At 26.0% G+C, this 144,179-nt stretch overlaps 1 protein-coding gene across 4 annotated transcripts; it reads right to left on the bottom strand.

Moving 5' to 3' along the window:
• Positions 1 to 23,077: 23,077 nt before the first annotated feature.
• LOC145830164 (uncharacterized) lies at positions 23,078 to 98,299 on the bottom strand. Of its 4 annotated transcripts, none has more exons than XM_082938064.1 (25): positions 98,083 to 98,299; positions 95,121 to 95,173; positions 93,080 to 93,200; positions 92,813 to 92,916; positions 88,158 to 88,203; positions 87,272 to 87,302; positions 86,983 to 87,070; positions 83,556 to 83,676; positions 83,312 to 83,415; positions 81,953 to 81,998; positions 79,610 to 79,640; positions 79,334 to 79,424; positions 78,487 to 78,548; positions 74,368 to 74,569; positions 64,973 to 65,053; positions 64,723 to 64,832; positions 64,324 to 64,482; positions 63,793 to 64,141; positions 63,436 to 63,608; positions 56,094 to 56,289; positions 55,930 to 55,998; positions 47,721 to 47,760; positions 43,603 to 43,684; positions 43,316 to 43,374; positions 23,078 to 23,183 (listed from the first exon to the last, which is right to left on the bottom strand). In XM_082938064.1, exons 1-24 carry the CDS (start codon positions 98,270 to 98,272, stop codon positions 43,341 to 43,343), a joined length of 2,583 nt encoding a protein of 860 aa, XP_082794190.1. In that variant the 5' UTR covers positions 98,273 to 98,299; the 3' UTR covers positions 23,078 to 23,183; positions 43,316 to 43,340. The 4 variants fall into 4 exon arrangements, with proteins under 4 accessions (XP_082794190.1, XP_082794207.1, XP_082794199.1 ...); XM_082938073.1 differs by lacking the exon at positions 23,078 to 23,183 and adding an exon at positions 37,731 to 37,847; XM_082938081.1 differs by lacking the exons at positions 74,368 to 74,569; positions 78,487 to 78,548.
• Positions 98,300 to 144,179: the final 45,880 nt, after the last annotated feature.

Genomic DNA, 144,179 nt, shown 5'->3' with positions numbered 1-144,179 from the left:
GTTCAAATATAAAAATCAAAAAATTTAAAATTAAAGAAAAACAAAACACAAAAAAAAAACTTGTTATTGAGCTTACAAAGTACTGACCGATAATTAAGTTACAGCGACATACATAAAATCACAATGACTTAAATTACATATATATTTTATTTAATAATTACTAAAATAATTGATTGGTGAAATAGCAGTCGGGTGTTTAAATTAAATATCCCATAGAGATATTTTAAATATTTAATAAGTAAACTGTGTTTTGTATGAAACTTAAAACGTAAAACAACAAGGTAATCATATGCTAAGTATAAACCTGCAGTAAAAAACCTACTAGCTCTCTTGGGCGTAGTAGGTAAAAAAGCACGGTTTATCTGTGATTTGAATACAGGCTTTCAATTAAACTTGGAACTTAACACATAAAGGTGTGAAGAATTATAGTCGGAGGGTAGAGTGAATATATGAAATGTCGGAGAATAGAAAGTGACATGTGTGAAATAGATATATAAATAATAAATGAATAAAACTATATTTAACTTAGGATATATAACTATATGTATTAATATATATTAAGTGAATGTGTGTGTTTATGTGAAAGAAATATGGAAGGTGAGAAAGCGCCAAGGTGTTACTTAAAGAAAAACCGTCGGTTGTGTGCACAGTTGTTTGAAATATCACGTCTTTTATTTAGTAATTGTTTACTATCTTCTGCTAAAATTGCCATTCGTTTAAGGTTAGCGCGAGCAAGATCTGCCAAATATGCAACCTTGAACGAATGGCAATTTTAGCAAAAGGTAGTAAACAATTACTAATTCCTACTGATAATTCTAACCACATTGATTCATAAGTAACACTTGTAAAATTTAAGTGTTATCTGATTGGATAAACTATTGAATCTTTAACATACACCCCACCCCCTCCTGAGTTTAATAGAGTTAACAAAATGAAAATTGTAGCTAGTTAATGATAAATTTTTATTGGTATTTATAATGATTTTAGTCTCACTGATGCCTATTATATTAGGTATAATTTTGTATGAGGACATTAATTCCTGAAGCTGAGATTTATTTTCATTTAAAGTTCTTATACTTACATGTAAAAAACTTATAATACTCTTAAAATCTTTACATAATAATCTTTCAAAATCCTCTGCAGAGGAATACTGAAACCACGTAACAATAAGTCTATTCTGTATATTAAAATTAAATTCGTTTTTAAGATACTATTATATATCATAAAAAGTTCCGTGTTACTAGCTTGGCTAAGAGGAAAAAAAGTTTTACAGTAACAATTATTATTATTATTATTATAAATTTTACAATTATTACTACAAATATTATTTAAGTTAAGGTTTTCAAATTCTTTATTACTTTTTAAACTAAAAGGTATTTCCTGTACTAAACAATTGAATAAAAAAAAAAGTTCATTAGACTTACCTAAAGAAAAAAATTGGGAAGTAGAAATTTTATTACATTTAAAATGTTACTTACCATTGGCCACATATTTCACAATAAATGCAATTAGTCTTCACACTTTTTTTACACTCTAAACAAATATATACATTTTAACAACAGACATTTAAGTACTAAATGTTTCTTAATAAAATAATAAAGTTCTCAATTAAGAAATCGGATTTTCTAACACTAAGTCTAAAATACTTCTTATAGTAAACGTATCTGATCCCTCTTTCTCTCTTAGATAAACTCTTCTGTTTGTAATTCATACAAACTTCCAGTTGTTAGTTTTTCTGTAATAATTAGCCTTAAAGAACAATTGTTTATTTTTTGGAGTAAGATTTTCATGTATATATATATATATATAATTTTAAATCTACCATCTACTGAACTATGTTTAGTTTTAGCAACATTCTTTCTATTAATACATTTATAGTTTTATGATTAATTTTTTTGAATTTTACAAAATAAAACTTTTAATTACTTCTTTTCTATTGTATTTTTTAACCAGTGGTCTTGCTGACTCAATATCCCCGTCACATAACTGAGGACCAATTTTATTCATCACTTTGACTGCCTTATTAAATACATGTTCATTCTTCATAAACAGCACCCCACTGATTTCAACATTCCTATATTTTAAACTTCGTTCAATGTAGTCTAGCTGTAAACTTGAACTACTGATATCCTTCTTCATTTCCTTCAATTAAACTTTTAACCTTTCATTATCTCACTTAGCAAGTTTTACCTCCTCTTAATGTTTTTGTTCTCTTTTTTATCTTCAAACTGATTGTTTAAAAAAACAAGTCACTTTTTTAAGAAGTCTTTATGAATTACCTCTGCCTGATTTGTCGATTTTTCCTTAATTTCCTGCATTTCATTAACAAATGCATTAAATAATATTATTAGACTTCAGTCAAATTTTCTATCATCTTCTGGGAACCGCTCATTTCCAACCCGAGATCATTTCTCACCGGCGATCAAATCCTACCCGGTCAAATCCGAGAACCGCTTACCGACAAAGTGTAACGGTTAGGGATAACAGTGATAGTAAACAGTAAATAAATAATGAATAAAAATAGAACAAAAATATTAAAAAATAAAGGAATAAAAAAATAAAATTAAAAAAAATTTGAGTGGGAATTGTGCGCGGGTGGGATTTGATCGAGTAAGAAATGATTGCGGGTGGGAATTGTCAGTATACCCATCATCTAAAATGTTGAGTATTTAACTTTCTCAGCCGGTTTAACCAATTTATTTTATTGTTTACCTACTTCTGCCTTATTCAAATAGAAACACTTACTTACTGCTAACTAAAGCGGATTTAAAGAAATTATAAACTTAACTATGGACTGGTATTTTTCTACAATTTGCAAAATAAAGTTTTTTTTATATATAAAATTTTAAATAGTTAAAAAAAGTTCGCTACATTTTCAGTGTTTTATAATTAAAAAAATTATATCAATCCCTTTGAGTTACAAGATTACTTTGTACAAAGTAAGCTTTTTTTTGTAATATTTAAATAAACTGATAAATACGATTACATAAAATTCAATTACTTGAAAAAAAAATAAGGTAATAACTTGACAATCTAAAATAGTAATAAGATGTAACCAGGCACGTAGCTTGGTACGTTTCTGCAAATCTACAGAAACGTAAACATTTGTGCGAAAAAACTAGCTTTCCTTTCGATTATTCAGCTTTTAAGACCGTGGTACTTTAGCTTTAAGTATTCGTTTATACTTAGTTTTTCACTCCTGAGAAAAAGTTTTATTTTTACGGACTCTGTAGCACTTTTAGTGTCGTAAATATTGAACAAATTAAATACATCTAAATTGTATACAAATAGCTTGGTGTAAAAATATATTATCACATTGCAAACTATTGTAAAAAGATCCATTTCGAGGCTGTAGATTTATTTGGTTTAAATGATATGAGAGAATAAAAAAAAGTAAGTGTGAGAGACGATCTTTTATGAAATGTTTGTGGTGTTCCGAAAAGAACTTAACATTTTTTGAAATTTACATTTTTTTGTCTTACAAAAGAGCAATTACGAATAGAAGATATATGAAAAATTAAATTTTAGAATAGATGAACCTCAAAATAAAGTAACATGAAGAATTAACTTTTGTTTTAAATCAAATCGACTATCTGAGTTGAATGTTTTAAGATTAAATCCTTGTGGTTGACAAATATACAAAAGTGAAAAACTTTTGAAACAGTGATATTATCATGATTTCCTGAAGTTTTATCAAGAAGATTGGAATGTATTAAATCAGAAAAAATAACACAATAAGACAAATAGCTTGCAAGAAGAAGAAAAATTTTAAAACTCATTAATATAAACATTTTTTAAAGAAAAATATAAACAAATTATATATTTTTTTATTTTAGAACTTTATTTTTTAATTAAAACTTGTTTTAAAAAATTTTAAATGCTTAGTAAGTTAAAGTTTTTATTTTTCAAGATTAATATAAACAAATTATAGTCTTTTTATTGTATTTTAGAACTTTATTTTTTAATTAAAACTGGTTTTAAAGATTTTATAAATGTTTACCTTAGTTAAAGTTTTTATTGCAATTTTTAGCAAAGTTAAGGGATTTAAATTGTACATTGTAGCCACACACTCAAAGTATTCTAGATAACTTTAGGATATTTAGAGTTTTATTTTTGAACTCAGGCTGACTCAGTATAGTTTTTTTTTATCTATGAAAAACTAAGGGCATTTTAGGTTTGTTAATAATGTCATAACGGATGTTTTTCTAGATTTGAATGGGATTTTGCTAGCTAGTTTTAATAAATTTATATTTATTACCAATTTTGTAAAAAAAACATTGATAAATTTGAAAAGTTAGTCTTATTTCAAAAAATAAGAAGAAAAATTCAAAAATAAAATCCTGGAATTGGTGTTGGTAATAGGGTAGAGCTGTTGTTAATAGCTATTTTACTTGTATTGTTATATTATTTGTTTACAATGAGTTTGTTTTCTATGCATATTGTTTTATTATATGAAGAATGTTTCAGAGTTTTTGGTTTTATTCCCAACTTTCAAAGATTTTTCATTATCTCTGTTTTTTTCATCTTTATATTAACAATTTTTAAGTAGTTTACAAAATTACAAAGAATTAAGTTAGTACATATGTATTTTCTAGTTAGCTTTACTTTTTGAAAATTGTTTTGAGTTTTATTTGTATTACTACTGTAAACTTGGTATACTATGTGTGGATTTTATCAAATTTAGTTGTTTCACAGATTTTTTAAACTAAGTTTAAAAGTTAAGTTTTCTAAGGTTAAAATTATGCAAATATCATTTGAAAGTAAATCCACTTGATACTATTGACACTCAAAGCTATTAACAAAGTCAATCAATCTGAAGTTCAGTTTGTTACAATGAGTTTTAGATAAGTACTTCAAGAAAAAGCTCTTTGAATGATGTTTTCAGACAACTATGTATAATAAAAAGTTTGTTTCAACTTGTTTTTAAATATTAAGGTAAGTTTTATTTTTCTACAAGCATTGTTGTTTATAATATAAAGATTTTATATTTTCTTTAAATGTATCAAGAATATGGATTGTATCTGTTGTTTTAAAATAAGTTTATAAATTTTAGAGTGGTTTACTAAATTTTAAAAATATATCAGTTTCATTCTTTTATCTATGTTTGATAAAAAGTTTTTAAAATAAGCTTTATACAACTTTTTCAATCTAAGATTTAAAAGAATAAATTAGTACTATTTATCTTAATAAGTATATAGTTGTATTATAAACTTATAACAATTTAGAAGAAAAAATTAATATATTTTATGTTTAAAAATCTTTGTGTTTGAATTTATTTATATGTTCACATTATATAACATAACAACTTAGTTAAATAACAACAAACCTTGAATGTTAAACAAGTTGTTTTATTTAACAAATTTGATTTTTTTCTAATAAGAAAATGCTTTATTCTTTTTATACAGCTTAAATATTGATGCTACCAAAGCTAGTAATAACATTTACAAAGACGTGTACTCTTCGTTTCTTTATGAATTATTTTCGACAAAATAAAGTTATTGTACATCTGAATTTTATCTAATGTTGTGAATATTTTCTTTTTATATCCTTTTTGTTTTTTATTTAACTCCTAAAATTTATAATTTTTATTTCAATAAAAGCAAAAATTTTCTAAAGCGGGGAAACTTTTTCAAAGTTATATATTTTAGGCCTATCAGTAATACTATTAAAGTTAAATTCTAATTTTTTTTTTTTTTAATGAAAGGTTTTATAGGCTCATAAAAGTTTCAAAACATAAAGAATTATAGTGGTCAAGAGCTGTACAGCTTGCCTTGTATTCAGTTATTCATTATACTTCAACATTCTATATACTTTTAAACTTTTAACAAAACTGCACACTTTCATATAAAATTAAAGGTAGTTAAAACTACTCTTTTCCCGTTATGACGTCATCACACATTATTGTTGATTTTTTTTTGCAGATTCGTAATTTTTTAGAGCTAGCTACGTCCCTGGTTATAACTAATTTATTTTAGTACATCTTTTAACTAAATAATTAGAAACTAGCGATAAACTTAATTGCACGGCCATCATAAAATTCATGTGACATTCTGCGACCTAGTTTGATCCTTATTAGCACTCATTAGGCAGAGCACATAGCTACATTGAATCATAGTACAAGTCAGACTAAACTTTATAAGTACTTAAGACCTAATGCATCAGTTTTTAGTAGGAAAATATTATGTACTTAATAAATAAAAATTAGTTTATTATTTTACACGCACATTATAAACAGATACTTAAGTAAAATTTACTATTATCATTGTGTAATAATTTAATGTTATTATTTTAAACAGTAAAACAAAATCAGTGTCACAGCAATATACATAGACGAAGCTTTTGCATTAAGCAACAAAAAATATGGCAGATTAAACAATGTAAAAAATACAATAAACACTAGGTTACACTAAAAACTATTACTGATCATCCTTTTTATTAGAGCATTCTTTTTTTTTTGTGCAATTGTCTTTTTTTTCTAGTTCAGAGAAAGAATTTAACAATTTCTCAAACCCGTCTTTAACACTTTTATCAAGATCAGGAATGTCAAAGTTTTGAGCAGTATAAACTCCTGCTAATCCACCAAACATAAAAGCTAGAATCTTTTGCATATTGCAATTAACGAAATATTAAAATTTATTTATGTCTAAAAAGTAAATGAATAAGTTAAATAAGAATTTATTATTAAGTCAACAATACTCCTATATGCAGTGAATTATAATAACTTTTCCACTTTCTACAAAAAGTTTTACATGGTAAAAGAAAAATGATACCGTAAAAAACTAATAAGGAATGCACCTTAAACCAAGTGGGCAAAAGTACGTATCTTTTAATTATCAAATAATTTTACCCTTTTAACAAAAAATATTAGAGCTATCATTTGATTATTTTTAATAAAGATACGATCTATAAATGTGGTATTTTACATTTCACAAATATTAAAAAACAAATACTTAGAATAACCATATTACAATAATGTTTTTATTTGTTTTTAAATGTTCGGTTCAACTATTTTTAGAGAATTATTGTGTTCCTTTATTTAAATTCGTACCTTATCCGTTTCCTAACTTTATTGGATTTTTTTTAATATATACATAATCAATATAAGAAAAATTTAATGCATAGCTATTTATGATAAGTATTAATTAAAACAAAATTCTATGGTTTAAGTTATTAAGATTGCTTTTCAAAATTAAACGAGCTAACACACTTCAACGGAGTTCTGTAAAAAATGAATACTGCAAGAAAACAATAGAAGATAAAGTAGGTGTTCCAAGTCCATTGAAGTGTGTTAACTCGATTATTACACAAAAAAAATCAGTTTAATAAAGAAAAGAACTGCGTTAATTGTTTTTTATACATTCCAGCGGTAAATTCCCACCCAATTTTAATTTATTAATATTTTTTTTTGGCTTTTTATTTACTATCACCCTTGGTTTGTAAGCGGTTCTCAGATTAGATCGGGTGGGAATTAATTGCAAGTTGGAACTGAGCGGCTCCTACTTCAGCAAACTTTCAAAAAACCTTTTGAGATAGAAATTTGAAAATCCGTTACCGACAAGTAAAATACTGAATTTTTTTTTAAAGTTTTTAAAATAATCGCTTAAAAAATTTACGAGATAGATTTTCAGTTAAATAGTCTATTTTGTCTTTTTAGTTTGCGCCTCTTTTAAATATTTATCCAATTTTCCAACTTTGATTGCTTATATCTCAAAAATTACATTGAATTTTAACACACAATAAAAATTAACTGTTAGCTTAGTTATGTATGTAATTATATGACTAAAAAAATTTAACAATCCCACCCTTATCTTAATAATAAATAATTACTGGCTCTCTAATATTGCTCATTTTATTAAATTTTAGGTTAAAAGTAGTATTTATTAATTATTACTAAAAGTATTTATACAGATTTATGAAAATTGTATATTTTATTCGCGACCGGTTTCGGTGGCAAGAGATTGCGACCTTTTCAAGCAAAAAATAAAATATGAAACTGCATATAACAATGTTAGTTATTTATACTGTTAGTTAAAAACTTATTCATGCGTGAAGAATATAAACAAAAACAAAAATGTTGCATATTCGAAAATTTAAGCATATCAGAGTATATTTAGGTAAACTTTTACTTAAATATACTCTGATATGCTTGAATTTTCGAATATGCAACATTTTTGTTTTTGTTTATATTCTTCACGCATGAATAAGTTTTTAAATTATAGTATAAATAACTAACATTGTTATATGCAGTTTCATATTTTATTTTTTGCTTGAAAAGGTCGCAATCTCTTGCCACCGAAACCGGTCGCGAATATAATATACAATTTGCATAAATCTATTTAAATAAGCTCTTTACATCCCAGTAAGTTGAGCATTCTTTTTTAGTTAAGGCAAATAACTATAATAATATTTATAAAAATTTAAACTTAAAAACTACTTATAAAGGGCTGCCGACCCCTGAATTAGACAAGTAGAGCAAAATATATTTCAAATTAAAGACACTAAATTAAGCGTGTTTCAAGCTTGATGCTCAAGACTTCCTCAATATAAAACTTATTTTGGCGCAAAAATAGCATATATGTTTATATTTAAACCAAGTCATATGACATAAAATGTACAAGTCGATTTTGACAATGTACTACACATTTTATACTTTTTCTTGATTTTTTACACAACATTACAAAACTTTAAACTTGAGCAGTAGTTAACAAATTAAAGTTGTTAAAAAATTTATAGCAATTCGATAAAAGCTTAGAAAAATTTTAATGAAAACTTAATGAGGTTTTCTTTTAAGTCAATAAGGGATTAAATAACTATTTTTAAAGTAAGTCTTATTCTTACACTAAAAAATAGACTACAAGCTGGCAACAGTTTTTTAAATAAAAGTAATTTTGAAGATATTAGCTATCTAAGTTAGAGAGTTCAATAGGTTTCTAACGAAAGGCTCCAACTAAAAAGAGAAAATAGAGTATTTGACAAAGATATACTCCTTCTATGGTTTTGAAGCAATCGTTCAAAGTTTAATTCTGTCTAGTTTTTAATAAAATATAAGCAATGTGTTTGAAACAAACTTTTAAATTTTGCTCATTTTTATTTATAAAAACAACTTTTTTTTGTGCAATTGGATTTGTTTTTTTTAAACATGCTTTCTCTAAGTTGTTTGTAAAAAATATTTCAAAAAAAATTTAAGTAAATTTTTGAAATCTGCATAAAATTAACATTCTATTTCTATTCTATACGTTGATATCAGATATTTTTATGAAACTGATACGAATCAATTCTGTTTGTTTTATAACGTATCTTGTATATATGCTTTTAGCTTAATAATAAGAGTCAATGTTAACTTTTTTTTTTTTAAAGTTGGTATCTCCGTGACCTTTAAGGCTGGATGAGTTAGTTTTTTTAGTTATTGTAATGGCTGCATTATGTTTTGTGTTTCTGATCTTTTAAAGGCTTTAGATATGCAAACTCTTTCAATTTTTTTCCAGTGTATATAATTTACATCTGTTTTTAAACTATAATTTTGCTTTTGTTTTTTATACTTAATGTTATTCTGAGTTTATATTTTTATCTATTAAATTTCATATGTAATTAGATAGTTTTTTTCAGACCTTTTGTTTGTAAATGTATCGTACCTGTCTTTAAATGTGGTTTCTGTTTATCCTAAACAAAGTTTTGTAGTGCTTTCAGCTTTGACAGTAGCTATATAGATTAGGTTTTACTGTAAATATTAATTGTTTATTTTTGGATGTTGCATATATTTCTAATTGTATTGATTAAGTTTCATTTGTCTTTAATTTTGTTCTAATGTGCTACTATTTGTTTTTAAATAATTACTGCAGCTGTATGAGATTTTATTCTGCTGCAGTTGAAAATTTTCTTTTATTGGTGGTTGTTGTTAAAATTGTCTTTACTAGGTTTTAAATTTGTTTGCTAAATTTTGTTGAGAAATTTAGGCTGAAAAAAGGACAGGGTTGCCACTCTTTGAGTTGAAATAACTGTCCTGAATGACCAAAAACTGTCTTGATTTATCCTGAGTTTTTCAATTCCTAAAAAAATGTATAGACTCTGGCGCAAACTACTTATACCTAATGTTAATTCTTCTTCTCAATAATTAAAAGGAGGTTGTATGTATAATAGGGTGCATTTGTTTCCCCTCAAAAAAGAAAATTTGGTAGTAGAGCTTAGTCTAATCACATAAATAAACAACACAAAAAAATTAGCTTCCTAGCTTTTACCGCCGTCACGCTATTTACATTTTTCTGAAAACAACCCCTATGTAAATTGTATGGGACCTTAAAATTTCAACCTTTGAGTTTTTGGTTAATTTTTTTTTCCATGTAGCAATCATCACAAAAACACATTCTACGCGTTTTCAGTCAATTTGAAGAAATTTTTTTGTAGGAATTTAATATAAGGACTTTAATATAAGGAAACGTGATAAAAAAATACAGAAAATCAAAAAATACCTCTCTGAAACTTTCTTCAAATGGTCTGAAAAGGCGTAAAGTGTGTTTTTGTGATGATTGCTATATGTAAAAAAAATCAGCCAAAACTCAAAGGTCGAAATCTTAAGGTCCCATACAATTTACTGGTAAGTGTCAAAATTGCACAAGGAGATAAAATTGCACAAGCAGAGAATTTTGCACAGAGAGATTTTAGCACAAGCTGTACTTTTTTTTACTACCACTGTTACCCCTTACCCGGGTAGCTGTCAAATTTGCACAAGCATACAAAATTGCATTAGGGGAAAAAATGCACGATGATACTTTTGCAAAAAAGACACTTTTGCAGGAGAGGATAAAATTGCACAAAGATACTTTTGCAAAAAGACACTTTTGCACGGATTAAATTCTTTTTTTTTACAATTTTTCTAGTATCACTGTTACCCCTAACCCTTATTCTGGTCAGTAAGTTGTTTTTATTTTTTAACTATTTTAATAGATATTTTTTATTTTTTTACTTTCACTGTTATCCCTAATCCTCGGTCAGTAAGTTTTATTTTATTAATTTTTATTATCTTTTAGTTATTTTTTACTCTTGTGCAAAAATGTAACTTGTGCAAAGTCTCTGTGAAATTTTGTTCCCTCATGCATAAGTATCTTCATTCAATTTTGTGCAGTCGTGCAACTTTTTTTTTGTGCAATTTTGACCGTTCCCACAACTTACATAGGGGTTGTTTTGAGAAAAATGTAAATAGTGTGACAGTGGTAAAAGCTAGCAAGCTATTTTTTTTTTGTGCTGTCTATTTATAAGATTTCCCACCTACAAAAAAATGGACTAAGTAAAATTTCAATGTCAGGGCAACAGATACAACCTAATGTTTATGCTTCTCCATTAGCTATGCTTACTAAACTGTTTTCCAAGTTCCAACAATAAAAGTATTGAGATTTGAAAAAAAATAATGAATAATTTTATGTACCCATGTTAGTTATATATAATTGAAAATAGTTTGATTTTTTTTGACATTTTAATTGACTAAATTTAATCTTACCACATAAAGTTCTCACTTGAATGCATATTCATTAACCTCAATAATAACTAATATTCAAATTAAACAGTTTAATATAAACTCAAATTATGATATACTTTAACTTAAGATTAGAAAAAAAACTACAATGTTACTTAGGATAGTAAAAAACTAGCCTCTACACTAAAAAAAATTAATTAGGCATTTAAAAAAAAAAAATTCAAAATATTGTATCTGGATCAACTAAATTTCATTCTAGATCTAGAAAAAGTCCGTCTTCAAAAATCTTAAAACTATCTTGAGATTTTATAAAAAATCAATACTGTCTTTAGTCATCCTGAGCTTAAAAAAAAATCAAAGTATCTAAAGTTATCCTGAGATTTTCTATAATTTCAGAATATCCCAAGTTATCCTGAGTACCCTGAGTGTGTGGCAACCCTGATTTCATTTAAATTGTTTTAATTTGATTTTCAAACTTATTACTGTTAATTTAAAGAAACGTTAATAGAACCATAAATGAACACTCACAAATAAGGATAAAAGTCACCAACTGAGCTATCTAATTACATAAGGAATTTAAATAATAGAAACATAAGCCACAATTTAAAGGACATATTTCACAAAATAATGGGTGCACAAAAATTCAAATTAAAAAAAATCTAAAGTATAGTTAATTTTCATTATTTCAAATTAATTTTTATGATCTTAAGGTTATTTATTATTAACCATTCAACCTACGTCAGCATTTTTTTCAATTCTAAATGGTATTTTTAAGATATGGCTAAAAGAAGTTCTAAAATTTCGTAAAATATAGCTAACATATTGTTTATTTTGTTTTTTAATGGCATATTCTTATTATCAAGACGTACACAATCTTTTTTTTTTATCAATTTGTAGAAATTTGGCCCTATAAAATTTTTAGAAGAGTTTGATTATTAAAATTCTAATAGTCATGGAACCCAAAAAATGAATTAAGTACAACTTTAAAAACAGCTGTAACTTATGAACACAACACTGTAAAAATAAATGTAAGTCAACAGATCTAAAGGCTTAAACAAAAGATTATAAAGATAAAAAGATTTTTTTTAAATATCTTCTTATGCGTATTTTTTAATTTATAAGTCAAATATTTGGGTAGGTGTCAAATTTGCACGGGCAGACAAAATTGCACAAAGATACTTTTGCACTAGGGGACTAGATAGCACAAAGATACTTTTGCACAAAGGGTTACTTTTGCAGAAAGACATTTTTGCAAAGGTTGAAACTTCTATTTATTTTAGTTTAGTTTTCTATAAGTTTAGTTTATTTATTTTTACCATCACTGCTACCCCTAAACCTTACCCTTGGTCACTAATCTTTTTCTTTTTTCTTTTAATAATTTATCTTAAAGTTTTTTTTTTTTTAATATTTTTTTCGTCCCCTTGTGAAAATTGTCTTGCAAAATTGACCCTTTGTGCAACTTTGACCTGTCCCTAATATTATATTACCTAAAATTAAACTTAATTCAATTAAAATTATTAACGTTTTAAAATTTTGAAACTTAAGGGCAAAGGGGAGGGGGGGTAAATCACCTTTTTCACAATTTAGTTTTATTCTATCAAGTTTTAACTAAGCTACAAGTTGCTTTATACAGATTTTTTAAAATAAAAATAACTTTTGAGATATATCCGGTCAAAGTCGGAGACTACAACAGGTTCATTATTGGAAGCTCAAATCAAAATAGTTTATAATCAACAGAAAAATTGGCGAAAGTCTGTTTTTATTATGCTGTGGGATAAGCCTGGTGAGGATTATCAGACCACAAGCCTTTGGTAGACTCAGACCAGTTTTGTCCTTATTAGGACTCATCAGTCAATCACAACTGAAAAACTTGCAGTCATCAATCTACAAGCAGCTTAACAAATCATGAAGCAACTGATTGCAGGTATTGATTAGTGGCCAGCATTGCACAGCAAAAATCAATGCTGGTGTCACTGATCAACACTAGCAAATGGTTGATCAATGTTTTAACATGATAAGCCATTTTTAGGTTGATGACTGCAAATTTTTTAGTTATGACTGACTGATGAGTCCTAATAGGGACAAAACCTGTCTCAGTCTACTAATGGCTTGTTGGCTGATGATCAAGTTGGTATGCTCAAACCTAATGTATTTACATTTAAAAGCACTTTATCAAGTTTAGTATACCAGTCGGTTTAAATAAGTTATAAGCCAATTTTCTGATACATAATATAAGTCTACTAGACTCATAATGAACAAAGTTTTTATTGAGTCTAGTAGCAGCCAACTCTAACGGTACTGCAAAGATGGTAAGAAAAACAAGTTTAATTATTACATGTCCTAAGTTGTGTGTACCTTGCAGTGTTAGCTTTTAGAAGAAACTTTTTTTGGTTATAGAATTTATATTTTTAATTATTTAGAAATTTTGCTCTAAAATACTTTTCTAAATATTGCAAAAAAAAAAATTCTGACAATTTGATGCATCTAACACAAAAACTTAAAAAAAGGAGAAATACTTTAAAAATTATTGAAATATCTTAGAAAACTGACAATAAAATAGAGGTATTTAGGTTTTGAGGAAAATTTGCATATATATATCTCCAAATTAATTAAATATTTTTAATCCATAAAGTTGCTTAGTAGTTCATACTTTGTGCTTTTATCCAAGATCCAAAGTTAATCTTTAAAAAAAAAAGTTCTAATCATTCTATAACTAGGGTTGCCAAGGGTTTTATGTAAATTTCTTCTATGTTTTTTGAAGTTTATTAAGGTTTTTAAAATACAAGTATTATGGATTGTTTTTGGTACAAAATTTAACTTAGTTATAAAATTTTGATCAATAGTATAACAACAATGAGAAGATACTGTAAAGCAACTTTATATGTTTTTAATGAAAAAAAATAATAATGATCAAAAAAAATTTATACTTTATTATAAATTTTATGTTATTAAATTTTGATACTTCACATGTAAAAACATTTTAAAAATTGTCATTTAATAATTTTTGTTTGAATTTCCAGGTTTTTCCTTATTATTTTTTCAAATTTGATTTTTTTTGCCTAAATTAAAAAATTTTCAGGATTGTAGGCTTTTTATAAATCCTGTTTACTCTTTATTATTACACTAAAACCACACTATTTTGAATTTCTTTGTTAAGCAGAAATTTTGGCATAGACAGGTTTGCTTAATGTTTTTGGCAATATTTCTCCAGGTTTTCAAAAATTTTTTTAAGGTTTTTAAAATCACACGTTTCATGGTCTATTTCAGTTAAAATTAAGTTTAAGGTAAAAAACTTTGTTAATTAGTATACAACATTGAAAAGATACCTCAAAGATTCTTATAATATGTTTTTTAACAAAAAACAATTTTTGATGATTACTAAAATTTTATCTTTATAATTGATTTTTAGTATCAAGTTGAAATTTTACCATTTAACGGGTAAAAGTTGTATAAACTTCCACTTTTTAGTGATTTGTTTTCTAAATTCCAGTTTTTTTAGAGATTTTGTTTATAACTCTGAGATTTTTTTGATACTTCTCAAATTCTAGGTTTTATAGCCTAAATTGTCAAATTCTAGGTTTTGAGGCAGTCCTGCATAGAGCTTTAAAAAAAATAGTATGCAAACATTTATCAAATTTACTGACTCCTTATTGACACTATTACATGTTCAAGATAACTTTGTCAAAAACTGAAGTAGGTTAGGTATTACCAGGGTAGCCACTAATTGTTAAGAATTTTTTTCAAGTTTTTTTTATTTTTTCCAAGTTTTTAAAAACACAAGTTTTCTTGTCTTTAATTTTTTTAAATAACTAAATTTAATGTTTTAAATTGGTTGCATTTAATTAAAATTATATAAACAATATTTACTATGAATAGCATATCTTTGTTGTAAATAATTGTTATTTCTTACCTTATCTAAATTTCATCATTTAAAGAAAGAAAAATGTGAACGCTCACAACTAAGGTCAATGGATTGGTGTGGAGAAAGACCTTTTGGTCATCGAAACATACGAAAATTGTTGAAAACACAATTTTTATTTATTTATTTTGAATTATGTAATCTCAATATTTGTCTTATGGCTAGTAAGAAGTTGTTATGATATAATTTTTAAATTAGGACTTAAACATTAAAAAGCATTATAGGTTATTTACCAGTGCTTTGTTTAGGGTCGGCAGCAGTTTTAAGGTTTTGGAGATTGTTTCATTCAAAATTTGATTGTGCAAATGAGTTAAAAAAGTGTTACAGCAGTGTATTTATAATATCTAAACCCAAACTTTTAGTCTATACTCTTAACCCTAAACCACCTTATCTTAATATATAAAAAACAAATAGAAAATAAAGGTTTATAAAATAAAACCTAAAATAAAAATATTAAAATACTAGTCAATCAGAAGCTTATTAGATACCACTTTCTCACTAGTATTCACTTTTGAACAAATCATCAATTCAGCACTAGCCGTGAATTTTGCTCGTATTTATTTTTCCCAAAGTCGAGTCCCGCCCTTTAACTTCCAACCTAGCAATTTGGCACCACGTCACTTTTACACAGCATCACTTTTGCATTGAGGAGAATAATTTTTGCATAGGTGTCACTTTTACACGAGTCATTGCTTTTGCAAGTAATAACTTTTCCATAAATTTAGAAATTTTGCACGAAACTTATTGTTTGTAGGTGGTAATTATTTACCAGAACTGTATTTTACTCGAGTGACAGTTTTGCACGGCGTCTTTACACGGTTGACTTACTTTTTTAATTTAAAAATAAAATTAAACAGACGAAAACGATCTAAATACAACTATAAACAAAAAATAACTAAATTAAAATTCTACTGTAATTACAACGAACTAACCTACTTAAGAATCAATCGCGTAAAAATGTAAAACTAAACTTTCATGAGAACAAAACTTAACATAACTTAAAGCTAAATTGAAACAATTCTATGTAGTGTAGAACAAAAGTAAATCTATAAATTATAAATAGAAAAATTTACGTACGTTTGAGGGCACTAGTTCATAAATTTTATTTTTGATCTTTTAAGATTAACCTTCCTATTTTCACTTTGATGTTTATTAATTGTCTTTTACTAGATTCGAATACCCACACTAGGGTGCTTGTAAAAACAGCAACCTTTAAGTTCTCAGCTTTATTTTTTAATACTTCGAAAATATCACAAAAAAACTTTGTGCAACAATTTAGATGATTTATTATTTTTAATACATTGTTTATTAGGCGATGTTGGACTCAGGCATCAAAACAAAATAAACTTAATCGAAAAAATTGTGAGGAAAATAAACAACATTTAAGAGAAACTTTTTTATCACATTGATTTAAGTATTAGTTACTTGATCAGCTATGTTAAATATTTATTTCATTCCTAAAAACAAATTCATTAACTGAATAAAAAACAAATTATTTTATTTGTTGTTAGTTGTTTTTTTAATATATTAGGAGACTGTTTATAGTTTATTAAAACGGCTTAAATCTATACTACCTAATAATATAAATTGAGCCTTGTATTAACTATTCACAACTATCGTTGTGAATGGTTAGTTTTGACATAACTAAAATATTCAAACAGAGAGTTACAATCCGTCTCTAGTTACTGCACTTTTTTATTGTTTATTAAACGAAAAAAAAGCGCTCAAAAAGTTCGGTTCAAGAACCTGGTGTATGAAAAACCCTTCGGCTATCCAGTCATACACCACGGTTACAGTTTAATGTCTTGTCCAAGACAGACTTGATTGTAATCAACAATAATGCATAGCTCATTTGCCTCTAGCTTGCGTGCTGCTCATTTCAGCTATTTATAGTTTCATTGCTTTTCTATTGTATAATTATTTTTATTAATTTTATTTATGTTTCTTTGTGATAGATCCAATAGTTTAAGTAAGTTCATTCCTAAACCTCGCAAACATTTTGTATTTGCTTATAATTAGTCTTTAAACACAAAGTGTTCAGTTAATTTAATAACTAAGTTCTACTAGAGTTAGTAATAGACACAGTCTCTAGTAGATCTTGTAAAAATATATTGGTTTAGTATTGGCTATACAAGATAAAATCTTATCGTAAGTTATAAATTTGACCCTTGGCCAATATCCAATTTAGCATAAAACTAATATCAAATATTAAAGTATCTTCTATGGTAGCTTGTAATAAAACTACTTAGTTTTGTTTATAGCTTTTCTGTGAACAATTTTTTATTCAAAGTTCAGATTTTTTACAAATGATACGAAAATTTATAATAACTAAATTACTTAGTAAAATGCTATTTTTCGATTAAGTAATTGTTTGTAATTTATATTAAAATTATTGACACCTTGGAGAAAACAACGGTGAAAGTCATACAGAGCATAAGCCTGTACTTGTATAAGCTATGAGACAAGCTCAAGTTAACATGAAAGTTTCACCACAACACCTGAATAAAACCTTATGTAGACGATTTAAAGATATTACTATAGTGTTCTTTAAATATTTTCTTAAAAGTTTGAATTTTAATTACTTTTATGTTTAACGTTTTTTTCTTAATAAAAATATTCAATTTCAAATAATTATGTTTAAAAATTTAAATTGTCTCTATAACATATTTTTTAAGTTTATACAACCTAAGAGATTATTAGTTGAATGAAAGATAAAAAAATCTTGGAATGTCTGTTGAAATAACATGTTCAGTTTTTAGTGAGCTTTAACAATCAAAATTTATTAAATTAATAATACTTTATAAAACATTATTGTGAAAGTATCAAATTTAGAGATAAGCAGGAATCCGCTGTAATAAAAATAAAAGTTAGGTTCACTTAAGTTATTTTTCTAGTAATTAACATTCAACGTTTCTAACGAAAATTGTAGTATCCAATTAGAAAACAGTGCATAATCTTCATTTAATTTCTTATAGTTAAGACATAGCAATAAATTTAGAAGCTGATTATAAAGGTCTTGCTTTAATATTAAGCTAAGATTTTCTATTGTTTAGATCATGTCAATTCAACATTATTAGTTTAAAAATGCACAAGTAAATCTATTATCCTATGTAAAGTTTGTGGTTAGTTAACGTTTTCACAGAATAATCTACTATTTTAAAGCATTTAAAGGTCCTGGACTAGACGTTAAAAGGTGCGACTCGATAACCAAAAGGTTTTTCGTACACCAGGTCCTAGGACCAAATAGTGTGAGCGTTTTTTTGTCGTTCAATAAACTAGCATTAAGTAGCTAGTCTAAAATTGGTGCGTAATAGTTATAGTTCTAATAATTCTGAATTATTGATAATTATCTTTCGTAATAAACAAAAAAAAACAATTATATAATCATAATCTTATTAATTAGACCAACATGAAAAAAAAAACTCAAATGTGTTTTTGAGATATAGATAAAATAAGTTTCAAAACTTTATATTTTATTTAATTTTTTATCGATTATGACTTTTTATTTTTAAATTTTGCTCAAAACTTTTTATATCATAATAAACTTACTAATTAGACCTACATTAGCTATGTTTATTTTTCAAATTTTATTCCTATTTGAATTGTTCCCCTTTAACTCTTTTATAATAATTTAAACTGTTACATAACCATTTAAAATTTTCCCATCTACTTCCTATTTATTGCCCATTGTCTAAGTAAAATTTTTTTTGGTTGCTTATTAAATGTAAGTTTAAAAGAAAATTCTGAGATGTCTGTTGAAATAACATGCTCAGTAGTGAATAGATTTCTGCATTACATAAACCTCGTGGCCAAGATGTTAAATAGTATCTAAGTGGTGGGCGACTCGATGATCGAAAGGTTCTTCGTGCACCAGGTCCTAGGACCAAGTATTTTGAGCGTATTTTTGTCGTTCAATAAACTAATAAAATATATCTAAGAAAATATCAAAAAAAAAAAACAATAATACATGTTCAAATTTAAAAGGATGATAAGTGTGAATAATAAAAAGAAATCCGTTAAAGTTTAAAAGACAGCAACTCAGCAACTAAAATCAATAAAGATGAAACTGAACTTCTTTTATACTACAATAAATATAAACAAACAAAAAATATTTTTACAATGCTGATATTATAGTAATGGTCAACAAGCAATAACCCTATTTTCCGCATAAAAATTAAAAAAAAAGCTGCAGAACAATTTATCTTGCATAATCATATCGCTGAAAGATCTAAATGACCAACTCAAATTATGGATTCAGAGGAACTATAAAATAATTCAACCCTGTTTAAGATAAATCTTACAACTTTAGTATTAATTATGAAAATAAAATTTTAATTCATGTATAAACAGTTAATTTAAAAGTTTTCTAACCTTAACAGAAGCAATTTTAATAAATTTCTATTAGTTTTAAGATTTTTACTAGTTTATGTTTGTTCTTATTAGTGATGTACCGGACCCGGACTTTTTTTCAAACTAGAATCCGGCCGGAACCGGACTTTTTTTTCAAATTAGAGTCCGGCCGGAACCGGACTTTTTTTTCAAATTAGAATCCGACCGGATCCAGATATCAGACAAAAATGGCAATATCCGGCCGAACCCGGATAGTGAGTCCGGTACATTACTAAAATAAACTAGCCTGAGTCAGAATGAGGTTTTTAAAAACTAAAAAATTACTTTAATCTAATAATCAGTAGAACAGCTAGCAAAGGTTGACAATTTGGTAGTAAAGTTGTGGACTGATTGTGGTACACTTAACTTATTAGTACTACCCATCATAATTAAATCCTACCTTATTTAATTAATATCTAACAAATACTAAATTCTAACTGAGACTACTTTCTATAATCAGACACGACAGTTTTGAGTGATGAATCTTTTATATAAAACACAACAAGAAATACTAGCATATACAAAATTATTAATTACTTTGGTAACACTTTAAAAACTGGAAGCTATTTAAATCTATATCATAAGTCTTAAAACAAAAAACTAAATAAAACTTTTAGTAAACAAGAAACTGTAAAATTTTTAATAAACTATTAAACTATAAACCTGGCCTAAATATTTAAACAATTAGTATTTCACTTTTAAGACAAAACACCACTACTTACAATAAGCATTCACAAAAACGTTCAAGATATTTTGTTGCTTCAAGCTACACACCAAACTAACTAACTGCTTACATATAAACTGCCTGTCATGTTCTGATGTTTTGTTGCATCAGTATTTAGTTTGAAACATTTCGTCATATGATTCTCATTGGCTCGTACATTCAACCGTATTAACTCTAAATATTCTCTGAGCTCGACTTTAAACAATAAATAATGCAAGTATTCATTCCAAAGTTTTCAATTTTACAACATATGTAAAGAATTGCATTTCATGAAATGTGTATTTATAGTTTAAATGTAAACAAATGTAAATTAGTCACGTGTACAAAATGAGCCAATCACGGTAGGTGTTTAATTTTAACTGGCAAAAATGAATCTTATTAATTTTCACAGGGTTTTTTTTTGAAAAAATACTTTTCAGTATGCTCTTTTTTACTAACTAGATCCGGGTCCGGACTTTATTTTCAAATTAGAATCCGGCCGGAACCGGATATCAGACAAAAATGGCAATATCCGGCCGGACCCGGATAATGAGTCCGGTACATCACTAGTTCTTATACCTAATAGTCAGTTTTAGTTCAAGTTAATGCTAATGTCTTCTCACATTATTTTTTATAGACTTTAATTGAAGATCTAAATTTTATCATTTTAAGAAACACATTTACACTATATCACCGCAAAGCGGATTTTCAAATTGTAAATCTTATTCAAATAAAATTTACTTTAGTAAAAACACTATTGAAACAGTGTAATTATGTTTCTTATTTTGTTAAAGTTTTAATCTCTACTTTGGATAGGTTACTATGTCAAATTCGTTTTTAACTCGATAGTTAAACTGAAGGTCTAGTTTAGGTTGTACAAACGAGTGAAGCATTGTATTGATTATAGAGTTTAAAAAATTGAAGATATATTATTGTCCTTATTCATAAATTAAGAGTTATAAATGTAATCTTTAAAACCAAAGGTAGAAAAAAAAGACTAAAAGAATATAAAAATGTTCAATTGTAAATAATAAAAAACTGCTCAGTCAACAACAAGTTCTGCCTATTTAATGTGATCTATCAATCAAAAGTTTATGTTTTAAAAACGATCACGAATCAAATATAGAATAAACCAAAATGACGTTAAAAACAAGATATATACGAGCACAACGCCTTATTTCATAAGAATAAACAAAAAACCAAAAAGTGCTCACAAAAATATTTATTGCGTAAATTTAAAGAATTTGAATGGTATAAAGTATTCAATTAGATTGAGCATATCGAGTCTGTGAAAAATAAAACCAACCATAGTTAAATTTTTACCTAATCTATTCTAGAAAAACTTAATATTGCACACTTTTAGATAAAAGAAAACTTTGAATAAATAAAACATACTTTTTACTCAATGTTGTTCTACTTCGTGTATGTTTATTGTTTTAAATATCTTCATTATTACAGAAAAAATTATAGTTTCAAAGAAAAAGAGCTAAAGAAACCAAGCTATGTATAACTAAAAATAAGCAACTGTAAGACAGAAAGTGTAATTTATAAAGCAATAGTAAGCATAAAAAATGTGACCAAAACTTATACTTGATTGACTGAAAGCCAAATAAAGAAATTTTGCATATAAAACAACAATCAGTTGCAAACAAAAACTTTACGCAATATACCAAATCAACCGAACTCTCCAAATTAATACTTACACTAAAAAAAACATAGCCCATGACCAAAGTTGGAAAGTTTTAGTAAAAAAAAATCTATACGTGAAAATAAAGATAAAAACTTTGTTCAAAAGAAGTAATTTAAATATAACTAGCAGATAGCAACTGCATATAAAAATATTTATTGGATGTTAACGACACAAAACTAATTTTGTTGATAAAAAAGCAAAACAATCTAATGTGTATTTCTTTTAATTTAATATTTAATGAAACCTAATACAAACTATGTGTTTGTGTTTTTTTAAAGTATAATTATTGTATTATTAATTTTTTTATATTATGTTTAAAATATTTTGTTTTATGATGTATACAAAAAATCCATTTTAAGAAAAGCTTCAGTTTAAATTTAACGATCAAATAAATATTAGTCCTTTTTGTCCAGTTATTTTGTCAACTTTTAAATAAAATATTTTTATTACAGTAGTCTCTCTCGTGTTCGAAGTTAATACAATATTAAATGTTACCTCAATAGTTTAACTTCTATCATCTTTTAACTTTTGTTTGTGTAATATTTAGTGTTACCACTATACTTTTAATTAAATCTAAACAAATATAATACCTTATTTAGGAATTGAATCTTTTTTATACAAAAGACTGAAAATAATAAGAGATTAAGTAAGCGATGCGGACGAAGAAATAAGAATAAAATTGAACTTTACCTTTTATAAATTTGTTTATATTGTTGTATGTTACTTATATATCAATTTTTAAGCACAATAAGCATAGCCGATTTAGACTTTTATCTTATTCATTCATTAATAAGCATATATTTTTGTAGTTGATTAAGTATTTGAAATAAGTTTTTAGTAAACATTCTACTATACGGCTTTATAGTTTCCGTTAAGCAGTGAAACCGATAACTAATAAAGTAAATAATAAATCGATTGTATAGTTTATTTTATACAAAGTTCTAAAAAAATTTAACTACTTTAAATAAATTCTTTCTTCAACTGGTTGCATGTACAATTGTACGATTATTGTGTTCTGAAAAATATTGATTATTTTTATTATAGTAAATAGCATTAAGTCGGTAAAATAAAAGTTTGATAATGTTTTTGTTACCAACTAGATTAGTGGTGGGCAACTTTACTGTCGCTGAGCCAGATTAAGAAAACAACGGACTTATTTTATCATACTATACAAAAAAATAAAAATCAACGATATTGAATTCTATTTAATGTCGACATAACTAATAAGATAAGGTATAAACTATACTGTGTGAAAAAACAGTACATTATTGAATATGTAACGCCTCTGGCTAAATAAAATAAACTTTTCAATATTTCAAACATTAGGGGGTTTTTTATATTGTTTTGCCGCCAAACAAACAAAAGTTGGAGAGTGGGTTTTTGCTTTTTGGAGTTTTTTAGATTGGATTTTCTGATAGAATTTTGCATAGAAAAGGACTATAAAACGTAGTGAGTATATTTGATATTGTTTTTGCCGTAAATTTCGTGTTATAATAAATTCTTTGATTTGTTTATACATTGTGAGTTGCTATAAATAAATCTTGTGGTTGCTACATTCACATTACTAGTTAAAAGTTTTTCTGCTATAGATTTAATAAGATTTGTAAACAGTTTGCTTCTCTTAAAAGTTATCTCAGTCAAGATTAATTCTAAGATTTTTAAAATAATTGAATTCTTTGAGTAAATTATTCTAATAACCAACCATTAGTTAATTTATATTTGGTTGTTGCTATAATTAAATAAGTTTTAGTTTTTGCTACCATTATCCATAAATGTAAATCATTGTGATTTTAGTAATTAATTTGCAAGCAGTCTTTCTCACTTTTTAACATTTTTCTATCAAACAGTTTGCTTCTCTTAAAAGTTATCTCAGTCAAGATTAATTTTAAGATTTTTAAAATAATTGAATTCTTTGAGTAAATTATTCTAATAACCAACCATTAGTTAATTTATATTTGGTTGTTGCTATAATTAAATAAGTTTTAGTTTTTGCTACGATTATCCATAAATGTAAATCATTGTGATTTTAGTAATTAATTTGCAAGCAGTCTTTCTCACTTTTTAACATTTTTCTATCAAACAGTTTGCTTCTCTTAAAAGTTATCTCAGTCAAGATTAATTTTAAGATTTTTAAAATAATTGAATTCTTTGAGTAAATTATTCTAATAACCAACCATTAGTTAATTTATATTTGGTTGTTGCTATAATTAAATAAGTTTTAGTTTTTGCTACGATTATCCATAAATGTAAATCATTGTGATTTTAGTAATTAATTTGCAAGCAGTCTTTCTCACTTTTTAACATTTTTCTATCAAACTCAGTTATATCAGTTTGATACTGGTGGTTCAATAGTGTGGCTTATCACCCCTATACCCTGTTTAAACAATATCATCAGTGTAATTCAATAGTGTGGCTTTAGCACCCTATTCCCTAAATAATATCCATCATAGCCAGTAATAGTAATGAGAGTGAGCTTAACTTTACAAGACGAGTTAGTAACCGACTGCGAGATCAAGGCGTCGAGCCCCGGCCTATTGACCTGCAGTGCTCTGCACTCCGTGACAGGTTTTGTCCCATTGGACAAGTATCGTCCTTGAGTGTACGATAAATAGATAAAAAAATCACTCAAAATTTATGTAACTAAATATACTTCGCGCCATTCCATTAGTTGTTAAATACCAATAAATGATAGATTTAAAATTTATATAGTCATAAAGTAACTAAAAAAGGATAGTTAAAGACAAAAGTTAATGGCATGGTTGCCACAGATAAAGCTGAGAAAAATTTCCTGACTTTTCCTAACTTTTTACTAACAATATCCTGACTTTTCTAAATCAAATTCTTAATTTAAAATTATTCTAAAATACATAATCTAACACTTGAAACTATATAAAGCTTTTAATCTATTTTTAATACAGGTTAAAACAACAGTTTTTTTGCTGAATTCAATCAAAAAACTTCCATTACATTACTTGAACCATCTGTGTATAATTGATGTATTTGCAATAAACAGCTCTATCAGCAAAGTACTTATATTATTACCTTATAAACACAGCTTGTTCATTATTATTCCAGCAATATGTTTTCGAAATGTGGTCCAAGGCCAAAATTTATCATGTATGATAACTTTGTTCGGGCCATCTGACATGACTGTGCTATTGCACTGTCGGGAAACATTTTTTTGTTCAGCTCCGCAAGTTTGTTACACGAACTGGCTGAGCAATTGTGCTTGACACACTGTCATAATTTCAGCGGTTGTGGTTTGTGACTTACTTGCCAAACCTATTGATGGGCTTACATCACTGCTCTCACAACTTGCTACTCTGCCGCTGCTCTCACCACTTACCCCACTGGAGCTTGATCCAGCATTATAGAAAAATTATTGGATTCGGTGAACTCCTGGCTTTTTATTTCTATGTCCAGCTTCATTCATATGTACAGTGATTGCTTTTCTTCCCATATTTGATAGTGACATAGTACATGAACACCACCTGTATTTAAACTTTTGTGTATATATCACAGTCTCGTTATGGAAGTGTCCTTGCTAAAGATCATCAATACTAAAAAGTTTTCAAAATCTGCTTGTTCAAGTAGGGTACTTGTTCAATATGTTAAAAGAAAAAATTTGCAGTTTTATAAAGGATATTTTACTAATTTATACGTAATGAAGGCATTGGAAATTGAATAATTTTCTAGATTTCTAGGAAAATTTTGGAATTTTTTTCTGACTTTGAAGGATTTTTAAATAAATTTTACGATTTGAAGGCTTTGGAAAATAAGGAATTTTGTGAATTTAAACTGACAAAATCTGACTTTTAAATATTATCAAATTTCCTGACTTTTCCAAAACCCCCCGTTTTTCCTGACTTTTATCATTTTTTTAAATTTTTCCTGACTTTTCCTGATTTTCTGACCATGTGGCAACCCTGTAATGGTTAAAAAACAAAAACAGTTTACTTATAATTTCCAAAATAATACTCAAATTACAATACAATTTTAATCAAATAATTTATACTATATTACAACTATAAACAAAAATTAATAAAGATTACGAAAATAAAGAAACAGTAAAGTCAAAGTCTTCATGCTTACAAATATTAGATATTCTTTATAAAATACATATGCATTTGAGTTCAACTAGATCAAAAGATTTACTGGAACTTTATATTATTCTAAATATTTCTAAATCATATTTGTTTGCCCATGCATGGTTTTTTACTTAATTTTTTATAGTCTTCGGTATATGTTAGTTAATACTCTTTTTAACTTGCCTAAAAGTCATCCCGATATTATTTGTTTCACATTTTTGTTAAGCTTAACAACAAGTTCATCATTACTCAATGTAAATCAACCAAAAAAATATTACTTATTGAATTTCGAAAAGAGTGTACTTTAAAAATGAATGTTTGTAATTAGATTTATGAAGAATCAATTGTATGTGAATCAGGTTAAGAAAAAAAATGATTTGAGAAAATTAAAATCGATAAAATATTAGATACTTGAGTTCTCTAACTTTAAACTTGTTCAAATGATTTGAAAAGTTTAACAACACCCGTAATTTTTGACACTTTTAAAAACTACTTTGAGGAAGTGGTAAACGAAGAGAACAGAAAAATATGGTGAGATTATAGTCTACTCTCTTAGACTTAATTCAGATTTAACCAGTATTAATTTTGGCAATCATCAACAACATTGAGATGTTTCGCGCCATCAAAAATATACTTCACCACAGGACCAACAACAACTGCATCCGAGAAAACCCATGACCGGTTTTGTCTTCATTAGGTATCAAAAGAAGGCATAGTCGCGAAATACTGCTAATAAGATCTAACCAAGCGGTTAAAGTACATAAACACTGAAGCGTGGTTTGTGGGTGAAATTTACAATATGTTGTTAGTCGTGTGGTGAAGTTCATTATTTTATTTTACCATTGCTTATTTATATTATTATTTTTAGCTTTTTTTCACACTTTTATATATATGTATATATAAAGATAGCATTGTCGCGGCACAGTATCTAGACGTCAAAAAAGTTCCTTAAGAGGAGTTAATAAAAAGTTGTATGATATGCTGTAAAATATTTAAAACGTTATATTAAGGAAGAACAGTTATAGAAAAGTTAGTTTACAATGATTAACATTTTATAGCATAGAAGTACTACAGATAGTAGAAGTATAAGTATAGACATGAGGTCATCCTTAGGGATCACTTTTGCTAGTATTTTTTGGTTGTTATTGAAACAAGATTATATATGATGTTTAGTAAACGTTGAGACATTATAGATATATCAATGGTGGGAAACTGTCAAATTTGCACGAGCGTACAAAACTGCACGAGGGCACAAATTTGCACGAAGATACTTTTGCACGAGGGGATAAAATTGCACGACGACACTTTTACACGAGCAGAAAATTTTGCACGAAGACAATTTTGCACGGGTTGATTTTTATTTTAATAAACTTTTTAAATTTTAATTTAGTTTTTTTTTCACTATCACTGTTACCCCTAACTCTTACCCTCGGTCTGTAGTTTTTTTTTTAAATTAAATTATTTTAATTAATTTATTGTTTTTGATAAATTTTATTATTTTTTATTTAATTTTTACTGTCACTGTTACTCCTAACCCTTATCTTGGTCAGTAACTTTTTTGTGCAGTTTTGTCTTTGTGCAAAACTATCTTCGTGTAATTTTGTCATCGTGGAATTAGGTCTTCGTGTAATTTTGACCTGTTCCCACAATGCACACGGAATTTATTTTGAGTTGCACAAATCTCATGTAGGGGTGAACGAAATTCGCTATGAATGTTAAACGAAACATTCTTGCATTTCAGATGAACAGAAAAAAACTAAAAGGTTTCAGGAATTTTTTGAGGGGAGTTTTGAAATTTTTAAGGATTTTTTGGAGTTTTTAAAAAAAGCAAAATAAAATGAACTCAGAGTTTTTTTTGGGCAGTTTTGAAATTTACACAAGATATTCAGCAAAAATTAAAAAATTACATTTTCTACTGAATAGCAAAACAAAGGTCTTCAGCTTTTGGCAAGGAGTTTTGAAGTCTACACTAGATATTACAGCAAGTTTTTTTGAAATTTACACTAGATATTCAGGAGTTTCTGATAAAGAGCAAAAAATGTTTCAGACCTTTATTTGGGAAGTTATGAGCTTGGGCTAAACAAAATCTTTTTTTTTCAGTTTAGTGCGTACAGACTTTAAATACCGTGAAGATCACTGGTCTAGAACAATAGTAAAACCTGGTAGAAAAATTCAATAAACTAGCATAAAATATGGTAGTTTGTTTGCCATTTTGATTGTTGGTATGAAGCAAGTTAAATCGGAACGACGTTTAAGAAACATAAGAGAATTAAGTAACATAAGTCAAAAAGTACAGAAAATTGTTGTAATTCAGATGGCAAATCTACTCAAGTCTCGAATTCCATAATACTATCATGCATTTCAGAACATTTGGTAAATAACCGTGAATATACAAACAATTATAATTTAAAGTTGCAATAGTATTTACGATTTAATTAAACTGAAATCCGTAAGTATTTTAGTAAAAAAAAATATTCTTGAATACACTAAAACTTAAAATCAAAAAATATTTCGATTAGACTAAATCTCTACTTAATTTCAAAATGTTTTTTTTTTATTGTAAAGTTTTTTTCAATGAAGCTGTACTGTAATTTTAATTTAATAACTGTAAATAGGTTGTTTATTAATGTATTGTTTATTGATCAACCAGATCTTTTTTCAAAACTAAGATCCGACCGGATCCGGATACTTGATCAAAACTTGAAAAACGTAGTTAAATAATACTTTAAATGAATTCAAACGACTAGTTTCGATCATTTTTATCTAAAAATTTATATAAAACTCTTAATATTATGCATTTATAAACACTTTATTTTTGAAATTGTTTTTCACTTAGTTATTGTGAAATTAAAAAAAATAAACTCTCTTAATTTAAACTAAATAAAACTAAAAACATACTAGTTGAACTATAACAGACTATAAAAGTCTCTAGCTAGATAATAGTAAAGTGCTTGAACAAACGTGAGCGAATATAAAATAATAATACGTTCAGAACAAGCGTTTATTGGTATTACCGAGGTTTAACTGCTAAGCAGCTCTTCAGGTACAATAATAATTACAATGTAACATTATTATTATTGTACCTGAAAAGCTGCTTAGCAGTGAAATCTCGGTAGTACAAGTGAAGGTGTGTTCTGAACGTTTTTTTTTTAAGTTGAAAAAGATAAATACATAAATAAAAAAAATTAAAAGAAGTAGGGGCAAAAGTCATCAGAGCTAAAGCTTGGACTCAAATGTGGCGTAAGGTTAGCTCAAAGTAACATAAGGTTTTTAAAATATTAAGCATACAACTTGGATCATCAGACCGTAAGCTCAAGGTAGACTGAGACTACCGAGAGCTTGTATGTGTATGTCTAAAAAGAGCTTGTGGTTAAAAATAAATTATTAAAAAATAAACTAAACTCTTTAGAAATTCTTTTTATCATAACTTGCTTATTATTAAAAAAAAAAAACAGAATTTTTCTTTTAAACTTTCTTTACAAACACCTTAAACATAGTCTTGTGTCTAAAACTTAGATTTTGTGAAAATATTTCATGTAGATTCTCTACTATATGTGCTCTAGCCCTAAAAGAAAATAAAGAGAGACCTTTTTTATTTTTTCGAGTTGTATGTATTACATTTAATGTTTGTACAGGAGTCCAATGTTTAAGAGTGGTACAAGGTTGTTATTCTAATATTAGGAAGACAGTTTTATAACCAAAAAGTTATACTTTTTAGAACCTATTTTTAAGATCAACTTTAATAAATTCGTTGTAAAACAATGCATTACTGTCGTTATGAAATTAAATTGTGCTGCAAAAGACTGAAAATTTAATGAAACATATGTATAAAAGTTATGTTAAATGTTGAAAATTAGTTTTTAGTTTATTAACATTCAGTTCAGTCAACTTTGTTATAGAATAAGGGTAGAGAATATACTGCCTGCAAGTAAAATCTGGCTTGCGACTATATTTTTAAAGAAAACAGTTTGTACTAAACACGAAAAAAAGGTAGCAACTCATTTTTTTCTGGTTGAACGAAATACCAATATTCGCCAAAAAAAATTCTTTAAACTAGTTGATGAAATTTGACAACGAAAGTGGTCAATTGAATAAAACTTAGTCGAAACACTATTAGAATTAATCTGCCAAATTTAGAGTTATTGGCGATTTAGCCAATTTATATATATATATATATTATATAAGCCTTTAATGCTATTTATTAAATTAAACAAATAAATTATAATTTCATAGCTTATAATCGCTAAAAGTGTTTTTGAAGTTATTAACGAAAATTAGCCAAATACAATTTTATAGAGGTTAAAACCTAATAGTTTATGTTTACTTTTAATAAACTGATTAAATTATTGAAATTACTTATTGTTATGTATCGAAATTTCATAATGATTGTAAAGTTATTTTAAACAATATTTTTACATCTATTAAGTTTTCTGTAAAACTTTATGAGTTTTAGTTTACTATCATGTTTTAATTTTGGATTATACAAGTGTCAACATGTTTTCAAGACTAAAAGTAATACACGATAAATTATTGTCAAGCATAACGCTAAAGTTTTGTTCAGTAATTATCAAAATAAGTTTCTTAATTTAGAACTTTAGCTAGTGATCTATCGGATGCTGGTACTTTTTCAGACTAAGATCCGCCCGGATCCGGATCTAAAAGGACAATATCCGGTCGATCACTAATACTTTTTATAAAACTTTGGTAATGACTTTTTTTTTTTAATTACAGGGTTGCCACAGATCAAGCTGAAAAGAAATTCCTGACTTTTCTAAAAAGAATTCCTGAGTTTTCTTCACCGAATTTTTAATTTAAACCGATTAAAAAATACTAATCCAAAAACTTAAAACTATGTAAGGTCTTATCTTAATTTTATACAGATTAAAATAACAATTCTTTTGCTTGATTCAATCATCTAACTTTTTGATCCCTTTATATATATATATATAATTGCCGTAAAATAAATATAGATAACTGCCCATTAAAATGTAATTGTTTAATAAAAAAAATGTTATTTATAAAGTTAAAATTGAAAGTAAGGGCCCAGATAAAATTTATATCGGAAGTACAGCAGGCAGTTTCAAGGATAGTTATGCTAACCATAAACATACTTTTGAAAATATAAATAAAAAACAAAGCACGCGTTTATCGGATTATGTCTGGAGCTTTTTTCACAGGTACGGTAAAAGGCCAAACATGGAGTAGAGTATTGTTTCAAAGATCAAACATGCATCCAAAGGAGTAAGTAGAATTTGCCCAAATTGCAATACAGAAAGAGCAGCAATTGCAGCAGAAGATAAAGACCTACTTCAGAATAAGCGGCAAGATTTATCGAGTATTTGTCCCCACAACCGACGATTCTACTTTAAATAACTCGGTCTACTTATGCACTTACTTTTTTCACATCATTCACATTTACAATCACAAACACTTGCAAATTTAATACTTCATGTTTTTAAGCTGCATAAATTATTGATCAATTTGTTGAATTTATTATGACGTAACATTTCTGCACAACTCAATTTAATTTTAAAAACTTGCCTTTTCTTAGAGCTTTTTGAGGTTAGTGTTTTGCTTTTATTAAATTTGTATTTTTCGTAGATAATTTTATAATTCTATGATTTTATTCCACATAAACACTATACATAATTAAACTTGCTTTTTTTCTAATGTGTGTTAATATTTCATAGACTCCGTAGATCTGTTCTTAAATTTATTTGAGAGCAGTGAAACGCCGTTAGTCGGAATAAAGTTTTAACTTAGAAACATCTGTGGTATATATAAAACTTATATATAACTTAATTTATATACTAATTTGAAATGGGTATGTCCATACCTATCTGGACTAGCTTGGATTTATCTAGGGACTCTAAAGCTGGAAGATGGTTTTCTTTGAGGTTCACAGCGGTGATGTGACCCAAAATTTTAAAGTTAAGTATTGTGAAACAACTTATTTCTTACACATGTACATTATCCATTTGGTCATTGCAGCTTTCATCAAAAGATACACTGTACCACCTGATTATGTTTATTGCTTCCAGCAAAGTGTGGTCCAAGGCCAAAATTTATCATATATGATAATTTAGTTCGGGCCATGTGGCATGACTGTGCTATCACTTTGTCAGGATACATATTTTTGTTAAGCTCTGTCACTTTGTCCAACGAATTGGCTGAGTAATTGTAGTGACCTGCCGGATCCAACTATCTGCATTAGGATGGATCGTAATTAAAAAAATTTACTCGGATCCCGCAAGAAATTAATTTGTAAAAATACCCGGATCAGACCGAATCTTGTTTGAAAAAAAGTATCTGATTTGGCTAAATCTTAGTTTGAAAAAAAAAAACCGGATTTGAATCTTGTGTATTCGCTAAATTAATAGCTAAAATTCTAAATTAAAGTATTTAATTTTGATAATTACTGAACCAACTTTAGTGTTATGATTATGTGTTATTAATAGTGTTGAAAAACCTTTTAAAAATTACCAAAATAAAAAAATGAACGTAAACGTAAAATCTTAGTTTTACAGAAAAATACTAAATAAAATATTTTCATAAACATTATGAAATAACTTTACACACAACAAGTATGTTTATTTATTGAAAAGAGACATAAAATACTATGTTAAATGCTCTTTAAATTTGGCTAACTATCTTTAATAACAACGAAAACAGTTTTAAGAGATTTGTAGAGGTTAGAAACTTAAAAAAAATATTTGTTTCAATTAATTGTTAATATTAGAAGTAGTGATCTACCGAATCCAAGACTCGGATTTGGCCGAATCCTAAATTTCAAAATATGACTCGGATTCCGATCTGGTTTACGACTTTAAACTTTTTTTATTTTTCTCAATTGTTTGTCAAAAATTAAATGAAATGCATAAATAGTTTATGTTTTCACGCTTGAGTGGGTAAAACAGTGCTTTTTCACACTTATAAACTTTGATTTAGAGTCTTTTAATAATCGCTCATACTTATTCATCATAAGTTTAGTTTTTAATGTTTGCTCGTGAAACTATTTTGGTTCAAATAACATTTTTTCTTTTATCCTACGAGAAAAAAAGAAAGAAACACTTGTAGGTAATTTATTTCATTTTAGATAGGTTTTCCTCAGTTTAGTGAAATCTTCTCTGCATAGCTCAGGCCTTACCAGAATTGTTTTTCAACATCTCTAGTGAGGTTATCTTGAAAATTTTATGACATATATTTTATGGAGTTTTTAGTAGGGAGGTCTAGTTTCATGGTTGCCACTGATTAAGCTGAGAAAAATTTCCTGACTTTTTACCAAAATTTTCCTTACTTTTCTAAATCAAACTCTTAAATTAAACTTATTCTAAAATACATAATCTAACACTTGAAACTATATAAAGCTTTCAATCTAGTTTTAATACAGATTAAAAACAACAGTTTTTTGCTGAATTTTATCATCAAACTTCCAGTACATCACTTGAACCATCTGTGTATGATAGATGTTTGTAATAAACAGCTCTATCAGCAAAATACTAGTAATATTACTTATAAACACAGCTTGTTTGGAAAAAGACAGAATTTTTTAGCATTTCCTAGCATAAATGTATCTAAATAAACAAACAACATATAAGGAACTTTTACAATTAAAACCTTGAATTAATAACGAACTTTCACAATTAAATCTTAAAACAATAAAGAACACATTTTTTTAGAATTTCCTAGCATAAATGTATCTAAATAAACAAAATGACATATAAGGAACTTCTACAATTAAAACCTTATATCAATAAGGAGCTTTCACAACTAAAATCTTAAAACAATAACGAACTTTTACAATTAAAACCTTTAAAGAATAAAAATCTTAAAACTTATATAAATTGTTTACTTAGTTTAATGAAATACTACCCAAACTATTTAATATAAAATCCTTAAATTAAAAATAAATTAAAAAGTAACTTAAGTAACTAAAAAAAAGACATAAAAAAGTTAACTATATATCTGTTGTATAAAATATTTCCTCTTATCATTTAGTATAAAATTTTTAACAAATAAATATACTCTTATTTACTTTAAAAACTTAAGTTACTCTACAAAAATACAAATAATAAGTAAATTTAATTTTGGCATATACCTTTCTTATAACTTATTTTATTAACTTAAACAACTTTGAAAAAATTATAACGAGGTTAAGTATACACATTAACTTGTTACATAAAATACTAAACTAACTGCTTAATTATAAAGAACTCAATTATTTACTTAAACAAAAAATACTTTGATTCTAAAATTATGCTAGATAAACTTTTGTGTATATATCACAGTTTCACTATGGAAGTGTCCTTGCTACAGATCATCAATACTTAAAAACTTACAAAATCTGCTTGTTCAAGTAGGGTACTTGTCAAATATGTTAATAGAAAATTTTTGCAGTTTTATAAAGCATATTTTACTAATTTATACCAGATGAAGGCATTGGAATATAAAATTAAAAATTTTTGTAAATTTCTAGGAATATTTTGGAATTATTTTCTGTTTTTAAATGACTATTAATTAATTTTTACCATTTAAAGGCTTTGGAAAACAAGGAACTTTGTAAATTTAAACTGACAAAATCTGACTTTTTTTTAAATTTTATCAAATTTCCTGACTTTTTTTCAAAACCCCCTATTTTTTCCTGACTTTTGTCATTTTTTTAAATTTTTCCTGACCGAGTGGCAACCCTGTCTAGTTTACAAGGGTAGGAGTCAAATATGTACAAAAAAGTTTGCACGAGGGGTCACTTTTGCACTGGTTGAATTTTTCTATTATCATAAGTTTAAATTTTTAATTTATTTAACTATTACTCCTTACCTAATTTTTGTTAATTTACTTTTTAGTTTTTTTCTTAATTTTAAATATTAGTGTAAAAATGATTCTTCGTGCAAAAGTGATCCTCCGTGCAAAAGTGACTCCTCGTGCATATTTGACCCGTTCTCAGTTTACATGGACCATGTAATTATTTAAAACATCTTTTGTTTGGTTAATATGGTTTCAGTCTCCATTTAGATGTTAATGATTATTATTGTTATAATAAGGTTGTTGTTTTTATTTGACCAATTAATCATATATTTCTTTAACCACGCAATAGTTCAATGAAAATTTTGGGTTCAAAGATCGTGTTTTGCATTGCCGGGAAATGGAGGGTTAGCATAATGGCCAAAACATTTGTAATTACATTCAGGATATACTTAGTAATTGGAATATTACCTTGGATGGTGTTCACGTTTTTTTTGCAAGAAACATTAAAAAGGCAATATCATTGTTAAAAACCTCATTGGTACAGTCCTTATTCACTTATCCGGACAGGTTGGGCAAGATTTTTCTGTAAACATGTCCTGATAAGTACAAAAAAATATTTTTTTCATATAATAATATAACTACTGCATATAATGCAATGCATAATAAAAGTGCTATGGTAAAAATAAATACATAGTACTTGTAAGTAATATATAATAAAATGATAAACAATAAAAGCTAACCTTAAGGCTAATTAATTTATTTTTATATGGTAGAAAAACATCAGACTTACTAACCCTCTTCGACGATATACGTTTTTTGAGGGTGAAGCAAGTAAAATTCATCATTTGTAATTCGACTTGCCCTAAATATTAACTAAAAAAAAGGAGAATTTTAGTTAAAAAAATAAATTAAATGTATCTTTAAAAAAAAAAAGATATAAATCTATCGCTTTAAATTAAAAAAAAATCATTTTTAACAAAGAAAAAAAAAAACAGACATAAAAAAAATGAAGAACTAGTTTGTTCTAATGCTTAGTGCTACTCGTTTACTTTTTTTCAACTCTTGTCCATTTCTAAAACCTGGTATGTTAAGTGTGTCAAACTTATATAACTTTTTTAAATATATATATAGTCATGCACCTCATCTTAAACAAAAGTGTTTAAATTAACAATTTTTTTTAATATTGATTGAATTAAGAATTAAACATAAAGTAAATAGTTTTACATTAATTTTCTAAAAAACTTAATTTTCTTATATGTTAGTGTTCAATATTGATTTTTTTTTTGAATTTTCTTCTGACCGAAACTGTCCGGATAAATGAATAAGCACTGTACCTTGTTTTAGAACGATTGCTATTAGCAATGGTACAAAAATTAGTTTGCCCTTTCAGCCATTCTTCTAAAGCTAGCGATTTGCTAAAAAAATCCAGATAGATTTTGACCACGCACGAACAAAAAGCCTTGCTTATTGTTAAAGAGTTAGATACAAGGTCGAACTCAACATACCTTATGCAACAAAGACCAGTATTATGTGGGTAATATAAAAACGATTTAGATTCGCTTATTACAGCTGAAGAATGGCAACTGGTTAATCACATTATTCTACTGCTCGAACATTTTTTTGTAAAGAAAAGTGTAGTAAAAACAATGCATTGCTCTCAAGTGTGATCCTGCATGCAAGATCACTGACAAAGTTTGCTAACTTTTATGAAAATTCAGAAGAAATATCAAATGTTTGTTAAACTTTAGCCTCAAATTTAAGATAGGCTTGCGAAAGAAGGTTCTATACCGATAACAATAACTTAAACCTGAAAGATAATAAATTACTATTAGTCACAACAGCTGATAATCCACGATATCGACTTTCCGCTTTCTCTTCAGACCTCAAAAATAATGTTAAAGAGCAGCTAAAATTAAATGTTAATATGCATATCTGTTTCGAGACTGATCAAAGTAGTGATTCTCCTTTATTGCTACCAAAGAAATCAAAACTACAACCCTGTGTAAATTTTGATCCGAAAAAGTTACCAACTTACTAATTTTTGTTTAAAATAGAATCAAACACAGCTACACGAGCAGTAGGATTATATTGACGAAGAAATTGTTTTTGCTACAGAAAATTTAAATGCAGATAGTGAAAAGGATAAAGTCTTAAACTGGTGGAAATTAAACAAGACAAAATACCTACACTTTGCCAGCAAGAAAATATCTTGATGCACCATCATCTTCTGAGTATTCTAAAAGATTATTTTCTGAAAATGGTAATTTGTACGAGGAAAAGCGTAATTCATTGATTACAAAGACCGGCGAAAAACTTATACTTCTCTACCACAACTTGAAAAAACAAGATAAGTCTTTATTGGTATAACAGAGACACCTTTTGCAATTGTAGTTCATTTTGTGTTACTAAACAGTTGCTTAAGTTAATTTATTTATTTTTTTATAATAATAAAATTGTAGTCCTAAATGGATTTTAATATCTTTTTATTACAACTGAAATACTCTTTTTTAGGCAATAACTATAGTTGGTACTATATTTAAATTTAATACGGCTCCATGTTATTTTCAATTACAATTTGTTTTAAAAATATGAACACTTGCAAAAGTTTATGTTCTAATTTGTTTATGGTCACAATAAAAACTTATTCTTAAGTTTTACGAAATATTTTTATAATTTTTGTGATAAGTTTTCTGCTTTAAAGATTTATTAAAGTCAATAATTTGTTTATTTCGCATTACAAAAGAACAAGTTAATTGTTGATGTTGCTTGCACGCATATCAAAATACTGAAACTAAGTTCTTGTGTATGATTTTTTTTCTTCAGCAAGACATTCGTTGTTTTGTTCGCTGTTAAATAAAAATATAATACGTAATTATTATTTATAAACTTGTATTTTATTTACATTACAAACAGCTTAAATCTTTAGAATTCCAATTATTAAAATATTTGGATTCGACCGAATCCAAATTTCAAAATTGAGATTCGGATTCGGCCGAATCCAAAATTTTTGGACTTGGTAAATTACTAGTTAGAAGTTTATATTTGCTGAACCGCAAAAACCTCTAAATTTTGCAGAAATGCGTTATTAATTTTAACGATGTTTCGATTAGGTGTATTAAATGACCAACTCCTTTAGTAATTTTCATCAACTAGTAAGAAAATTTTTGGCTAGTATTGGTACTTCGCTCAACTAGAAAAAATGGAATAGTTACCTTATTTCGTATTACAAACTGTCATCTCTTAAAATAAAGTCCTAAGCCGGATTTTATTTGCAGAACGTATATTGTCGACCCTTATCCTATAACAAAATTGATTGACCTAAAAAACAATAAACTTAATCGAAATTCTAGATTAAAAACAAATTTTAAATTAAATTATTTTTTGTCTTTAACAGAAAATTCAAGTTCCATACCAGCACCAATACAATATTTTACAACGAATGTATTGAAGTTGTTCAGAATAATAGGTTGTAAATAAATATAACTTTTTGGTTATAAGACGGACTTATCGAACACTAGCATGTAAAACTTAGACCATTAAAGGATTGCCAAATGTTTTTTGTTAATTTCATCCAGGTTTCTAAAAACCAAGTTTTTTTGGTAAATTTTTTTATAGAATTAAACTGAAGTTAAAAAACTGTCTTAAATAGAATAACAACATCAAAAAGATACTGTAAAGCTACTTAAAGTGTGTTTTATGATGAATGAAATGTTTAATAATGCATTTTTAAAAAATCTTTAGTATAATATCAAAATTTTGTTACTTAACAAGTAAAGAAGTATAAAACTCCAGATTTTTAATTACTTTTTCAAAGTATTTCAAATTCGAGGTTTTTTAGGCAACCCTGCCATCTTTAAACTTTGCATTTCTGTAAAAACATTGAATGAAATTTATATAGCTCACAATAAGACCTATTTTTATTTTCTTCTTAGGTTCATAAATAAAGAATCTATTAAAAATACTTTCAGATGTTTCGAATTTTAGACACAAGACAATTTTTTAGGGTTTTAGTAAGTAAAATTTTAATGAGAATTTACTCTTTTTTTTTTGTAAAACTAAGCAATTTAACAAAAATATGTTCGAAAGTCGTTAGTTTTCAAACAATTATCTTTTTTCAACCACAAGCTTTTTTTGACGTATACATACAAGCTCTCGGTAGTCTCAGTCTACCGCAAGGTTGTAGTCTGATGATCGAAATCGATGATCATGATATTTTAACTTGAGCTTGCCTCACGGCACATTAAGGTCTAAGCCTTAGCTCTGATGACTTTTGCCGATGCTTACGTAAATTTTAATGTTTTCAATTTAAATATTTATTTTCTAATTGAATTTAAGTTAAATTTTATTTAGTTTTAACTAAGAAAGTCAAAAAAAAAAAATTTAACCTTAGTTAAAAAACAAGTAAAAGGTATTTCATTTTTAATAACAATAGTAGACTTTTATCAAAACTAGTCGTTAAAACTAAGTAAAACTTTTTTTAACTGCGTTTAAAAAAATTTACATTAAGTGTCCGGATACGGCTGGATATTGCCTTTTAAGATTAGGATTCTGATCCAGCCGATCTCAATTTGTAAAATTATTCTAATCCCGCCGGATTTATTTAAAAAACAGATCCGGATTCGGATCCAAAATTTGTGGATTAGGTAAATAACAAGTTTTGTTTATATATGTAATAAATACAAGATGCGTAAAGTCCTTAAAATACTTTTCATAAATTAAACTTATAATATTGTAATTTATTTTAAATCAAACAATTAAAAGTTCTCGACTTAATTAGCTTTAAGAAGAGTTTTATATATTTTTTAATTTTACAGTTTATTATCAACAAAACAATGTTTCAGTCCTATATTGGGATATAGGTGATCATCAGTTGTTATAAATAGTTCTGAAAAAAAATTTTTGGAACAAAATAAATGGAAGCTATGTAAAAACATTAAGTAAAACAAAATAAAAACCAAATTATTTAACTTATGGTTTAATAAAAACAAAACTTAATAATACTAAACTGAAGTAAGAGTTTAACACTTGTGCTACATTTCTAAGAATTTTATACTCACTATAGATTAGAAAAATAATAAATAAAAATAGAAATATATAACAGAGTGCATTTCATTTTGTTTAAATTTATTTAAGTACTTTCAAATAGGACTCGTCAGAAATTGTTTCCTACTGTATTGCAATGAATACAAATTGAAATACAATTATACTACAGTTTAAAGTTTTAAGATATAAAATGACGTAATAATCAAAAGTTTAAAATTAAATAAGTTCTAATGCTAAACAAATTTGGTATACTAATAAAACTCGGTAGAATTAAAACAATCTAAATAAAGAAGCGATAAAATTTTTTTAAATTAAAACTATGCTTAAAAATAAAGTTTAACAAGAAACTAATTACTTTAAAATTACTAATATAACGATTTAAAAAGTCTAGTTTGGTAAACGAAATTTTTCTGTTTACATAAACTGGGCCTTAAAGATTGAATACATAAGGCTTCCAGAATATGCAATTAAAAAGAGTTCTCCGCTCTCACTAAGACTGAAAAATTGTCCTTTTTATAATTTTTAACACACTCAGGATTGTCCAACAAATGTTGCCCAATCGCTGAGAAGTATTTTTTAGTTGGTTTCTCAGAACGGCCATCAAACCACTTTTTCAAGACTTTCGGAACATGTTGATCGATTCTTACATGGAACCTTTGAGATGTTTTTCCCACGTAGTCACTACCACAGTGACAACTAAATTTATAGATAATGTTACTTTTTTCATGGGTGGGATTACCTAGAAAGTAAGTTATTTTTGAACTGTAAAAGTCCTCTCATGTATCTTCGATACGTAGATGACACTTTTGTTATGTTTGAAAATAGACAAGAGAGCTCCAGTTTTCTTAATGATCTTAATAATCTTCACAAAAATCTTAGTTTTACAAAAGAAGAAGAACACAACAATTCGTTAAACTTTTTAGATGTTTGTGTCCAACGATCAGTTGAGGGGGAACTTTTAACTAAAATTCATCGTAAATTAAATTCAGAAGCATTATATGTTCCGTGGGCATCTTTTGGTTCAGTCAAACAGAAGTTAGGAGTTTTAACAGGTATAGTGAAGCGTTTCACCAGACTTTGTTCTCCTTGCTTTCTTGAGGGCGAGTTGAAAACACTTCAAAACACTTTCCTTTCGCTTGGTTATCCAGGTAACTTAGTTTCGAAAGTTATAACAAGAGCTAGAAGTTCAACAGCTTTAAAAATGATTGGCCCTCAGAAGTGTCCAGTATACTTAAAACTTCCTTACCTTGGAAATATTTCTGAGAGGTTTTCTAAGAAAATTTCAGAGGAAATAAGCCAAGTTTTCAGCTCTGTTCATTTAAGAACAGTTTTGTATACTGATCGACCTCTAAATGGAATTTACAAAGATGTTTCTCCCACCCATGAAAAAAGTAACATCATCTATAAATTTAGTTGTCACTGTGGTAGTGACTACGTGGGAAAAACATCTCAAAGGTTCCATGTAAGAATCGATCAACATGTTCCGAAAGTCTTGAAAAAGTGGTTTGATGGCCGTTCTGAGAAACCAACTAAAAAATACTTCTCGGCGATTGGGCAACATTTGTTGGACAATCCTGAGTGTGTTAAAAATTATAAAAAGGACAATTTTTCAGTCTTAGTGAGAGCGGAGAACTCTTTTCAATTGCATATTCTGGAAGCCTTATGTATTCAATCTTTAAGGCCCAGTTTATGTAAACAGAAAAATTTCGTTTACCAAACTAGACTTTTTAAATCGTTATATTAGTAATTTTAAAGTAATTAGTTTCTTGTTAAACTTTATTTTTAAGCATAGTTTTAATTTAAAATTTTTTTATCGCTTCTTTATTTAGATTGTTTTAATTCTACCGAGTTTTATTAATATACCAAATTTGTTTAGCATTAGAACTTATTTAATTTTAAACTTTTGATTATTACGTCATTTTATATCTTAAAACTTTAAACTGTAGTATAATTGTATTTCAATTTGTATTCATTGCAATACAGTAGGAAACAATTTCTGACGAGTCCTATTTGAAAGTACTTAAATAAATTTAAACAAAATGAAATGCACTCTGTTATATATTTTTAGTAAGTTATGCACCGGAAAAAAAGCTGTTCAAAAATAGAAATAGAATAATAAACTTAAAGATTGCAATTCATAAAGGTTTTACTTAGACTATTTAAGATTAAAGTAAAAAAAAAAAGTTTAACTTAGCTTTATGACGTGTTTTTAAATCATAAGTTCAATACTTCGGTTTTCATTTAGTTTTACTCAATGTTTTTACATAACTTCCATTTATCTTATTCCAAAACTTTTTTTCAGATTTATTTATAATAACTGATGATCTCCTATATCTCAATATAAGAGTGAAACATTGTTTTATTGATAATAAACAGTAAAAATAAAAAATAAATACAAATATAAATTACACCTATGTTTAAAGATTTTCAAATCAAAACATTTTCGCCATTTTTTAAGCGAAAACTTTAACTTAGAAAAATAATTTGAACTTAAAAAAAAACTTATTTAGAACTTGGTATTTAGTATTTGAAAAATTAAAATTCTTACATCTATTTTGTGTAAAATTATAAAGATAAAATAAAAATTGAAATATCCTGTAAACTTATGAAATAATACTAAATGAAAATAGATTATTTTTTACTTTTCAGATAGAAAAATATAACAAAATTAAAGATATTCAAGATTCATTACCTTTTTATTTAAATAAAATATTCATAATGTAAGTAGTTTATATAAACTTTATGTAAACAAACACAGTTTAACAACCTTAAACGTAATTTCTAGTTCTTCATAACTATAGAAATATTAATTTTACATAAGATGTAATAATTTTATATATTTAAAGTTTTGTTTTGGATCCGGATTCGGATCGAATTATCAAATAAAAACTATAAAAAACTAAATTTTAATAAATATTACCAATATAATTAGTATAATTTAAAGTAAAATTCAATTAGAAATAGAAAATCTCTTGAACTTAAAACGTTGAATAAAAATTTTATATTGATTTTATTTAATTATAAAAATTTAAACCTGGTTCTGGTACTTGATTTGATAATGTATACTTATTTATTCTTAACTTAATTAAAACTTTTCTTTTAGAAATCGATTAAAAAATAAACTTGTTCTTTATATGAGATAAAGATCTTAAAAAACTTTTATAACAGAACAATACTTATTTAAAAACAACTATAAAGTTTTCTTAGGTTGATACTTGAAAAAGCTTTCAAAACGACATTAACATTCAATAAAATATTTTTATTTACTTACAGTGTAACTTCGTGATGAGTTTTTTTCAAACTTTGAAACTAGTCTTTTGTTCCAGGAAACTATAAATATTATACTGTTAAAACTGAAGTTTAGAAGTTATGTAAATCAAAGTTTTTTCGAAAATTATATTAAATGAAAAACATATATTTAAAACTTAACAAACTTATATTGAATAATGACTAAATAAAAAAATAAGAGTGATTAAAATAAATTATGTTGAAAAGTTCTTTAAAAAATGATTTCATAATCATTTTGAAATATTATATATACACATAAGTAAAACTTACAACTTTTTCAAGTGATTCAGAACAATTATGTTGTTTTTTATCATTTTTCTAGAATTTAAATTTGATCCAAGAAGATATTGTACTGTTTGAAAGTCAATGAAAACTAGTTTAGCAAAACAAAAAGTATATCTCTATAAATACTATGCCAGTTACATAGAAGATGTTAATTATATGAAACTAAAGGATATGAATGCTACTATACAAAAAATCATAAACCATAGTACAGCGTTTCCCTATTTATGCAACTATAAGCTATACGAGAGTCGAAGATAGAAATTGTTAGAATCTTGAACAGGATTTCTACTGTTTCACGCAAAAAAGTGGCAAAATAAAAAAATCTATGTTGTGTCAGCCTGAATGAATGAGAGAAGTTAATAAAATGTTAATAATAGTTTTTGGGTAGTGGTACTTAAAAAAGATAAAAAAAAAATTAAAAATATTACAAAACAAAAAGAACACTAGAAGACTAAAAGAAGAACTACTAGAACTTTTTTGATTCTAGTCAACCTTTTATTAAAGTTATAATAAAAAACAGACTGATTATATATTTTTTTAATTAGCCTGTGTATTACAAATATTCCTCAATTGAAAGAGTGCTTTTGCTAAGCTGTTTAAATACTTATACACTTTGCAATCTCATAACTGACCTAATCTCCAAGTGATAACAACAAAAATATTTTTTGAAAGCAGAAACCTAGTTAGAGGATTCTATTGCAAACAAACTAATTAAACAAATCTATAAACTAGTTTGTTGCAAGTGACCAATTTTATGATTCCATACAAATAATTTTTATTTGAAGTAGTTATAACCACTTTCCAAAGCAACAAAGTCTATAGCTATAATAAATGTGTATGTAAAAAACTATCAGTTCTCGTTAAGTTATTTAAGACAATAAACATACAACTTAGTGTGCTGAACATTTTTTATTAGTAAAACGTTTAAAACTATATTATAAAATGTTAGACTTTAATGTTTTGTAAACAAAAATATTTCGAGAAATTTAATTTTGGAATTAATATACATAGGCCCTACACCAATACTGAGCTGCAAATTTTTTAAACAGTACCTTAGTTTATGGGTAAATTTATAAAAAAGAGATGGGACACTTTTTAATTGGCAGGCCTTATATACAAGAAAAAGTCTTTTTAGGGCCGCGTAATTTTGTAATGTTGCACTTGAAAAAACATCTTTGAAAGCTAAATTACAGTGTAATGATCATATCTAAATGAATTTACTAAACTCGAGCTTTTAAAATCTTTATTTGTTTACTTATTAGCTATAATATAATCATAGGTTAGGGGTGGACAACTTACAGCCCGCCTGCTGGACCTGCCCATCAAGCTGAAACATGTGCATAACAACTAACATTGAATATTTTTATAAAAAATGTGCTATAGATTTCATTTCCATTCATATTAGATTTTATAAAACTTTGCGTTTATAGATTAAAAAAAGTACAGAATGTAAAATTTAAAAAATACGTGGCCTACCAAGGTTTATTTTGTAACATGCCCGGCTCGCAGAAGAATTTTCTGAAAATCCTTCCCAGAGTATTAAAGTTTTTCACGTTTTTTGTAAATAACAAAAAAGACATATGTATTTTTTAAAACTTAAATTAACTAGAACCGGATCTAGCCGGATCTTAGTTTAAAAAGCATATCTAGAATCAGTCGGAAAAAATTATATCAAAAAATATCAAAATCTGACCAGACCCTTAATATGTGGATCCGTTAGTAGAGGAATAAAAGTTATTTTTATTTATTTTATTTTATAATTACGTTTTTTTTTAACTCTCAATGTTACTCTTAACCCTTATCATCGGTCAGTATTTTTTGCTTTTTTTTTTAAATTAAGTGTCAGTTTTTTTACTCTCTTGCAAAAATTACCCTTGGTGCACAATTGTCTTCGTGCAATTACGTCTCCTCGTAAAATTTAGACCCGTCTCCTTTAGACGTTCGCCGATCGTTTTCAATACAAACGTACCAACTATCTTGCCTAGTGGACAAAGTATTAAACCAGGGTTCGTGCGCGAAATTTTTTTCATTTAGCCTGACTGAGACCAATTTAGCCTGACATTTTTTCAAAGTAAGAAAAATCCCCTTTAGAAGTGATTTCAGGTATTGGAGGGTCTTGATTAGTACTATTGTAGTCTCCGACTTCAACCAGCTTTATCTCAAAAATATTTTGAGCTTAAAAATCTGCAAAAAGCAACTCATAGCCTAGTTACAACTCAATAAATTAAGACTAAGTTGTGAAAAAGGTGATTGACCCCCCTTAACATAACAAATTCAGTGATAAACTTAAAATAAGTGTTATATCTAATCTATGACTAGTGTAAAAATTCAATATATATTACTAAACACAATTTTTCAATTTAATAAAGCACTAAGTAAAAGCATTATAACCAGAAGATTTATAATAAAACGACCTGCATTGTCGTGTTTTATTAAAGTTTAAAATAAAACTCTTACACGAGTATTAAAGTAAGTAAATATGTTTATTATAGTATTTTGAGTAATACTTAAAATTGATACATAATTAGCAACATTATAACTAATAAACTCTAAATTAATACAGTGATTGTTGATGTCGTATCAGATTTAAAAAGCTTACACACTTAAATTAAAAAAAAAACCTTTAATATTTTGTTCTTGTAAAGAAAAATAAATTACACCTAAAACTTGTACTCCCACAAAACTTAATACTTATGTTTTTAAGCTTTTAGTGTTGTGAATATCTCTAATAACTTTAAATAAACAGTAAAATATATGAATAAACTGCTAAGAGTTTTAATCTAAAAAGTATTTGGTATAAACCCTTTAAATCAGAAATTAAAACAGTTCAACTAACTAAGCTCTGAAAAACATAGCTGATGTAAACAAATTCAAACAAACAGTAAGTTGTTGAACTAAACTGTAATGTTTAAACTGTATAATTTTAGGAATTTTGACAATTATGACGTTAATAATCTACTAAAAACAAAACAATGAAGATTCTTAGTAATTTTTAGAGATTCTACAAAAGGTTTTAAGGATTTATTTTTACAAATACTGAATAATTTTGTCTTTGATAACTAAATCTTTATTTAGAAATAAATTCACATTTCAATTTAATCTTTAAAAAAAATTTCAATTTTTTTTATCAAAACTTATAAGCATTTGAACTGAGAAAAACTGAGATTCTCGAATTTTTAAATAAAAAACTGATTTAGGCTGACGTTTTTCAACTTTTTTCAAAAAAACTGATTTAGCCTGACGCGCACGAGCCCTGTAAACGTTGAACAGCAAAATACAATGCTGACGTTACTGATCAATACCAGAAAACGGTTGTTTCATGTGAAAGCATGATAAAACGTTTGTAAAGTGATGACTTCAGGTTTTTAGTGGTGACTGACTGATGTGTCCTAATAAGGACGAAACCAGTCTTAATCTATCAAAAGCTTGTGGTCTGATGGTCGAATTGGTATGACCAAACCTCATGTTTTTATTCGCTGATGTTATCGAAATATCTTTTCAATATTCATAAATTTTTAACTTGCAAAATATATTGTGGAATACTCCCTGAGTACCTTGAGTTCTATAGCTATAATGTAAGGAGTTTTCATTAGTTTCAAAAATTTCTACATAATTAAAAATAAAAAAAATTTCATAAGTTTGTATTAGGAGCTTTTTAAAAAAATTACTTTGTATCAATGGAAAATTGAATTTTTATAATCTTATAAAACTGACGTTGGTACTTAAAGTTTTCATATACTATTCAATGTTAATTTTTGTATAAAGATGCTTTGAGACACCCTATTGAGTAAAACATTTTTAAAAGGTTACAAAATTTTTAATTAAAAAAACACTAAAATCTCTAATTTATAGACGTATTTCTAACCTATCTAAACAATATCTTATTCTTTACCAAATATTAAAAAAATAATATTTTTTTATTTAAATAATTAGCTTTTTTATTAATGAAAGTTTAGTTTCAACAATATTAAAAAAGTAATTATGAACTTTGTCTTTAAAAAAATATATTGTTATAAAAACGGTAGAAACGAAATTTAGAATATATTAAAAATTTGTTAAATACATAATGATGTATGCTAATCAAAAAATGAACTATAACTTACCTTTCAAATAGAACTTTTCAAGTGTACACAATAGGATATCCTAAAAAAATATTTTGTAAAATAAGATAACAAAAATTTTAACTAATTGGGAATAAAACTTTTTAATAAGCATATGTCATTTCTTCCTATAAAAATAATTACATACCAATTAAAAAAACATGCCTAACATTATCTAAACAGCGAAAAAGTTTATTAAAATCCTAGAGCTAAGTTTAATCAAGTCAAAATACACTATATAACACTAATAGCTACAATGAAATTAAGTTAATTTCAAAAAAAATACATGATCTAGAGTAACTTAACGCAACTTTTCTAATCGGCGGGTCCGGCCCGCGGGCCGTACATTGCCCACCTCTGTTTTTGAACATATCTTTAAGAGTTTTTCAAATTATTATCGTATGAAACCGATTAAGTTATAATAATATTAAATTTGTCTCTGTTTCGCTTCAGTTTTTAAGGTAAACACAAAATCAAACTTTGTGAGTTAGCAATGTAAGTTGTTGAAGACAAAGTAACTACTAGTTTTGTATGAGTTGGAAAATCATTAAGAGCGGAACAGATTGAAGCAAATTTAAGGTCAGCCAAAAGCATTAAATGTTAGACTTATTATTTATGTTTTAGTTAAGTTGACTATTTGTATTACACTAAAATAGATTTTTAAATATATATACATACAATTTACATTTTTATTTCCATAACTTACTAATATAAACTAACATACAATTTTTAAAACCTGTTTAAGTTTATAGCTTTTATTTACTATTTTTTTACCAGAAACCAGAAAAACAATTAAGTTTGTTGGGTTCTTGTATAGAGTTAGCTAGATTAATTGACAATAAATTAGATTAGTTATTTAACACTTTTAGCAACTGATTTTTAAAGTATTTTACCAAAGTGTTTTAAAACGCCTTAGGAACATGTGGCTACGAGATGGTCTATAGCAGTGATCTTCACGGTGTGCGTATATATTTTTTTAGCGTGAACTTTTTTAGCGTGAAATTAAGTAAGACTATATATTTTTTTAATGATGTTTGTCTTGTCATTTTCTATAAGAGAAAGCTATTCACAACATAAATAAGCTCTTATCACGTTTTTTATATACTAAATCATTTCAAGAACAAAATATAATGTTATTAAATAATATTTTGTTATAGTCAAGTGTGCATACAGTTTATTTTTTTTTTTTGAGTAACTTACTGTGCTTTTGAAAAGGTTGAAGACCACTGGTCTACAAGATTATAAAGTAAGAGTACTCAACAAATTACACCAGCTTTAATTGGAAGCTGGGTCGCCGACGCCCCCGAGTTGCATACTTTTATTTTATGTTTAATTGATTAAGTTTTAACTTGTATTTTAACTAAAACAATTATCATACCATTTTAACCAAAATACAACTAATTTTGTGCCGCAATAGCGTTTTTTATTTTATAAATCAAAAAAATAAGTAAAACCAAAATTTACCAACGGAAATATGTAACAAAAAATTCATTTTATTCAAGATGGTATTAAAATGATATTTAGTCTATGCCTTTTTTAATCCGTATCCGACCGCATCCTAATTTAAAAACATTATCCGGATCTGATTTGAGTTTAGTTTGAAATCGAGATCCGGACGGATTCTAACTTAAATAAAATTTTTGTATTTTGCCGGAATTTAATTATATAGATACAGTTGAACACTTTTCTGAATCCTTTTAATTCACAAAATTTTCTTAAACGTTACAACTTAAGATGTAGATTGAGACATGTCAGATGTTTATGTAATGTAAACAAATAGAATCGACATGGTAATTGAAAAAAGTTGGTATGTAGAACATCAGATTTAAAGAAACAATTCGCTTTGGGTAATGTGACAAAAATGTATTCTAACTAAGTTAGAACAAAATATTAGGACAAATGTTTTTTTTTTATCAGTAGACATTAATTAGAAGAACCATGTTCAAACATGTTTTTTATGTCAAAATCTTACAGTTTTGTTTTGTAAAAATATGATACAAAGTTTTGAATTTTTTTTGTTATATTGAACTTTGCAGGCCGGATTTCATTGTAATTCAAAAAACGGTCGGGGTCGGATTCGGCCCGCGGGCCGTACATTGCCCATCCCTATTGTATACCAATGACAACAACTTAAACTTGAATGACAACAAATTACTACTAGTCACATCAGCTGTTGATCCACGATATCGACTTTCCGCTTTCCCTTCTGACCTCAAAAATAATATAAAAGACTAGCAGCAAAATTTAATGTTAAAAAGCATATCACTTACGCGGCTGACTAAAAAGGTGATTCTTTATATTGCCACCAGAGAAACTAAAACCCTCTGTAATCTTTGATCCGAAGAAGTTTTCAACTTACTATTCTATGTTTAAAATAGAATCAAACACAGCTACACAGGAGGACGAGCATTAATATTCTATTGATGAAGAAATTTAAGCACAAAAAAAAACTGTTTTCTACAGAGAATTAGAATGCAGAAACTGAAAAAGATAAAGTCTTAAACTGGTGGAACTTGAACAAGATAAAATAACCACATATTTCCAGCTTTGCAAGGAAAAATCTTGCTGCACTAGCATCTTATGTGTATTCTGAAAGATTATTTTCTGAAAATGGTAATTTGTACAAGGAAAAGCGTAATTGATTGCTTCCAAAGACCGGCGAAAAACTTTATATCTTTACTACAGCTTAAAAACAAGAATAGTCTTTATTGGTATAACAGAGACACCTTTTGCAATTGTAGTTCGTTTTATATTTTTAAACAGTTGCTGAGGTTAATTTATATTTATTTTTTGTAATGGTAAAAGTGTAATCCTAAGTTTAATTTAAAAACTTTTTATTAAAATTGTAATTCCTAAACTTTTTTAGGCCTTAACTATAGTTGATATTATATTTCAATTTATTACGGCTCCATGTTATTTTCAATTGCAATTTGTTTTATAAATATGAACACGTGCAAAAATTTATGTTGTAATTCGTTTATGGTCACAATAAAATTAACTTTTTTGTAAAACGTAAAATGTTTTAACTTTGTTTGTGCGTCGTTTTCTCCTTAAGCATTTATCAAAGTCGATGTATTATTTATTTTGCATAACAAAAATACAAGTTAATTGTTAATGTTGCTAGCATGGATATCAAAATATTTAAAACTAAGTTCTTGAGTATGTAGCTTGATTTTTTTTTCAGCTAAACATTTGTTTTTTGTGTCGCTTTTAAAATAAATTATTCTTAAATAAAAATTTATTTATTTATTAACACGTTAAGAATATTGTTCAAACTTAATTTACTAAATAAGTAATAACATAATTATTCATTAAGTATTTATATAGTTATAAGATTTATACATATATTTATATATTAAGAAAATAAGTATTTATTATTTATAAACTTGTATTGTATTTACATTGCAAGCAGCTTAAATCCTTAGGATTCCAATTATTAAAATAATCGCATTCGGACTCGGCCGAATCCTAATTTGAAAACAATATTCGGATTCGGCTGAGTCCTGATTTGAAAATAAGACTCGGATTTGGATCAGGCCGAATCCAAAACTTTTAGTAGATCACTAGTCAATATTAAACAACTTGTATTAAAAGTATTGCATTTAATTGTATTTCATTTGTTTTGAATACTTAATATATGAAAGCTAAGGTGAAGCATTAAAGCTTAAAATAATTCAACTGAAACATTATCTTAAAAGTTTTTTTCAAACTCAGTTGCTTTTTTGTTGAGTAGCTGAGTAAAGTACCTACTGAAAGGATTCCTATCTAGAACTGTATTTATTGTGTTACTAATTTTTGGTATCGTTTAGATATAGAGTTTATTTAATTATTAACTCTATATTTAAACTGTACGTTTTATTGCTTTAAATTATTTGAGTTAGATTCAAATGTTTAATCGTTTATTAATTATTTTATTGCTTATTGCTGACAAAAAGTTTTTATTTAAACTATAGTTAATAATAACTATAGTTTATTGTTTTAAGTTTTTTAAAAATAATTTAAATATTTGATAAATCTTCAAGTGTTTTATAGTTTACTGCAATAAAACTTGGTTTATTATCAAGTTTGCACTTTTCCAAGTCCTTATGAAAGTTATAAAATAAGGTATACAAGACACACTATTTCAATAAAACTATATATATTTTAGCAACTCTTATCAGTAGAGTACAAAGCTAATAAGAGATAAGGTTTTACAAATTATATAGTAACCACGCAGTGGCGTGTTTTGTCTGGTTTCCTGTGAACCCCCTAAAAAAGAAGAAAAAGAAAAAAGGTTCTTAGAATATCACTAAAAACGTTGTTTACTGACTTTGTTTTGGTTGTTTGATAAACTTTGAATAATAAATGTTGAATCTATAACACTGAAAGATTAAAATGTTTCAGTAACAAAAAATGCTCGTTTTTGCCCAGCTGATATAGATTTCAAATAAAGTTATAATTGTGACGTGATAATAGGTAAAAGTTTTAAAGTAGCATTTTTTCTAGGAAACTTTTTACTAAGATGCTCTTAGTTCCCATTATAAATTGTTACTTAGTGTAAATAACTTTTGGTTAAGTATTGTTTTTGAACTAGTAAGTACAATTTTACTAAAAAAATGTCCAATATAATCACTTAAGTTTTATTTAACTTAGTTTATTGTATATAATAATGTTGTTTGAAGCTTTTGTGTTATGTTGTTATATAACAATGTTGTGTTCGTTCTAAAGCATTTATATTATTTGTTTATGTGCCAATCAACTGGGTTTAACCCTTGAAAAGTTAAATTCAGAGAGTTTTCAAAATCATCTTTAGACAAATACACCACCTGGCAATTTATTCTTTTATCATTTAATGGTATTCTAATATTTTTATTTAAGTTATTTTATTTTTGTATATTTGTTGGCCACTAAGTTGATTCTTGATTTTTTTTAAAAGTTCAACTCAAAGAGCTTTCAAAACCATCATTAGAATCCCTGCACCATCAGGCAAACATTTAAGTAAATTTTAAAGATATTTTAATTTAATTGTGTAAGTCTAAACATTTTTTTTAGTGAAATTTCAATTTTTATAGATTAAATTACTTGAAATTTTTTTTTTATTATAAATAGATATATAAATGAAAAGAGTTTAAAATTTAAAAGAAACATTTGTAGTAACTCCTACTATACTAACATCTAAATCCAAATTGAAATTCTCTTTCAGTTTTATTTAAATGTCATGAACTTACAAATTGTATATCTGAATGTAAATCTGTATTTAAAAAAAAAATATTACATACATAACTAAATTACTCTATAAAAAAATTACTTTTTTATCAGGAAACAGTATTATAAAATATTTAAAACAAAATAAATTTCTATAAAAATATTTTAATTTAATTGTATGAGTCTCAACATTATCTTAAGTAAAATTTCAACTTTTATAGATTAAAATACTTGAATTTTTTTTTTACTATAGATAGATATATAAATGTAAAGAGTTTAAAATTCAAAAGAAAAGTTTTAAGAACTTCATCTATAGTAACATTTAATTCAAAATTGAAATAATCTTTATAAAAATTTATTCTAGTTTTAATTATTTTATAATATCATTTCCTGATAAAAAAGTTAATTTTTTATAGAATAAGTTAGATATGTCTGTAATATTTTTTTTAAATAACAGATTTGAATTTTGATATAAAACTTGTAAGTTTATAACTTTTCTGGTTCTTTTAGATTTAGTTTATTTAAATTTGATACAATATACAGTAACCTCTCGCTTATTTACGCACATTGTGTCCACAGAAAAGATGCGTAAAGGTACGAGAGATCGTAAAGATACAAGAGGTACCAAATATACTTACTATAAAGGCTGTTTTTAAATATTGCTTCTAGTTAAAAGCAGACTGGGGACTTTAATTTTTTTAACAATGTGTTTAATTTGTTTATAAATATAAACATATATTAAAAAAAGGATTTAAATATATATAATATAATAATACTTGCAGAAACATTTTACTAATTTTCATAATAAGTAAATTTATCTTTATTTATATGTGACTAATTTGATACTTAACATTTATATTCTATTCTACTTAACAAATAAAATTTATTATTAAGCATTTGTTTACAATTAAGAAATGGTGTGGTGTCTATATTAAAATTTGTTTCTATAGCCTTTTACAAAAATATGCATTTGGTGCTGTAATGGATTTTTTTTATTGAACAAAGATATATAAAATCTAAGAAAAATGTTAAATAAAAACAGTTTATGTTACTAAAACTTTTTTTTTAATTTGATCTCTTACTGTTAACAAAATTTCTGATATACTGAGGTATAACTAAATGTGTATCAATTAGTCGAGGAACATAAGTTTACAAAGTCTAGAGATATAAAGAGGTGAGTTAGCATTAAAAAACATATTTTAAATTAAAAATATGCAATAAACCTAATTTGTGCAACATTAAAAAAAAATAAGTTTTTATTCTTTGAATTTTTAGAATTCTAAAATGCGTAACTAAACGAGAGTGCGTAAAGATTCGAGAGGTTACTGTAATAAATAAAAAAATAATATATCGCTATTACTACTTATATGTTTTTTTATATTTCTAAGCAGAAAAAAAAGCATTTTAAAAACTTAGTTTTTCGGCTAAATGTTGCGTACTTAACTGGCAGTGCATACCTAAGAAATGCGTACTTAAGCGGCAAGTTAAGAACAAAAAAATTGTGAACCCCCTTTTGAAAAAAGTCTAGAAACGCCCCTGTAACCAAGTAATCAAAATATAAATAAAAAACAAAAGCAATTAATGACAATTAAAATCATTTAAGTTTACTTACGTTATAATAATTAATCTACAGTAAAACATAAAATCATGAATATAATGAGAATACAACTTTTATAAAGTATTACGAGAATAAAGAAACAGTATAGTCAAAACATTTTTGCTTACATAAAACAGGTTTCCTTAACAAAATACAAACAACTTCTAGTTTAATCATAAGAAAACATTACTACAAGTGTTAGTAATTTTAAATCTATTTTGATTATAACTGTTTTCCTATGTTGAAATATTAATCAAATGTTCGGCAATGGATGAACGTTTAGATGCATTTAATACCTTCACCGGTATATCATCTTTCTCATCTGAAACGCATAAATTCTCTACACTCTTTAGGACATGCTCTTTTATCCTTTCCCTTAGATGTCTTGTTGTTGATCCAATATAGTTTGCTTTACAACAGCAGCTGTGTTAGCAAACTACCATACTGTTAGTATTTAACAACAAGACATCTAAGGGAAAGGATAAAAGAGCATTACCAAAAGAGTGTAGAGAGTTTTTGCTTTTTAGATGATAAAGATGATATACCGGTCAAGATTTTAAATGCATCTAAACGTTCATTCATTGCATAACATTTGGTAAATAACTCAACATGTGCAAACAATAAAAATCTAAATGTATTTGAAATTATTAAAACTTGTAGTAGTGTTTACGATCTGATTAACTTGAAACTATTTCTATTTTGCCTGTTTTATGCAAGCAAAAATACTTTGACTATACTGTTTCTTTATTTCCGTAATACTCTATAAGTGTCCTGATAAGGACGAAACCAGTCTCAGTCTACCAAAGGCTTGTGGTCTGATGATCGAGTTGGTGTGCTCAACCCACATATAATTATGAGTAATAGTAATTTTTTAATAATTTAAGTAATCCACAATCTATGTGTGATTACAAATGGCGTCTTCAAAGCAAGAACAACCAATCTTTAAATAAACACTAAAATAATATACAGATGTAAAAGAGGCTATACACCTTTCCTGAAATTCCTACCCACTATTCATAAAAATAAACTACACACTATTCAAAATCATAATAGGCCACATAACATACAAAATTTTAATACCTGCACACCATTAAATGTAATCATACTCCAGACACTTTTTTATTAACCAACAGGCTATAGGGGGTAATACTAGACAAAGGACCTTACGGGTACATCTTGTTCAAAATGATAAGGGGATACTTACAATTTAAAAGGCATAAGGGATCATTTTAGGCTACACATTTTTGTAGGTAATAACAGTCAGAGCCTTGTACAATAGAGCAATAAACAAAATCAGTCTTTAAATAATGAGTCCATTATATAGGAAGATTTTAAACGAAATAACTAAATTGAAAAAATTGGTAGCCGAAGCTAAAGGCTTCAGCAATCTCTGTGTGATAACAAACTACTTTTTTAAGTTTGAAAACTTACCGTTTTATTCTTATTACTTCGTATAAGACATCCTAAAAGTTCAACAAGCTCTTTAATTTTTTTAGAAACCTGCAAAAACAAAAAAAAGTATATTTTAAACACACTTTGAAACAAAAAAAAAATATATTTGTTATCCAAGTAAATTTTTCATACATAGTACTCACATCATTTTTTTGATAAGTTTGCTGGCATTTTATTAAATAGGGAAAGAATCCAAGATAATGCACGATGCTGTGGGTTTGTAATTCTTCCAAAAATTGTAGTTTAATTTCGCGTTTTGGTATTATAGACATGTCTGTAAGAGTTTTACTCCAATCGACAACTTTTTTTATTGATTTATTTTTTTCGTAATCACACAACCTGAAAAACTTTTACGATATACATAATCATACAATAAAAACCTATACTATTACTCTATTTTGTTACATCATTTTGCGAAGTAAAAAAAGTTTAAATTGCGATTCTTGAAGAAAAAAACTAGTATAGAAATCTAATATTAGTGACTACAAAGTATCATAAGTTAACTTATGTATATTAAGTATCAAGTGTTATACGTAACTATTAGTCAAAAAAGTATAACCATGCTAGCACTTATACTTTAAGTTAGCACTACATTTCTATTATAAAGTTAGTATATTTTATTTCATTTAAATTTTGTCTTGACTAACTTGTTTAAGACAAGGGTTTCCTAAACTCATTTCCGTAAAAACCCGACTAGCATAAATTTAAATTAATCTCCAACTTTAATAGCTATCGGCTCTCTACTAGTTATTTAGCCATTTGCTTTTAAGCCCTCTTAGTACTTTTTACCCCCTTATAACCAAAATCGCCTATTTTAAAAAGCCGTGTTCTAAGCTAATATTTTAACAGTAATTATTTAAAGTCTTAGTATATAACTATAATACAGTCTATATTAATACTGTAGCTGTATCTTAGTACGATCAAAATTTCACTGACTAATGGCAGATCTTTAAGTACAATAAATACACGACGATCTAAAACACTATATATAGAGATAGAACGGTAATTAGAGGTGATTAGTAATTTGAAAAATAATAAGAGTTTATAAGTATTAGTAAGTGTTATGACAAAGTTCAACTAAAATTGGACAAAATGAAATTGAGCGTTTTCAACGAAATCTAATAAATACAAAAAGTTGAAAACGAGTAAAAAAGGACGATTTGAAAAACATAAGTTTTAATAAACAAAGATTAAATTGAAATCAGGACAACAAATAAGGGCACAGGGCAGCGATCTCGGTTCCTTGATTCAATAATTTTTCACTGTTAGACTCTGTGATGCTATTCTTTCCAAGTTACATATAGTACACGCCTCTGAATTCTGGGTGGGGGGGCAGGGTCGCTGCCTGTAGTTTTATACATGATTGTACATGAGATGTTGCTGTAATCTAAATTGATTCTCTTTTAATACGCCGACAACGTAGCTTGGGTGGGTTTGTTAGGCTTAAAGCTGGATTTGTGCTGGTTTTATCTGGTCTTGAAAGATTACCAGTGGAGCCTATGTACTCTTTAGTTATGTTTTGGTGTGAAATTGTGGCTTTATTTATCCCTTTTGTAGGCATTGACCATTAAACTGACATTAGGTGATATTTCTGCAGTTGCAGAGTTTAGCAGTCGAGTTTGGTTTGGACAGAACTTTTTTATTGTGTGCTTAGATGTTTGATTTCAGGTTAGTGGAACAGCTGTAAGTGATCTTGACCGTGTTTTTACTAAATATATTGTGCAGCTTGGAACCTTGAGGAAAATGCGTATTTATGAGCTGGAGGAATTGTTTTTTGGTTTAGACTAAATTACAGTTAGGGGATAAATTTATATGATGTTTCTTCTTATAAACTTGTTATTACTGGGTTGTGTAATAGGTTTGAATTCATCGAGTGGGTGGAAGCCGCTTTTTATTAGGGCGTCGTTATAAGGCTGTTTAGCGGCATAAAAAATATTTTTGTTAGCTTATTATTTGCAAAGGCGGTTATGAACCATGGGGCTAATTGCTTATCTTACAGATTTTGGGTTATTGGATTGGTTGTGGATGTATAGGGTTTTATTGTTTGGTTTTTAAAGGGTTGGTATATGTCTTCTGTAAACACATAAAGATGTCGAGGAAATCGGTTTTAAACACCCTCTTTTCAATAGTTATTTTGAACTCGTGGTTGCTAAATATTTGCCTGTTCTTTTTAGATGTTTTTTCTTTTCAGATCTGGAGGTTTTGTGCAGGATGGCTAATCCGTCGTCGCGGTATATGCCACAAGATCCACGTTTGAGAACTTATTGCAGGTGTTCAGGTGTTTGTATCTTATTATTATGATATTTTGAAACGAATGATAAAATTTTATTGTAATTTAAATTTGTTATTCATTTGTTTAGTTATTTATAGCTTATACATGTGTGTATTTATAAAAAGTATACAGACAAAATTTATATAAAATTCTCAAATCAGTCCAGGGCACAGTCAATTTATTACTTGCGATTTTTTTTTCCCTGCATCAATAGTTACAAAATATCAAACGATAGTTTTAAAATCTACAAGTTTAATGCATACTATTTTAGTTCAAAGCGCTTTCAGACAACAGTCCGTCTTCAGTGTGTCTGCTCGGAGGGCCTGGCAGCCCCGACGGAACATATACTCCTTCTGATTAACTTGAGATCATCTTAATATACTCTAACTTACAATATTAGAATATCAACATAGAGATTATTAATATATGGAATCAATAACAAATACTAATATGAACATTTAAGAGGATCTAATAATTCTAAATTATTATATACAAATACAGATAACTTAAACTACCACTAGTATACTAAATAAATCACTAATATATTATAAACAACTATTTTTTAATAAATTTTATTATTAAACAAATTAGAAATGTAAACTTGCAATTAAAGAAAGTTAAGAGAGAATAACAGCATTTACAAGATAGCAGTTCACCACAGGTTACACCAAGTTCTGAAGCCTTAACATGTAACTTTCAAAACATATAATGTCACTCTCAAGCCCTATCATTAAACTCTGCCTCTCTGAACAAGTGTCTTCAAAAACAACAAAACTTATCTATTGTTACGTCATATCTTTTGATTTTAGCGTTCTTAGAAATAAATAACTATTTTGTACTTTTTCTAATAAGCCTAACATTACAAGTGAACTTATGTTAAACTAAAAAACTGTTGACTGAAAGCGCTTTGAATTAAAATAGTATGCATTAAACTTGTAGATTTTTTAAACCATCGTTTAATTTTTTGTAAAAACTTTACATTCATCTTTTACTTTTTAACTTCCAGTTTTTAGTTATTTTATATTTAATAACTCCATAGAAGTGTGTTCTTAGTTGAACATTTACAAAAGATTATATCTATTCGAATAAAAACATTCTATTTCAAGAACTGGTTAGCTCTTTGAGCAAATCTTAGTTTGCAAAATAAAATTTTGATAACAAAGATAATTTGTTCTATTTTTGTATAATCTAAGAACATATGACATTTTATAGAAGCGACGTTAGTTTTCATTAAATTAAGCACTGTTTAAATTGGTGTAGTTATAAACTATCTTACTTGTTTAGTTTGGATTTATTTTAGCAAAATTATTATAATCCATAATTTTTGATCATTAATACTATACTACAGGGACGTAGTTAGCTCAAAAAAGTTACGAATCTACAAAAATTAAAACATCTGAAATAACGCGTGATAACGTCCTAGCGGGAACACAGCAACTTAAACTACCTCTAATGTTATTGAATTTAATCTGAAAATATGCAGTTATCTTATCACATCAAAAATGGAATGTTGAATTACGAGTGATAACTGTATACAAGGCAATTTATTTTGCTCTAAGCCCCCTATGATTCTGTATGTGTTCCCACTCGTGTAAACCCAGAAAACATTCATTAAAAATAAGTATAAGAAAATCACAGTTTAACTAAAAAAACATTCATATTGTTTTGAAAATCAAACATTTTACGTAGTAAATAGTAACAACAAGTTATGCAGATTTTTGTAACACAAAATTGTATGATTTTGATTTTTGAAGCTACGGCTTCCATTAGAATCAATTTTGCAATGCAGCTTTTTGTCAAATTAAAGCTTTAACGCGCTAAATGTTACAATTTGGATGTATGTAATTCGTTTAATTTTTACGATACTAGAAATGCTAAAGAGTGCATACATGTAAAAATTATCTCACAGGAGTGAATAACTAAGTATAAATGAATACTAAAAGCTAAAAAAGCAGAGTCTTTTCAAGCTGAAATAAAAGCAAGTTTTTTTGCACATAAGTATACGTTTCTGCAAGTTTACCGGTTGAAGTACCAAGCCACGTCCCTGCTTTACTAAAAATTTTTCATATCAATATTTTTATTTACATGAGTAAGCTACTAACTAATGTTTGTTATTACTTGCTTTAAATCAGTTTACTTCAAAATTTTATACATGGTTCGCTCAATATTTTTCCGATTGTAATAAAACTGCTTCATTTACTTCATTGCATTGTTTTAAATGTCAAATATTTAGAGTAAATAGACAAATTAAGCATATATGATAGTTGAAGTCTGATGTATAGCTAAGCATAATGATAGACTCTTTTTATTTACAGTCATTTTTAGGATATATAGTTGGTATTGAAATCGTGTTTGAATTTTCTTTAGATATATTTTAAAAGGGTAGCTATCTAAATTGCACGAGCGTACAAAACTACACGAAGATACTTTTGCACGGGTTAAATTTTTATTTATTTATATTTTAAATAATTTTAATATTTTTTTTTCTTGTTTAATTTTATTTTTTATTATCACTGTTACCCCTAACCATTACCCTCAGTCGGTATTTTAATTTTTTAATATTTTTTGTTTTTTCTTTTAATTAATTTTATTTTTAATTCTTTTTTTTTTACTATCACTGATACCCCTAACCCTTACCCTCGGTAGCTTTTTTTTTTTTAATATTTTTTAATTATTTTTAAATAATAATTTTATTATCACTGTTACCCCTAACCCTTACACTCGGTCGGTAACTTTTTTTCTTTTTTATATTAATTTTTTTTCTAATATTTTTCTTTTATTTCTGTATTTTTTTACTCTCGTGCAAAAATGTAACTAGTGCAAAATTGACCCTGGGTGCAAAACCGTCTTCGTGCAGTTTTGTACCCTCGTGCAAATTTGGCTTCGTGCAATTTAGTCCCCTCGTTCAATTTTGTCTTCGTGCAATTTAGACCCGTTCCAATTTTAAAGGGTTGTGTTATATATTAATTATATATTTATCGTTTAAATGTAAGAGTTGTTAACTAAACAATATTTAAACGCATTTTGTAATTTTATAGCTTTGTAAATATTTTATAGTTCACATTAGTTAAAGTTTTAAAGTAATTTTCACATAAACTTAAATTGTTATTGAAATATAATTATTTGTAAGTAATTTATAAAAGTAACTTATATTTAAAAATATAGTTGTTTTTTTATTGCTTTGTAGTTATTTTTTATAATAAATACATTGCTCAAACTTTACTGTCTAATTTATATAACGAAGACTAAAATAGCGTCTAGTATTTATAATATACTAATTGAACAAGTTGGTGTTTAATTATGATAAGTAGTGTCAGTCAATTAAATAATCCACCATCTTTGTGTTGTTATAATGGCATCCTCGTAGGTAGAATCATCAATCTTTTTTGAAACAGTGAATTAAACAGAGAGAGAAAAAAATAAGCTACATACTATTGCTAATGACAATGGGCTATACACCATTAATAAATATATTAACCTACACACCAATTGTAATAACAATTCATACTAATAGCTATAAGGGCACACACGGTAATCATAGCAATTAGATACTAAAAGCAATAGAAAGTAGTTGTAATATTTTTGGTATATAAGGTTATATTAAAAAAATTTCTTTATTTAGAATTTCAATCTTAAAGACATAGGGGGTTAGTTTGTTCAACATGTCTTTAAAAGTAACCCAAATTACAGGGATAAAAAAGTTTTTGAGAAATTTCTGCCAGGTTTTCGAAAGTACAACTTTTTGGGTGTTTTAAGTTTAAAATTAAGTTTAAGGTAAGAAACTGTGTTGTATAGTATAAAAACATTAATGTGATACTATTAAGCTACTTTAAATATGTCTTTTAATTGAAAAATTAATGATAACATTTTATGTTAGATCGAAATTTTTTCTAAAATGTAGTTTTATTTTAATTTTTATCGCTGTTTATTTTAGTTGGTCTGTAATCTAACAAGTTTTATTAGTACAGCAAAATTCTTTAGTATAAAAATTTAGCTAATTTTTACATTTGATTATTACGTCATTTTATATTTAAAAACTTTAAGCTACAGTATAACTTTATTTCAATTTAGTTTAATTTAGTAAGATACAATTTTTGACAAGACTTACTTCAAAAGTACTCAATAAGTTAAAGAAAAAATGAAATGTGTTTTGTTAAATTTTTAAAATAAGTTATACACCGGAAAAAAGCTATTCAAATATACTGATTTAAAAAACTACAATGTTCAAAATACTTAAATCACAGTAACTGCCGCCTAATTTTGCATTTTGAATCAATGTCAAGAGCGCGAAGATAAGCAGCAAGTTCAAAGAACCGTGGCAGGTTAGAATATGCGCTTTAATCTGAGATTAAATCCAAATTAGCCAAATGTTGTATGTTAAGCTTTGGTTAATAAAAATTCGAACATATTAAGACATACGTTTCATACAGTATATATAAAAATACAGTTTAATATTTTTCAATTTAAGAAATCATTGATGATCTTAATCATTTTTATATCAGGGAAAAAAATCTGATTTTGACGCATATCTTACTTTTGATGTTGAAGAAAGTTCAGAATATTAAGTAGCATTGACCGAAGAGGCTGGTAACAAATTAAAGAACAAAAGGCATTCATTGATTATGGAAACAGAACTATTTTCCTTAACTTCAGTTGATAGTTACTCAATCAACTAGCTTCCAATGAGATATATACTAGAGATCGACTTCATCACAAGATCAAGTTTTGCAGTTTGAATTAAATGAAAATTTGGCTGCACAGTCTTAAACAGAAGTTTATGCAGGTCCGCATAATAACACCATTCAGAATTATAATGAATTTGAATAAAATTGAAAATTGTATCTAACATGACAAAGCGTATAAAAAAGCAGCTAACCTTGTTAGACGTGTACAAAATAATATTTTAACTTTTTTGAAAAAAAAGTTCTATTTCAATAAAACTTCTAGAAAAAATTAGTAAAAAGCGCTTAGATTAGAACTTGCATTCTTATAGAAATTTAAAAACAAAAAAATCATTTATATAATTAGAATATGTAAATGTTTAAATTACTATTTTGTATTTATTATATCAATTTTTTTTTTACCTTTAAAGTATTTCTAGTTACTTATTTTGTAACTTAATCTACTATATAAAAATCTGCGGCATTTTTGAAAAGAGCAAAGTAGGAGGAAAAAAAAAACCTTATATTTACTCGTTTTTAAAAGATACTTACTGTTTTACATAGACTTTAGAAAACTGGCAAATATATTCGATGTCCTTATTAAAATTTTCAAAATATATTTCATTCCGTTCATTTTCATATGCTTTGATGCTCGAACTTTTAACGTGTACCTGATCTTTAATAAAAGACTTATGTGATCTTCTACTTGCATTTTTCAATGTTTTCTAAATGATAAAAAACTACATTATATAACTTATAAGTTTCAACGTTTAAAGTAGTTTTCAAAGATTTTAAAAATCATCATTTTCTGCTTACTTATGTCAAACCCTAACAATAAACTTTGCAATTCAGTAATAGAAAAGTAATACTTAATGTTAACAATAATATTTTAAATTTTGTAAAACATACATTTTCAAAAGAAAAACTGTTTTGATTTTTATTTTCTATCAAATAGCTTTTAAGTAGTAACATCCATTCTGGTTCATATTTACGTTGCATCAAACACAGATCTTCACTACAACAGTCAGGTTTATAATTATTAAAGTCACTTTTTAATATTGGAGGTGTAACAGGCTTTATATTTAATTTGATAGCTTCATAAATAGGATTGTAAACGTTTAACTTTTTATCCCGGCAGTTGTCTACCCTCGTTTTTAACTCTTTAGCAGTTCTGCAGGGCATTAAAAACTTTTGAATCATTTCATATTTAGACCATGGGAGTTTTTCTTTATAGTTAAACAACTGCAACGCTAGTAACCTAAAATAAATAACAGCTTGGTATAATTTTAAAAGATGATATTTCATAAATAAGATATATAATTAAACTTAGCTAAGTATAAATTACATTATAACGACATAACTATTATAACACTGTGTAGGTAATATATTAAAAAAAATTGGTCAAATATTCTTTTTAAAGTACAAAAACTAATAATTAACCTATCTTCGTAATCAGTCATAATAGCTTTGTTCAGTCTTGGTTTGGTTGTTTTGTGAATTAAACAAAACTTACGTGGCAACAGCTGACTAAATTGAAAAACACTAGACGATGCCATAATGTTGCAAATTTGTAACGAATAGGTGCTGTTTTTTGTTTTTCTAAAAAAGCAGAATTTTTATTTCTGAACAACAATTAAAATCAAAAAGAGTTAGATAAAACATTTTAACTTGCTTTATCTTATTTTATATATGTTTATCTCTGTACGATTTTTTCTTATAACTATATCAGGTAGGTACGCTTAGACTATTTTGAAAACTTATTGAAAAATAATGTTATAACTAGTCCAAACTTTTTTTAATGGTAAAATAAATCAAAAAATGCAATTAATAAAACCTTACTTATGGTGTGACTGCAAAACAACATTGGTGTCTACTTCTTGTTTTGTAATTTCTAAAGCTTCTTCAAGTGTTGTCGGATGAAAGAGAGGATTTTTTATTCTTTTCAATTCCTTAATACCAAAAATATTTAGTTACTACAATATCAATAAAAATTGAATCATATTTTTTTAACTGTTTGTAAAAGTAGTTAAAGTAATGAAAACTATGAAAAAATAAAAGATTTACTTATTCTTTTTAACTTATGACTTACTTCTAGCATAAAAATAGATTCGGAGTTTTCAAGTTGTAATTCAGCACAATTTTTTGTCATTAAATACGTCTGGCAGTATAACTGTTTACAAAAGTATTTAAAAGTTACTGATAGAAACACTACACAAAAACTGAAAGGCGTAAGTATAAAAGTTCTACAGTATTAAAAGAAAAATGATTAAATTAAAACTCAAACAAATACAGTACATATTGTATACAAAAACAACTATAATTGAAAGTTGCTTACAAATGCGGTAGAAGAATATATAATCGGTAAGTTTAATTAGTTTTGCAAGAAGTTAACTGTATTTTAAATTACGGCAAAATAAGTTATGATGTAATAAGATCAAGCTTTTCTAAGCACTGACTAAATGGTTTAGAAAGGTTAAATTATTTTTAAACCATCCGCTAGTTGGCTTATCTTTCTCTGCCTCTCTCGTGTTTTGTAATAACAACATACGAAATCGAGACAAATGATTCAGTTTGGGTTGGCGCTTTGGCACCAGTACTTATTGTTTCACTTATACCTTCTTTTTGTTTAAAGATAATTTTGTATATTGATAAGTTATGTATTTTTGTAAATAAATGTGCAGTTATGGTAATGTGTTTTGTGTAACTTAGAGATAGAATTTATAAAGATCGATTCTTTAACAATTTATAAAGAAGATAAGTTAAATTATTAATACAGTTAAGATTTTTTAATATTAGATGCCAGCTTTTCTTATGTAGTTTGTTAGTGTATTAGTAAACAATCTCATAGTCTACATTTTATCAGTGTAAATAAAATTATTAGTCTCTAAAAATATTTTTTTTCCAAAAAACAAAGAAAGTAAAATATTTAAATCATGAGCCAAAATCACTGATAAAAACTAAAACTAGTAATAGGTTGACTTTTTTATGATTACTAGTGTTTTATATCTTTTTTTTTTTCAAAGAAAAAAATATTTACTACTTTAAGTGATTTTTGTGGTTATTTACGGTAACATGACAATTCAAATTCTTAAAAAAAATATACAAAATACTATTTCTCAATAACTAGTACAAATTTGAAAAAAATAAAAAAAACATATGTAGATCTTGTTAATATATACAAGCCACTTTTTTCTTTTTTGCAAAATCTTAAATATTTTTCAAAATATTTTAAAATTACTAAAAATAACTATGTTTTTTACTTTATTTAAACCATATCTCAAAAATGATTTAATATTTTACAAAAAGAAAAAAAATGGCTTGTAGTTATTAATAGGAACTACATATGTATTTTTTACATTTGACAAATATACATTAATTTTTTAGTAGTGGCTCTTTCAATTCCTTTTAAAGAGCTTGAATTTTCGGAACTTGATTAGTCGTGCATCCGTTATTAACATGACTGTTTCGGTATAGTTAAAGTTCTATATTTAGACATTCATTCAAGATTGTAAAAACTGATAGTTTTAATTAACATGATATATTTATTTTATACTTTTATCTAGTTTAAGCAATTTTTTTTTATGGATACAGCTTTATTTTATGTATACTTTTTTTAAATGTTATATCATTAATTTATTTTTGCTTATTTTCCAATAGGTTGATATAAGTTGATAATAGTGTCGAAATTCTTAAACATACTTAAAATTAAAAATTCAAATTTATTAACTTTTTTTTTTCTCTTTTTTAAATCAAATAAAAGATTAAATTATTTATTAAAATCATTGATAAATTAAAAACTTTTCAGATAGATACTTTACCTTTTGACGTAGAGTTCAATATATATTTTGTGTGTATATAATGTTAGATATATTAAAGGTTTTATACAAAGTTCTGATCGATAGTGCTCGACAAATAAAATTGGAGCTTAATATTTATTTAATTATATAAAAAACTATAATTTAAACAGCTGTTTCACACATTGAAATGTAAAATTTCATGTGATCGTCAGTAAGTTACAGTTTATTATAATAGTGAACAGAAATTTCGATTTTAGAATTTTTATAATAATTGTGACGTAGTAATGGTACAGTTTATTGTATGATTAGCTGAAGTTGAAATACGCTGTGAATGTTATTTTATGCTTTTTAGGATAGCTAAAAAGGTTATTTTGGAAAAATGTTTTAAGCTATTAAAAAAAAATTTTAGACTGTTGGGAAAAATGTTATAAAATGCTATAAAATACTCGTGTTTGCCGCTTCGATTTTATTTTGTTTTAATATTTAGTTGGTTTTAATTTTATTGAAAAAGTATTTTTGATAATGGATGCACATGTTTTGTCTTTCGCTTTTCTTGTTTAGTGTTACGTTCTTATCTGATTTTTCGATTTCTATTTTTTCTAAGTTACAAAGTTTGCAGCCGAATTTAGTATTGAATTTTAATTTTGTCCTGTTTAATATTTCCCATTTAATTTTGTAGTCTGTATTGTTATCTTTTAAGTTCCATATGTAATTCGCTAGTTCTATTGTGTGTCTTTTGTTAATATTGTTGAATGATGACTTGTGGTTTCTGTATTTTTGTTTAAAGGTATTTCCTGTCGATCCTATATACTGCTTTGTTGTTTTATTTGATGTTACTGTTGCTTTATAAATTATATTTGACACTAGGCATTCGTTATTTAAAGGGCAAGGTTCTTTACGGCAATTACAAAGTTTATCTTTTATGGTGCTTTTATCGTCTATATTGCTTTTGTTTAATATTTTGTTGTTGTGAGCTATTATTTTACTTCTGAAATTATTTGTGCAACTGTAAGATATTTTGATTGTATTTCGGTTGAATATTTTATGGAATGGGTGGTTTTCGTCAAATGATGTAGTAATCAGGTTTAAGAATTGTTTGCCTATTTTGGAACTTATATTTAGACTGAATGGTGGGTTGAAATATATTATGTCTCTTTTTTTGTTTTTTGAAATTTAACAAAAACTACAGATTCATAAAATTTGATATCACCAAACTTTACCCTAGTATAACCAAAAATAATTTAATTAAAGCATTAGAATTCGCTGAAAAATTTTACCCAATAACAGACAAAGAAATGAATTCAATTATACACTCTTGTAAAGCAATTTTAACTCATAAAAACCAAACCTGGGAAAAAACAAATTCAGACCAATTATTTAATGTAAGTATGGGATCATTTAACGGGGCAGAAATCTACGATTTAATAGGGTTATTTTTACTAAATGAAATCAAAAAAAGTAAGATTTTTATAGATAATGAATTCGAATTATATAGAGATGACGGGCTAGGGATAATAAGAAGCAAATCACCGAGATCAGCTGAAAACACCGCTAAATATTTAATTAAACTATTCAAACAAAACGGCTTTAAAATAACAATAGAATCCGGATTATTCCAAACAGACTTCTTAGATGTATCCTTCAACATATCAAACTCAAGTTACCAACCATACAACAAACCAAACTCACCAATTTTATACGTAAACTACAACTCCAACCACCCCCGACAAATACTAAAACAACTACCCGAAACAATAAAGAAAAGACTAACAAAACTATCTAACAACGAAGAATCCTTCAACAATGTAAAAAATGAATACCAAAAAGCATTAAATTCGGCCAATTATAAAAACACCTTAAAATACGATAAGACCACTTTACCAGAAAGAAATAAAAAACAAAGAAAAAGAAACATAATATATTTCAACCCACCATTCAGTCTAAATATAAGTTCCAAAATAGGCAAACAACTCTTAAACCTGATTACTACATCATTTGACGAAAACCACCCATTCCATAAAATATTCAACCGAAACACAATCAAAATATCTTACAGTTGCACAAATAATTTCAAAAGTAAAATAATAGCTCACAACAACAAAATATTAAACAAAAGCAATATAGACGATAAAAGCACCATAAAAGATAAACTTTGTAATTGCCGTAAAGAACCTTGCCCTTTAAATATCGAATGCCTAGTGTCTAATATAATTTATAAAGCAACAGTAACATCAAATAAAACAACAAAGCAGTATATAGGATCGACAGGAAATACCTTTAAACAAAGATACAGAAACCACAAATCATCATTCAACAATATTAACAAAAAACACACAACAGAACTAGCGAATTACATATGGAACTTAAAAGATAACAATACAGACTACAAAATTAAATGGGAAATATTAAACAGGACAAAATTAAAATTCAATACTAAATTCGGCTGCAAACTTTGTAACTTAGAAAAAATAGAAATCGAAAAATCAGATAAGAACGTAACACTAAACAAGAAAAGCGAAAGACAAAACATATGCATCCATTATCAAAAATACTTTTTTAATAAAATTAAAACCAACTAAATATTAAAACAAAATAAAATCGAAGCGGCAAACACGAGTATTTTATAGCATTTTATAACATTTTTCCCAACAGTCTAAACATTTTTTCTAATAGCTTAAAACATTTTTCCAAAATAACCTTTTTAGCTTTCCTAAAAAGCATAAAATAACATTCACAGCGTATTTCAACTTCAGCTAATCATACAATAAACTGTACCATTACTACGTCACAATTATTATAAAAATTCTAAAATCGAAATTTCTGTTCACTATTATAATAAACTGTAACTTACTGACGATCACATGAAATTTTACATTTCAATGTGTGAAACAGCTGTTTAAATTTTAGTTTTCTATATAATTAAATAAATAATGTTAGATATATGTGTGTATATATTTCTTTTGTGGTATATATTTATATATATTTTTTATTTTTAATGTGGTAAAGTTTAATAGTCTCATTTTAGATACAGTTTTTCGTTTTAGAGTTTAAATTTTGACTGTAAAGTTTTTTTTTCATTAGTAGCTCATTATAAGTTTGATTAAACTGGCAGGGTTGCCACTTGTTTTTTCAAAAATTTTTCCAGGTTTTACAAATTTCTTTCAAGTTTTTAAAAGTACACATTTTTGGGTCCATTTTTAGTTTAAAGTTAAGTCTAAGGTAAGAAACTGTCAATATATAGTATAAAAATATTGAAAAGATAATGTAAACCTACTTTCAATATGATTTAAATAAAAACAATTTTCGATAATAACAAAAATTTTTTATTTATATGATTGATTTTTTGAGTCAAATCGAAATTTTACAACTGAAAATGTGAAAATTGTTAAAATTCCAGGTTTTTCCAGGTTATTATTGCCTAAATTGTCGAAAACCAGGTTTTTCAACGTTTCCAGGTAAAGTGGCAACCCTGAGTTGTGTATGCAACTCGATGACCGAGAGGTATTATTGCGTATCAAGGTCCTTGAACCAAAAAAATTTGATTAACTTTTCGTTTTTGTTCAATAAACCACTACTACTTAGATTTGAGCTATCTCAAATTTTCGGTTTGTAACAACGATTAATTAAAAAAAGGTATTAACGATAGTAACAGGTTTTTTTTTAATGTGGAAGAAGAATTAATAATACTAAATAAAACAAAATAAAAGTACAGTGCTTATTCACTTATCCGGACAGTTTCGGTCAGAAAAAAATTCAAAAATTTTTGTAGATTAAACTTTAATATTTTTGTATGACTTTGTATGTTTAAGCTTTCATGCTGTAAATTTTTTTTTGTGATTTTAAAAATTCTACATTTTTGTCAACTATTATGGCGTAATAATCCTACTAAAGATTACATTCTATCTTTGTTCAAATTAAGTTTAGTTATCAAAAACCTTTGCATGTAAAGTAAGTTAGTTTAGAAATCTTTAAAGCAATGTTATTAGAAATATAACTTTTAGTTTTTTATTTATACTTTCAAAATTTCTTTTATAGGTAATTAACTTCAGATTTTTTGGAAATTAATTTATAACAGTTGTTTTATGTTTGGTTTTTGATTCAAACAGCATTACAAAAGTGATTAATTCAAACAATTTTTGTTTAAGATGAGATGCATGACTGTATATACATTTTAAAAGTTATATAAGTTTGACATACTTAACATACCAGGTTTTAGAAATGGACAAGAGTTTAAAAAAAAAACGAGTTGCACTAATCATTAAAAACAAACTAGAAGCTGGTAAAACGGTAAAAAAAAATATGCCAAAGTCTTTTATAATCAAGCAGTTCAGTATAGGAAGGTCGACTTTGTACGACATTTTAAAAAATGAACAAAAGTTTAAAAATTTTAAAGCAGAAAAGGAGAAGCTGGGATTAATTTGAGCCACAAAAACAAACAAAAAAGTATAGAGATGGTGGTTTGAAAAGTTTGACCCTTTATATCTAGTTTTGTCAGGAACATGATTAAGGTTGTCCAACAACTGGTCAGATACTATTAGAAAATGCCTCTAAATTACACCGGTGAACATTGTCATTTTTAGCAAGCATTGTTCAAATTCATATTATCATATGAAAAAAATATTTTTTTGTACTTATCCGGAATTTTGGTTATCCAGACACGTTTACAGAAGAATCTTGCCCAACGTGTTCGGATAAGTGAATAAGCGCTGTAGTACATAGAAGCAATCTAAAATATGTGTATTTAACTGTACACTGAATCTGGAAAGAATTATAGTATTTATCAAATGTTATCATATTATCAAATGCTACAAAATAGTGATAAAGAGTTTAATTTTTTACCTAAAGAAAAAAAAAAAGAAAAGCTTTTTCTTGTAAACATAAAGAACTAATATTTCCAAAACAAGGAAAGAATATTTATTTTTTACGATGACTGTGATTATAAAGTAAAAATCATTATTTAGTCAGATATATATACTTGTTTATTAAATAAAGCGTGAGTTAAAACAACTATAATTCCGTATTAAACTACAAATAAGCGATTCATCCATTAAAGATCTTATATTTAATAAAAGATTAGTTATGGGTGAGGTTTAAAAAAAGACGAATAGTTTTGATACATACTTATATCAATTTCTCATAAAACTCAACCATGAAAATTTTGAAACAAAAAAACAGTCAAATTTTGATTGAATTATGCGAGCAACTATGCTACTTTACCAGTAAGAATCTAACAAAATGAATTAACGCTGTAACGAAATATTATTTATAAGCGAATAGTTTCACACATACTAAAAAACTTTTTCTCATACAACTAAATAAAAGGGTATTTTTATAACTCTCTTTCATACAAGCTCTAATTTGTATATAAGACTGTTTTTTGTATCATTTCAATATGTTGAAAGTAGAATAAAACCGAAGTGTTTAAAACAAATTCCAGTAGTTGTTTTGTATAAATATATTTAGGTTTGATATACTAAGAATTTTTATATTCGTTGTAGTACTCTAGATATTATTTCTCAAGTACCAACTTATATAGTGACATTAATATCAGTAGGATAGTTCTTAGTGTAAGCTAGGATTTCTAGTAACAATAAATAGAAACTTTATAGATATTTGAAGAAATTTCTTGTTCAAGTAGATCTACTTGTATTAGTAATTCCGATCCAAATACATTATAAGAACTACATAATGTGTCAGATGATTATAAATACATTTATTATTTTTAATAAAACTAATCAACAAAGTATTCAGAAACATAAAAGAAGATTATAACTTTTTTAACAAGTACAAACAAGCTAAAACTTCGACACTAATAAGCTTTAGAAAAATTGTTTTGAATATAAAAGTTCATGTTTTAACAAGTTTACTATTTCATTAAATTTACCAATAAAATACTTATAGGTAAAAGAAACTCATAAATTATAAAGATTGACACAGAAATAACTAGTTATCCATAAAAAGTCTAAATAATTTGTTATGGGTAACTTTTTATAAATAATCTTATAAAAAGAGAGCTTTACTAACATCAGGGTTCGTGCGCATCAGGTTAAACCGGTTTTTTTTTTTTTGAAAAAAATACAAAATATCAGTTAATTTGCTTAAAAATTTTAGAATTCCATTATATGTCATTTCAAATGCTTGAAAACTTGTGGATTTAAAATAAAATTAAAAATAAATAAAGCCTTTTGTTGAATCTGTGAAAGAGTTTTTAAAATCTATATTATTTTGATTTGAGTAGATTATATACGTCAAAATTAAGTACTTAATAAATAAACTACAGTTTAAACATTACAGTCTAATTCAACAATTTAGCTTTTTGTTAGAATTTGTTGTGCAATGTCAACATGTCAAATAAAATGAAAGTTATGCACTTGATATAAAAATTTAGAGAGATTAAAAACATTTTGCTAGCTACAAAATATAGTAAAAATTTAAGGTCAACGCATTTCTTTTAAATTAACATTGGCTCTTTAAGAAATATTTAAGTATAAACTATATGTCATATTTATTAAGGTATTGAAATTAATTTTTGAGATATAGTCCGTTTTGTACAAACGTAAGAGACCACAATTTTTTCATCGTAAATTTTCTTAAAAAAATTGTAAAAATCAATCTTATTTTCATTTATAATCTACAGAATTCAGTTTAAATATTTTCGGGAAATGACCCTTCAAAAGCTGTAATACATTTGTAGATGGAATTTTTAAATGTTAAAAAGTTATCACATATTTTTTGTTAAAAGAATTTAATGTAAGTAAAGGACTTTCTGTAATAATAAATAAGATTGTTTAACTTGAAAAAAAAAAAGTAAAAGAGTGTTTTTTGCGCCTTCTACGAGGAACCTACTAAATAATCAACTTTAGATCCTAAATCCCAAAAATTATTTTAAGTTTTATTAAACGGTAAAAAGTTTCTGTGAGCTAAGAGAAAATTCTACATATTATAATCAAACTGTTAAAAACTTGGTGGAATCTCTCCCTATGGCCCTAAGTAGATCATTTAAAACAGTATAACTTAATGACGTAGTAATACTTAGTAGATTTTAATTAAAGTATATATGTTATGTTTAACAGAGTGATTGATTAACAAACTTTCAAATAAAAGCTAATGAAGCATTTGTATCAGAAAAATCAAAGTATTTATTGTAAAATCATATACACTTTTTTAACATTTACAATGGAATTGGTATGACAAATAATATAAAATGACAAAATTTATATAATACACTTCGTTGTATTTTTTTTTCTTCGCAATGTATCATAGAGAAAATAAAAGTAAGACAATTCTTGATAAGGTTAGTATACAAACAAGTTACTACATTTGCATTAAATATTTGACTGCTGTATCTTTTGATAGCAACAAAGGATAAGTCGAAAAAAATAATCACTTACAAACCATACATGTTTATAATTAAAACATAAGCTTTTCAAAAGCAACTGGTCTGTTAGGAACATGTTAGTTTATATTTAATTATTATAAATTATAACACACAGAAACATGTATTATTTTAATAAAGAAAGAGTACTGTTTAAATTTGTTTTAGTTTTAATTAAAGAATCTACTTTAAAAAATTAAATAAAAACTTCTTTACAATAATCTTATAAAATTGCTATTGAATGCATTCTTTTTTCTAAACTTACGTACTTTTAAATATAACTAGCCATATATCAAGAAAAGCTTAAACTACTTGTACGTGTTGTATTATTTGCGTTTTCAATATTTCGATTTGATGCTTCGTAATTAATCTATTTACATATGCTTTACTGATTCTTTTTGCTAAAAAATTAGGCTGCAATGAGTTTACAGCAGTAGCGAAAAAATTACTCTGTTCGTTTAGCTTATCTTTGCGCAAGTCTGACAGACGCAACTTGACTTTTTGGTTTTTATACCTGCAAAAATAGTAACAGTATTAAGTATGCAATATTTAATTGATAATTAATTGCGAACATACATTTGCTTTGTAAACGTACATCCAACAATAACAGTATCTACAAGGTTTCATCATTGAAAACATGGTCTAATTTCAATAATTTTTAAAATAATAATTTTTAATATCTTATAATATAAATACCTAATATCTTGCAACTTTTAACTTTTATTTGTTCATTATATAAAAATTTACTTATTTAAATTTATTTATGCTATAAATATGTGACTATTTATGTTCTATTACTACTTAACAACATACTATACTTATTTGACTTTAAAATTTATTATTAATTAAATAATTTAATTCTCATTTGTCCAAACTAAGTTACTTATTCAAAAAATGTTTACGGTAATTACTACCGCTTAGAAACTAATCAGAACTCATTTCATGGAACTAGAAACTTAATACTTAAATTTTGTATTCTATTTTCGATTTTATCACATACGCCTTTAATTTTTAGACTACAACTGTACCTCTAATTAAATAAAAACTAAAATAAACAGTTTCGGGTTTAAACATAAAAATTTAAATAAATTTAAAATATATACAGGATGGATGACAACTGACTTTCTTAGAATAATTTTTGAAGTAGCTGTTATTTTTTGTATAGAATTTAAGTTATAAAAATGCTTTATAAGTATGAAAATAATCGAAAATATGCTGTAATGCTACTTTAACTGTGGATTATTAAAAAAAAATCGAATATTATATAATTTTACAACTATATTTCTTACCTAATCTTAATTTCATTATATTTATATAAAACTATTTGGAATTAAATTTACTTTGATAATTTTTGTAAAAAAATTACGCGTTTTTGAATGTTTTTCAAAAAGCATCAAACTCCACGTTTTTCAAGGCTTTTTTGCTTAAGTTTTCAAATTCCAGTATTTTCTGAACTTTGAGGTAAAATGGTATATTACACTGAATGAAAGTATAACCCTGTATATAACTCTTAATAGATTTTTATAAGACATAAAATTTTACGACTACTTTAAATACTTGAGCAAACATTATTAAACTAAAAAATTAAAATGTTTTACAAATTTTGAGATAAAATGGTCTATTACACTAAATGTTTAACAGTAATAACAAATATAACCCTGTATACAACGCTTAATAGATCAGCAAAAGGTTTTTTCGTACACCGGGTCCTTGGACAAAATTTTTGAGGGCTTTTTTCGTTCAATAAACATTAATAGATTTTTTTAATATATAAAATTCTACGACTACTTTAAATATTTGACCAATCATTATTAAAATATATAACAAATAAAAATTATCAATTACTAATTACTAGGGAGTAAATAAAAATTAAATGAAGGAATACATTATACCAAATCCTTAGCGCAGGGGTAGGCAAACTTCGACACGCGGGCCAAATGTGGCCCACCAAGAAAAATCTTCTGGTGCGTGAAGTGTTTTTTGCTAAAAATAACTGATGTAGAAGAAGCAAGTTAAAACTTATCTATATGAAAAAGTTTACAAATACACAGTAGGCTTAAAAAGGGACCAGAGGCTATTAACTATTTGGTGATATAAAAAATAAAATTAAGTGTTATGGTTACGTGACAATTCAAACCTGGACAATTCAAAACCTTCAAAATATATTTAAGAAACCATATCTCAAAAACTAGTATATATTTAAAAAACTATAAAATACGTATGAAGGTCTGATTAATATCTATAAGTCGTTTTTTCTTTTTTTGAAAATTTTTAAACATTTTTTGAGATATTGAAAAATTACTAAAAAAAAACTACATATTTACTAATGTTACTATATTTATACAATAAGTAGTTTACATTACTGAATAAATAACGATTTTAAAAAACAGTGTTATTTTCATTTATAATTGTAGATAGATACATTTAAAACAATTATACATATTGTAGACAATATATTTTTTGAATGCTATTTACAGAGCTGTTAAAAAAGGATTTTTGATTTTTTTCAACGTTTTCTGAATTTTTTTTTAAGTTTTTCAAAAAATATTTTTTTTTGTCAATTTTTTTTTTAATAATAAGTTAAAAACAGTCTTAAATTGTATAACAACATTGTAAAACTACTTTAGATGTTTTTTTAATAAACAAAACTCTAAATGATAAAAATAAATATTAAAAAAAAATTTTTGTATCTAATCGAAACTTCATTATTTTAGGTGTATAACTGTTTAAAAATTCCAGTTTTTTTAGTAATTTTTGTTCAAATTCACAGTTTTTTTTTCAAAATTACCCAATTTCAGCTAATTTTTTCATTAAATTATAAAATTCTAGGTTTTTCCAGGATTCCAGGTTTGTTGGAGACCTTGTAAATTTTATACAATGTACGTTGCAACATTTACAGACGTTGGGTTGTTAATAATGTTTTATGAACGGCAAACGTCTTTAGTAGAATTTAGTATTTACGTACAAAACAACATCTATTTGGATTTTCGACGGGCTTTGCTTATTTATATTTAAACGATATGCGTAGCCATGGTTGCCACTGATCAAGCTGAGAAAAATTTCCTGACTTTTTCCTGACTTTTTACTAAAATTTTCCTGACTTTTCTAAATCAAACTCTTAAAAAAAACTTATTCTGAAATACATAATCTAACACTTAAACTGTATAAAGCTTTCAATCTAATTTTAATACAGATTAAAAACAACAGTTTTTTGCTGAATTCTATCACCAAACTTCCAGTACATCACTTAAACCATCTTTGTATGATTGATGTTTGTAATAAACAGCTCTATCAGCAAAATACTTGTATTATTACCTTATAAACAATTTTTTAGCATTTCCTAGCATAAATGTATCTAAATAAACAAACTTTAGTCAGACTTAGCATATAAGTTGTAAAACAACCTAGAAGTTAAAAATATCTAATAATAAAAAGTAATTACTTAAAACATGTTTTATTTATATAAATTGTTCACTTAGTTTAATAAAATACTACCCAAACTATTTAATATAAAATCCTTAAATTAAAACCCAATTAAAAAAGAATATACTTAAGTAACTGTAAAAAGAAGACATTAAAAAGTAAACTCTATATCTGTTGTATAAAAAATTTCCTCTTATCATTTAGTATAAAATTTGTAACAAATAAATACACTCTTATTTACTTTAAAAACTTAAGTTACTCTACAAAAAATACAAATAATAAGTAAACTTAATTTTGGCATATACCTCTCTTATAACTTATTTTATAAATTTAAACAACTTTGAAAAAATTATAAACAGGTAAAGTATACACATTAACTTGTTACATAAAATACTTAACTAACTGCTTAGTTATAAAGAACTCTATTATTTACTTGATTCTAAAATTATGCTAGATAAAATTTTGTGTATATATCACAGTTTCACTATGGATGTGTCCTTGCTACAGATCATCAAAACTAAAAAGCTTACAAAATCTGCTTGTTCAATATGTTAATAGAAAATTTTTGCAGTTTTATTAAGGATATTTAACTAATTTATACCAGGTGAAGGCATTGGAAATAAAATTAAATATTTTTGAAAATTTTGGAATTTTTTTCTGACTTTTAATTAATTTATACCATTTGAAGGCTTTGGAAAACAAGGAATTTTGTAAATTTAAACTAACAAAATCTGACTTTTTTTTTAATTTTATCAAATTTCCTGACTTTTCCTGACTTTTATTCAAAACCCGCCATTTTTTCCTGACTTTTCCTGACTTTTGTAAATTTTTAAATTTTTCCTGACTTTTCCTGATTTCCTGACCGAGTGGCAACCCTGCGTAGCTTTACATAAGTTATGAGTCTCTTTCAATTTTCGAAATACTTTTGGGACAACTTTTAAAATATAAAATACCAATCAAATGTTTAGGAAGCTGTAAAATAATCGACATTAAATGATATTCACTTACTCAGTATAAACATGTTCTAGCTTTTTTGGAAAGTTTATTTTGAAAGTTGGACTCTCATCTTTCTGAAAAATACTTTAGATGTTCACCAAGTCGCATAAATAACAACAACATAAAAGTATTGGATTACTAAAATTTTTTATATAATACTTAAAAAACCGAAAATTAATTACGTTTCTTATTTGCAAATTATATTTCCTTTTCTTTTATTTCTATTGTTCGTTTTAGTTTTTAGCTCCGTTGTTTCAAAATTATGTTTATCATTGTAACCGCATTTATTCATTAACAATTCGTAATCGAGTTTTGTTTTTAAAAAGTTTTCTTCGTTACCTGATCTTTTATTTAAACGTTGATCAATTATATTTGGTATTTGTTTTATAATACACAAAAAATATAAATATTTATAATGCAAAAAAAAACAACTTTCGTTTTGTTTACTAAGTTTCAACGTTTAACACGTTTCATCAGAACAATATAAAGCACATAGCAAAATTTATAAAGAATTACATAAAAACAAATCATGATGTTTCAAATAAATTTGAATAATTTTAGTTAGCTTATCTTAAAATCAACTTATATACAAGTTAATTATTTTTGCTTTGTTTGTTCTTGATTTTGATTTTATTTTGTTGCTATTAAAAAATATATATATAAAAAACAATGTATAGAAAAGTTATTAGTGGTTGTTTTTTTTAGTTCATGCATATACATTTATTTAGCTTAAATCTCTTATTGAATGTATATTTTTTATGATTAAACTTAATAAAATTATTTAAAAAATATCAATTTACTAAAATACTTATTTTAAAATACTAATGAAAAAAAATTCAAGTTTAAAACGAAGACATACTTTACTAGAACAAGATTTTATTTCTAACTCATTTTGATTACTATCAATCGAAGGCATAGTAATATTTGTTTCACTTAAAGTGCAGAAATTTCTGAAAAATTTGCATACTTGGTTTATTTAATTAATCATAAAGAATATAAATTTTAAGTTCAAGTACTTAAAATTTACTATCAGTATAAGTAAAAAATCGATACTATTTTTTACTTGTCTTAAAATTAATATCTAAAAAAAATTTATTTAAGGAAGTGTACTTTAAAAAAACAAATTAAAACTAACTGAGATATTGAGTAAGTGCTGAGTGTTTCATCTGGAAAAAATATGTAAACTTTATTAATGTTAGTGCCATTTTTCGATCAACAAAAGAAATATTGTACTTAATTTTTAAGAAACTCTAAGCTGACTTGTAAATAACTTCTAAGAAAAACTATAGATGGAATAATATTATAGTCTAAACTTGTTATCAATAATAAATATTAACAGGGTTGCCACTCGTTTTTTCAAAAATTTTTCTTGGTTTTTAAAAGTACACATTCTTTGGTCTATTTTTAGTTTAAAGTTAAATTTAAGGTAAGAAAATGTGCTAAATAGTATAAAAAGATTTAAAAGATACTGTAAAGCTACTTAAAATGTGTTTTTTAATAAAAAGTTTTTGGTAATGACTTAAATTTTTTATCTATATGATAAATTTTTTGAGTCAAACTGAAACTTTACTGATGAAGATGTTAAAGTTCTTAAAAATTCCAGGGTCTTCCAGGTTTTTTTCAAAATTTCTTAAATTCCAAGTTTTTCCAGGATTCCAGGTAAAGTGGCAACCCTGTATTAAACTAAAAATTTTTAAGGGATACATTTAGTATTTTTTTACAAAATAAATCTGAGAAGAACATTTTTATTGCATAGCCAAACTAAAAAATTTTTGATATCAATTGTAATTTAAAATAGTTTTCACACATGTCATCTAAAAACTTCTTAATACAAATTAAAGTTTTGGTAATTCTATTAATACTTACTATTAACCTTAAAAGTTACAGTAAACACAGGGTTCCACTAGAGTTTCAAAAAAAGTTCAGGTAAAACAAACTAAAGTTATAAAAAACTACTAACTAGTATTAGAGAAGTCAGTATTTATTAAGCTACTTTTTATATCTTCATTAACTTACTTTTGATATAAAATAAGGGCATAGGGGAAGGTAAAACACTTTTTTGAAATTTAGCTTTATTTTTTACATAATTAGACGAGCTACTAGTTTTTTTTACCGTGTGTTAAAATTCAAAGTAGCTTTTGAGATATAAGCGATCAAAGCAAGAGCCTTCAATGGGTTCTTTATGAGAGGCGCAAACTAAAAGGGCATAAATAGACTATTTCACTAAAAATCTATCTACTCCTTCAGTTTTTGAGCAATTGGTTTAAAACTTTTTCAGATAAATCTTTAAAAAATTTTAAACAACTTGTAGAAAATAGATTTTTGAATTTTCGTAAAAAAACATTTTTTTAATGAAAAACAAATAAAAAAAAGGAGTTTTTTTTTATTTCGATCGAATTTTTTTTATCACTTTTTTTCAAAAATACGCTTCCTACAAATTGTTTGTAATATTGAAAAGTACATTTTCTGATAATTTCAACTAAATTCCTTTAAAAATGAAGAAAAAGATAGATTTTTAGTGAATTGTTCAAAATTCTTAATTCCATACACTGGTATCAGAATTTTTTCACAAAATTTGTTTTATCTCAATAGGTAATTATTTTTTTTTAATTTTATAAAAGTATCTTGTAGTATATACTCTAAGCCAGTGCTTCTGAAATGGGGTGCCTCTCAAGGGTTCCGCGAAGCCTTTCGAAATTTAAAAAAGAACATTTATTTAATTAAACATTTTATGTAAAATTAGGGGTTCCGCGGAAAAGTTGAACTTTGGAAAAGGGTTCCGCCACTAGAAAAAGGTTCAGAAACACTGCTCTAAGCTTTAGAACAAGGGCCTATGTTAATTTTTGTAAAAAAACTTTGGACTCCCCCTATTTCTTAACAGTTAATATTACTGAAGTTTTTTAACAGGATTATTAAGCTTACTTCTATAGAAAGTTGCTGTTTAACAGTTTTCATCTCTATTTTTATAAAATACATTTTAGCATTTAAAAAAAGTATATTTTATAAGATAAGGAAATATTCACAGAGTTTTTACAATTTTTTACATTTAAAATACTTTTCTTTTCATTGATAATTTCTTTCATATAAAACTAAATAAAAAAAAACAAAAACTAAATAAAAAATAATAGTGAAATATCACATTTAATTTATTTTAGTTTTAAAGCTTTACATTTTTAACTTAAAATTCTAAAATATAAACATACCTTATTAAACAAAAAACTATATATGTCTCTGATATATTACCACGTAAGTTTTCAGCACTAAGCTAAATAAGTAAAATCCATATATTTATATAATTTTTTCAATTTTAAGCGGGAAAATACGGTGATTTTTTTAGATACTTAAAAAAGTTGAGGAAAATCTAGGGGATTGGGAACCCTGTAAACTTCTTATGGTATATGTAAACTTGTAGAAGTTGATTATTTTTCAAAAAATAGCAAAACACAATATTATTTTATTTTTACATATAAGAACTTACTATGAATTCCAGTATCATTTATACTTTTCTCAGATTCCAGTTTTTTCTGTCAAGTATTTTTCAAGCAAAAAATTTTTTTTTTTATTGTATTGAATTAATAATTAAAAACACAAAACAATTAAACTACATCATTGAACTATCAGAATATTAATTTAAACTAAATAAATAATAATTATTATAAATTTAAAAAGGTTACTTTATGAATTTTGGTGTTATTTAGCATAATTTCTACAACTTTTATATTCTAAAATTACTAAAAAACTTGACGTAGAACTATATCATTGTATAAGTGATTTTGTTTACAATCAAGATATTTTAATAGCAACAACCTACATCTTTCAAAAGCTTATATTTAATACTATGCCATGAAAAAATAAATAGTTAAACGATAAAGATGTATCACAATTTATCATTTAAGTTTACAACAAAGAAAACCTTTCTAAAAACTTAACAAGTAGTTTGGTTGCCTTTTCTATTTAAACTTCTAGTATATCATTAATATCAACAAATAGTAGCAGGTTTTTACATTTTTTATAAATTTCTTTTTAAAAGTAAATCTATTTTTTCTAATGTAAGTAATTTAAATTTTAAAACTTTATTTTCAATTATTTTCTTTCTACAAGTTGTTCTAAATTTTGCAAGGACTAATTCCTGAATATTAAATCAAATTGTTTTTAAAATGTATGAATGGACTTGAAGTAAAAAAATATTCATTGCCAAAAAATAAGCCATAAAAAACTTGTCGTCCATGCAGATCAGAAACATTTACAAAACTGATTGTATCTGAAATTTTTTTTGTAGGTGTCTTACAGTATAATTTAAGCTGTAATTTAGCGCTAAATTTAGTTTTGAGTTTTAAAATGTTGTGCTCAACCCCTATGGTCTGATTCCATGACAATTCAAATACCGACAATTAAAACTCTTAAAAACCTTTTAAGGGTCCATATCTCAAAAAAAAATTAAATTCAAAAAAAAAAAGAAAATTCTTCTTAGATCTAACTAATTTTTTTATGATGGTAAAAAAAAATAAATAAATATTTATTAAAAGAGACAAATGATAATTAATAATAAAAGTCATATTTTAGTAAGTTTTACAGTATCTTATAGCTGTATATTTATTAACATTTTTAACTTGAAATAACAATTTCTTGAAGGTCTATAAAGTAAGATTATAATGGTTATTTTTTTATTAACAATTGACAGAGATAATTTACAATAACTCTGAATTAATAAGATTTATTTATAAATGTCGCAATCATATTTGTCAGATTTTAAAGCATCACGCACTTTTTATGGCCTAAAATAAAATTTACGACATACATACAAAACTATTTAAAATTTCAAACAAATAATTTTTACTTTTTTCGATTCACACGGAATAAAATCGGGATCATTATTTTCGTCTTCTGGAAAAGTTGCTGATGAAAAAGTAACCATTTTTTCTTTTTTTGATCTTGTAATACCTTTTTATAAAAAACATTAAATAATAAACTACGTAGTTTTATTTCTTATAAAAACTTTAATCATTCAACACTTAATAAAGTTTAAAATTTAAACCAAAATTTACAAGAATTATAATAATTATAAAGTTATAACAACTAACCAGTTTGATCAAGTTCAGGGAAAAAATAGCTAATATTACAACTTTTATTTTCTGGTAAGTAATCAGGATCTTCTTCGTCTGATTGATCGGACATCAATGGTAAATTGTTAAACTTTATTTCCTATTAAAAGTAATGGATTAAACGTCAATAGAATTTTAACAGCAAACTTAACTGGATGTTATAAATTAAAATGTAGTTTAATTTCTGAATATCAATATCATTTATTTAGTGTTTTTTAGCGGAGCTTGTTTGCTAAACAAGTTTTGAGAAGATAAAAATACACCGAAACAATAAGAATTTTTTTTTAATTTCATGCTGCCTTTCTAGAGCAGTAGACAAAAAGTGAAATTGTTCCTAAATTTTTAAGAAACTTAGAGTGTTAATAACTCTGAACTTTAACTTAAATTTATTAAACTGAGCGCTTCTAGAACTGCTTCATTAACTTCTAAATCCAAACCCATATACTGCACTTGAAACAAAGTCATTTTAGAAAAACGAATCTCTTTTTTGTGAAGAAAACAAAGAGCATTTCTTCATCTGTACTTACAGAATTTTTATTATAAACATAACTTGTTTCCGTTTACGAACTTAAAAGATGTCTACCTACGTAGACAATTTTTTTGTCTATACTTAATATAAAATTTAATTGAAGGTTTTTATATACTAAGTCCTGTTATATTGTATTCTGAAGCAATGCATCATAAATAGTAGCTTACCTATATATATAAGTACCTGTAAAAAAATATATAAAATTTTATAAATTCATTGATTTCACAAGTAATCTTTTGCTTACAAGTTAAGAATTTACAGGAATAAAGGTGTAAAATTAATTTAGTTATTCTTTAAAACGCAATAATTATAACACCTAACATTTGAGAAACAAAATGAGGAGTACCATATCAGCGCAGCATCAAGTAAACAGACCAGGGCAGTTGGCACAAGTTTAGTGAAAAGATGACCGGTAAATACAGCTTTCAATGACTCAAATTTTTAAATTGCTTTTATTGTGTATTTTTTTAGCTTTTTTGATCAAATTAAATGATAATCAACAAAAAAGGTAAATACAAATTAAATTCGTAGTATTTAGTTAATTATGCATACTAAATTACTAAGATGACTAAATATCAGTTTAAGGGCATAGGGGGGTTACACCTTTATTTGAAATTTTATCTTATTTTATATAGTTTTTACTAAGCTACAAAATTCTTTTTACAGGTTTTAAAAGTTCAAAATAATTTTTGAGATATAGCTGGTCAAAGTCGGAGGCAACAATAGGTTCCTTATGGGAGGCACAAACTAAAACAGCAAAACTTGACTATTTCACTAAAAATTATCTTCTCCTACGTTTTTGAGATAACTACCTCAAACTTTTAGGATATATTTAGAACCTTGATATATTTAGAAAATTCTGTCGAAAATAATTTTTTTTAATTTAAATTTTTTTATAAAAAATAAACAAAAAAAATTTTTTTTTTGTTCTAAAATTTTTATTTTTTAATTTATTTAAAAAATTTTCCGTCAGAATTTTCTAAATATTGTAAGGAACATTTCCTGAAAATTTGAGGTAGTAATCTCAAAAAACGTATGAGGAGATAGTTTTTTAGTGATTTCTAGTTATTTGCCGTTTTAGTTTGCGCCTCCCATAAGGATCCTATTATTGCCTCCGACTTTGACCGGCTATATCTCAAAAATTATTTTGAACTTTTAAAATCTGTAAAAAGCATTTTGTAGCTTGGTAAAAAATATATAAAATAAGATCAAATTTCAAAAAAAGGTGTTTACCCCCTCTCCATGCCCTTAATTGAAGAAATGTTTTTTTCTAAATTAATATTTAAGTTAGGGGTGTGCAACGTTTTTATTAAGCATGCCAGATGTGAAAAAATCTAGTTATCGGCTGGCCAAAACATTTAAATCTTATTTTATACACGAAAATATTTAAATTATTTTGTCAAAATGCTAATTCTACTTTGAACTTTTTAAATTACGAAGTTTTATATTTCCCATTAATTAAACCTAAGACTTTTTCGTATACGTTTTAATTCCTAGAATTTTTAATGTAAGTTTTATCTCTCGCAGGCCCTGTAAATATATCCAGAATGGTCATTTTCTCTCCAGGGCCCTAAATTAATAATTGAGCAATACAAATAAAAGTTTTATTGTGAAAACAACATTAACGAAACAACTTTTATTGGAATAATAAAGAAGAGCATAACTTTGTGGGAGTTTTGCATAAATAAATAAGCTAGTCCTAAAAAAAAAGCGCAGAAATTGCTGCAGTATCCTTATAAAGATAGTTCAAGTTATTTACGTGTTCCTACCACTAGCGCCGCAAGTTGGGGTTGTACTTTTTTTGCAGGTTAGTGTGCATGGATTTTTATCAACTTGAAGACCACTGCTTTATAAAGCGCATTTCAAACTTAACTAACAGCACAACAACCTTCATTAGTACTACGCCACAACATTTATAATTCAAATCAAATTCTAAATTTCTGCAGACATGTTTAATAAACTAAAGCTTTACTGAGTATTATATGAGACAGAAATATCTAATATATTAAACAGCTGTCTAAAACTGTTGTTTATCATACAGTTAAATATTTAGCTCCAAACACACTTGTCAAGCAGTATTGACCAAAACTTAAAAAAAAAAACTATAAATAGGTATATATATATATATATATATATATAGAATTGGTTTTAGTTTTGCCTTAAAGTTCACATCATTAAACAAACTTTTTACTTAAAATGATTTATTTTTAATGTAAGCATTTACATATTACCACTAGTAACATTAAGATTATTTATATGACACTAAGTATTGTACTTAAGGGCATTGATTTTTACAACTTGATCTTATTTTATAGTTTTATCTGAGCTATCAGACATTTTTAACCGCATGAAAAAATTCAAAGTAATTTTTGAGATATGAGCGATCAAAGTCCGTGACCTAAATAGCTTCCGAATGGAAGGCGCAAACTAAAAACGCGAAAAAGGACCATTTCACTAAAAATATATCTCCTTCATATTTTAAGCAATCTTCTTTAAGTTTTCACAGAAAGTCTATTATCAAATTTAAAAAATATTGAGTGAAGGAATTTGTTTTTTTTTTAAATTGCAACATTCAAAAAAGTATTTAAACTATAAAAGGAACGTTTCCTAAAAGTTTTAAGTCGCTAGCTCAAAAAATGAAGGAGAAGATAGATTTTTAGTGATTTTTCAAATTTCCAAGAAAATTTACTTCAAAAAATTTGTGGTCCATACGTTTGTATCGGAAACTTTTTATAAAAACTACAACATCTCAAAAGTTAAATAAAAACTTTTCATTCTACAAAAGCTGGCTTGTTGAATCCCCCTATGTCCTAAACTCAGATAATAATATTAATCTAGTACACAGAAATAACTATGGACTCTAAAACAAAAACATACTTTACAATAAACAGGTTTTGTTTCTAACTCATTTTGATAATTGTCAATCAAAGGCATACTACTTGTTTGACTAAAACCTCCATAATTTCTGTAAAGTTGACAAATTTTCACATTAAAAATAATCACAAGAAATATTACGTTATCTTACAAATACTTAAATTCTGTAATTAGTATGTATGTTTTTTGTGTCGTTACTTATTTTTAAAATTTTATTAAAGAAATGTAATAATATATATAATATATTAAGAAAGGATAAAAAGATAAACTGTTTTAAAAAATTCGAACTAACTGAGTCAATGAATAAGAGCTGAGTGGTTCATCTAAAAAAATTAATTATGTTTTATTTTTGAACTTTTTTTTAATGAATGTACTTATAGGATAGTTTAATGTTTTGATTTTTTTTAAATTAAACTCAACTAATCAGGGTTGCCAAATGTTTTTGGCAAATTTTCTCCAGGTTTTTAAAAGTACACATTTTTGGGTGTATTTTATTTGAAAGTTAAGTTATAGGTAAGAAACTGTGTTAAATAGTATAAAAACATCGAGAAGATGCTGTAAAGCTGCTTTAAATGTGTTTTTTAATGAAAAAAGTTTTGATGATGACAGAAATATTTAATCTATATGATAGATTTTTTGTGTCAAATCAAATATTACTACTGAGAATCTTAAAGTTTTTTAAAATTTCAGGTTTTTTTAGTGATTTTTGTAGAAAATTCCAGGTTTTTTGGCAACACTGACTAATATTAAAAAATATTTTTGCACCCTTAAGTAAAAGTCAATTTAGAAAAAAATATTGTTTTAATAAATTTTTAGAACGTTCTATAAACCAATTGGTTATTAATGAAATAAAGTTATTTAGATAGTTTTTACTTTTTAACTTTTTACTTCTATGTCAATACAATTACTATAAAGGCTAGAACAATGGTAGAATAACATAGACTGTTGTATTATTCATATTTTATTTATATTTTTTATTCATAAAATTTTTTTTTTAAATTAGACTTTTCTACGTTTATAAATAAGTACTGTTCACTTTGCTAAAACAACAGTAAATTTAATAAAACCTTAACTAGCTCTTATTGTACATGTAAATTTCTAACAATAAAATTGGTTTTAAAAGGATTGTTTAATACAATTAGTATTTTATATCATAACTATTAAATATGAAAACTTACTAAATATGTCAATATCAGTTATGTTTTCCTCAGATTCCGTTTTTTTCTGTTTAGTTTTTATTTTAATGCCAAGACAATTTTTATTAACACTAAAAACCTTTTATTTATATTTTGTCGTTCAAAATAAAAATACTTTCTACAACTTGAAAACTAAAAAATAAAACTGAAATTTATTACACCTTTTATCTACTTTTTAATGAAAATAGGATATTTATCGGTTATATTTTAAATAATAACTAAGCTATTGTTTTTATCATTTCCACAAGGTAAAACTTAAAATCTAACAAAGGGAAGTACTTGAAAAGATTTCATTTAAAACTTTTTATTGTAAAATTACTAAAACAGTTAAAAAGACCGGTTTTATGTTATATTTGATGTAGTAAACAAATAAAATTTTATCAGCAACAATCTGCACCTTTCAAAATCCATTGTATTTTTAAGGGAGAGGGTAATTTTAAAGAAAACATTAATTTTCTCTACCAGACCTTTTTCAAAAACAAGCCTATTGTACGAAAGATAAAAAAGCAACATAGCTTAAAATGGTTTGGTATGTAGTAATGATCACATAAACATCATGTGTTAAGTTGAATACGGTATACGGAGTTAGTTATATACGGAATAGTGAAAGTAACACGAGAGCTTTATTTCGATTTTGTGTTTTTTGTTTCGCCTGTTGTAAATAACAGTTTTTTGAAATAAAGAAATGCCTCCGTACAACTATCTTTAAACAAAGTTAAATTTTAACCATGCTGTTTTATTGATATTTGCCACATATAAAAAAATTTCAAGCAAAAAACTTAAAGGTCACATTTTTATTTCTTATAAATTTTACGTTGGGCTTGTTTTCTAAAAGAGTCTGGGCGGCAAGCTAATCCAACCAATAATTTTTTTGACCTTCAAACACAATCTGGATCCTTTATATAGGGTAACAGGAAATAAAGTCAAAAAATCTAAAATAACAAACCCTCTAGTATCATAACATAGAAGATAGACAATCGTCATGATAAAACTGACCAGAGAGCGCATTTTAAAAAACAAATGTTTAATTGCAGTTTTATTCTACTATTTTTAACATATTTTTAATAAACAATACCGTTTTGTAACATTTATCCGGATAAAAAACTTGATAACAAATTAAAACTAAAATATTAAAGCAGAATTCACACACAAAATTTTGCAATTTTAGACTGACATTTTGCTAACATTTGTTGGTCAGCGCCCAATTAGGCCTTTAACTAGATGAAAATACGTAGCTTATTTGTTTATTTATAATGACGTAGCCTACTAATACTCGGCCTTTTTAATAAACTTTCATTTTTATCAATTTCAAACTATTCAATTTAACATGGCCAGATGAAAACATTAAAGTACTTGACTTGTCTGAACTTAATTTATAAAGTAACTGCCAAGACATGTAATTCGACTTTCAGAGTGCTAGCTCAAATAATACTTGGCTACAGAAACAAAATACGATTTGCAACTTACAGGGTTGCCACTCGTTCTTTCAAGATTTTTTTCAGGTTTTCCAAATTTCTTCCAGGTTTTTAAAAGTATACATTTTTCGGTCTATTTTTTGTTTTAAGTCAAGTTTAAAGTGAGAAACTGTGTTAAATAGTATAAAAACTATGAAAAGATATTGTAAAAATGTTTTTTAATAAAAAAAAATTTTGATGATGACAAATTTTTTTATTTCTAAGATAAATCTTTTGAGTCAAATTTAAATTTTTCTACTGAACATGTGAAAATTTTAAAAATTCCAGGTTTTTCCAGGTAAAGTGGCAACCCTGAACTTAATATGACTATATTTTTCGTTTTATTGAATAAGAGCTTATAGTTTTGAAACTTTTCATATCCAATCTTTAATTGTTTTCCAAAATCTAAATGAAGTCTAAAATAGTTTTAAAGATTGATAAATTTTTGAAATTTAAGTTAACTATGACGTAATTGTACAAAGTTATTAAAAAAAACAGGCTATATAAGTATAGCTCCTCTGTAGACGACAGCATTTCCTATATTGGGGAGACAACGCGTTAAATATTTAGAAGTGTTGCTGACTACAAAAGAAAACAAAAACGCAGTGCTTTTTTGGTCACTTGCATCAGTGTATACAGTGTCAACCAAAACTCCAACATCGATAACAATTTCAAAGTCCTTAAGAGGTGCTGGAGGTAAGCTTTATAGTTTAAAATCAATGCTCATCAAAAAATAAAAACTGAAACTAAATACGCACGTATATGCAAATTCCCTACTAATAACATATTAACTCAACTTTTGTTTTAAATTTTAGTTTTAATAGCCTATTAATTTAACAGCTTTGTAGAAATACGTCATAGCTAACTTAAGTTTATAAGTATATATATATATTTTTTTTTTTTATTAAATTTATAAACTTGAAGCTCCTCAAATCTTACCTTCAATCTTATTTTTGATTGAAAACTTAGTCATACTAAATTGAAAATGGTATTCAAAATTAATCAAACTCCTTCCGACAGTAGAAAAAAGAAATAAAATGCTTATAGAGAAATTCTAAATGTCAAAAAACTGATTTAGCATGATTTACCGAACCTAACGCGAATAAACCTTATACACCCAAAGAATCATGTCAACAGTTTATTTTAAAAGCAATTGTTGCTTTAATATAAAACATTCTTCAAATTTATTTACTTAGTTATTTTACTTGCACTGTTTTTAATTTATTAACTTTATACGCTTAATAACTGTAAATTAAGAAGAGTAGCTAACAATAAAACTGATACTCAGGATTGCCAAATTTTTTTGAGAAATTTCTTCAGGTTTTCTGAAATTCTTCTAGGTTTTTAAAGTTACATGTTTTTGGGTCTATTTTTAGTTTAAGGCCATAGGGGGGGGTTGCCATGTTTTTTACAAGTTGGTCTTATTTTAAAGAGTTTTTTTCTAAGCTTGTAGATGCTTTTTATTGTTTTAAAAAATTCAAATTATTTTTTGAGATATGACTAGTCAAAGTCGGCCGCATAATAGATTCCCTATAAAAAGGGAAAACTAAACAGCAAAAAAAGACTATTTTATTTAAAATCTATCTCCTCCTACATTTTTCAAGCAATTTTCTTCATTCTTTCACAGTCTAATCTTTATATAATAACAAAAAAACGTTACTTTGAAATTATCGAAAAAAAAATTGTAAAATTATTTTTTGATTAATAAACACTTTTTTTTTAATTTTTGTGATAAAACTTTTATTTTTTTACATTATTAAAATTCTAAAGTAACGTTTTTTTTCCTTTTAATAAGGCACATTTCCTGAAAATTTGGAGAAAATTGCTTGAAAAATGAAGGAGGAGATAGATTTTTAATGATTTTTTTAATTTTCAAGAAAATTGACTCAAAAAATTTGTGGTCCATATGTTTGTATCGGAAACTTTTTACAAAAAATAAAATATCTCATAAATTAAATTATATTTTTGAATTGTATAAAACTGGCTTGTAGTTTGTATTTAAAGCTTTCATATAAACTGTAGTGATGTACCAGACTCACAATTTTGGGTCCGGCAGGACCCGGACTTTTTTTTTCAAATTAGAATCCGGCCGGATCCGGAAATTTTTAAGGCCGGAATAGGATCCGGATATCAGACAAAAATGGCAATATCCGGCCGGATCCGGACCTGGATAGTGAGTCTGGTACATCACTATATAAAAGCCATAGTTAATTTTTGAAAAAATTTTTTTATCTATATACAGGGTTGCCACTCGTTTCTCAAATTTTTTTCCAGATTTTCCAAATTTCTTCCAGTCTTTTAAAAAAACAATTTTTGGGTTTATTTTTAGTTTTAAGTTAATTTCTATATAAGAAACTGTATTAAATAGTAGAAAAAAATTGAAAAGATACTGTGAAGTTACTTTAATCGTGTTTTTTAATAAAAAATTTTTTTATGATGACAAAAAAATCCTATTTAAATGATAGATTTTTCATGTCATATCGAAATTTTACTACTGATAATGTTAAAATTATTAAAAATTCCAGGTTTTTCCATGTTATTTTTGCCTAAATTGTCGAATTCCAGGTTTTTCAAGGTTTTTCCAGGTAAAGTGGCAACCCTGTAAATGATAGATTTTTCGTGTCAAAACAAAAATTTACTATTTAGCATGTAAAAATTGTTCAAAATTTCAGATTTTTATAGGTTTTTTAGTAATTTTTGGACAAAATTCCAGGTTTTTTTCAAAATTACTTAAATTCCAGGTTTTTAAGCATAAATTGTCAAATTACAGGTTTTCCCACAATTCCAGGTTTTTTGGCAACCCCGGATACTATAAAAATTTGATAATTGATACAAAATGTTATGGTATAGATAAAGTAAGGTCGGGTAAAGCAACATATGGCCTGAGGGCTGGATCGCTAGGCTAACAGACGCTGACCAGCAACCAATTTATTAGCTTGAAAACATTTTACTCATAACAAACAAAGGTAAGGTATTTAATGAAAAATATTTTGAAATGTGCTCACAATTAATGATTTATTTAATTTAATAGCACAACTCTTTAAAATCACAAAGCTGCTAGTAGTATTTTTAAACTATTTCTTCTCACAAAATGGTTTTTCTATTAAATCTGGCCTCCTGAAAAAAAAAGTTGACTACTTCTAACATTAGTAAGTATACTTTATATTTATTGATAATTTTCACTTTTTTCAATTCCAAAGGATTAAAGTCAGGATCATTATCTTCATCTTCTGGAAACGTTGCAGATGAAAATGGAACCATTTTTTCTTTGTTTGAGCTCGTAGTATCTGTTAAATGACATAAAATAACTGAAATAATACAGGTTGTTTTAGATTTAGAACATTAAAATGAATAATACATAAAAAACGCTTCAAATTTTAAAATTCTTGAGACTATTTATAGTACAAAATGTTAAAACTGTATATTTCAAAAAACATGTTGCCAACTCACTAGCTTGATCAAGTTTAGAGAAACACTCTAGGTCATTTTCATTTTTCTGCTCTGGTGAGTAATCAGGATCTTCTTCGTGAGATTGTTCAGGCATTAATGGCAAATGATTAAACCTTATTTCCTGTTTTAAGTATTGGTTTTATAGTGCCTATTTCAAATTAAACCCATTATGTTGCCCGTATTTAATTAGTTCAAATAAAACATTGGTTTTTCTTACACAACTGTATATGAAGAACTTTAATTGGTGCGTGTACGACTGCAATAATTCATAAACAGTTTTAATCTTGTAAAGCTTTTCAAAAAATTTAAAAAACTATCAATATTGTTAAACATAGTGTATACAAATAGTCTACAAAAAAGGAAACATAATTCAATCTAAATATACAAAAAAAAAGACTTGACTAACTAACTGTATTATCAAAACACTTTTCTTTATTTAACTTTAGCTTGTATATATGAATATAAATAGCTTCAACTTTATTTAGATCAAAAACTTTCCTAATATACTAAAGCTTGACACACTTAGCTTTTTACACACATTGAAATAAACTTCTTTTGGGTCTGAAAGTTTCCTACTAGTTTTTTCATGCGTAGGTGTTTTATCAGTCAAAGTTGAAAGAATTTTAAATAGACAGGAAAGTTAAACTTTCCTGCTAATTTAGATTATTTTTTACTTCTCATACTGTTTTCATTCAACAAAAAAAAACCCAACAATACAATACTTGTTTGGTTTACACATTTAAAAGTTTTCGTTCAAACGGCTATACAAGTGAAAACTCAAGACATTTATAAAACATAACATAAGTGAATATGTTCAGAATAAATCAATAAACATTTGGATCCAATGCAAGCAGAAGTGAATAAATTTTTAGTAAATTAAGAAAGTTTACTAACGTTTTTGATCTAATTTAAACTTAAGCTAACATTCATAATAGAAGCTAAAGCTATGCAAACTAAAATATTTTGATTACACTGCTTTTTTAATTAATAAAAGCCTCCATGTATTTTTGGATTTAATAGATTTTTTTTACTAATTTTAACACTTAATTGAGCAACAAGTATTACTTTTTATTTTCATTGAGGCCATAGGGGGGTTGCCATGTTTTTTACAAGTTGATATTATTTTATAGAGTTTTTACTAAGCTTCAAGTTGCTTTTTATCATTTAAAAAAATTCAAATTAGTTTTTGAGATATAACTGGTCAAAGTCGGTCCGCATAATTGGTACCCTATGAGAAGGGAAAACTAAAACAGCAAAAAAAAACTATTTTATTTGAAATATATCACCTCCTACATTTTTCAAGCAATCTTATTTAAACTTTCACAGTCTAATCTTTATACATTAACAAAAAAACTTTACTTTGGACTTCAAAAAAAATTAGTAAAAATATTTTTTTTTAAGAATTTTTTTTTTTTTCTCTATTTTTTTTATTTTTTTAAATGATTAAAACTCATAAGTATTGTTTTTTCTTATAATGTAAGGAACATTTCCTGATAAATTTGAAGAAGATTGCTTGAAAATGAAAAAGAAGATAAATTTTTAGTGAGTTTTTAAATTTCCAAGAAAATTGACCGCAAAAAATTTGCAGTTTATACATTTGTATCAGAAACTTTTAACAAAATATAAAATATCTCAAAAGTTAAATGATATTTTTGAATTCTATAAAAACTGGCTTGTAGTTTGTACTTGAAGCTTTCATATAAATAGCAATGTCATTTTTTGTAAAAAAATGTATTAGACCCCACCTATAGCCTTAATAGTTATATAAGTTTGAAATTATTTATGTTAATGAAATTGTATTCATACTGCTGAAAATTATTAAAATATAACTGAGCTAGAAAAAAATTGTTCCCATCATAAAATATCATTAAGCTTAATAATTCAGTATTAAAACTTGTTTATAAACTTCAAATATTTAAAAAACAATAATTTGGATAAAAGAGAAAAAAAAAAGACTACAATATTTAGTTATGTAACATACTAGTAGTTTTTAAGATTCAAAAATGATAAAACGTAGGAAATAACTATTTTTAAATCTTACCCCACTGCATTCAGACACTTTTTCTTTTTCAACTCCCAAATCTAGGGTTCCCACTAAAATTTATTAAAAATTTTTTATTATATATAGCAAAATTATAGGGAAAATGTCATAAAAAAAAACAATGAATTTTAAACGTTATGAACATATTTTTAAGGTAAATAAAGTAAAGTATGTCATTGACCGTTTATAAGCACAGTCTTAGTAAGAAATTTACAAAAGTTTGAGGGTTTTTGAGCTCTAATTTTAGTTAAGTAAACAAACTTCAGATATAATGTGTTTAAGGGCATAGGGGGGTCCACCTTGATTTTTACAAGTTGATCTTATTTTATAGAGTTTTATCTGGGCTATCAGACATTTTTAACCGTTTGAAAAAATTCAAAGTATTTTTTGAGATATGAGAGATCAAAGTCGGTGACCTCAATAGGTTTCTAATAGAAGGCGCAAACTAAAAACGCAAAAAAAGACCATTTCACTAAAAATCTATCTCTTTTTTTATTTTTCAAGCAATCTTCTATAAATTTTCACAGAAAGTGTATCATTAAATTTAAAAAATATTGAATGCAGGGATTTTTTTAATTTTGAAAAATAAAATTTTTATAAAAAAAAACCACCTATTTTTTTGTTTTTTTTTTCTAAAATTTTTATTTTTTAATATTTTTTAAATTCCAACATTCAAAGTCTTATAAACTATAAAAAGAACATTTTCTAAAAGTTTGAGGTCTCTAGCTCAAAAAATGAAGGAGAAGATAGGTTTTTAGTAATTTTTTAAATTTCCAAGAAAAATGACCCCTAAAAATGTGTGGTACATACGTTTGTATCAGAAACTTTTTATAAAAATTACAATATATCAAAACTTAAATAAGATTTTTTAATTCTATAAAAACTAGCTTGTAGTTTGTACTTTATGCTTTTGTATAAGATCCCATGTTATGTTTAGTAAAAATATGTCAGACCCTCCTTATGCCCTTAATATAATAAAGGAAAAAAATTATCTGCTAGGTGGTAAAATAGAGTCATAGTATTGTATTGAGGTTGCAAAGATGTTATTTAAACTTGTTGTTTTGGCTTTCAAATTTCAATCACAAAAAAAACGTAATTTGTAGGGATTTTCACATACTTTTCAATTTTTTTTATAAAATAATAGGTATTTTTAGGAATGTTGCAAAATTATAGGGATTTCTAGGGAAGTGGGAACCCTGCAAATCACTGACTTTGTCTACAAGATCATGATGGATTTCTATGTAAAAAATAACACTTAGAAAAAAAATTGGTACACTAAGATAAAATTTAATGTTAGAAAACTAATTGTTTCATATTTTAAGGCCATAGCAGGGTAGCACTTTTTTTACAAGATGATCTTAATTTTAAAACCTTCAACTTAGCTAGCTGTTGCTGTTTGCCATTTTGTAAAAATCTAATTATTTATTGAGATATGAAAGAACAAAGTAAGAGAGTTTGATAAGATACTTATGGAAGGATCTAAGTTAAAAGACAAATGACTATTTCATTAAAAATCTATCTTCTCCACAGTTTTAAAGAAATCATTTTGAAAATTTCTCAGTCTAATCTTAACTTAATAATATACAGTCCTGATGTAGGAATTTTTTTTTCAAAAAAGAATATATTTAATTTTTTTTTGTAAAATAAGTCTTAATATTTTTTTTTACTGTTACAATAGAATTTTTTATATTAATGCTGAAAACATATACAGGAAACTTCTCCAAGTTTCAAAAAAAAATTTCCAGGTTTTTAAAATTACACGTTTTGGGTCTATTTTTAGTTTAAAATTAAGTTCAAGGTAAAAAACTGTGTTAAATAGTATAACAACAGTTAAAAGATATATTCAAGCTTCTTTATATATGTTTTTAAATTAAAAAAAAATTGATGAGGACAAAAATAACTTATCTATAAGATATATTTTTTGTGTCAAATCGAAATTTTACTAATTAACATGTTAAATTTGTTTAAAGTTCCAAGGTTTTGTAGTGATTTTTGTTCAAAATCCAAGGTTTTTTTCAAAATTTCTCAAATTCTAAGTTTTATAGCCTAAATTGTCAAATTCCAAGTTTTTTCCAGTTTTCCAGTTTTTATGGAACCCTGCTTTAGTAAATAATTTTAGTTTTTACTTTAAGCCATTATTAAATTTTGTAAAAAAAAAATAGTTAGATCTCCATGGCAAATGATTCCATTTAAATATTCTGATCAGAAAAGTTCATCGGAATATAATAACAATAATTTTATAAATAGTTCAATAAAACTTAAATACTCCACCATTTTGAATTAATAACACAGTTTAATAGACCAAAACTAGAATTAAAAACAGTAATTTGTGGTTCTTTAAAAATTGGGGTTTGTATACTCACTGAATTAAAAAACCTTGATTTAAGCTTTATGTATTCTCAAGCCTTAAATTTCTACAACTTTATTTAAAAGAAGCCTTATTTTAGCATGTTCTAGAAATCATTTTAGTCAAATATCAAATAAACAATTTTATTTTGAAAAATAAATAAAAGTTCATATAGGTCTATTTATTAATATTACAGTAGAAAAATTTGGATAATTATATTTAATAAAAGAGATAATTTGTCATAACTTAGAATATTAGAATTTAATTTGTTTGAATTTTAATTGTCATAATTAGAATAGTCGAGCTTCCACTTTGTGATTGAAACATTGTAGTGTATGATATACAAGATTATATCAATGTTACAATTTTTTTTCTATTAATTAGTATAAAATAATTTTATCAAGGTCATTCAAGTTTATTTTTATGTAAATTAATGTTTATACACTTACAAGTAATATGGTGATTATAAAAACTGTAATGATAACAACAAAATCTTGTAATTTTAATTTTGTGAAGTAATTATTAGTATTCATATAAGAATAGAATATAAAATACGTATGATAGTTTGTTTCCAAAAACAAAATTAAATCAAACTCAAAATTGTTTAAATCTAACCAGCACAACCATCTATTGTTGACAAGATATCAAGAGTGGAATCAATTTTTTTCATTTCTGTTTGAATTTCAAACTCTTCTTTGAAATTAACTTTTTTCATAAAAGAAGCCATAGTAAAATACTCTTTACAATTTGTACTTTTTTGTTTTATTTGTGTTTTAACTGCTTCTTGAAAAACTCTTTGTTTCATGTTTACAAATATTTTTTTATTAGTTAATTAACAAACGAATCCTAAGAATATTATATTTAGATTTTTTGAAAACAAATATAAAGATCTCAACTTCTATAGGAGAAGTAATATATTTTATTCTTTCTAGACAGGATTTATTATGCAAACTAAGTTTTGGTCAAAGACCTCAACAGTGCTTATACATGACCATATATTTAACCTAAAGATTATAATCTAATTTGTTTTTAAGTAAATATTTGTTCTTGGTTAATTTGTTAAATTGTTAATTTTCCATGACTGTTACATATCTTTTTAGATGTTATATAAGCACTGACATGGTCTTTGACCAAAACTTAAATTGCATAATAAAGTCATGAAAGAATAAAATATCAAGTCATAAAAATTTTTAATACAACTTAAAACTAATCAAAAATATTTTGTTTTAAAGGTGCAACAAAAATTTACATAATGATACTCTAGCAGGTAGTTTTAATTTTAATTAGTTAAACAACAAAGCATATATGTACGCATACAAAGTGAAAATAACTAAAAGTTATTTATATTTCATTAATTTTAACAAGTTATTTAACTTATTTCTATAATTTCTTACTAGTTTTTACCAACATACTATAAAATTATTTGTATGTATGAACTAAAGAAAGTAGACTTTTTTTCATTAGTTTGAATTATAAAATAAACTTTTTCAAGTTTTTTAAATTAAATTGTTATTAATTTATCTTAGGTTTGCCAAATTTTTTTGGTAATTCTTTCAGGTTCTTTGAATTATTTTCAGGTTAAAAAAAAGTATTTTAATTTTTTCTAGTATAAAATTAAACCAAAGGTTAAAAAAAATGTCTTTATAGTTTAACAACATTGAAAAGATACTTTAAAGTTATGAAAATATTATTTCATAATATAAAAGTTGTTGTTCCGTACTAACTAATTAAGAAAAGAAAAATGTGAACACTCACAACTAAGGTCAATAGATTGGTGTGGAGAAAGACTTTTTGGTCATCAGATGCGCACCATTTGCTTGTAACTAGTACTTTGAGCTAATTTTATAACAATAATGAAAAAAAAGTATTTACTTTATTTTACATAGTTTATATTTGTGCTAGTACAGAAAACTATAATCAATTAAAAATTTTAAAAAAGTAACTATAATTACTTTAAAAATGCTACATTAAAAAAAAAAACAGTATATTTTTGAACAGTAACATAGAAACTTTTCTATATAGTAGTAATATTTTAATTGTAGTACTTGAAATAAGGACTTAATATAGCTTAAAACAAAAGTTAGAGAATTTTTTTTAGAAAGGGCAAATGTTTTGTACACCACTGGTTTGTAAAGAAAAGTAAAAAAAAGTCTGTTTACAACTGACAAAAGATTTTTAAGTTTAACTAAATATTCTAGGATAATTATTTTTAGTTTATATAAACTAGCCTTAGATTTCAGAAAAGATCTAAAGTATCTTAATTTTTTTAAATTGTAAATAGACTGAAGTCAGCCTGAGTTTTTATGTAACCAGGAAAAGTTTTAAACTAGCCTGATTGTTTTTTAATTTTAAACTACCATTAGTATATTGCACCCCATGAATTTATGCTTGTATACTTTATGCTTACAAAACATTACAACATACAAAACACAATTAAAAACTAAAAGATTTAAGATTTTGAAAAATTTATACAGAATTAGAAGAAAACCTGTCTGTTTTCTTCATTTTTTTTTTATGGTAAAAAAACATCAGTCTCAAACTCTATCCCTTGCAACAATAAACGAAATTTACCCAGGTTTTCTGGGTTTATTAAGTGTTGGTACACAAAATTTTGCAATTTGAGTCTGAAATTTTCAAAACCTTTTTTGGTCAGCACCAAATTAGATTTGTAAACTTGTCCTATTAATTTGTTTGTAATGGGGTGGCCTCCCAATAATCAAACTTTTTAACAAATTTATCAATTTTGTTTAAGTCTCCTCCAGCAAATCTAGCACATTGTGTCCTAAAAAATTTGCATATTTAAACTTAAGAACTTAAATAACAAGAAGTAGCAAATATACCTATAATATTGGTTGTTTTCTTATAATACATTTAATTGAAAACTGTTGGCAATTTTTCCACTAATTTGTGCTCTAACCAAATAACTTCTACCAACATATTTAATATTCTGATTTCAGAGAGCTGGGCTACAAATTTGAAAGCTTACTTTTAAATCAGTTCATTAAATTAATAATCTACACAAAAGAAATATTTTCAAATTTCTTTCAATAATTCATAAATTTTGAGCATTTGAATTGACATAAATTATTTTTTCACTTGTGCTAGAAATATCTGATTTTGCCTGAAAACATGTATTACAAGCCAAAAATTTGAGATCTATTCTAATCTAAGGTTACTGCTTAATATTTAAAAACTTATACTATATTTACAGGGTTGCATCTCATTTTTTCAAATTTTTTCCAGGTTTTTAAAAGTTAACATTTTCGGGTCTATTTTTAGTTAATTTAATTTCTATTAAAGAAACTGTGTTAAATAGAATAAAAGCATTGAAATTATACTGTTAAGTTACTTTAAATGTGTTTTAAAAAAAAAAAAAAGTTTTGATGATGACAAAAAATCTAAATTATGATAGATTTTTTGTGTCAAATCAAAATTTTACAACTGAAATCTTAAAGTAATTAAAAATTCCAGGTTTTTTCATCAAATTTCCAGGTTTTTTTCAAAATTTCTCAAATTCCAGGTTATTTTAGCCTAAATTGTGAAATTCCATGTAAAGTGGCAACCCTGTATTTATAACCTAACTTATCTAATTAATATATCAATAACTTGAGGAAATTATACTTATAATACGGTTATCTTCATGACTTTCACTTTTACAAAACACATGATAATTCACACAAATTTATTTAACAACCACACCTAAGGATAGCTAATATCTTTGTTGTCAAAAGAATTAAAGACAGAGATTGTATAGCTACTGAGTGTTTTTCTTGAATTTGTTAATTGTTATAATGAAAATACGAGAGAAGCAGAGAAAAAAGTACAGTTTCTAACTCTCAGTTTGTTTTTAGACACATTTCAAAACTAACTATTCCTAACAATAGCTATAAATATTTATTGCAGGTCTTAAATATCTAGTTAAAGGTAATATCTAGTATGTTATGAGAAAAAAAACATTTTGTTTATACTAAGCCCAATTTAAATTATAAGTAAGTTCTTGAATACAAAACTAAAGCTATAAAAGTTTATTTTTTTTCGTTGTAACTTTAAATATTTTTACCTGCATACGTGCTGCGCAAAAAAATGTAGAAAAACAAATGTTGTATTGTAAAAGGAAGCAAACGTCCCTTTCCTGTCAAAGCCGTCATCAGAATCGCTGGATCCGTGTCATCTTCTACATCAGGCTGATGACAGGTGCTGCCAACGGAGACATTTACGTATTTTTTTCATATATTATTTTTAATTAAGGTTTATTATTAACACGAGGTTTTAAAAACTGCTTTAAGCTGTTTTCAGGAAAAAAACACTAAACCAGTATTTTCAGGTTTATATTTGTAGTTATGCTAAAAGCACTATACGAATGTCCTATACAGTGTTATACTACAAACTAAATTCTAATATTTAGTTTAAAAATTTATATTTCAAATCTTACTTATACCATAAGATGTTCTTTGTCTTTTTTTAAGCAGATATATAGCATAATCTTTAATAAATTAGTGGTAAGATAATATTTAAAAAACAGTAAAGGTGCAGTCACCTCCTGCGAATTTACGCTCATTTTGTCCTAAAAAAAAGTGTGTAACTAAACAAGAGAACGTAACTAAACGAGATGTAGAAAATACACTATAGTATCTGCTGTTTTCTTATAATACATTTAGTTAAATACAGTTTGGCAACTTTTCTACTTTTTTTGTTTATAGGTAGAGTTATTATTCAAGTAGTACAAGGTTTTAAATTTAAATTTTTACATGTATACAAAATATTTATTTAAGTTTTTTTTTTTTATAACCTAAGATAAAACTTGTATTGCATGGTATCAAAAAAAGACTTTTGTAATATGTATGCATGTTTTTATTTAATATCATTGCCACATTTTGTTGGTCATCTTCTTTTTAGCCGTTTTTTAAAATAATTATTAATTGTGTTGTGAATTTTTATTATAGTTAGTCCAGGGGTGGGCAACAGGATGGTAAACTTTGAAAATCACTAATTACAGCTGTTTTATCGCTTAAGTAAGAACAAAGCTAAAGTAATATTTAGTTAATTTTTAACATTCGATTATTACGTCATCTTATATTTTAAAACTTTAAACTACGGTATGATTTTATATCAATTTGTATTCATTTTACCTTACTAAGATACTATTTCTGATGAGCCTTACTACTAAAGTACTAAAATAAACTTAAGAAAAATGAAATGTACTCTGTTATATTTTTTTTAAAAGCTAAAGTAATAAATTAAAGTTAATTTATTTCTTATATTTTACATTTTATTTCATTACTTAATGTTTATTACTTTTTTCATATATATATTTATCTAAATAAAAAAAATTGCTTAAATTACTTGGAACGTAAAGAGCTTATTTAAATAAAGATGTAAAGAGCTTATGTAATTGCAAAATAAACAAACATGCACTCTGGAAGGAGGAAATGTAGGGCAGAAAATGTAATTTACCAGGCAACAATAAAAAGATACGATTCATCAAAAATATACATTGGACTAAGTGCCAATCCTAAAATTACTAAAGTTTGTTTTTACAACGTACTTTATTATCTTAACACCTTGTTTGTAAAATTGTTAGAGTTTATAGTTATATTTCTACGTATTAGCTAAAAGTTTTTTGTTAATGTAGTGAAATTTAAGTGAAGTTTTGTTAAGTGAATGTTAAGTGAAGTTTTTCTTAAGTAAGTTTTGTAGCTAAGTAAGCTTTGTAGTAAGTTCTTTAATAAAAGAATGAACAACTTATCAAGTATAAAATAACTTTCTAGTTTCTTCTGTAATTTTACCTTATGTCCAAAGTTTTAATTTATTGAATTTAATTTTTTTGTATCCAAATTTTAAAAAAGTTAAATACATAAGTTCTTTAAGGTACAACAAACTTAAATGCCTTAACGTCATAAAGTTTTTTAATTTAAATGCTTCAATTAGTACGTACAAAAGTTGGGAACGGGTCTAAATTGCACGAAGACTAAATTGCACGAGGTTACTTAGCTGCACGAGGGGACTAAATTGCAAGAGAACAAAATTGCACGAGTGCACCACATTGCACGAGGGAACAAATTTGCACGAAGACGGTTTTGCACCAAGGGTCAATATTGCACGAGAGTAAAAAAAATAATAATAAAACAGCATAAAAATAAACTTTATTAAAAAAAAAGACAAAAAAAAGTTACAGACCGAAGGTAAGTTTTAGGGTTTATAGTGATAGTAAAAAAAATAATAAAGACTAATACATATTATTATTAAAAAATATATATATTTAAAAGGACAAAAGAAAAAAAAATACTAAAAAAAATAGCTACCGACCGAGGGTAAGGGTTAGGGGTAGCAGTGATAGTAAAAAGTAAAATTTAAAATGAAAATAAAATTAAAATTAAAAAAAATATATATATAAAACCAAGAAAAAAAAACTTACCGACCAAGGGTAAGGGGTAACAGTGATAGTAAAAAAAATATTAAAACATAAATTAAAAAAAAATAACCCGTGCAGAAACGTTTCCATGCAAAATTATCTGCTCGTGCAAAAGTGAACCTTTATGCAAAAGTATCTTCGTGCAATTATATACGCTAGTGCAAATTAGACAAAAACCCACAATAGTTATATAACTTAATTCATAAAAAAAAATTGAAACTTCTTAAACAAAACGTTTGAGTAAATAGTTTTAAGTTTCTAACTAAGTGTTTGTTTTTTAATTTTTTTATCAATTTAAATTCGGTTTGAAACATAATTGTTTTTTAGATGAAAAAAGGTTTCTGCATCTTTAAAAAAAATACTTTTGAATTACTAAAATAGTGTCTTTATCTCAACAAAACTAATACAAATGCTATAAAATGTTACTTATTTACTTAAAAATCTTAAAATTTAAAATGATTGTTACCTATATTATATGTTTTCACGTTTTATACTTACTTAAAAATGCTCTATTCTTTAAAGTTTATCTCTACTTGATAATGATTTTTAATAAAAACTAGTTGTAGAAGTTTAGTAAGCAAATAAAGTATTGCAGATTTCTTTATTAATTTTTAGAGTAATACCTTCTGAAATAATTAAATAACGACAAAGGAAAATAAATCCAATAGTAAACAAAGTTTTGCAAAAAAGAAGATTTTACGTATTTTTTCGTATTGTTTTGTATATTTTTTGTATCAAAATTTTCAAAAACTGAATACATTAAAGTTCTTTAAGGTACAACAAACTTAAATGTTTTAACATCTTTATTAGTTAATAAAAGTTAGAAACAGTTTTTTTTGAGAAGTACTTTAATGTCTTATTTATAATATATTAAAATAAGTTATGTTTTACCCATGCTTTGTGCACAAATGAGAGTTGTAAATTAGTAGACTGAATTTTTGTGAAGTTTTTCTAAAATTTTTCTGAAATTACATTGTATAAATTTGTGGCTATAGTACACATAAAAGGTTTAAATGATAAAATTTAAAAGAATTTTGTTAAAATCATTTTTAATATCTTCAGAATAAAAAAACCAACCTTAAAATAAAAAAATAATTTTTATAAATGTTTTCCAAATGTTTATTTATCTTTGAGAATAAAAAAATCCTACTTCCGGGGACTTTTTGATAGTGATTTGTTCAATTTGCACTGCTTTTTACCGTCCTTGATAGGCAAACTGCGGCTCGAGAGCACGTTTTTTTTGAATTGAATGCGACCCGCAAAAGAAAAATTCTGCAGCCTGCGTGTATGTTAATGTGGCCCGCTGAGCAAAATAATATTTTATGTTTTTATTTTTAAATTATTTGATTAATTTCGTTTTAAGTAGCTGAATAACATTTGAAAACAATTAAAAACACTTTACTACTTTAGCTCAAATGTGTGAAAAAGACAGAAAGCATTTGACTAGTGTTTTTTACTCAGTTCCATAGTAACTTTCTTATTACAACAGCAAGCTATTATCTGGAAAAAATAAAGTAAATAGTGCTTGGATTCAGTAAGTTATTTTTACAATACCTATCTAGTATATAAACAAAATGGATATGTTTACCACTGTGTACAAAAGTAATGCACAGTAATTAACTAAATTTCATTTCTTTACAACTTAGGTGTTTTGTAAAACATGTAATTCATACCCAAGTTTGTTTTATAGATGTTTTATCACTATAAGTTATATTTGAGTGTGCACAAAAACATTAAAATTAACATAATAACAAGAAACAAGGTTTATTTTGTTTTGGTTTTGACACGTTTTGATTTTTTTAAACTCTTCTGTGCACTTTAATTTTTATGTATTTTTATTTATAGTATAGTTTATTGAATGACGAAAAAAGCAGTCAAAATATTTGGTTCTAGGATATGGTTCACGAAAAAAATATTTCAGTTATCGAGTCGTACACTACAACCTTTTATCGTCTTGTCCAGGACTTCATTTATTCCTAATGCATACCAGTGTACAAATATGCTCCTTTTTTAACCATATTTTTATTTAATATTTAAGTTAGATTAAGTGTAGTTAGTACTACAGCAAAATTTTCTATTATTATTTTTTCTACATAGAATATCTTAATGTGTATAGACACATTCAAAACAATATATATGACATAAATTAAAATAGTTTTTGTTAGGTAAACATTTTGATTTTTTAAACAATATTTTTTTTTGGCAAAAGAAGTTAATATCTATGGGTTGCATACTATAGAGTAGCCACAAAACCTAGAGTTCTTGAAAAACCTGGAATTTTTAACAATTATTACGTGTTAAATAGTAAAATTTTGATTTGACACGAGAGTCTGTCATATAAATAACAAATTTTTGTCATCATCAAAAACTTTTTTTATTAAAAACAAGTATTTAAAGTTGCTTTACAGTAATTTTTAATGTTGTTATACTGTTTAACACCGTTTATTATCTTAAAATTAACATTAAACTATAAATAGACCCAAAAAGTTTACTTTCAAAAACTTAAAATAAATTCAGAAAACCTGTAAGGAATTTGTCAGAAACCAGTGGCAACCCTGATGCTCTTTTTTTTTCGAAACTACCTATTTCATACATACTTGATTAGGTGATGGAAAATTTATTAAGTCTGTGTATTGTTAATCAAAATAGTTCTAATTTAGGAAATCAAAAGCTAAACATTGCCACACACTCAGACTAAAACAGGGTAGTTTGAAGACTTTTCAAATCTTAGGCCAATTTTGGCTTTTTTTAGTTTTTGGCTTAAATTGATTTTTTATTCTAGAAAATTAGGCTAGTTTTTGGTCACTCAGACTGTTTTTTGGTTTTAAGAGTGGCAAAGTAAACTTATGATGAATTTTTTAACTCACAGTTTTAATTTTAATTGTAATGTATGTTATATTTTAAGTATTTTAGCTGCTATAACTTGAAACATTATTTATTTTAGTTGTATACATATAAGTGTGAACAATCAGTTTTGCTAAAATACCTTGAGTTCTTGAAAATATTGGAATTTGACAGTTTATTTAAAGAAAATCTGGAAAAACCTGGAATTCAAGAATTTTCGAAAGCACCTGGAATTTTAAACAACTTTTACATGTAAAGTAATGAAATTTCGATTTGACATAAAAAGTCTATCATATAAATATTTTGAAGTAGTAGAAAAGATCTTCCGAAAATCTGGAAGTAATTAAGAAAACCTGTAAAAATTTCTTAAAACTTTTGGCAACGCTGGAACTGTTTAAATTCTTTTTAGAGTAAAAAGTAGCACAACTATTTTTTGTTTAACATATTTCATGTACTGTATGAATATCAAATGACATGTTTATTAATTTTATTTTTTTCTCTTGTAGTTACGTATAATGTTCTTTTTTATAATAATTATATTTTTGTTAGGCATCTATGCTTGATTACAGCACGTTTTAGCTTTTTCAACTTTTAATAAACTTAGGCTGGTTTGATATAATTCAGAAAATTTTGGTTTTAACGTGGTAACAGTGTAAACGACTAATTAATTACTATTAGAGTATTTTTTTAAAGTATTTGAGCATTAGCTATGTTAAAAAAAAAATTTAGATTTTTTTATAATATAAATAGGTATTAGTTTTATTTAGTTACTTGTTACTGAATATTTCAAAGAGTGCAAATTACTACGAACGCCAGAGTTATTTTCAACTATTAATGTTTTGAAAAGTAGAAAAAGTGGTTGATAATATTATAAATGTATAAAAGTGACCTATAAATGTTTTTCAAGGTCGGATTTTCTTAGAGAATTAGGCTGTAAGTAAAATAATAAGAATATTAAGTTAAATTCAATAACTGTTTAAAATAGTACATTGTTTATTAAGACTTAAGTATTTAGTCTATGTAAGTTTTGTTCTAATAGATATGAAAAATTTGAATATGCATTCTATGTGTAGCTAAAAGTCATTTAAAATAAATAAACTGAATTAAAGTAAAATTTTGTTTAAGTAAGACTAAAACTAAAGTATAACTGTTCAAAATATAGGTTTAATTGTTTGCTAACAAAAGATCCTAGTGAAGTAACTTCACTGGAATATAAATAGAAACAAATTATACAGTAATTTTCCTTTATTCTACCAACATACGTTTCTGTGTGTCAACTAATCAACACACTTCAACTGGGTTCTGTAAAAAAATAATTACTGTAATGAGAGAATAGAAGCATAGAATAAAGTAGGTGTATACATGTTTTCATTAAAATAAGATATTTTCTACAGGTAATAATTATTAATAGATAAAATACTTAATATTAAATCCGACTGTTATAAAACTATATGATATTTGTGATTATTAAGTCTAAAATAAGTAAAGTAAGCTAAATTACAAAACAAAACAACAAATCATATAATAAACAAACAACTCACGTTAATGGGAAAAATAACTGATTCAAACTTTATTTTTGTTAACTAATGAAAAATACATTCATTGCAACTAATAATTACGTCACAATGTAAATGAGGTTATTTAAACTATTTAATTTGTATTGCAAAGAACATTAATTTAGTTTTTATTTAATCCATTCTGAACAAAAATAAAATATCAACCATTAGTTAGTAAATCAATAAAATTTAACAAGTTTTATAGTTTTATTCAATTATTATTTATATTTATTTCACACAAGCAACTTTCTATTCTCCGAAATTTCATAGATTCACGTTACCCTCCGACTATAATTCTTCACACCTTTATATGTTAAGTTCGAAGTTTAATTGGAAACCTGTATTCAAATCACAGATAAACCGTGCTTTTTTACCTACTACGCCAAAAAGAGCTATTAGGTTTTTTACTGCAGGTTTATACTTAGCTTATAAATAATCTTCGTTTATAGCTATAAATAATCTTCGTTCATACTACCTTGTTGTTTTACATTTTAACTTTCATATATAACACAACTTACTTATTAAATATTTAAAATATCTGTATGGGATATTTAAATTAAACAGCCGACTCCTACTTTACCAATTAATTATTTTACTAATTATAAAATATAATATATATTTAATTTAGGTCATTATGATTTTATGTATGTCGCTGTAAATTAATTATCGGTCAGTACATTGTAAGCCCAATAACAATTTTGTTTTTTTTGTGTTTTGTTTTTCTTAAAGTTTAATTTTTTCAATTTTGATTTTTACATTTGAACTAAATCTGCTTCCTAATTCTATATAACTTTGATTCAATCATTACTAACATTTAATATATAATATACATGTTATATCGAGTTTCTGTGACTTTTGTTGCCTTCACCGTCGTTAAGTTTTGTTAAATTTTATTGATTCAGTAACTAATGGTTGATGTTATATTTTTGTTCAGAATGGATTAAATAAAACTAAATTAATGTTCTTTGCAATACAAATTAAATAGTTTAAATAACCTCATTTACATTGTGACGTAATTATTAGTTGCAATGAATGTATTTTTCATTAGTTAACAACAATAAAGCTTGATTCAGTAATCTTTCCCATTAACGTGAGTTGTTTGTTTATATTATGATTTGTTGTTTTGTTTTGTAATTTAGCTTACTTTACTTATTTTAGACTTAATAATCACAAATATTATATAGTTTTATAACAGTCGGATTTAATATCAAGTATTTACCTATTAATAACTATTATCTGTAGAAAATATCTTATTTTAATGAAAACATGTATACACCTACTTTACTCTATGCTTCTATTCTCTCATTACAGTAATTATTTTTACAGAACCCAATTGAAGTGTGTCGATTCGTTGACACACAGAAACATATGTTGGTAGAATAAAGGAAGATTACTGTATAATTTGTTTTTATAAAACTAAAGTATTGTTTAAATGTCACTAAACCTGCGGCCCGCGAGAATTTTGAAACTTGAAGTTTTGCCTACGAGCATCAACTGCCTGCCGAACCTTGCGTAGTCAACCATTTTTCTTTCAGAATTTTAGAAAAAAAACTGTTTTTAAATATTTAAGTTTATGGTAAATTAATAAACAATTAATTGCTTATCCAACCGTCAACAAACATAATTTTACAAAGTCTAAAGAAGTTAGAGCTAAGTTAGCTTTTAAAATAATATATAGTAAACTTAATATATTCTGAACTCAATACAAACAATAAATTTACAATTTTAATGACTTTTCAAATTATTGTTTTTAAATTTTTAGAGAATTCTATAATGCGTAACTACACGAGAGGAGTGCGTAGAATCGCGAGAGGTGATTGTACTCGAGACAAACTTAAACCTAATTTGATTTAAGGACAAACTAATCATATGAAAAACGTACAAAAATCTTAAAATAAAAAGTTACATTAATAAAAAACTTTTTAATACTAAGAATTTGTTATATTTAGACGTCTTAATGCTGTTAAAACTATTGTAACTAAAATTATAAAAATATTTTCAAACATATTACATCTATTTTCTATTAATAATGTTCTAAAATAAACTAAAATGACCTAAACAAAAATGCTACTTTACTATTTTTAGTCCATACTTATGAAGTTAATCTGCATCTACTATTTTCAAAAATATAAGTTCAAAATAATGATCTACTGGATCCAATAATATGGGCTTAGGTTCTAACAAAATGTCTGAAGAGCTTAAGTTTGTTGACAAAAGAAAACAAAGTGTTAAAAAAAATATAAAGCTTAATTATTTGTTAGTTCAGCAAAAACTTAATCTAGGTCAAATATAGTTTAAAACAAAGTCATATATTATTCTTTATTTATTTAAAAATATTTTTTTAAACGTTTATTTTATCAATAAAGTTTATAATAGTCAAGTTATTAAGTTTAAATTTAATTGAAAATTTCTGTTATATGTACGCTAAAAAAAAATTACAATATTTTATAATTTATAGAATATAAAATATGATAAGGACATTTTGTGAAGTACTTGCTTTGTTAAATAGACATATATTTTTCTGTAAAACTAGCAAATAAGTTCCCTTAGAGTTCTAAAAAAAACAAACAAAACGATTAAAGTGTTTCGCTAAAAATCTATCTAATACTGTTTTTGAAAATTTTGAAAACTTTCTCAATTTTTTTTTTAAACTTTGAAAAACTTATTTTTTGATTTTTTAGAACAATTATTTTTATAAGCCTTGAATAAAAAAATAATCTAATTTAATTCGAGTCAAAATATTAGATAATGTTACAATTGCCGACTAACTATTCTATTTATTTCCAGATTTCAGTGGGAAAAAATCGACCTAATTAAATGTTAATTAAATAGTCATAATATTATATGTTTTGATTTTCAAAAAACAAATAAAGAAATCTCAACTACTAGAGGAGAAATAATGAATCTATTGTTTCAAGACTTTATTTTACAAACTAAGTTTCGGTCAAAGACCTCGTCAGTGCTTAAATTAATCTTATTAAAATAGAATCAGTCATAATAACAAAAACCATTTTAATAGTATACTTTCTGCAAGTTGTTTTTAATAATAGAAAGAACATTCTTATATATATTTAGGCTAATAAATATATATAAAAAAGGCTTTAAATGCAAAATATTAGTAATTTTTCCTAAGTTAGTGAATCTGGAATCACTGTATTTCTTTGCACACACTAAAATCTTTTCCACTTGTTCAGTTATTAATTATCTTTTCAAAGTTGCAGTAATCATTGCAGGTAAATATTATACCTATCACACTTTAGAACAGGGGTCGGCAAACTGCGGTCCGCCAAGGGTCAATGTACCTACGAGTATGTAAAACTAGCTATTGTATTTTATTGAAATAAAAGAGCAATAAAAGGTCAAGTTGTAATGAAACTGCAGCTAACATTTTTCTTTCATAATTTGGCCTGCAACTACCGAATGTTAGTGCGTCAAAACTAAAAACAACTAAAAGCCTCGTTCGAGCGTAGCTCGAGCTTTTAAGGTAATAAACTGAAAGAAAAGAAAGAAAGAAAGCCACTTTCGATTGCTAAACGCTGTCAAGTCTTACACTAAAACTGAATAAAAAATTTAAATTTTAATAACCTGAAGCCTTATAATGTTAAATAAAACATTCATACGTTGTTTTAGTGTAATTTAACTGAGAAATTAAATACTATTAAGTTATAATGCAGTTAAATCATTTATAGTTTTAAGGACAATTTAAGGTGTTTTACGTGTATCAAACTAGAAAAATTTTTGAAAACTAATAACCACTTGAATTTTTTATACTTATTGTTTTTAAGTTGTTCAGATGTTTCTAATTGTCAAAATAATCCTTTTTATTAATAAGGCAAATTCACTCTTTTAATTTCTAAAGGACGAGATAAAGCTATTTCTACGTGTATTCCAACTAAAACGCTTAATAAGTAATCACGAATTAAGCATTTTGAAGTCTAATAGAACGTTTTGACTTTGATTTAAGTATATTTATCAAATGATATTTAAATTAAAAGGTAGTTTAATAAATTTATTATCAGTATGGTATTATTATTATTATTATTATTATTATTATTATTATTATTATTATTATTATTATTATTATTATTATTATTATTATTAGAACATGAATTCTTATGTACAATTGAGTTTATATTTTTACTTAGGTTTTTACTGATACTTCTAGTTATAGGCCTATTATAATTGTTTTTATTAATTAGATTAATGTTATCATTATTGTTTATATTAACCTTATTATTTTTACAATTGTTATCCTTTATGTCTAAACTTATAATAATTACGTGTGTGTTATCTGAATAGTTGCTATTATTTTTGATAGTGTTAGGTTTATTTTTATTATTAATTTGTGCTGTCAACTCATTATATTTAGATAAAACAAAATTATTATGTGATTGTATCATTGACTTAACATTATTCATACAACTATAAGAAATTTTTAAAGTTTTTTCTATTAAATATTTTACGGTAACAATGGTTATTTGGGAAATGTTTATCTATTAATTTTAAAAATTCCAAGTGTTCCATTTTTTTGAAGTTTTATGATTTATGTTTTTTTTTTCATTCAAATTTATTTTTTAAATTTCGAAAGGCTTCGCGGAACCCCTGAGAGGCGTCGCGGAACCCTAGGGTTCCGCGGAACCCCATTTCAGAAGCACTGCTTTAGGCAATGTAACGAGTACTTATAACTTTGTAGATTTTTTTGTAAAATAAAAAAGACTTTTTACTTAAAACGAATTTGATAAAGACAAAAAAATCGCGAAGAACAACACACAACCAAGGGAAGATTTGAGATACTTAAAACTATAATATTCTTACTGTAGAAAAAGTATAAAGTCTTTATTATAATTTATTGAACAAAAATAATTGCTCAAAAATGTTGGTCCTATGACCTGGTGCACGAAGAACCATTCGGTTATCGAGTCGAACACCACGGATATCTTTTAACGTCTTGCCCAGGACAAATTATTAGTATTATTATAATTTATATTAACCATTATAATTGTATTTAGTTAGTAAAAGTTTAATTACTATATATTATATAGGGATTATAGAACGAAGTGATAACGTTTAGCTTGTTGTCGTAATGGAAAGAAAATACATGCCAGCGGCCGCAAATGTTTCTGGTAACAACCACAATCATCAAAGGGTACCAAGTTTGCCCCGGACAGGTGGCCAAGTTATAACTATCAGTTCAAGAGTCAGCGCAGGTCTCAACAAAACAGTTATATAGATAATGAATTCTGAAAATTCAGAAGTTATCAAAAGTATAAAGAAAGACTGAACAACTTCAGAACAATTAAAAACGCAAGCATAACCCTTAGGTAGAAAATAAACTTTTTGAACGATATGAGTTATGACTCTGGTTACTACGAATCTTCAGTAAGAAGTCAATCCGGATACTAGTCTGCTAGAGCAGTGCTTCTGAAATGGGGTTCCGCGGAACCCTAGGGTTCCGCGAAGCCTTTCGAAATTTAAAAAATAAATTTGAATGAAAAAAAAAACATAAATCATAAAACTTCAAAAAAATGGAACACTTAAAATGGAAAACATATATAATTATAGCATCCATTAATCTGCTTAGTGTGTATCTAGCGGTAGGACTTTTAATGGGTATTCATTATAAATAGGTGTCCTGGTCGCGCAAATTTTTGAAAATTTTTTGAATTTATATTTTTAGTGAAGTCATGAAAATTCTGGTATTATCACTAAAGCAAACAATGTAGGAGCAATCAAAAAAAATTCTAAATGTTAACACAATAAAACTAATTAAAATTTTTTTATCAGTTACTTATTACTGGTATATTATATTGTTTCAAATGCACTAAAAATATTTAAAAAGATGTCTATTAGCTTGATCTAAAATTTAATATGTATAAAAACTTAGTTTTTACTTATAAAATGCAACAATAATTAAAAAAAATCTGGCCAGGCCTATAAAATTTAAACAGAAATTAAATTTAAAATTGATTTTTAGACTTACATGATAAAAAATGATACTCTCATTTTTAAAAGTTGTGGCCAGGTCTTTAAAATTTTAACAAAAATAAAGTTTGAAATATTTTTTTTAGTTTGCATGATCAAAATGTTTAAATGTCTATGTGTTAGCCAAGTTTTAAAGTTTGTTATTTAAGTATTAAATGCTTTTTCTGTTTAATTATTATAACTCAATGATGTTTTTTTGATATTGATTTATAAAAAAACACCTAATGACAAAAAAATTTTAATAATCAAAAAATGATATCATTCTTAAATTGATGATTTTAAAATAAAAAATATAGAATAATGATTTGCTTAATCAAGGTTGTTTTTTATGTAATTTAAGTTTGTTTATTAAGGTTTACTTTTTCTTCCTTGGTCAAAACCAACTTTTAAAAATTCGATGTTTTAAGTTTTATAATCAGTATTAGAAGTATTCTTATTTTGAAATAACCAAATGGAATGTTTTACTTTTTTCAGACTTTATTTTACATACTATTTTAGCATGCATAGATTTTAAAAAAGAAAGTATGACGATAGTGAAGATGTTGTTAGTAGTTCATCTAAAGGTAAAATTAGAAAGTTTAATGATGAGTACATGCAGTATGGTTTTGTGGTATTGAAAGTGGAAGAGAACAGAAAGGTCAATGTGTTGATGTTGGTTATAACAAAGTGTTGGCAAATTCATCATTAGCACCAGCAAAATTGAGAAGGCACCAAGATGCATTCCATAAGGACAGTCAGTCTAAAAAGTTGGACTATTTTAAAAAGAAGGCACATGCCTTATTCTTGCACAAGAATGCTTTGAAATCATTCATCAACCCTTCACCTCAATTTTAAAGGCAAGTTATAAGGAAGCATTGAGAATTAGGATATGCAAGAAGGCTTTCACTATTGCTAAGGAGTTTGCCCTTCCTTTCACTATGATATTTTCGAAGAATTGAACGCTTTGAACTTAAGCATGCAAGGGAAGCAAAATTTCATTTTTGTCATGACAGACAAGATTGAGGCGTTTAAAAGTAGAATTAACTTTTGGAAGAAAAAGGTTAGCAATGGTAATTTTGCGATGTTTCACCGGTTTGATGAGGCCCATGAAAAATGCATAGAATTCAACTTCTCTGACGAAATGTACAACCACCTTGATCTTTTGTCTATAAAGTTTCAACATTATTTTCCTGAAGACGTTCGCATCGGAAATTTATGGATTTTGAATCCTTTTATGTGTGATATTGCTTCAGAAGAAGTGAATCTTCCTACAGATACAGAAAAAGAATTGCTGTAACTATCTGAAGATAGCAATTTAAGATTGAGTTTCAAAAGGAAGCAGCTTTTAGATTTTTGGATATGTGCAATTTCAGAGTACCCCGTCTTAGCAAACACGCAGTAAAATTTCTTTAACCATTCACCACCACTTATCTTTGCGAGTCCGGCTTTTCGCTTGTAACAAACATTAAAACGAAGCAAAGGAACTGATTGCTGACTCCAACCTTATCTGCTTGTCTCCGTCTCAGTCTATCCAAAATCCAGCCGCGCATTGACATGCTTGTTGCTAAGAGACAAGTTCAAGTTTCGCACTAAATGTGTTTTTATTTATTTTTCGTTAGGCATCTTACCCGTTTGTTACAGTAATCTGTGAATTCGATTAGGTTCATGTTCATTTCGTTATTGTTTGTAGCTCTCATTTTGTTTTTATTATGCAAGGAAAGATTTTTATGACATTGCGATTAATCATGTTTGTTTTCGTTTATTTATTATACATTCATAAAATACCTATTGCCTCTGGCGCACTTTAAGTTTGACTCGACTTAATACTATTACAATTGGTATGATTTCTAACAATGATATGTTTTTGCTAAAAAATTTGTTTTTCACTGAAGTTCTTTTGTTTTTTGCAGGAAATATTATATTAAACATTTTATGTAAAATTAAATTAGGGGTTCCGCGGAAAAATTGAATTTTGGAAAAGGGTTCCGCCATTAGAAAAAGGTTCAGAAGCACTGGCCTAAAGTACTTTCAAAAAAATTCGTCTTCAGTAGGCAATTAATTTAAAACTGAATTAATTCAAAACTTTCTTGCATAAAAAAAGTTTTAAAAATGTATATTATGACGTAATTATAAATTAAGTTTTAAAGTAAACTTTGTTTTAATAAAAAAGTTTAAACATAACTGACTCATTTTCGAAAAAAGTTTATTGATTATTTTCGTTTAGCTGTCTTCGGAATAAAATTGCTAAAAACTTTGAATATTATAGAGTAATTTTAGTTATATATAATGAATTTAAAAAGTCTAACTAAAAATAGTGACGTCATAAAGTATAAAAGTCTGTTTAGAAAAAGTTTGAAAAATAGAATAGAGTTGTACTGAACTAACTTGAAGTAATTTATAAGACAAAATTGCTAAAACAAAGACATTTAAAATAGTAGAAATTTTTACCTGAAACTAAATTAAATAAAAACACATTAAAAAATACGACAATAACGACAACAATAATACTACTAAAGACCCTATTTGTAAAGTTTTAAATTGTAAAAATCTCTTTGTTTGCAAATTTTTGGCTCGCGAGTTCTAATAAACAAAGATTCTAGAAATGAAAGATGGTAGGTGTTTCTAGCTCGGGATAGGATTTCGAACCTTTTATCCAGGTAGTTCTCGGCACAAACAGGGTTGTTGAGGAGGTGCTGATGAATAGATGACTGTTCACCTTTAGGCTTCACGTCGTCATTAAAAATAAGCTTTTTCGTGACATGCTGCTCTCGCCTGACGTGGAAACGTTGAGATGTTCGACCTACGTAGTCATTTCCGCAATGACATCTAAATATGTATACTGCATTACTCAAATCATGGGTAGGTGTGGCATCTTTACGATTCCGTTAAGCGGGCGGTTAGGGTTGTACACAACACGTAGCGAAACGCTGTTAAAGGTGGATTTTATAGCCAATGAAGCTTGCTTAGCCAGTCTTATTGAGTTTTCACCCATATAAGGAAGGCGGAGGTAGACTGGGCAAGGATGTGGGCCGAAAGAGGGTAAGCGATTCATTTTGGATTGAGTTGCCTTAATTTTCTTCTTGATGACTGTTTCGGGGTAACCTAGTGAGAGAAAAATTTTGTAGATGTTTTCAAATTCTAGATTCAAACAGTCAGCCGTGCAAATTTTAATAGCTATGTTGGTTATGCATTGTATGATATTCAATTTTTGTTTGGTGGGACAAAACGAATTCCAGGAAATGTAGTGTGGACTAAAATTTTCTTTTCTGTAGACAGAAGTAGAAAAGGTGTTGTTGCTGTTTCTAGTAACGTTAATGTCTAAAAGTGAATTTTACCGGAAACTTCTTCTTCAACGGTAAAAACTATACATTTGTGCACCTTATTTAGCAAAGTAAAATTATTTGACATTATTTTTTGAAGTAACAATAGCAAAAACATCATCGACATACCTATAATATACAAGTGGCTTACTGTTATCTAATGAAAGAAGACTACTTTCATAGTAACCGACAAAAATGTTAGCAAGAATAGGGCCTAAAGGGCTTCCCATCGCTACGCCGTCAACTTGACGAAACATGAGATTATTAAAACTAAATTGTACATTTTTCGTGGCCATACATAGCATATCATTGCAAACAGATCTTGGGAAAGGAGGCGGAAGTAAGTCAGAATTGTACAACTGATCTAAACAAATATTTATCACTTCATCAAGTGGAACGTTTGTAAACAAACTTTTAATGTCAAACGAGACCATAAAGTTGTTTTGTTGGGAAAGATTTAATCTTTTTAGTTTATCAACAAAACTAAAAGAATCAGGTACTGAGTGAGTAGTGAATTTTTCTAATACTGGTTCTAAAACGGAAATTTAAAAAGGAAGATAAATTTGATTGTGGTGATTTAGTAATAGATAAGATGGGTCTAAGTGGAATTTCTTTTTAGTGTGTTTTTGGGAGTTCATACAACTTAGGCCGCTATGAGCTAATAGGTCTGGTTGATTCATACACTTCTTTTGATATTAGACCTTTTACAAATCAACTTTTCAATTTTCTCTGAATACTGTTTTCAATTTTACTTGTGTGGTCAAATTTATCGATTTTTCCGAGTTTTAAAAATTTTTAACTATCATTTAAAATTACCATCATTTTTTCTATATAATCAGCCTTATTTAAAATTACAATAATGTTTTCATTGTCTGCTTTACAAACTACTACGTTTGGATTATCTTTTAATCGTTTCAAAGCTTCATTATACTTATTACGCATTAGTTAGTTAGATAAACTAATGCGTAATAATTTAAACCAAACTAGTCAAAAACTTTGTTTTAAAACGCCTGGCTTTGTAAATTTGAGAAGTTTTTCAAATAGTAAATCTTATTAGTATCTCTAGTTTAAACTCGCAAAAACTAAATGAAATAAAAAAATATGAAATAAAATCAAAGACAAAGGACTAAATGAAATTAAATTGTTAAACTTTGATGTGTTTGATTTAATGTGTTATAATCCTTTAAATGTAAAAATAAAATAAAAATAGTAATAAAAATCGAGCTAAGGTTGGTTAAAGTTCAAAAAATCAAAAATAAATATAGTAAATAATCATAATAAATAAGTCGATAAAAGTAGTAGTGCGTATTACCTTAACTTGTTACGATATTTAGAAATGTATAATTAAAAACTTTATAAACATTAAAACATGTTAAATAATAGTATTCTAGTCAATTATCTGTTAAGTGGTAATAAAGTTTTGTTTATGTTTATTGTTGCTTCGAGTTTATTGATCTATTTACTTTCCAAAAAACCTAAGTCTGAATAATTATTAGTGGTGTCTACAAAGATAATTGAAAAAGCTTCTTTTAAATCTTTTTTTGATGTTTTGTGTTTTTTGGCGTAATGTAGTTTAAGTGCTGCTCTATCATTAACATCATCTGTGATTGTACTCTTCCAGATGTGTCTGTGAGAGCACCATCTTTGCGAAAAGGACGTGATTGTCTGGCCAGATAGATTTATATAAAAGTCTATAAATCTAGTTGAAGTGAGAATCTAAAACACCTGGTTTAACTATAACTATATTTTATTACAATTTTAATTTAAACGAATAATAATGTAAAAGAAGGTCACTATTTCAAACACTAAAAATAAGTATACAAAAATATATTTCATTTACAACAACTTGATAAACAACCAGCCAAATTAATTAACTAAAAACTAAAAAAGTTAGTAACAGCAGGGCCACTGGATTTTGAAAAATTTCTTCAGGTTTTCTAAATTTATTACAGGTTTTAGTAAGTACAGGTGTTAGTAGTAGTGAAAGTACACTTTTTACGGTCTATTTTTATTTTAAAGATAAGTTTAACGTAAAAAACTGCGTTAATAGCATAAAAACATTTAAAATATACTGTAAAGCTACTTTAATGTATTAAAAATAAGTTTTATGTTTATGATAGATTTTTTGTGTCAAATTAAAATTTTACTTTTGACATGTAAGGATGCCAGGTTTAGTGGCCACCCTGTGGTAACAACTAAACAACATTATAACTCAAAACGACAATAATACTCTCTGGCGCCAGTATGACATATAAAAATAGCAAAAACATAGGTCAAAAATAACAAATTGCTTTTTGTTACTTTTCCCCTCCTTTAATCATTTAACCTAAAATTTTCAGAGGAATTTCTCCAACTTTTTTTTAACAAAGATATTACTAAAAACTGATATTTAATAAACTTAGAAGCAAAATAGCTCATACTAGACATAAAAATTTTTAATACATAAAGTATCATAACGAAAAAAAAATCTCAAAGTTTTTTAGTTTTTACGGATCCTCTTCTTTTAAAGCGTTATAAGCGTTATCTGGCTACCTCCTTCTCCCATGACCATCTCCAAATCCGTGCAAAATACGTCCTTGACGTTCAATGCGCATACGCAATCCAAAGCAATGACAGTTTTACACTTTGCATGCTCGGTGTAAGTGTCTGCATCAAGAATTGTATTTAAAAAAAAATACTTTTAGCACACAACGAAATTCACCACGAGTCTCTCAAGCAAGAAATACGCTTGACACCAATTCAGAAATACATGCCAATCGGCGTATGGCGGGCTTGATTTTACCTTGGGTGTTATCAAGAAGGACATTGCGATAATGTTTGGCGCTTCCTTTTCTAAAACCTTTTTTTTCTTTACCACGACCATACATGATGACTAAAGAACCAAAGGAAAGGAGTTTATTACGTGATCGAAAACCGCAACCTATTAACAATTTATGATTTTTTATCGTAAAAGAAAGTTAGAGTATAAATGATTTTAAAAACAGTTATAACTTTAAACTTATATATCAAAAGTTGTTTAAAAATTTTTATACTCGGTATTTCAAGAATATTTGAAGAAAGTTTTAGGTATAGTTATTAAATGTTAGTAAAAAATAACAAAAACTTTTTATTTTCTAATTGATTCAGATAATAATGATTTCACTATTTTTTTTTTAAAGTTAACTAGTGGTTTTTATTTTGTTAATCGAGACTGTTTCATTTCACTTTCTTAATATTGACGGTATTTACGACAGCCGTTGTTAGTGATCGGATTTAATACCATAATTAGTTTGCATTTTTTCATACATTAATGGTTTCATTTAAACAACTCATTTACATCCGCTGATTTTACAGATCATATTACTGTTATCAAACAGCACAACAATTTTTTTTGTTATACAGTATTTAGAAGTTTTGCTTCTGTAAAATTAATAACTAGTCAACTTTTTTTGTCGTAAGGGTTGTTTATGAGTTTAATTGTAACTTAAAAGAGTTCTCTTACCTGTTAAAATAAAACAAACTAATAAGTATTTTAAGCTTAATATTTGTTTTATTATTTAAATAATTAATTGAAATTTAATTAACTGATAGCAGTTTTTTTAATCTACATTCACGAGAAAACGTTTGATAGTTATCGTAGTTTTTTAGCAATATAAAGTTAAAGAATAACAATATTTTGACAATATTTTTACTAATAACATTATTATAACTTTATCATTAATTATAAGTTACTGAAAGTAGACAAAATAACTTTGTACTTACAGAAAAAAACTTTTTATAAAACTACAAGTTCGCCGAACGATGTGACGTAATATTTTAATAAATTCAAATAATTTTTTTTTCAAGTTATGTAAGAAGAGAACAATAAGACAGTTAAGTTAATAAAACTATTAAGTATTTTAGTAAAAAAAAAAAAAGTATTTTTGCCATCTGTTTCCTTAACGATTTATATAAATGTAACACTTCAACAGTGTTTTTCGCAGTCGAAAGTAGCTTTCTTTCTTTTCTCTCAAATTTATTTAATTAAATTGAGTAACGCGCTTGTTTTGATGAGTTAGTTTTTAGCGTCTTAGTTGATAACACGTCTATTTCTTGAAAAGTGTTGTGTTCGCATCGTACACTTGTACGATGGCGACTGTTTTATATGAAATTTTGAATTAAAGTAGTTTATTTGTACAGTTTGCTTTATTTTTTATAGAATTTTCTATTCATCGTAATACAGCTTTTTGTTTCTAAGAATTGATTTCTTTATATACTATTAGTTTAAGCATTCTAACAACATTACTACTTAATTCGGCTAAGCTTAAATGATAGTCTAAGATATTTAGCTAAATCAATTCTAAACATTTAAGTAACCGTCACCGATACTGTTATAACGCGTTAAGTCGGTTAATATCCAGGTTCGCGTAACAAAACTGCATCGGTAGATCGGCAAATGGTAACCCTGGATATTTGAGTACGCACCTTAATTAAGTCCGTAACTTCTTCTTTTTTAATTTCTACGTTTTGTAGATGGTGACCCAAAATTAGTTTAAAATTTTATTAAGACTTTAAACATGTCTACTAGTATAATGGACATAGACTATTCTAGCCCTAGTAGCAGCCAACTTGTTAGGAACTCGAATGAACTTAAACAAAATAAATATAAGTTATTAACTTCTGATTGTCCCTAGTATCGTCGTCTCGAACTAGTATCCTACAGTAAACTTAATTGAAAGTACCACCAGATTAACTTCTAAGAAAGAGACCCATTGTATTGGTTACTGCAAAGTCTATATACTGACATGATGTCAGTGACATCTATTAACTTGTATTATGGGAAGAGCGCGTAGCTAACTGCTTAATATCTATCGAACGCGGTCTGGACCCGGTCTACTTAACAGACCATAAAGCTCACCAATGGGGTGGATATAGGCGCACCGAAGTAATCAAGTCAGAACTCAATAGTCTCAAAACAATTATAACAGCCTGTAACGGAGTCATAAAGTTTAACCTGAAAATTGATTTGTTAAGAGCTGAGATTAGTAAAAGACAAAATAGGTGCGATATACTCGAATAGACGCAGTACGAGAAAATTGTATGGTTCGAGTATCAAGGATTTAGCAATACACAGTACCACGCCATATTAACTGAAACCTTTAGGGAGCTAGAAGTTATAGAACTTGTTTTGAAATTCCTTCCCTCATCAAGTCTTATCGAAGAATTCCCGCATGTAGAATCCGTAATTACCACATTCAAAAATTTTTGTAGGTACAACGGCATCGACGAATTATACTATAGTGAGAGAATAAAATTCGTCTTATTTTCTAATATATTACCTTCTAAGGAGATGTGTTTATTTTTCAGTACAACTACAATTAAGCACAGAAATCTCGCTAACATAAAGTTATTTTTACGTAACACCGACAAAAGAACTCGTGAGAAATTTAAGCGCGAATCTTTGCAAGAATTACGCGAATTAGAAGCCGAATTAGCCGAACTCGATCGCAGAATAGCTGCTACAGAATCAAAACGCAATCGCGCTGTCGCCATACAAAATTATGACGTCACAAGTACAGTGTCACGAATGCAGCAAAAAAATCTGATGGAAACCAACGTTCTGAGCAACCGCAGCCAGCATCACCAGAGCCAGAGTCAACGGTCAGCGCCACCGAAGCCAGCACCTATGCGACCAGCTCTAACGATCCGAGCCATCTTAGCCAACACCACAACGGGCAGTCCCAATGGTCAGCACAACCACAGCCAGCACCAGAACGATTAGAGCCAACGGCCGGTTCAGAAATTGTCTCCGTCAAACCGACAAACGCACGGAAATTGTCCTCGTCTACGACTGGAAGCACAACAGCGACTACAAACACTTTTTCCAGCATTAATTCGTCCAGCAAAGAAACAAACTCACGAAAGTTGCCCTTTTCTCTAAACAAAAGCGCAGCAGCGATGCCAAACAACGACGAAACTAAAACAATGGTTAGGCCCGATCGCGAAATCTTAAAAAAAAAACACATTTCTTACTTAAAACGCAAAACGATTGCGAATAACAAAAAACCATTAAAAATTAGCATAGAGCAAATTTTTAAGACAAACCGCGAATTAGTTTGGTTTATATTTCACAAATGACGATTCAAAACCGAAACAACTCTAAACAATATCGCACGCATATTTCAAAGTATCACGAACTATTGTGGTACATTTTTCATCGATGGCGCCTTAAACATTTTTAAATCGAAAAAACTTGTTAGTCAAAAGATAAACCGTTGTGAAACTTTGAGTTTCTGTTCGAACGCGATTTTTCACGGCGACTGTTTTTATATGATTTTTTGAATTAAAGTAGTTTATTTGTACAGTTTGCTATATGTTGTTTAGTCGCTTTTCTATTCATTGTAATACCTTTATGTTCAGAGACTCGATTTCTTTATATAAGTAATTAAGCATTTTAACAATCTTTCTACTTAATTAGGCTAAGCTTAAATGATAGTCTTAGTCAATTCGCATTTCATAAGTCGACTTTGCTAAATAGCTTAGCTAAGTCAATTCTAAACATTTAAGTAACCGTCACCGATATTGTTATAACGCGTTAAGTCAGTTAGTATCCACGTTCGCGTAATATTAGTAACAACTCTACATCGGTCGATCGGCAAACAGACGCAAAGATAAATAAATTAAGTCCAGGTGTTATGAAAAAGTATCAATTGTTAATAACTCCTAAACTTTTAGATTTTAACGATAAAAAAATAAATTTTAACTACAATTTAAATTGATTACAAAGTTTAAATTTAACGACGGTAACTAAAAAAAAAAACTATCAGATACGTCTAAAACAAAAATAGCAAACTAAATTTTGTAATTGTTTACAAAACTTAGTTTTAACAACTTTTTAATGTAAAAATTTTCTTAAACTGTCAACTGGTACTCCTATTTGTTTTTCTTTAAAAACAAATTTTTCTGCTAAAATTTAATTTTTAAAATTCGAATTTTATACGACGTGAAATTGTAAAATTTATCTGTTACACGTGCACCTAAAATAATTTAAACTCTTTCCACTTTTTTTACAATTTTTAGTAGCATTAACTGAAAGATACTTAAAGTTAAGCTTTAAGATTGTATCGGAATAGCTTAAAATTTAATAACAAACCTTTTTAAAGTTATTGATAATGTGTAGTTATTATATATAACTGTAGTTTAAATATGCTTCAGAAAAAAAGAAATAATAATTTAAATTCTAAATTTCTTATACCTTAATGACAGACAAAAAACAATGACAATAACGAAAGATACTAATAAACATGACAAAATTAACTATTTTGTAAATCTAAACATTACAATTATTTAAACGCCCCTTCATAAATGTGCTTCAATGGCTTTGCCGACTCCACTGGTCTCTGCGTCGTTGTGCGCGTCTCCCCGCATCTGCAAGACATACTTAAACTTTTTCTCTCAAAATTACTTCATGCTTCTTTTTTCTAATTTTCTATTCTCAATACGAGTAGTGACGTCACATAAGGTTTTAAAATTCTCCCACTTGAACTCTTTGTAATGATTTAGTAAAACAAAACGGTAAATGTAATGACTGTTTCATTACAAACGTGTTAATGCTGTTTTTGGTGTTATAACAACGATAACAATAAATTAATAATAACGATAAAAGTATAACAAATTTTTTTTTTATTATGTAATTCAATCTAATAAAGGTCTATAGGACGTTATAACGGTGTTTATGGTACATTTAATTGAATAAAAAAATATTTTAGAAGTAATAATGCACTTTAAGCTTTTTAATTTGGATAAGACGTCTTTACGCTGTTATACATGTACTCCAACCGAATAAAATATTGAGTAAAATACATTCAGCATTACTAAACTTTATTAAACGTTTTTAAGATGTAATAGTTGTACTCAAACTGAAAAAAAACTAAGTTGCTATGCTCCTAAGCCTTTTACAGCACATTAAATCATTTTAACGCTGTTTTACTTGTGTTTTATCAGAAAAAATCTTATTAAGTAATTAATATACTCAAACCTATTTTAATTTTATTGGAAATTAGAATGCTGTTTACGTGTATTTTAATTAGAGTATTTTTTAAAAGTCACTTTTAAAAGTTTTTTAAAACATTTTTACGCTGTTTTAACTGTATTTCATTAGAAAAAGAAGTTACAACAATAACTTATTTAAGCCATTTAAAGTTATGGGATATTTAAAGGCTGGTTAACGTATATTTAGCTGTAGAAAAGTTTGAAATTTTTTATCTACAATAACTTTTTAAAGTTGTATAAAACGTTTCTATGTTTTTTTGGTGTATTCTAATTGAAAAAAAAAATTGTAACAATTTAAATTCACTTAGTAAAGTTTTTAGGGACGTCAATAAGTCGCTTTACGTGTGTTACAACTAATATTTTTAAAATAATAACAATTTAAGATTTTTGAAGTTTTAGAGAACTTGTTCACGCTGTTTAGGTGCTAAAATAAATAAAAAAAAGTTGTATTGCTCTAAAAAACTTATAATTTAAGAAAAAAAATTATACTATGTGAAAATGCATTTAAACCTCTAATAGATTTATAGGACGTTTTAAGGCTGTTTAACATGTGTTAAGATTAAGTTATATTTAAAAAATTATAACACACTTTATTGTATCTCAATTAAGCAAATTAAAAAAAAAGGATTTAAACATTCTAAAGATTTATATAACGTTTTTACTCTGTTTTAGGTGTATTCCAAAAGTTTTTTACTTTATAATAATTTTTTTTAATGATGTTTAGCGTGCATCAAACTAAAAAAATATTTTAAGTTACTATCCACTTAAAACTTTAAAAGTTCTGAAGGATATTTTTCTGTCGTTATAAGTCTATTTTTACTTATGAAAAAAAATTTTTAGTTGTATTGCACCTTTTAATATTCTAAAGGACTTTGTTATTGTTAAGCCTTCAAAAGTTCAATAAAAAATTTTTAAGATGTTTTCGGTGTATTCACACGGAATTTTTTAACTTTTTTATAGTTTTATATGACGTTTTAAAGATGTTTCACGTGTATTTTAATTTGAAAAAGATTCTAAAATATTATCAATTGTGATATTTTATAGTTATATAGAATGTTTTAACAGTGTTTCAAAATTATTTTGTTATTCATTTTAATTTTTAAAAATGATATAAACCGTTATAATACTTTTTCAGGTGTATTATATTAATCATATTAACTTTTTAACGTTATATTAAACGTTTTAATGCACTTTAAGTATTTAATTTAAATTGATCATCATTTAAGCTCTTAAGCCTTAAAAAAAAAGTTTTTACGCTGTTTTTGGTGTATTATAACAACATTTTTTATTATTATGGAAAAATGCACTTAAAAAGTTTTAGTTTTATTATTTGTTGTTAGTAATATTGTAAATACACTACTTAAAGTTCTATGGGACGTAAATAAGCTATTTTACGTGTATTTTAACTCCAAAAAAGATTAATAAGTAATAACGAGTTTAAGGTGTATTTTGTTACCCATTTCAACTTTCTTTGTTATATAAAATGCTTTCATGTAGATTTAAGTATTTTAAACTGCAAACATCATTTAAAGTTATTATACTCTTCAGGCTCTTAAAAAACCATATTTACGCTGTTTTAGTTGTATTATAATTAATACTTAGATTAATTAATTACATTAATTTACTTATCTTAATTTATAATTAGTTAATAACTATAATTTTTTTTACATTATTGTTTATTGAACGATTAGAAAAAAAAACGCTCAAAATGTTCGGTCTTAGGACCTGGTGTACAAAAGAACGTTTCGGTTATCGAGTCGTACACCACTACAAAGCATTATGTAAAAAGCAGTATGTAGTAGAGTAGGTATTTAAACTTTTATAGTTTTAAAGGATGTTTTAAGGCTGTTTTACGTATAAAGTCATTACCAATTTTAATTTTTTAATGTTCTTTAGATTGACGCTCTAAAGTGTATCTTTAGATTCTAAATAACATTAAAAAATTAAAATTGGTAATGACTTTATACGTAAAACAGCCTTAAAATATCCTTTAAAACTATAAAAGTTTAAATACCTACTACATACTGCTTTTTACATAATGCTTTGTAGTGGTGTACGACTCGATAACCGAAACGTTCCTTTGTACACCAGGTCCTAAAACGTTAAAGCGGTGTATCCTTAAAGTAATAATGCAATTAAACATTTTAAAGTTCTATAGGACGTTACAACGCTGTTATAGGTTAATTTAATATAAGTTTAAATAATCAAAGTATTCATGAACTTGAAGCTTTTTAAATTGAATAGTAAGTTTTTACGCTATTTAATATGTATTAAAATTTAATTTGTTTTTTTAAAGCATTTAAATTATAACTGTTCCAAAAACATTAGTATGCAATTTTTGTGTATTAAAATTTAAAATGAATCTTTAATAAAGCTCTTAAGCCTTATACAGCTCTAAAAAACATTATACGCTGTTTTAGGTGCATTCTAACTGAAAAAAGTTTTAGGAAAAAGGTGTATTGAATAAAGAATTTTTTTTTTGCGTTTTGGTATTATAAATTTAATTGCTGGTTGGCTCATTCGAAGGCTGATTGGTAATTCTGTTTTATACTACTTAATGATTCTTGGTTACTTGATGAATTGTTTAGTATTTGGTTAATAGTTATATGTAATTGTTTTAGTACTTGATTAGGGTTGTTTGATTGGTTACTCCCATACAGGATATCCAAATTTGGTTTTCGAAATGGGAAGTATGTTTTGTTGGTTAGGTTTAACTCTATTTCTAGAAAGTCTGTTTGAATTGACCTGCGTCTATCGTTATTTTGTAACCATATTTATTAAAATTCTTATGTGTGGCTTTTGTTGTATTTTCTGCAGTTTTCGGGGATTTTGAATGTATAACCGCGAGGCCATCGTCTCTATAAACTCCAATTTCTTCTTTGTTGATTTTGATAGTTTTTTTACTACTTTGCTTAGCATAAAAAGAGTTCTACCGTATCGCACACTTTGGCTCCATTGAAAATTTTGACGTCAATAATAGTTTTTATATTTTGAAACTTATATTCCAAACATAAGAATTTTATTACATTAAATCTACGAAATATTAGAAGAATAATATTACGAAAAATTAAAACTATTAAAATAGTGTACGATAAAAATAAATAATACAAGTATTTCGTCTTAAAAAGCCAACTATGACCTCAATAGTAGTTTTTATAATTTTCTAAACTTATATTCAAAGATGAAGAGGTTTGTTAAATTAATTCAACGAAATGTTACAAGAATATTATTGAGAAAAATATGAATAATTTATATAATGTATGATAAAAAAGGGTTATTACAAGATTTCGTCTTAAACAGCCGATTTTGACTTCAATAGTAGTTTTTTTATTTTGCATCGTATATTCAAAAAAAGAGATTAATTTTATTAGCTGTAGAAAATATTAGATCTATATTACTAGAAAAAAACGAAATAAATTACGTAGTGTACTTTAAATAAAGGCTATTATAATTATTTTGTCTTAAACAGCCGATTATAACCTCAATCGTATTTATTAATTAAAGAGACTTTAATTTCGAAATGAAGAGGATTGTTAAACTAACTGTTCTAAATATTAGAATATTACTATTACAAAAAACCGAAATACTCAAATAGTGTGCGATAAAAAAGGGTTTTTACAAGTACTTCGTCTTAAACAGCCAATAAAGACGTCAATAGGAGTTTTATACTTTGAAACTTATATTCCAAAATTAAAATATTTATTTTATTAACTGTACGTAATATTAGAAGTTTACTATTACTATAAATCGAAATAATACAGATAGTGTACGAAAAGTAATGGTTATTACAAGTTTTTCGTCTTTTACAGCCGATTATGAAGTCAATAGAAGTTTTTATATCTTAAAACTTATATCATAAAATGAAGAGGTTTATCAGATTAACTTTAGGAAATGTTTGTAGAATTCTATCACGAAAATTGAAACAATTCAAGTAGTGTACGATGAATAAGGATTATTATGAATATTTCGTTTTAAACAGCCGATTTTGACGTAAATAGTAGTTTTTATATTTTGAAACTTATATTCCAAAATGAAGATAATTATTAAAATGGGTGTAAGAAAAATTAAAAATGCAATTACGAAATATCGAAAAAACTTAAATAGTGTACGACAAAAAAGGTTATTACAATTATATCGTTTTAAGTAGCCTATTATTACATCAAAAGTATTTTTTATATTTTTAAACTTATAATCCAAAATTAAGACGTTTATTGATTAAAGCTTAAAAATTATAAGAATAATATTACAAAAACTCGAAATAATTCAAATAGTGTATCAGATTAATTCTACGAAACTATACAAGAATATTATCACAAAAAATCTGAATAACTCTAATAGTATACGATAATAAAGGTGTTATTACAAGTATTTCGTATATTGCGTTTTGAACAATAAACTTTGACGTCGAAAATAGTTTTTATATTTAGAAACTTATAGTTCAAAATAAAGAGGATTATCAAATTAGTTGTATAAAATATTACAACAATATTAATAAAAAAATCTAATAAATTAAAAAAGTTTACGATAAAAAAAAGTTATTTCAAGTTTTTCGTTTATTATAGCCTTTTATGACGTCAATAATATTTTATAAGTCTCCGACAGTTTTATTCGAAAATTAAGAGTTACATTAGATTAAATGTATTAAATATTAGAAGATTAACATTACAAAAAATCGAAACATTTAAATAGTTTACAATAAAAAGGGTTATTACAACTATTTCGTCTTAAACAGACGATTTGGTCGTCAATAATAGTTTTTATATTTTAAAACTTGTATTTCAAAATTAAAAGGTTTATAAGATTAGCTGTATGACACGTAAGAAGGATGTTATTAGTAAAAAATCGAAATAAATAAAATAGTGTACGAAAAATAAAGGTTATTAAAAGTATTTTGTCTGAAACTGCTGATTTTGACGTCATTAGTAGTTTTTATACTTAAAAGCTTATATTCCAAAATTGAGATTTATATTAGATTAAATCTACGAATTATTATAAGAATAATACTACGAAAATCAAACTGTACAAATAGTGTACCATAAAAAAGCGTTATTACAAGTATTTCGTCTTAAACAGCTGATTATAACCTAAATTGTAGTATTATATTTTGAAACTTATATTTCGAAATTAAGATGTTTATTTTATTAATTGTACAAAATATTAAAATAATACTGTTATGTAAAATCTATATAATTGAAAATGTGTACGACCAAAAAGGGTTATTACAAGTTTTTCGGCTTAAACAGCCGATTATGACCTCAAAAGTATTTTTTATTTTTCAAAACTTTAATTTTAAAAAGAAGAGGGTTATTTGATTAACTGTACGAATTATTAGAAGAATACTATTATAATATTGTAATAATTCAAATAGTGTCCGATAAATGATGTTTATTACAAGTATTTCGTCTTAAACAGCCAATTATGACGTCAATAGTAGTTTTAATAATTTTAAATTTATACTTCAAAATTAATAGCTTTTTTAAATTAACTGTACGGTATATTAGAATGATACTCTTACGTAAAATCTAAATAACTCAAATAGTGTACGATAAAAAAGGGTTAATACAAGTATTTCATATTTAACAACCGATTATGACCTTAATAGTATTTTTTATATTTTGAGACCTAAATACAAAAATTAAAAAGGTTATAAGATTAAATTTACGAATTATTAGAAGAATACAATTACGAAAAATCGAAATAATTCGAATTGTGTACGGTAAATAATGATTATTACCAATGTTTTGTCTTAAACAGCCGTTTTTGACGTAAATAGTAGTTTTTATATATGGATAATTACATTCCAAAATAAAGAGGTTTATTAAATTAGCTGTATAAAATATTACAAAAGCATTATCACATAAAATTGAAATAATTCAAAAAGTTTACGATAAAAAGGGTTATTTCAAGTTTTTCGTTTGAAACAGCTTTTTATGACGTCAATAGTATTTTTTAAATCTCCGACAGTTGTATTCCAATATTAACAGTTACATTAGATTAAATCTATTAAACATTAGAAAATTAACATTACGAAAAATCGAAACATTTAAATAGTGTACAATATAAAGGGTTATTACAACTATTTCGTCTTTAACAGACGATTTGGTCGTCAATAATAGTTTTTATAATTGAAAACTTGTATTTCAAAATCAAAAGCTTCATTAGATTAGCTGTATGAGACATTAGAAGAATATTGTTAGTAAAAATGGAAATAAATCAAATAGTGTAGGACAAATAAAGGTTATTACAAGTAATTTGTCTGAAAGAGCCGATTATGATGTCAATAATAGATTTTGTATGTCTAAACATATATTCAAAAATTAGAAGGTTTATCAGATTAACTCTGAAAAATAATAAAAGAATTATTATAAAATATCAAAAAAATTTAAATAAGGACGATAAACAATAGTTATTACAAGTATTTCGTCTTAAAAAGCCGATTATAACTAAAATTGTTGTTTTTATATTTTGAAACTTATATTTTGTAATTAACAGGTTTATTTGATTGAGTGTACAAAATATTAGAATTATACTTATACGTATAATCTAAATAGTTGAAATAGTGTACGACCAAAAAGGGTTGTTACAAGTATTTCGTCTTAAAATGTCGATTATGACTTCAAAAGTAGTTTTTAAACTTTAAAACTTATTTCCAAATGAAGAGTTTTATAAGATTAACTGTACGAAATATTAGAACAATACTATTACAAAATATCGACATAACTCAAATAGTGTACGATAAACAATGTTTGTTACAAGTATTTCGACTTAAACAGCCGATTTTGATGTCGATAGTAGCATAGAATAAGAGTTTTATTAAACTAGGTGTACAAAATATTACATATATAAAATTACGAAAAATCGAAATAATTTACATAGTTTACGATAAAAAAGGGTTATTACAAGTATTTCGTTTTAAACAGCCTATTATAACGTCAAAAGTATTTTATTTTACTTTTAAAGTTATATTCTTAAATAATGAGTTTTATTAAATTATCTGTATTTATTAGAACAATACAATTAAAAAAAATCGAAATAATTCAAATAGTGTACGATAAAAAGGCATTTTACAACTATTTTGTCTTCAACAGCCGATTGTTATGTCAATAGTAGTTTTTATACTCTTAAACTTATATTTCTGAATAAAGAAGTTAATTATATTAGACGTACGAAATATTATAAGTATATTATTAGAAAAAAATTAAATAAATTAAGTTGTGCACGATTAATGTGTTTTTACAATTATTTTGTCTTAAACAGCCAATTATAACCTCAATATGATTTTTTTTTATTTAGAAACTTATTTTCCAAAATTAAAAAGTTTTATTAGATTATCTGTACAGAACACTAGTAGAACTCTACTATGAAAAATCGAAATAAATTAAATAGTGTACGATAAATAGTGGTTATTACAATTACTTCGTCTTAAATAGCCGATTATAACCTCAATAGTATATTTTATATATGGAAATCTATATTTCTAAATGAAAAGTTATAATAAACTAGCTGTACAAAATATTACAATAACAATATTACAAAAAATCAAAATAGTTGAAATAGTTTACGATAAAAAAGGGTTATTACTAGTGATGAAGCGGATTCGATATCCGGGTCCGGATCCGGCCGGATACCGCCATTTTTGTCTGATATCTGGATCCGGCCGGATCTTGATATGAAAAAAAGTCCGGATCTGGTTCCGGCCGGATTCTAATTTGAAAAAAAAAAGTAATTTATTTTTTCTCTTGAACAAAAATTAATATTTTTTTTAGATTTATAGTTAGGGCAGGTGGAATTACAAATGATGAATTTTACTTGCTTAACCAAAAAAAAATGTATATAGTTGCAGAGGGTTATTAAGTCTGATGTTTTTCTACCATATAAAAAATAAATTAATTAACGTTAAGATTAGCTTTTATTGTTTATCATTTTATTATATATTACTTACAATTGCTATATATTTGTTTTTACCATAACACTTTTATTATGCATTGCATTATATGCAGCAGTTATATTAATATAGGAAAAAAAAATTGTAGTTATCCGGACACGTTTACAGAAAAATCTTGCCCAACGTGTACCGTTTAGTGAATTAGCACTGTATTTCATTTTAAACAGCCTATTATATTGTAAATATTCTTTTTTAATGTTTAAAGTAATATTCCTAAAAGAAGAGGTTTATCATACTAGCTGGACATAATGTTAGAAGAATACTACTACCAAAATCGAAATAATTTAGTTAGTCTACGATAAAGAGTGTTTATTACAAGTACTTCGTCTTAAACAGCCGATTTTGACTTCGAAAAGAGATTTAATACTATAAAATTAATATTCCTAACCGAAAAGGTTTATTAAATTAGCAGTACGAAATATTACAAAAATATCATTATCAAAAATCGAAATAATTCAAATAGTGTACGATAAAAAAAGGTTATAACAACTATAACGAGTTAACAGCATACTATAACGTGATTAGTACTTTTTGTATGTTAAAAGTTATAATCCTAAATGATGAGCTTTATTAAATTAGTTAAACAAAATATTAGAAGAAAACTTTTACAAAAGATGGAACCTTTGAGATGTTTTTCGCACGTAGTCACTACCTCAGAAGTGTCCAGTATACTTAAAACTTCCTTACCTTGGAAATATTTCTGAGAGGTTTTCTAAGAAAATTTCAGAGGAAATAAGCCAAGTTTTCAGCTCTGTTCATTTAAGAACAGTTTTGTATACTGATCGACCTCTAAACGGAATTTACAAAGATGTTTCTCCCACCCATGAAAAAAGTAACATCCTCTATAAATTTAGTTGTCACTGTGGTAGTGACTACGTGGGAAAAACATCTCATAGGTTCCATGTAAGAATCGATCAACATGTTCCGAAAGTCTTGAAAAAGTGGTTTGATGGCCGTTCTGAGAAACCAACTAAAAAATACTTCTCGGCGATTGGGCAACATTTGTTGGACAATCCTGAGTGTGTTAAAAATTATAAAAAGGACGATTTTTCAGTCTTAGTGAGAGCGGAGAACTCTTTTCAATTGCATATTCTGGAAGCCTTATGTATTCAATCTTTAAGGCCCAGTTTATGTAAACAGAAAAAGTTCGTTTACCAAACTAGACTTTTTAAATCCTTATATTAGTAATTTTAAAGTAATTAGTTTCTTGTTAAACTTTACTTTTAAGCATAGTTTTAATTAAAAAAAAATTTATCGCTTCTTTATTTAGATTGTTTTAATTCTACCGAGTTTTATTAGTATACCAAATTTGTTTAGCATTAGAACTTATTTAATTTTAAACTTTTGATTATTACGTCATTTTATATCTTAAAACTTTAAACTGCAGTATAATTTTATTTCAATTTGTATTCATTGCAATCCAGTAGGAAACAATTTCTGACGAGTCCTATTTGAAAGTACTTAAATAAATTTAAACAAAATGAAATGCACTCTGTTATATATTTTTAGTAAGTTATGCACCGGAAAAAAGCTGTTGAAATAGTTTACGATAATTTTTTTTAAATCTTAGTAATTTGTCCTGAACTGCCGATTTTGACGTCGATGATAGTTTTAATACTTAAAACCAAAATACCTATATAAAGAGTTTTATTTAATTAGCTGTACGAAATATTACAAGAATATTATAACAAAAATCCAAAATAATTTAAAAGTGTAGGATAAAAAAGAATTTATACAATTCTTTCGTTTAAAACAGCCTATTAAAACGTCAATAGTATATTTTATATGTTTAAAGTTACATAAATGTTATATTCCTAAATAGAGAGGTTTATCAAATTATCTGTACAAAATATAAGAAGAATACTAATACAAAAAATCGAAATAGTTCAAATAGTGTACGATAGACAATGTTTATTACAAGTATTTTGTCGCAAACAGCCGATTTTAACGTCAATAGTAGTTTTAATACTTTAAAACCAATATTCCTATATAAAGAGTTTTATTATATTAGCTGTACAAAATATTACAAGAATAAATTTACTAAAAATCGAAATAATTTAAAAGTGTACTAAAAAAAAAAGATTATTACAAGTTTTTAATCTTATATAGCCTATTCTAACATAAATAGCAGTTTAATACGTCAAAACTAATATTCCTAACCGAAGAGGTGTATTAAATTAGTTGTACGAAATATTACAAGAATATTATTACCAAAAATCGAAATAATCTAAATAGTAAACCATAAAAACGGGTCATTACAAGTATTTCGTTTTTAACAGCGCATTGTCATGTCAATAGTAATTTTTATATGTTTAAAGTTATATTTCTTACTGAAGAGGTTTAATAAATTAACTGACAAAATATTAAGAAAATACTATCATAAACACTCAAAACAATTTAAATAGTGTACGATAATCAATGTTTTTTACAAGTATTTCGTATTAAACAGCCGATTATAAAGTCAAAAGCAGCTACTAATACTTTAAAACTAATATACCTAACCGAAGAGGTTAATTAAAACAACTGTACAAAATATTACAATAAAATTTTTACCAAAAATCGAAATAATCTTTATAGTGAACGATAAAAACCGGTTATTACAAGTATTTCGTTTTAAACAGCCTATTGTCACGTCAATAGTATTTTTTATATGCTTAATGTTATATTCCCTTATGAAAAGGTTTAATAAATTAACTGAACAAAATATTAGATGAATACTTTTACAAAAAATCAAGTAAACTTAAAACTAAACGATAGACACTGTTTTTCACAAGTATATCGTTTTAAACAGCCTATTTTGACGTCAAAGGGAGTTTTAATACATTAAAACTAATATACCTAACCGCTGAGGTTTATTTAAATAGCTCTATGAAGTATTACAGAAATATTATTACCACAAATTGAAATAATTCATATAGAATACGACTAAAAAGAGTTTTTACAAGTATTTTGTTTTAAACAGCCTATTATAACGTCAATAGTAATTTTTATATGTTTTAAGTTATATTCCTTAATAAGAGGTTTATTAAATTAGATGTACATTATATTAGAAAAATAATATTTCACATAATTAAAATAAATCAAATAGTGTACTAAAAAAACAATGTTTATTAAATGTATTTCGTCTTAAACAGCCGATTTTGACGTAAAAGGAGTTTTAATACTTTACAAATAATATTCCTAACTTCAGAGCTTTATTAAATTAGGTCTACGAAATATTACAGAAGTATTGTTACCAAAAATCGAAATAATCCAAATAATGTACGATAAAAACGGGTTATTACAATTATTTCGTTTTGAACAGCCTATTCTAACGTTAATAGTACTTTTGGTATGTTTTAAGTTATATTCCAAAATGAAGGGGTTTATTAAATTGGTGCTACAAAATTTTAGAAGAATACTATTACAAATAATCAAAATAATTTAAATAGCGTAAGAAATACAATGTTTATTACAAGTATTTTGTCTGAAATAGCCGATTAAGACGTCAAAAGGGGTTTCAATACTTTAAAACTAAAATTCCTAACCGAAGAGGTTTATTAAACTAGATGTACAAAATATAAAATGAATATTATTACCAACAATCAAAATAATTCAAAAAGTATACGATAAAAACGAGTTATTACAAGTCTTTCGTTTTAAACCTTGTGTTATAACGTCAATAGTATTTTTTATATGTTTAAAGTTATATTCCTTAAAAAAGAGGTTTATTAAATTAGCTGTACAAAATATAAGAAGAATACTATTACAAAAATTGAAATTATTTAAATAGTGTACGATAAACAATGTTTATTACATGTATTTCTTCTTAAACTGCCGATTTGACGTCAAAAGGAGTTTTAACACTTCAAAACTAATATTTTCAACCGAAGAAGTTTATTAATTAAGCTGTTCGAAATATAACAAGAACATTATTAAAAAAATCGAAATAATTCAAAAAGTATAAGAAAAAAACGTTTTTTACAAGTATTTCGTTTTAACAGCCTAAAGTAACATAAATAGTATTTTTTATTGGTTAAAGTTATATTCCTAAATGAAGAGGTTAACAAATAAGTTGATAAGATATTAGAAGAATACTACAACAAAAAATCAAAATAAATCAAGTTGTGTACCATAAATAATGTTTATTACAAGTATTTCGTCTTAAACAGCCGAAAGAGACGTCAAATGGAGTATTAATTTTTTAAAGCTAATATTACCGAAAAGTTTTATAAAATATTACGAGAATACTATTACCAAAAATCGAAATAATTTAAATAGAGTACGACAATAAAGGGTTATTACAAGTTTTTGTTTTAAACAGCCTATTATAACGTATATAGTATCTTTTATATGTTTAAAGCTCTATTCCTAAATGAATAGTTTAATTAAATTAGCTGTACAAAGTATTAGAATAGTATATTATAAAAAATCGAAATAATTGAAATAGCTTACGATGTTTTTTTATTATTATTTTATTTCGTCTTAAACAGCCTATTTTGAGGTCAATAGTAATTTTAATATTTTAAAACTAATATTCCTATATAAAGTGGTTCATAAATTAGCTGTACAAATATTACAAGAATATTATAGCCAAAATCCAAAATCATTTTAATAGTGCACGATAAGAAAGGGTATTACAAGTATTTCGTTGTGAACAGCCTATAGTAATGTCAGTATAATTTTTTATATGTTTAAAGTTAGATTCTTAAATGAAGAGGTTTATTTAATTAGCTGTACAAAATCAGTAGAATACTATTATAAAAAATCGAAATAATTCAAATAGTGTAATATAAACAATTATTATTACATGTGTTTCGTCTTAAACAGCCGATTTTGAAGTTTAAAGGAGTTTTAATACTTTATAACTAATATTTTCAATTGAAAGGTATATTAAATTAGCTGTTCGAAATATTATAAAAATATTATTACAAAAATCGAAATAGTTCAAATAGTATACAATAAAAACTGGTTATTAGAAGTATTTCGTTTTAAACCGCCTATTGTAAGGTCAAGAATATTTTTTATATGTAGATACAGACAAACTAAACTTAACAAAACTTTTTTTTTTATTAAAACAAAGATAAAAACATAACTTGATACAAAGTTTATAGGCTAACATAAAAACCAAAATTTTCATCACAAACTTATACTTATTCACTCTTTGATGTAGAACGGTCAACATCAAATATTTAATTGCATTGACTAATAACAAAAATAAAAACATAACGCTCCAAGGACATTAACAATCGACCGGCCAGAGGAATAATCATTAAACACATTGAAAAAGGTCTCATCATAAATAGAGTAAAGGTGCTGCTAATAAAATTGAAAGATAAACTAAGCTAAATCTTAAAATTGAATCAACAGTTGATAAAAATTATTTATTAGTTTTACTAAAAAAAAGTTAATTCAAATAAAACGTTTTAATTTTAATCAAAATTCTTTAAGTTTTGTGCAAGTAAAAAGTGACGACCCTGCGTGCAAAAGTGTCCCCTCGTGCAAAAGTGACCCTTTGTGCAAAATTGACGCTCGTGCAAAAGTGTCCCCTCATGCAAAAGTGTCTTCGTGCAAAAGTGACGCTCGTGCAAAAGTGACCCGTTCCTAAAAGGAAAACTATTACAATTAATCGATTTAATTCGGATAGTGTACGATAAAATAAGTTATTATAATTATGTTATCTAAAACAGCTGATTTTGATGTCATTAATAGTTTATATACTTTGAAACTTAAATTACTAAAAAGAGGTTCGTCTTATTAGCTGTAAAAATTATTAGAAGTATATTATTAGAAATAAAAGTAATAAATGAAGTAGTGTACGATAAATAGTCCTTATTACAACTATTTCGTCTTAAGCAGCCAATTGTAACCTCAATAGTATTTTTAATACTTGGAAACTTATAATCTAAAATTAAAAGGTTTGTTAGATGAACTGTACAAAATATTAGTAAAACTCTATTACAAAAAATCGGAATGATTCAAATAATGCTTTAAACTGAAATTTAAATGAAATTTAATGAACAATATATTAGCTGTACGAATTATTAGAAGTACATTAAATAAAAACGAAATTCATTAAGTAGTGTACGAAAGGTTTATTAGAGGTACAATTAAAATTAAAAGTTTTATTAGATTAACTGTACAAAATATAAGAAGAATTCTATGACAAAAAATCGAAATAATTCAAATAGTGGTTTATTAAATAAGCACCGAAATATTATAAGAATATTATTACGAAAAATCGAAATAAATTAAGTAATGTACGATAAAAAAGAGTTATTACAAGTATTTCGTTTTATATAGCCTATTAAAACGTTAACAGTATTCTTATATAATAAAGGTTTGTTTTGAAGTTAAGCGTTTTAGTATATTAACTGTACGAAGTATTTAAAGTATACTATTACAAAAATCAATTTAATTGAAATTATATACGATAAAAAACCGATGTTATAAGTATGTCGTTTGAAACAGCTGATTTAGACGTAAATAGTAGTTTTCATACTTAGAAACTAATATTCTTAATAAAGCGGTTTATTATATTAGCTGTACGAATTATTAGAAGAATATTATAAGAAAAATAAGAGATAAATTAATTAAAGTAAGATAAATAGTGGATATTACAATTATTTAGTCATAAACAGCCAATTAACACTTTAATATTAGTTTTTATATTTGGAAACTTATGTTCCAAAATTAAAATGGTTATTACATTGATTGTACGAAATATTAGTAAAATTTTATTACGAAACATCGAAATAATTCAAACAGTGTACGATTAATAATGGCTATTATTAGTATTTCGTCTAAACAGCCGATTAGGAAGTCAACAGTAGTTTTAATATTTTGAAATTGATATTCCGAAATTAATTGGTTTTCGTAAATTAGCTATAAAGTATTACAATAACGTTATTACAAAAATCTAAATAAATTAAATAGTGTGCAATAAAAAAGCGTTATTAGAAGTCTTTCGTTTTAATAAGCCTATTTTAACGTGAATAGTATTTTTTATACTTTTGAAGTTATATTCATGTAAAATGAGTTTTCTTAGAATAACTCTACCAATTTTAGACAATATTATTAAAAAAATCGCATTTATTCAAAAAGTGGGCGATAAAAAAAGTAATTTATAATTATTTCGTCTTAAACAGATCATTTTGACGTCAATAATATTTTTAATACTTTAAAACTTATATTCCTAACCGAAGAGGTTCATTATCTCAGCTGTACGAATTATTAGAAGGATATTATTAGAAAAAACCAGACTATTTGAGTAGTTTACGAAAAATAGTTGTTATACTAATTATTTAACTTAAACATCCGATTATAACCTTATAAGAAGTTTTTATACTTGAAAACTTATATTCAGAATAAAAATAGTTATTAGATTAACTGTACGAAATATTAGTAGAATTCTAATAGGAAAAATGAAATAGTTCAAATAGTGAACGATAAACTATGTTTATTACAGGTATTTTATCTAAAACAAATGACTTTGACATAAATTGTAGTTTTTATACTATGAAACTTATGTTCCGAAATTAATTGGTTTATTAAATTAGCTCCACGAAATATTATTAGAATATTATTTCAAAAAATCGAAATAATTTAAGCATTGTACGATAAAAAAAGGGTTATTATAATTTTTTAGTTTTCACCAGCCGACTTTGACGTCAATAGTAGTTTTTTATTTGGAAACTTATATTCAGAATTAGAATGTTTATTAGATTAAATGTACGATATTAGTAGAATTCTATTACAAAAATCGAATAATTCAAATATTAAACTATGAATTATGGTTAATACAGGTATTTCATCTAAAAAAAATTAAAAGGTTTATTAAATTAACTAAACATTATATTAGAAGAATACTATAACAAAAAATCAAAATAGTTAAAATTGTGCACGATAAACGATGTTTATTACAAGTATTTGGTCTTGAATAGTCGATTTTAACGTGAAAGGAGTTTTAATACTTTAAAGCTAATATTCTTATCCGTAGAGGTTTTTTAAATTCTCTAGATAATTTTTTACTATTATACTATTCTCTACTAAATTAGACTCTACAAAATATCACAAGAATAGTATAACCAGAAATCAAAATAACTTTAACAGCGTACGATAAAAAAGAGTCATTACGAGTATTTCGTTTTAAACAGCCTCTTAAAACGTCAATAGTTTTTTTATATTACTGAAGTTATAATCAAAAATGAAGAGGTTTATAAGATTAACTGTAGGAAATATTAGAAAAATACTATTACAAAAAATCAAGTTGTTCAATTGGTGTACGATAAAAAAAGTTTATTACAAGTATTTCGTTTTAAACAACCTATCATAACGTTAGTAGTATTTATTGTATGTTTAAAGTTACATTCCTAAATGAAGAGGTTTATCAAATTACCTGTATAAAATATTAGAAGAGAACTATTACAAAAAATCCAAATAATTCAAATAGTGTACGATAAACAATGTTTATTACAAGTATTTCGTTCTAAAACGATTTTGACGTCAAAGAAGTGTCAATACTTTAAAACCATAATTCCTTTATAAAATGGTTTATTAAATTACTTATACGAAATGTTACGAGAATATTATTACCAAAAATCTAAATAATTCAAATAATAAACGATAAAAAATTGTTATTACAAGTGTTTCGTTTTAAACAGCTTTTTATATCATAAACAATATTTTTTATATGTTTAAAATTATATTCCTAAATGAAGAGCTTTATTAAATTAGTTTTACAAAATATTAGATGAATACTATTACAAAAGATTGAAATAATTTTAATAGTGTACAATGAACAATGTTTATTACAAGTATTTCGTATTAAAGACCCGGTTATGATATCTAAAGGAGTTTTAATACTTTAAAACTAATTTTCCTAAATAAAGAAGTTTATTAAATTACCTGTAAAAAATATTACAAGAATAGTATTACTAAAATTGAAATAATTTAAAATAGTGTACTATAAAGAATTATGACAAAAGTTAAATTGTTAAAAAGTTAATTACTTAACAATTGTTTCACGCTAGTGCGATGATCACAAGTAAAAGTAAACAAACTAATAAGTTGCAACGGACAAACATTTTATATAGTTTTAGATAATTGTGAAGCTCTTTAAAAAATTATTGTTAAAACAACTTCAATATACTATAAAGAATGCTTATTACAAGTATTTCGACTTAAACAACCAATTTTGACGTCAAAAGTAATTTTAATACTTTAAAACTAATATTCCTAATCATATAGGTTTATTAAATTAGCTGTACAAAATATCACAAGATTACTATTCCCAAAAATCGAAATAATTTCTAAAGTGTACGATAAAAAAGGGTTTTTACTAGTATTTTTTCAAATCCAGTTGATTTTGACGTCAATAACAGTTTTACTACTAAAAAACCAATATTCCTATATAAAGAAGTTTATTAAATTAGCTGTGCAAAAAATAACTTGAACCAAAAATTACCAAAAACCGACTTAATTTAAATAGTGTACGATAAAAATGAGGTTATTACATGTATTTGGTCTAAAACAAGCGAATTTGTCGTTAAAAGGAGTTTAAATGCTTTAAAATATTATTCTTAAGCAAAGAAGATTATAAAATTAGCTATACAAAGTATCACAAGAACAAAAAATCGAGATAATTCAAATAGTGTACGATAAAAAAGGTTATTACATGTGTTTCGTCTTAAACAGCCGATTTTGACGTCTAAATCGTCTTTAAAAGTAACATTCCTAACTATAGTGGTTTATAAAATTAGCTGTACAAAATGTTTCAAGATGTTTTTTAAGTCGAGAACTTTGATTGCAACCTTTAAAGCAAAAAGTACGCGTACAAAATGTTTTAAGAATATTATTACCCAAAATCGAAATAATTCAAATAGTGTATGATAAAAAATGATTTTTACAAGTACTTCGTTTTCAACAGCCTAACATAACGTCAATAATATTTTTAATATGTTTAAAGTTATATTCGTAAATAAAGAGGTTTATAATATTAGCTGTATAAAATATTAGAAGGCTACTATAACAAAAAATCGAAATAATTTAAATACTGTACGAAGTATTTCGACTTAAACAGCCGATTTTGACGTCAAGGGAGTTTTAATAATTTAAAACTAATATTCCTTACCATAGAGGTTTATTAAATTAGCTTTACAAAATATTACCAGAATATTGTTACTAAAAATTGAAATAAATCAAATAGTGTACGATAAAAAAGGGTTATTACAAGTTTTTGTTTTAAACAGCCTAATATAACGTCAAGGGTAATTTTATATGTTTAAAGTTATATTCCTAAATGATTATAATTTTTAAATTAGCTATACAAAATATTAAAAGAATACTGTTACATAAAATCGAACTAATATGAATAGTGTTTAATAAAAAAGGATTATTACAAGTGTTTTGTTTTAAACATCTTATTGTATCATTAAGGTCTTTTTTTATATGATTAAAGTTAAATTCCTAATTGAAGATGTTTTGTAAATTAGCTGTACAAAATAATAAATGAATACTATTACAAATATCGAAATAATTCAAACAATGTACGATAAAAAAGGGTTTTTACAAGTATTTCATTTTCAACAGCCTGTTATAATGTCATTAGTATTTTCTATATGTTTTAAATTTTAATATAAAAAATGCTATTGAAGTTATAATAAACTGTTTAACACGATTTACTA

Source organism: Thalia democratica, chromosome 1 (genome assembly GCF_965202585.1).
Source record: "Thalia democratica chromosome 1, ktThaDemo2.hap1.1, whole genome shotgun sequence".
In the NCBI taxonomy this organism is placed as follows: domain Eukaryota; kingdom Metazoa; phylum Chordata; class Thaliacea; order Salpida; family Salpidae; genus Thalia; species Thalia democratica.
The sequence above is the reverse complement of the archived record's forward strand: the minus strand, read 5'-3'. Positions and strand labels throughout refer to the sequence as shown.

Bases quoted from the DNA above. Each gene is read 5' to 3' on its own strand.
- LOC145830164 (XM_082938064.1), bottom strand. From the start codon at position 98,272: ATGAAACAAAGAGTTTTTCAAGAAGCAGTTAAAACACAAATAAAACAA. The intron at 88,204-92,812 runs GTGAAAATTATC...AAAACTAAACAG, and splicing joins ATCCTTTGGAATTGAAAAAA to AAAAAAACGGAATCTGAGGA. The intron at 56,290-63,435 runs GTAAGTATCTTT...AAAGTTTTTCAG, and splicing joins TCTAAAGTCTATGTAAAACA to GTTGTGTGATTACGAAAAAA.